The sequence below is a fragment of the Xiphophorus hellerii genome, chromosome 3, assembly GCF_003331165.1.
Source record: "Xiphophorus hellerii strain 12219 chromosome 3, Xiphophorus_hellerii-4.1, whole genome shotgun sequence".
Taxonomy (NCBI): Eukaryota; Metazoa; Chordata; class Actinopteri; order Cyprinodontiformes; family Poeciliidae; genus Xiphophorus; species Xiphophorus hellerii.
The window spans coordinates 33,859,650-33,982,850 of NC_045674.1; the positions used below are offsets into that span (position 1 = coordinate 33,859,650).

A 123,201-nucleotide genomic window follows, 5' to 3' on the forward strand; every position below is an offset into this window, starting at 1 on the left:
TACATGTGAGTTGTTCTCATGCTGGGAACATGACTTGTTGTGACTCACCGTGATGCAAGAAGGTAGCCAATATTTCTCTTTACAAAGAAAAATGACAAAAACAGCAACACACAGTGATTTGGATACCTAATTTAATCTCATTACTGGTTTATGAATACAAAATGGACAAGATTAGTCCTTATATATAAAAAAAGTGGTCATATTAGAGTAACGTGTCACTAAGGAATGAATTACTGGCATCACTGATCATGGTCTTTATGAACTCATTCTAAAACAGACAGTAAGATTGCTGAAAGAACTAGCTAGTAATGCCATTTCACCACCTACTTATTTACTTCTTAATTCCCTGTTTCACCTGCAATGCAATTCAAAATTCTTACATATAAAGCTTTTAATAACCAAGGACTGAATAATCGTGGTATCTGTACATTAGCTTTTCTGTCTTAACGTAGATGCTTGGATGCTTAGTTTTTATTTCTCAAGCTCCCCTCCTGCAAAACCAGTTTTGTGTACTTGTTTACAGAACATATTTAGGCTCTTAATCTATATTGTAAGATATATAATTTTCTTTTGATAAAAACCATTGTCAGTATCAAACAATTTTTGTATATATTGCTGTTGGTCAGGACTGTTGGATGAACTCAGATGAAGCAGAATCTAGTTTCCAATTACTGTCAAGCAACATTCATAAATATAATAATACAATTTAAACATTGATACCATTACTTTGCCAGATCACCCCCCAAAAAAGCATACAAAAAACCCAGGCAAACAGGCAAACAGAGTGGAAATAAATGAGTCTTTAATGACGAAGAAAACCTCCAAAATTACAGAGAATAATTAACACATGCATTGTAATCCAAAGACATAAGGGCGTAGGAAACATTTACAGATCTGGCAATAAGGGGGAAAAACAGGGAGGATATACACAGGGACAGTGATTACTAGATGTAAGACAGGGGAATGATTTCTGGTGTTCACAGTGGCGAGAGAACTGGAGGTGAGAAATTAATCAATTGGTTGCCTAACAGAATTACCAGAAAAACATAAAAATATGTGAAACAATAGCAAAAACATGATCAAATTCAAAAGTAAGTAGAAATTCCAAACATAAATCCACAAGAATACAAAATTGAGACAAAATATAACAAAACTGAAAAACAAACCAAAATTCTTCAAAACATGACTCCTTACAGCCGCCATGAGCATCACAAACATACACACCTACTTCTAAATTTAAGAAAATTCACTTATATCATGTTTAGAAATATAGTCTATGTTTTAAATTATTCTTCTATCAATTTCAATTCTTTTCACATTGAAACCATTCCACCATCCACGAAATGGAGAACAGCAGGGTTGTCAGTCGACTCATTTGATCTTACTGAAACCATCCTAATCCCATCACCCTCCTGGTTTGTCTCCACATATCGATGCAAAGTGCTGTAGAAGTGATCTTTGGTGCTAAACTTATATAATAAGGAAATTTTCTCCCAGTCCTTGTTGGAGGGAGTGGTGATGTTTGCAGGTTCCATCTGATTGAAAAAGCTCTTTAGGTTTCTCTCAGCAAGATCTTTAGCGTGTTTATTGGTGTATAAATCCATGAGCTCACTTTCCTCCTGAGCATATGCCCTCCAGAACTTGAGTTGCTGATAGCTGATGGGGGAGTTGCAGCGAGCCAGGCAGATGATCAGTAAACTGGACAACATGATGAAGGTGATGACAAGCCAACCTAGAATCTGTTGTGAGAACAGAAAAAGATTATTTATTACTATGACCATTTACCATTAGTATTTAAGACTACAGTCTACTGCAAAAAAGCACCAAATTACACATGAAAGAAGGAATGGGCTAAATTGAACATAATCTGGAACATATGCAGGTTTCAATGTCAATTGTTTAGGAGCTGGTATATTATCAATGAATGAATGAATGAATCAATCAATCATCAAATGAAGTTTATTTTTGTAGCACATTTCGGCAACAAAGCCGTTCAAAGTGATAGGCAGACAAAATTTCATTAAGCTTTGTGAAAATTCTGGTATTTTTAATAATAAGTTAATGAGTAAAAATCAGTAACAACATTGCAAAATTTTTCATAACATAAACCACCTACTGAAACCAATACTTAATGTATTTATGTTAAAACACTGCAAAGTACATCTACTGACAATATCAGCTGTTTGTTCCCAAAAGGCACAGCAAGGTAAGCAGATGTAAACTATCTTCAGAACAATAAAGCTTGGGTCAAAACAAAAAGCTCCTCTTTTAATATCAACTTGAAAAATGTTTTTCTGTGTGTCTGATGTATTTTGAACTAAAATATCATTGTTCTTCATCCAGTGATGTAATTAGAGGTAGGTAGAGCATCCAGAAACTGAGTTCAAGTCAGAGTAGTGATAGCTCAAAATAGTATCACTCAAGTAGAAATAGAAACTCCATGATCCTCTCACATCTGTCCTATGGAGCCACTGTCTGGTCACAGACCAGCCAAACTCAAACCATTAGAAAGTCTCTATAATCAGGCCTGAAAGGTTTTATATTAAAAGCCAATCAGATGTCTAAATCTGGCATTCTGGACTTTCCTACTTTTGTAAGTCATAACCTTTTAAAACTAATTTTGAAATGTTTAAACAGACTTGTGCCTAACCCATTAAGTGATTGTATACAGAAATTGCAGGGCAGCAGCAGATCTACCAGAGCAGCTTTACATGGATATTATAAGGTTCCATTCCATAGAAACACTTTTGCTCAAAGTGCTCTGACTGTGAGAGGATCTGTAGTTTGGAACTCACTTCCTGCCAATTTAAAGTCTGTAACCAGTTTTAATATGTTCAAAAACAAACAGAACTTTGCTTATGTCAGAAACAGAACTGTATCCACTCTTAATGTGTTTATGTTTCACTGTTTTATATGCATGACTGTGTATGTGTTGTGTAGTGGGAACATTTTAAGGTTACTTATGATTATTTGCTGAATCATTGCATAGCAGTATTAAGATTCTTGTGTGATGCATGAGCTCATGAAAAAGTTTAGTTTCTTAAAATTACAGTGAAGTCATTGGGTTGTTTCTTTATCTCTCCTGCCTTCTAGTGAAAGAAGACACGTGTGCTTGCTGTCTATTCTGCTGTCTGTTCTGTAACCAAGTAGATTCTCATACTGCTATGTGAATGGAGTGAACCTCTCCTATAAAACTGTATGCTGTGCCCTGTTTGAAATCTCTGCTCGCTGATTGCAGTCAGGAGAAAGAGCACAGCTTACAGTTTTATTCCATTCACTGTGTGAATGGAATAAAACCCAATAAAACCACTACAGTTGTCAACATCATGTTGCATTATTTTAAATGATAATTATTTCATTTCCTACTACTTTTTAGATGTACTCTTTAAAAGCCCACAGGGGCAAGTGCTGTGAATTAGCTTTAGCTATAAGCACTGTGATGCAAACATGGGACTACTGATCTGTTCTATTTGACTATGTCGATGTGTGTCTGTCCCTATCAAATACACCTACATCAAATTAAATTAAGTATTGGATTTTAAAGGAGCAGTATCAAGTAAAAGCAATTTTTTTAGCTTTACATTGTGTTATAATCTCATTCTCTAATCAAAAACATACCTGAAGTGTTTGATTCTTTCTTGCATGTTTGAGAAATCCTTTCATCTCACATGGCAGCCATTCAGCTGTGCATAATGTCTGATTGGAAATACTATCACCTTCAGTTTCCAAGCTTCTACCTCACAGAGCAGAACCTCCCTCATGGCTCCCTGCTCTGCTCCTTCAGACTAGCCAAACACCTGGTGGAACTGCGCATCTGCTGATCTCATACCACTTACTTCTCAGTGCAACGCTGGTAATAGTGTTGTTAAAGGGTTATTAGAGGAGTCATGTTGTGATGACTTCCTGAAGACACAGTTTCAGAAAGAGCAGGAGTTTTTAAAGAGTACAGAATCCTATCAAATCAGGAAGTAAAATTTCTTTTAAGTCATATTTGATATATTCAACATTTTTATGACAGCTGAAGGTGACATAGTTACTTGATTATGCTATAAAATGGTACTATGTGTCTAGAAACATAATTCTGCCCCTTTAAAACTACTTCTAGAGGTTTTTTCTTTTTGTTTTTTTTAAGGTTTCTCAGCCAGATACTACCCTCCTCTGATTATCCATCCATCTATTAAAGACACTAAATAGTCTGCAGTGTAAACATGTTGTCAAATCAACACAGCTAAAGGTTATATTTATACAAAAACAAATGTAGGTCTTGTGGGGAGAACAATTTTAACTAACAATATTTAAATTCCAGATTTCTTCATCCTAAAATAGCTGCAAATGCTGATTTGACACAAATCATTAATTATTTGATAGTCTAACAAACATTTGCAGTGTTTCCAGACAAAGATTTGCTGTACTGCTCAGTACCAAGTTAACAAATTAAGAATGCTGAAGTCTTTAATGCTGTGATGACTAAAGACTTGTTATAAATGTTAGAGTGGGATCACATCAGAAAACTGCTTACCTGAGACTGAGATCTTAATGTACGCAGAACCTCCTCATTACGTTTATCACAAGGAAGCATGTGAAGCTTCTTTCCACAGTCCAACTCAAAATTCATATCTTTGCACAAATACTGGTTGTAAACACTCACATTGGTTCCAGTCATTGCACACTCATAATAGTTACCATTAAGCAGAGCAACAGCTAACCAGCTGGACGGTGCCACCAGGGCTGTGGAACTGATTTGGAAGAAAGCTGTGCAAGTGGTGGCCAGGTTTTTCCAATAACACAACTTTGCCCTGTTGTGCCAAAGACCTGTAAACAATATCCACATCTTTTTGCTGAGAATATAACCTAGCAGCAGCAAAGCTAGTGCTGGAACCAACAGGAAGACCAAGCCATACAGGAAGTTCAGCTCGTTGCAGGGACATTTGAATGCCACCGAGGAGAAGATCTGTTCGCCTCCAGCTGTCAACAGAGCAACCAACCCAAAACCAAGGTTGGTCTGCTTGCTGGCAATATTCAGAATCGTCTTAAACCTATCCATTGGTAGCTGTTGGGTGACAGAGAGAGACAGCTGAAATGAACGTTGCAGTTTCACTTCCACCCCGTATGTCTAAATATCATCACCACAAACATTCTCATTTCCTGGAACTCTTAACGTCAGTCGTGGGTTTAAGTCTACTTTCTGAGCTTTGTAGCCAGCAAACAAAATTTCAGTTCATACCTGATATTGAGATGTGTCTCCATGTGTGTCCCCAGTTACCTAAGGCTATCAAATGTCACACTCCTCAATGCTTGTTATAATTGCATCAGTGTGTCTTTTTGTATGCTGTCACAGATGGGGAGTGTGGAACATTTTGGAACAAGAGAGCCCCACACGGTTCACATGGTTCTTACTATTCTATGTAAGAAAACTATCATCAAGACCTAGTAAAATGAAAATACTGTCAGTATGAACTCTTTCGTTGGATCATATTGGCATTGAGACAGCCTCTGTCCATTCTTGTGTGTTTTTGTGTTGGTTGTGTGTGTGGGCGTGTACGTATAAGGGTGGGAATATTTGTGTCTCTGTGTGCCCATTCCTCTGTCAGGTCAAGACTTTTGCTATGTTACACTGCAGGCTTTAATGCTCAATTCTGATTTTTGTTCAAATCTGAATTTTATTGCGTGGTTGTTCATATTTCCAAATTTATGCAATTTGTATGTGATCTCCTTATGTAAACTGCAAACAACCTAAAGGTGCCTCTCATGTGCAGTACAGGATGCAGTAATGTCACATGTATCAATCGTGCTCAGTGTTTGTGGAAGTAAACATGGATGGTAAGGCTGGAGAGCATCTTGCATTCTAAAGCTGTTGTCCAACAGGAGCCAGCTCATTAACAACTTAATCACCATGGTTGCTGTTTTTCTTCCTGCTGGCGCGCATCAGGACACAGAATAGGGACATTTGTCAAGTATCAATGTGACCTGACCGTACAGACAGGCGTCACATTTGTAAAGATCAGATATGGATTGGATTTAGGACCACATATCCAAGTGTCCTCAGTCACATTTGTAAAAATCTTTTCTGTGTTCTAACTGTGATGAAAAGATCAAATACAGGTCGCATACGGGCAGAAAATCACATTTGTGTCACTTCAGGCTGCATTGTGAACATAGCCTTAGACTCATACTTCCTGCCAGTGGCTGGTAGCCCCACCGGGTGCATCCGGGGCTGGGTGCTCAGGTGTCTGTTGGCTCACTCTTGATGGCTGGTTGGCGGGGCCTGGGCCCCTTGGCTCTATCTGGCTTTTTCTGGATGGTGGGGTGCCCTTGAGTCTTGGGTCTCTGTCTGTGGTCAAGAAAGCTTCTCAGATCACTGAAGGTCAGTCACATTACCCTTCAGTTCTTCCCTCTGGGAGCCTCCATAAAGTTCTCCTGTATTTATAAAAAATCAATTGTCCTTTCTGCAATAACCAAGGGAGGAAATTCCATTTCATTAAAGGAGGCAAAATAAACAAGGAGATTTCTTAAGTGCAATTTTGGGGAAGGATTGGCAAATTACAACGAATTGTAACATAAAATGTGCAGTTAGAAGCTTATCAGCACTGCATAGAATATAATGAATAACTGGTAATTATCCTGGTTGAAATGGCATGGCTAAAATGTATTTAATGGTCACATTAGTATTATTATCTATTAAATGATGTCCCTTATTAGTTCCATATCTCTTGAAAGGTCTTAATGTGTTCAATCTGCATGGCCAATAATGACTCGTTAGTGGCATGCACATCAAACATGGGTGTTGTTTTCCTAATTATGAACTGTTGAGACTCACAGAAGTCAAATAAAAATGTAAGTGTTTAGATCTGGATTTGGTTTGCATTCATAGATTCCTGTGGTCAGTGCTACTGATCTAATCTCTGCCACAACACCTTCAACAAAACTTTAAGACCAAATAAAAACAAGTTTTAATAAAACATTCCTCATAACCATTGATTTGTTGCAGTGTCTTGATTCAAACTATGAGTTATTTAAATGATAAATTGTTAAGTTTCTGTACTTTTAAACCCTGTTTGTTTTTGCCATGACCTAGATGTCTGAGAACCTAGAAGTAGGAAAGAGTAACAAATATCTGGGAAGCATCATAACTTAAACTTAATGCTCAAACATGAGGATTTTTCTAGAAGATTATTCAGATTTTATTTTATGATTTTAAAGGTGCTACACTGAAAATGGTAAGAAATAAAGGCATATCCTTCTGTTTTTCTATCAACCATCAGCTGCTCTGCTCTCTCTCTTCTGCTCTCAGCTCCAACACACAGAGCTGTCAGCCACTAGCAATGCTTAGCCCCTCCCTCCTGCTTCAAATTCTTTTCATTAACTTAAGAGTTAGAGATCTAAATGAGATTGAAATATTTGCAACCTTTGACAGAAAAGTTTAAGTCTATGAAAGCGTTTTAGCTAGTTTTGCTAGTTTTGATTTCCAAGGCATAGCAAGGCAGTTTATCAAGATTCAACCAAAATAATGAAATAAACAAACTGCGGCCTGATTTTTACTGTTAATGTGTTTCATCCTATTGAAAAGTGGGAGTAAATAAAATGTGTTAATGTATTTTGCTAGGTATTTACTTACCTAAAGCAAAAAGGTTTTGTTTTTTTTTTGTTTGTGCTGAAGCTGCTCACTTTAGATGGCTCTGAGGGAGGGGTACATAACGAAGCCACTTCTTTACAGTTTTGCTGCAGTCTTTGTCAGTCTGCGTTGGGTCAAACTGCTGAGCAGCAGCTGAAAAACACAAAAATAAGAGTGAGGAAGGCGCCGGTTAGAAAGATGATAAACATTTGAAACACATTGAAATATTAAATAGTGTACTGGTCATAGGTCTGAGAACATACACACAAACTGTACGGTCCAGTTACATTAATAAGGACATGCCAAGGAATATTCATGAATATTTAACTTAATGTTAGTCGATATATACAGTGTATCACAAAAGTACACCCCTCGCATTTCTGCAGATATTTTGAGTATATCTTTTCATAGGACAACACTGATAAAATACCACTTTGACACAATGAAAAGTTGTCTGTGTACACCTTATATAACAGTGCAAATTTATTCTTCCCTGAAAATAACTCTATATACAGTCATTAATCTCTAAACCACCAGCAACAAAAGTGAGTACAGCCCTAAGAGACTACACCCCTAAATGACCAAACTGAGCACTGCTTGTCATTTTCCCTCCAAAATGGCATGTGACTAGTTAGTGTTATTAGTTCTAAGGTCTGAATAGGGAGCAGGTGTGTTGGATTTTGTAGTGCAGCTCTCATACTCTCTTACTGAAGGTCCAACACGGCACCTCATGGCAAAGAACTCTCTGAGTATCTTAAAAGACAAATTGTTGTGCTACATGAAGATGACCAAATTTAGCTGCAGCACAGTGGCCAAGATCATTCTAAAAAATAGGAATAGGGTCCACTCAGAAGAGACATCGAGTTGATCGTCCAAAGAAGCTGAGTGCACGTGCTCAGCGTCACATCCAAATGCTGTCTTTGAAAGAAAAGTGGGGGGAAGTAAGGGGAAATGAGGAGGGGTGCAACTAACAGCATACTTGGATTCAAAATTGATTAGACACTGGTCCTCAAGGCAAGCTGACCTGCATGTTTTCAATTAAGCAAAACCCTGTCAATCAGCCACCAATTAAAATCGTGTGCTGAATTAGGGAAATATCTAAAACTTGCAGGGCAGTGTGCTTGGAGGACCAGAGTTGAAAAAACTGGATTATACATTGGCATTTCAATCAATGCCAATGTTTGTTGCCTTGCAGCAAGAAGGTCCTGGGTTTGATTCCCGGCCCAGGGTCTTTCTGCATGGGGTTTGCATGTTCTCCCTGTGCATGTTGGGTTCTCTCCGTGTTCTCCGGCTTCCTCCCACAGTCCAAAAACATGACTGTCAGGTTAATTGGTCTCTGTAAATTCTCCCTAGGTTTGAGTGTGTGTGTGAGAGCATGGTTGTTTGTCCTGTCTGTCTCTATGTTGCCCTGCGACAGACTGGTGACCCGTCCAGGTGACCTCGCCTCTCGCCAGGAACGTAGCTGGAGAGGCAGCAGCATCTCCTGACCCCTCTAGGGACAAGGGTGTACAGAAAATGGATGGATGGATTTCAATCAATAGAGTTTGACCAGAAAACAACATTGATTCAATGACACATTTTCAACATTGGTTACTTGGCTAGAATTGGATGATTTTTTGATTGTTGATACACCATCAGTTGTCGACCTCAACCAAAAATCAATCATTCTGACTATAATTCAACGCTGAATTACTGTTGTGTGCTATCTTGGGAGAATTTCCTCATTTGATTATTTATGTTCTTGTATATTTTATAGATAAATTAAATTTAAAATTTCTGAACCAGACGCTTTGCTTATTTCGGTCTTAGGATTATTTAGCCGCATAGCTCTTCAGATGCACTTAGTGTGTCAATGGAAATGCTTTCTTTCTTTCTTTCTTTCTTTCTTTCTTTCTTTCTTTCTTTCTTTCTTTCTTTCTTTCTTTCGTTAAAGCCCTAACCCTAACCACTTCCGGTGCTTTAGTTACTGTTGCCAAGGCCTTTTATGCCTTGGCACCACGTGGTCTTTCATGAGGTTTGTTCATTTTAATAAAAATTTTATTTTAATTACTCCGTTAGTTGAAAAAATTAATTTGTATTTAATTTATCTGGGATATGACTTGTGCTGAACATTTTTGTCAATAAAGTTTTAAAAATATAATAGGGGTGGCCGCTGTCGGTTTCCGTATTTGCATCACTAAATCTGAGATCGATTTAGTGGTCTGCAAAACAGATAACCGCAAGGCCCGTATGGACCCGGACCCTCAAGTACACCTCTGAGTCTGAGTCAGACAGAAATTTTAATCTCCGACATCATCGATCGTCTTATGAGCGGATGGGACCGATACACACGCCGAGCACTACGTTGCCAAAAGTTTCAGTGTTGGAATGATTTTATCAAAATCTAGATAACCCCCTGAGATTAAAAATGACAGATTACGTCGAGGAGCAAAGGAATGAACTTGAAGCCATAGAATCAATCTATCCCGACTCCTTTACAGGTTTGAGTTGATTTAAAATAGTAACTAGCTTACAGCTAGCATCGCAGTAAGCCTTATTTATCTGACTGGGTTGGAACTGCTTCATTTTGTGTGATAGTTGTGATGACTTCTAGTCAATGAAAGCTAACGAGACAGTAAGTGCTGTGGCCTTTGGCCACATCCAGCATGCTCACAACGGTTTTTAGAGCTAAAACAGACTAGTTTAAATCCGGGATAAACTAATAGTCTTGTAGGGGTTTGGTTTTACCATGAAAAACAGGAATAGTTGTATAGTTTAAATGGGCTGCTACAGTGACAGCCATGGAAAACTGTCTGGACAATAGTGCACTAGTGATCCTGGTGTTCTAATGCAAGTTTGCAGAAATGATCTGTTATTCATGTGGGCTTGCAGTGCTGTCAGAAGAACCCACCAGTTTCACTATTACCGTTACGTCAGATGCAGGAGAAAACGGGGAAAGTGAGTATATTCAATTTATAAATGTGTTATATTCTGACATTTCCATATTTTTGACACCTTCTATAATGACAATGATTTATCTGAGTTAATGTATGGTTTGAAGTTACCGAATAAAGATGGTTTCAATTCAGTGAGAATGAATTATTCTCATTTAACTTTCTTTTCTCATTCCAGCTGTTGAGGCAACTTTAAAGTTTACATATGTAGCAGAATATCCAGATGAGCCTCCACTGTGGGAGATCTACTCTCAAGAAAATCTGGAAGATGGCGACCTGGAGAACATTCTCACCCTGTTGAAGCAGCAGGTGTGTTATCTGAGAATAAATAGTGTTTAATTTCTTCTGCTTTGTTCATTATTTCTGAACTTTTTTTCTGGGGAAAGTGTTCTCAGCAGACTTTAGGACACAGGTGTCAAACTCCAGTCTTGGAGGGCTGCTGTCCTGCAACTTTTAGATGTGCCTCTGCTGCACCACCTGATCAGAATAATTAGTTCATTAAGGTTCTGTAGAACTGATCTACACAAGGAGGAGGTCATTAAGCCATTTCATTCCAGTGTTTTGTACCTGAGGTACATCTAAAAACTGCAGGACAGTGTCCCTTGAGGACTGGAGTTTGACACCCCTGCTTTAGGATATTTCCATACACTCAATATAAACTGACCAAAGAGCCATATTTAGTCTTGGCACTGCCTTGTGGAAGCCCATCACTCAAAGATCGATGGTTTTAGGAGCTGTTGAGGCATGCAGTAAAGTTTGAATGTGAACTGGAACACATATTGGCACAAACATTTAATGAATTGAGTCCATGCAGTTATGGTCCTCTGTCATGTCACCAAGCCGCTCACAAGATATGTTGTTTTTTTTTCTTCCTTTAATGAAACAGTAGAGCTTTATTTTGTGCTGTGGCATCAAGCTGCAGCAGGCAGTGTGGAAATGTTCTGGTGGGCATCCCTCTCTGCTGAGGCTCATCAGTACTGCAATGATCACTGTGGTAAACTGCAGCAAATGGCCATATTTAGAGTCATGTTGAACATGACAAAACTGCAGTTCACAACATTATTTCATAATATTTCATTTTTGGATGCTAATTTGAATCCAATAAAAATTTGTAGGGGATTGCTCCATGGAATAAGTTTCCAACCACCCCAATCAAAACACTTGCATAAAGCAGAAGAAAATTTTAGGCTACTCACCACTGATTCCTTGTTGCAAATGTTTTGTTTGGGGCTTAATGGTCTTAAACTTTTGATCAGCTGCTCAATTGCCAGAGTTTAAAAGTTAAAAATGATATAATCTTTTTTGATGCTTTATAGAGCTCTGCAAAGGCAAAGGGCAGCACCTGGGGCAGTGGGTGGGCTTTTTGGTCTTACAATAGTCCCACACTAACTGAAAACATATTCATTACATTTGTCCAATTTTTATTTGCACTTAAAGGAGAGAACAGATCACTTGGAAAAGATTTTTGCTCTGTGCACAACCTGGCTCTAAATTAGCGGTGGCTCTTGTTCAAGAGCCAAATGTAACTCTGTAAACTGAAGCCGCTTGTTTTATGCTGTTTATTTTCTATTACCAACATGTGTATGTGATAATCATGCAGGCTGAAGAAAACCTGGGTATGGTGATGATCTTCACCCTGGTGACAGCTGTTCAGGAGAAACTTAATGAAATTGTGGATGCAATGAAAAACAGACGAGAAGAGGAAAAACTCCGGAAAGAAAAGGAGGCAGAGGAAGCAGAAAAGGTAATTGGAAGTCTGTCTGAAGTCCAGTTTGACTTTTGATGGGTTTGCCTCTTCTATGTCCTCATTTCTGTAGAGGCTTAGGTGATATGCTCAGATTCCCTTAGATTTGTTAAGGAGATGAAGGCAGTATGTATGGACAGGTACTCAGTGAAGGATGCTTGTGTTTGGCAGGTGAAGTTCCAGGGTACAGTTGTAACAATTGAAAACTTCCTGGCATGGAAAGCCAAGTTTGAGCTGGAGATGGCTGAGTTCAGACGAAAAAAACAGAAAGAGGAGGAGCAGGCTGGAAAACCCAGACTCACTGGTAAATCAGTTTCACTGTTATGTCAAAGCCTTGGAAGCTGCTTGCAAAATAAAGTGTTATTTTTTCCTCTTTAGGTAAACAGCTGTTTGAGAGAGATCATAACCTTGACACATCAGACATTCAGTTCCTAGAAGATGGTAAGTAATGCTCTACAATAAACAGATCCTGTTGTTAAATATTATATTAAAAAAACCTTTTTTTCTCAAACTGGAGGGATTTTTCTCATAATTTCAATCAGTTTCAAGTAATAACTCCAGCTAGATTAACTTAAATGTGTCTTGTGTTTGAAGCGGCCTTGCCAGAGTACCAGACTTGTTTTTACTACCTTCAGTTGGGAACCACTCATTGGAAACCAAGACTACTGGGAGTTGGAGTTTGTTTAGATTCTTCTATGTAAAGTCTCTATGATGTGAGGATCTGACACAAGAGCCAACTCTTACCAGAGCAGGGTGCTTCTGCTTCTCTTTAAACAGTGCTGGCCAATCGTTACATTAATGTCCTTGTTTTTTTCTCTATTCCACAATAACAATGTTTGGCCTTTCGTTTTCACAGTTAAAGCTAAACTGTTTGGAATCACAGGGCCTTGGGTGGGATGCATCTTGAACAGTGATTTGTTCACTACCTTCTTCTAAAGTCTTGTTTGTTCTTCTCAGCTGGAAACAACGTTGAAGTGGACGAGTCCCTATTCCAGGACATTGAGGACTTGGATTTGGATGAAGACGATCCAAACTTTGACCCGTTAGACATGGACAGTGATGAAGACTAAAGCTGAACAAAACAACAGACAGTTAAAACCCCTAGCAGACCACTGATTCACTCACAGTTCCACCCAATTATGGCATTTTTGAAGACTCTTGGAGAAAATAGGAAAAATCTTAGTTTACTACAACAGAAGACGTTAAAAAAAAATGTAATTTGAAATTTCCAAAATAAATCTTGCTCTTTATTAAATACTGACCTTCGAAAAACTATGGTGAATAATATTTCAGTTTCTAAACTCCACTTTTGTCCTGATTCAGAAAAATTTGGAGATGGACACATGCTACCAGATCTGACACCGCAGATAAAACCAACTTGTCACCTGGTGAGAACAGAACTGTTCCAACTTATTTAGCAACATTAAACTGCTGAGTTTGTAGAAAACTATAGACAATCCAGGTCAATTGCAACATTACATCATTACACAACATTGTTGAATAAATACGTTAACTATGGGTCATCTTAAACTTCCATCTCCACTTTTGATGGTTATTTCAAATTTTGTGTAATTATTGTTGGTCATATTTTTCATTTTCCCTTATGAATCTAAGGTAATTTTTTGCTAACCCTTTTTAAGTGATGACTTGTTACAGCTTGAGACACGGTAGATAAAAAGTTTTAGCATCCTTTGTAATTTACTAGAAACACTTAAAGGGATCCCTGATTAGTTGTAACAGTAGATTTTATTTTTGAAATATTTATTTTACATTTAAAAAGTTTATTTTTTAAATTTCATCCAACAGTGACACAGTGTGGCATTATCTAAAATTACCAGTCTAACGTAATATGATAAACAATAACTCGGTTAAAGTTAGCCTTCCTGTGTTTACTCTGTACCTTCCAGTACAGAACAGAACCAACCGGGTCGTCAACCCAGCATGCATTGCACAGGTGAAAAAATGGTGACCTCTATGGGTGAAAATATAATGAAAAATATTACATTTTTGAAGTAATGATGAATCGTTACATATCACAAACGGCAATAGAAAAAGTGCAACATATTTAGGTCAACATTTTCAACTAATCTTGGATTCCTTTAAAATACATGCAAATAACCTGATTTTAAAAGGATTCAATATTTTGTATAGTTATGCACTCTTAAAAGATAACTACCATAGACTAAAAACAGGACATCATGAAAGTAAGACTGCAAAAAATCAAACTGTTTATTTAGAAAGTTTAAAATTGGACATACATTTTGTAGTATATCAATTATATTATATAAAAAATCATTTGCATTCATGGAGTCCTTTCAGCAGATAATGTTCTGGAGTTGAAGATTCTTATCTGTGAAAACAAAGCAAGCAGAAAAGAAGGCTGATCATAGAGAACAAGTCCTTACCAGGATCACTTCCTAAGTACTTTGCACTAAAATTGGTTCAAATTTAGTTTCCATGACTCCGATTCTGTCGACATGCTGTGCTTTGTGTTTGAAACACATCTCACCTGCTTCTCTTCAGGAGACAACACGCCTTGTACTGCTATGAGCTGGTACTGTTTGTGCTTTAGATTTCTGGGGAACTTCCTGACAAACTGAACAGCAGTCAGGCGCGTCTCCCTGCTCAGCAGCTTCCTGGTGTCAGATGATGAAGAGCCAGGATCCAAAAGCAGGAGGCACAGGCTGCCATTCTTCCTCTGTTCCAAACCAACTACTGTTCGGCTGTGACCTAAAGGAGAGGACACAGGGATTAAAATGTGCCACATGCTGGTCTACTGCATGTGGCTACTGCATGTGGCCACAGCTACATGCAGTAGCATGTGGCCACAGTAGCCACACTGCATGTGTGGCTACTGTGCAATATGAACTGTTCATATTGCAGTTCATAAACTGCAATATGAACAGAGAGTATCCAGTATAGCACATATTCAAGAGACATGGACATCACATCATACAATATAGAATAGAAGTACTTTATTCATCCCAGCAGGGAAATTACTTCACAGTTACAGCATAGAGACAAGACACAATAACAACTACCACTGAGTAGTAGTTGTAGATAAAATAAAAAATAAAATATAAAATGCTATAAATTGTAAAAATATGAATGCTGTTAATATAAAAGCAACTTAAGAGCAGTCCTTGCAAAGATTCAAAAAAAAAATGCAGATATGTATATGTAAATATATGTACAGCAGTGTGCCACAGTGCAGTTGTGCAAAATTGGACTGATTAGTGCAGAACAATGATTTAGCTTTTATTGTACAGTGAGATGGCATGTGGCAGGAAGGATTTCCTGTATCTGTCCCTACGACAGCGGAGCTGGAGCAGTCTATGTGAGAAGGTGCTCCGCTGTCTGTCCCAGTGTTGTATAGTAACGAAGTAAAAATACTTCACTACTTTACTTAAGTATATTTTGGAGTACTTCATACTTTCCTCGAGTATGAAAATTTTTGATGACTTTCACTTTTACTTCACTATATTTCCGAACTTAATTGCGTACTTTTACTCCGATACATTTTCAATGTGTGGTTTAGTTACTCGTTACAAAAAAGCGAGAGAGAGAAACAAAGTGTTTTGACCCCACCTACTGATTAGCAAGTAGGCTACCGAACAAAGTCCGTAGCCTGCTTGCCTGGGCTTGTTCATCACCTCCAATAGGATACACCTGTTTCGCTTCTCCCATTGTTGGGGAAATCAGAACACAGAAGAGTGCTGCCCGCACTGACGCGGCTCAGGGATTACGTGACACGCAGCGCCGTGCCCTATAATGCACTGTAAGCTATGTAATGTGTTTGAGGCAGTTGACCAAAATCCCGGACAATTTTTAAATTCCCCCCGGACATCTTTTTAGGTCTGAAAAGTAGGACATGTCCGGGAAAAAGGGGACGTCTGGTCACCCTAGTTCAATGGGGGACAGAAGCCATAGCGATAGCAATTTAGACTAAATTTAACGAATATAGGAAAGGCATGCAAGTTCAAAACCACAAACAATTAACATGTGCTACTCTTTAAAACTGGAACAATTTATTAGCAGGTTTAATTTTGCCTGCACTTGGTTGTGTACATTATTTTAAGTGTATTTGACAAGTTTACCAAAATATAAGAAATGTCATTCACACTTGCCTTGTTTTACTTTTTACTTGTACTTTTCATTACATTACTTGAGTACATCCATTTTTACAGTAATTTCCATACTTAAGTACAAGACGTTTCAGATACTTTAAGACTTTTACTCAAGTAACATTTCAGTCAGTGACTTCGACTTTTACCAAAGTCGTATTTTGGAGAGGTACTTGTACTTTTACTTGACTCTGAGATTTCAGTACTTTATACAACACTGGTCTGTCCACTATGTGGTGGAGAGGGTGCTGTTTATTGTCCATAATAGACAGAACCTTCTTCAGTGTCCTCCTCTCCACCACAGTTTCCAGGGACTCCAGCCTTAGTCCCAGGATTAGAAGCCATGAAAAAAAAACTGAATGACCTCTGGGAACATTTGATGACTACATTGCACACACTGCATATAAGTTATAGTTTCTAGGGAGGATTAGACATGAAAATGATAATGCAACCTACTAAGCTATTTAGGTATATGCATGTGTCCTGGGTAATCTAATATTAAGTCAAGTCTAGTTGCACATTCCAGCAACAAGGCAATTCAAAGTGCTTTACATGATAAAAACACACCATTTACAAAAAAGACACATTACATTACAGTACCAGAATAAAGATAAGTAATGAAAAGTTGTAATCCATACAAGAATTAAACTGTTTTCCATTTATTAGTCAAAGGTAACTGAACCAGTGGCACTTTGGCCTTGATCTAAAGGAACTCTGTGTTTCAGCTGTTTTGCAATTTTCTCGAAGTTTGTTCCAGATTAGAGGAGCTTAGAAGCTGAATATTGCTTCGCCATGTTTGGTTCTCATTCTGGGAATGAAGAGTAAACTAGAACCAGAAGACCTTAGAGGACTGGAAGGTTGACACAATAACAACAGGTCTGCTGGGCTGGTCAGTAATTTGCAAACTAAGTATTTTAAAGTCTATTCTCTGAGCTACAGGGAGCCAGTGTATTGACTTTAGAACTGGTGTAATGTGCTCCATCTTTCTGGTTTTAGTAGAACACGAACAGCAGCATTCTGGATCAGCTGCAGCTGGAGGATTGATTTTTTTAGGCAGACCTGAGAAGACAGTGTTGCAGTAATCAGACAGTGTTGCAGTAATCAATAAATTTAAAGATAAACACACGGATGAGTTTCTCTAGATCTTGCTGAGACTTAAGTCCTCTCATCCTGGGAATGTTCTTCAGGTGATAGAAGGCCGATTTTGTAACTGTCTTTATGTGGTTCAGAAAGTTCAGGTCAGAGTCCATCACTACTCCCAGGTTCCAAGCCTGATCTCTTGTTTCTAGCTAATAACTGAAGCTGTGCATTGACTCTACATCACCCCTCTTTAGGTACAAAGATATCCTCAGTTGTTTTTCTGTTCTGCTGGAGAACGTTATGGCACATCCTCACATGTATCTGTTCAGTGCTTGGGTGAGTTCGAAGTCACCTGGTGACATTTGCCCCTTTTCCACTGGCTCGGCCCGGCTCTACTTGACTCGTTTTCAGAGCTTTTCCACCGTCTTTTTTTTTAGGCTGGCCCTGCTTTTCAGGTCCTTGCTTTGGTGGGTGAAGCAAGCTTCGCTTCTGTTCACTGATTGGCTGTCGGCGTCATCGGACGGCGCAGCAAAGAGAGAAGAAAAACAAAGGCGCAACGTTTCAAACTCGCTGCAACACGGAAGTGATGGAAGATACAAACAAGCGGTGAACTAAAAGATGCCGGTCTTGTGCGAAACCCTGTTCCCCTGTGAAAATCTGTTCCCTCTGTGTCGGGAGCGCGCACTGCAGCCAGAGAGGCGGATCTGGCAGATCTGACCATTTTCACGGCGCTTCTGATCGATTTCTCGGTAAAACAACTCATATGATTATGTCAAGGTTGCAACATTCAGTTTAATCGGCAGCTGTTGTTTAAAAAAGAAGCAATAACAAAATTGTAAAATAAATAAATAAATGAGGTCTTAGGCTTTTTGTGTTATTATTCTAAACGCCAAGACAATCGGTCTTTTTCCAATTTTTGTCACTTAAGCCTGACAAATAAAAGTCAGTCACCAAACACAGGTTTCCAACACGTTGTGTGTATTTATAATTTTTCATTGCTGATATAAGAGGATGGAAACTGGCTGATAGCAGGGCACAAAGATTAAGACTTCCTGAATAGCTGTCCGAAATAACCTATGCTTTGTAGGGGGAACGGATTATTTCAGGCAGCTAAAATATATGGTTCCTCCCTCATAACTTTGTCAAATAAATAGCAAATGTTTTCAAACTTACAAGATTTATTGTTGATGAAGAGAGGAATAAACACAGTTAGACTTGTTGGTAAATTAATTTGTTCCCATTTCATGGAGGGGGAACAAATTATTGCAGGCAGCTGAACTATCCATTCTCTTCTCTCCTCCCCCATAACTTTGGGAAATAAACAGCAACTGTTTCCAAATTCTCAAAAATTGTTATGTGTGATAGCATGTAGTATACTACAAATTTCCTTAATCCAGTAATCTGTGATATTTTACATTAGAACGGGATTTACCAGAAAGTCTACACTCTCATCTTTTCAGGAAGTCTTCATCTTTGTGAAAAGGCCCTGAAGACCTCATTTATTTATTTATTTTACAATTTTGTTATTGCTTCTTTTTTAAGCAACAGCTGCCGATTAAACTGAATGTTGCAACCTTGACATGATCATACGAGTTGTTTTACCGAGAAATCGATCCGAAGCGCCTTGAAAATGGTCAGATCTGCCAGATCCGCCTCTCTGGCTGCAGTGCGCGCTCCCGACACAGAGGGAACAGATTTTTACAGAGGGAACAGAATTTCACACAAGACCGGGTTTTCTTCGGCATATAGATATTAAATAAGGGGGTCCCAGGATTGAACCTTGAGGCAGCCCACATGTGACTTCTGTCTTCTCTGATGACAAGTTACCTTTTGACTCAAAGAAGTCCCTGTTCTTTAGGTCAAACTGGAACCAAGAGCGTGCTGAACTCCTCAAAATTATAGATTCTGCTCTCTGACAAAAAACACAGCAGCTGGAAGTGGAAGTTGTGTCCCTTCTAAACAAACACACCCACAAAATTATGATCCTTCAAACAATAGTTTTGCATGAAAAAAGAGACGAAAAGTTTGACAAGGGATCTGTATCGAGGAGGGATGTGATTTTCGTCACAAAACCACGACAGTCAGAACCAATTATGGCACTTCAGCTTGATTATGCAGAGTCGCTAAGTAACCTCATATTATTTTAAAAGTTCATGTGAGGGTCCTCCATCTGGAAGGTTGAATTGTTTCAAAGCCATATTAGGCTATGATCTGCAGCAATCAGTATGAGGGTACAGAACAACGTGCTTGGATTCTGAGACAAACGTCAGAAAAATGTTCATCTTAACAAGATCAATCAGCTCATCAATCAGAAACATACGCTCATGCATCGTGTACCTTGATGTTGTAGGTAAAGTGGGGGTAGGTGGGTCAGGATGAGTCGGGGGGACAGACTGCTGCTCTTACTGGACTGACAGAAGTACTGCTTGACCCAGTCAAACAAATGGGGATGGGTATTCTTGCTGCCAGTTGGCTGGTGGAAATCTATGATGCGAGCACTGCAGAAAAATCAGAGAATGTTACTAGACTTTTTTTTGTACTCTATAAGGCTACAGCTGGCGATCAAACACAAAGGACTTCATTTTCAGCTTTAAAAAATAATGACATCCATCCCATCCTCCCTCCATCATCTTCCATTTATTCAATGATGGAGGGACATTGACATTGACCAATGCCCTGAAGGGACATTTGTGTCATGGCAACATGAATGCAGCATGTCACCATGACAGCCCCACAATTCCAGTGCAACTAGCCCTAGTGCCTGGCTGCTGGGAAGCAGAGGACATAGGAACAGTAAGAAGATCCTTAATGTGCACATCCATCGCCCAGCAATATTTTCTATCTGGGGCCACAGACAATTAAAATATGCCTCATTGCTTTTCACACAGCTCAGTAAGCACAACCTACATTTTCAGCTTTGTATCAAACTAAATGCACTTTAACAAAATGTCAACTCTTTGAATCTGGAACACTGTAAAGGTGCATAAAAATCATTCTACAGCAATGTCACACCATGCAGCAAGAGATTACTTCAGAACAGTAGCAACAACACAGAGAAGCTTTCCCACCTGATTCCAAGTGAGGTGAGGAGGACGTATATCTCTGTGGCTCCAATCCAAGCCTGGGTTCTCTGCAGCCGCTTACTGAAGTGTGATGCTCCTTGGGGATCAAGCCCTTCCTTCCAGGCTTCTTCAATCATTCTCTGCACCCGAGGAATACAAGGTATTGTCTTTTCTGATGGAGAAGGAAAATGCAAGGTGAACAAAACTGGAATCTATATCACTGCCAGTAAAAATAATATATTATAATTCATTAAGTTAACGTTAGGTTCCTTTGGCGTATAAAACAGCAGAAAGAGGCTTCCTGTTTTAACAGCTCTACCGTGTTGATAACAGTCAGGTCATAAGTCTCCCAACTGTACAAAACTGGGCATTAACAACAAATCCACATCTGTTTAAATGAGCAAGTATAAATATCTCATTCATTGTGAAGTAATGTTAGCAATTGGCATCAAGATATGCATGTAATTCTGACAAGCACTACAATATGTCAAGCAGGTGTTTTAAAATAGGATTTGTAAAAAAAAAAAAAAAAAAGGTAATTTACATATACAGTTTTAAGGGTCAAGAGTGGTTATTATCAAACTGATTTAATAGTTTCCAGGCTTTAAAACCCTGTAAACACCTGAGAACAACCACCACATGTCACATTAACCATATTGGTTGTACTTCCAAAAGGAAAGTATTTGTCTCTCTGCACACATTTTCAGTCTGAAAGCAGGACTTCATGTCTTTCTTCTCAAAACTTCTGCTCTCCTTAAAATATTCACTGTGCTTTCTCAAACCTTTCTCCTCGCGCTCAAAACTTTTCTATGTTCAGATCAAATCTCCGCTTGCAAACCTCTCTGCTGACTTACGAATTATTTTGAATCCCCCTTTAGAGGCAAATGCTCAATACATGAGTCTTCAACAAGAGGACTGATTTCTTCTCTAAACACATCCTGTTCATATTTTTTTATTAGGAAAAAAGAGGCATTACAACAGGAATCCTTCCTACTTATGACACACAGGCCAGTTTCTCCATGACAGATCCAGATGAAGGAACTCAATTTCAAACAAAGTGTTGTGTGTACCGATGAAACTATGCATATAGTCCACCTGCTATGAGATTAGATTTTTTACATATATACACTGCTCAAAAATATAAAGGGAACACTCAAATAACACATCCTAGATCTGAATGAAAGAAATATTCTCATTGAATACTTTGTTCTGTACAAAGTTGAATGTGCTGACAACAAAATCACACAAAAATCATCAATGGAAATCAAATTTATTAACCAATGGAGGCCTGGATTTGGAGCCACACACAAAATTAAAGTGAAATAACACTACACGCTGATCCAACTTTAATGTAATGTCCTTAAAACAAGTCAAAATGAGGCTCAGTATTGTGTGTGGCCTCCACGTGCCTGTATGACCTCCCTACAACGCCTGGGCATGCTCCTGATGAGGTGGCGGATGGTCTCCTGAGGGATCTCCTCCCAGACCTGGACTAAAGCATCCGCCAACTCCTGGACAGTCTGTGGTGCAACGTGACGTTGGTGGATGGAGCGAGACATGATGTCCCAGATGTGCTCAATCGGATTCAGGTCTGGGGAACGGGCTGGCCAGTCCATAGATTCAATGCCTTCATCTTGCAGGAACTGCTGACACACTCCAGCAACATGAGGTCTAGCATTGTCCTGCATTAGGAGGAACCCAGGGCCAACCGCACCAGCATATGGTCTCACAAGGGGTCTGAGGATCTCATCTCGGTACCTAATGGCAGTCAGGCTACCTCTGGCGAGCACATGGAGGGCTGTGCGGCCCTCCAAAGAAATGCCACCCCACACCATTACTGACCCACTGCCAAACCGGTCATGCTGAAGGATGTTGCAGGCAGCAGACCGCTCTCCACGGCGTCTCCAGACTCTGTCACGTCTGTCACATGTGCTCAGTGTGAACCTGCTTTCATCTGTGAAGAGCACAAGGTGCCAGTGGCGAATTTGCCAATCCTGGTGGCATTTGCCAAGCGTCCTGCACGGTGTTGGGCTGTGAGCACAACCCCCATCTGTGGACGTCGGGCCCTCATACCATCCTCGTGGAGTCGGTTTCTAACCGTTTGTGCAGACACATGCACATTTGTGGCCTGCTGGAGGTCATTTTGCAGGGCTCTGGCAGTGCTCCTCCTGTTCCTTCTTGCACAAAGGCGGAGGTAGCGGTCCTGCTGCTGGGTTGTTGCCCTCCTACGGCCTCCTCCACGTCTCCTGGTGTACTGGCCTGTCTCCTGGTAGCGCCTCCAACCTCTGGACACTACGCTGACAGACACAGCAAACCTTCTTGCCACAGCTCGCATTGATGTGCCATCCTGGATGAGCTGCACTACCTGAGCCACTTGTGTGGGTTGTGGAGTCCGTCTCATGCTACCACGAGTGTGAAAGCACCACCAACATTCAAAACTGACCAAAACATCAGCCAGACAGCATAGGTACTGAGAAGTGGTCTGTGGTCCCAACTGCAGAACCACTCCTTTATTGAGTGTGTCTTGCTAATTGCCAATAATTTCCACCTGTTGTCTATTCCATTTGCACAACAGCAGGTGAAATTGATTGTCAATCAGTGTTGCTTCCTAAGTGGACAGTTTGATTTCACAGAAGTTTGATTTACTTGGAGTTATATTGTGTTGCTTAAGTGTTCCCTTTATTTTTTTGAGCAGTGTATATAAAATATATACAAACAAAGTGAAAACATAAATAAAATAAAAACTAGGAAAAATAAAGAGAAGAGAGGGAACAAAGGAGGGGGCTTTGGAGGACCCTCTCAATCCAGGAGCAGAGAGGGTCTTTTTAAAGATCAGGCTCTAAGTACAGAGTCAAAGTAGTCGCAAAGTGGCTTAAGAACAAGATCAATGTTTTGGGGTGGCCATTGCAAAGGTGTGATCTCATCCTATAGAAGTTTATAGAGAAACTCTTTGACCTAGATTTTAGTTAGCAATTTCACAGTAAAGGGGCTAAATAAATAATTAGACTTTTAGGATTTTTGTAATTCTCCCACTTAATTATTTTCCACTACATTGTGTTCATCTCTCACATTAAATTTCCCAGAAAATTATTGGATCTTCAGGTTGAAATTACCACTACCTGGTGGTGAGTTGGCTCCGGTGGTGGGGGAGGAAGCCGGTCAGGCCTGGCAGGCCCAAACGTGTTACCTCTCCTTGGGCTGCCACCTTATCGTGGTGGAGGGGTTTGAGTGTCCCAATGATCCTAGGAGCTATGCTGTCTGGGGCTTCATGCCCCTGGTAGGGTCACCCAAGGCAGACAGGTCCTAGGTGAGGGACCAGACAAAGCGCAGCCCGAAGACCCCAATGATGAATAAAAACATTGGACTTGGCGTTCCCTCGCCCGGACGCGGGTCACCGGGGCCCCACTCTGGAGCCAGGCCTGGAGGGGGGGCACGATGGCGAGCGCCTGGTGGCCGGGCTTTTACCCATGGAGCCCGGCCGGGCTCAGCCCGAAGAGGAAACATGGGCCCCCCCCTCCCATGGGCCCACCACCCGTGAGAGGGGCCAAAGGGGTCGGGTGCAGTGTGTGATGGGTGGCGGCAGAGGGAGGGGACCCTGGCGGTCCGATCCTCGGTTGCAGAAGCTGGCTCTTGGGACGTGGAATGTCACCTCTCTGGTGGGGAAGGAGCCGGAGCTAGTGTGTGAGGTCGAGAGGTTCCGGCTAGAAATAGTCGGTCTCACCTCAACGCATGGCTCTGGTTCTGGAACCAGCCTCCTTGAGAGGGGCTGGACATACTTCCACCCTGGAGTTGCCCAAGGTGAGAGGCGTCGGGCAGGAGTGGGCATACTTGTTGCTCCCCATCTCGGCGCCTGTGCGTTGGGGTTTACTCCGGTGAACGAGAGGGTAGCCTCCCTCCGCCTACGGGTGGGGGGACGGGTCCTGACTGTAGTTTGTGCTTACGGACCAAACGACAGTTCAGATTACCCACCCTTTTTGGAGTCCTTAGAGGGGGTACTGGAGAGTGCTCCTCCTGGGGACTCCCTGGTTCTGCTGGGGGACTTCAACGCTGACGTGGGCAATGACAGTGAGACCTGGAGGGGCATGGTTGGGAGGAACGGCCCCCCCGATCTGAACTCGAGCGGTGTTCTGTTGTTGGACTTCTGTGCTCGTCATGGATTGTCCATAACGAACACCATGTTCAGGCATAAGGGTGTCCATATGTGCACTTGGCATCAGGACACCCTAGGCCGCAGTTCGATGATCGACTTTGTCATTGTTTCATCGGATCTGCGGCCGTATGTCTTGGACACTCGGGTGAAGAGAGGTGCGGAGCTGTCCACTGACCACTACCTGGTGGTGAGTTGGCTCCGGTGGTGGGGGAGGAAGCCGGTCAGGCCTGGCAGGCCCAAACGTGTTGTGAGGGTCTGCTGGGAACGTCTGGCGGAATCCCCTGTGAGACGGAGCTTTAACTCCCATCTCCGGCAAAACTTCGAACACGTCCCGGAGGAGGTGGGGGACATGGAGTCTGAGTGGACTGTGTTCCGTGCCTCCATTGTCGAGGCGGAAGATCGGAGCTGTGGCCGCAAGGTTGTCGGTGCCTGTCGCTGCGGCAACCCTCGAACCCGTTGGTGGACACCTTCGGTGAGGGTTGCAGTCAGGCTGAAGAAAGAGTCCTACCGGGCCTTTTTGGCCTGTGGGACTCCGGAAGCAGCTGATGGGTACTGGCAGGCGAAGCGGGATGCGGCTCGGGTGGTTGCTGAGGCAAAAACTCGGGCGTGGGAAGAGTTTGGAGAGGCCATGGAGAAAGACTTCCGTACGGCTTCGAGGCGATTCTGGTCCACCATCCGGCGTCTCAGGGGGGGGAAGCAGTATGGCACCAACACTGCTTATAGTAGGGATGGTGTGCTGCTGACCTCTACTCGGGACGTTGTGGGCCGGTGGGCAGAGTACTTCGAAGACCTCCTCAATCCCACCAACATGCCTTGCATTGAAGAAGCTGAGCCTGGGGACTCTGGGTTGGGCTCTCCAATCTCTGGGGACGAGGTCGCCGAGGTGGTTGAGAAGCTCCTCGGTGGCAAGGCTCCGGGGGTGGATGAGATCCGCCCGGAGTTCCTTAAGGCTCTGGATGTTGCAGGGTTGTGTTGGCTGACGCGACTCTGCAATATTGCATGGACATCGGGGGGAGTTCCCCTGGATTGGCAGATCGGGATGGTGGTCCCCCTGTTCAAAAAGGGGGACCGGAGGGTGTGCTCTAATTATAGAGGGGTCACACTCTTAAGTCTCCCTGGCAAGGTCTATTCAGGGGTCCTGGAGAGGAGGGTCCGTCGGATAGTCGAACCTCGGATTCAGGAAGAGCAGTGTGGTTTTCGTCCTGGTCGTGGAACACTGGACCAGCTCTACACCCTCGGCAGGGTCCTGGAGGGTGCATGGGAGTTCGCCCAACCAGTCTACATGTGTTTTGTGGACTTGGAGAAGGCGTTCGACCGTGTCCCTCGGGGAGCCCTGTGGGGGGTTCTCCGGGAGTATGGGGTACCGGGCCCTTTGATACGGGCTGTCAGGTCCCTGTATGACCGGTGTCAGAGCCTGGTCCGCATTGCCGGCAGTAAGTCGGGCTCGTTTCCGGTGAGAGTTGGACTCTGCCAGGGCTGCCCTTTGTCACCGATTCTGTTCATCACTTTCATGGACAGAATTTCTAGGCGCAGCCAAGGTGTTGAGGGGATCCAATTTGGTGGCCTTAGGATCTCATCTCTGCTTTTTGCAGACGATGTGGTCCTACTGGCCTCATCAGGTCATGATCTGCAGCTCTCGCTGGAGCGGTTCGCAGCCTAGTGTGAAGCGGCCGGGATGGGGATCAGTCCCTCCAAATCCGAGGCCATGGTCTTGAGCCGGAAAAGGGTAGAGTGCCTTCTCTGGGTCAGGGGGGGTGTCCTGCCCCAGGTGGAGGAGTTCAAGTATCTCGGGATCTTGTTCACGAATGGGGGAAGAAGGGAGTGGGAGATCGACAGGCGGATTGGCCCAGCGTCTGCCGTCAAGCGGGCGCTGTACCGGTCCGTTGTGGTGAAGAGAGAGCTGAGCCATAAAGCGAAGCTCTCGATTTACCGGTCGATCTACGTTCCCACCCTCATCTATGGTCATGAGCTTTGGGCCATGACCGAAAGAACGAGATCGCGGATACAAGCGGCCGAAATGGGTTTTCTCCGTAGGGTGGCTGGGCTCTCCCTTAGAGATAGGGTGAGAAGCTCAGTCATCCGGGAGGGACTCAGAGTAGAGCCGCTGCTCCTTCACATCGAGAGGAGCCAGTTGAGGTGGCTCGGGCATCTGGTCAGGATGCCTCCTGGACGCCTCCCTGGTGAGGTGTTCAGGGCACGTCCCACCGGGAGGAGGCCCCGGGGAAGACCCAGGACACGCTGGAGGGACTATGTCTCTCGGCTGGCCTGGGAACGCCTCGGGATTCCCCCGGAAGAGCTAGAAGAAGTGGCCGGGGAGAGGGAAGTCTGGGCCTCCCTTCTGAAGCTGCTACCCCCGCGACCCGACCTCGGATAAGCGGAAGAAGATGGATGGATGGATGGAGGTTGAAATTAGACAAAGTGTCAAAATTATAATTTTTGTCAGCTATTTTTGTGGCCTGCATTTGTCAGTTATCAGAAAGAACAGTGAGTTGTGAGAACGGGGGAAGACATGCGACAAAGGTCACCAAGGTCGTCAAGCCCACACTTGAACTTGCTACAGCCACATCAAGGACTAAGGCCTCCTTTTCTATGGTTCGTGCTTTACCCCTGTGCCACTGCTATTCCTCTAAAATTTGAGAGGCATGGATACTCCTGATCCTTTTAGAGACAGTCATAAGGTAACTTGTTGTGCACCTTGTAGAACTGAAGAATATGCCTCTATTCTGTGCAGGGATGACAGGAGCATCTGGAAATTTCTGTATCCACAGCCCCAGCCCTTATCGCCTGCAGATGAGCTGTAGTGGTCAGTGTCAACAGCCAGCCACACATGAACACTGTCTCTGCATTCAGTTTGGTAATAATCTTCCAATGCCCTGATGACCCCTGGGAAAAAGTGATGAGAGGGTTAATGGTTCAGGTGTTGGGAACAACATAAAAGGCAACAGCAAACCTTAAAAAGCTACATACTGTAGTTATAAACAGCACCATTCATTCAGCACAATTAATAAGCACTACTATTTTTATTTTTCCAACATTCAATACACTGTTCATACTTCCTTGCACCACAGTCTTCAATAGGTAAAAAACAAACATTTCATTATGTAAATCTGTTTCAGAGAATATTATTTGCACACATATTTAGTTTCTGGGTAACTAATAACACATACTGTATTGTTCTTTAAAAGTAAAAATTCAACACTATGATAGCAGCGCTATAATGAGGTACTCAACAACTTAGGATATGAATGAAGAAGAAGCTAGTTAGAAAACAGTTCCTAGCATACAGTATATAACATACGCTGCATAAACAACGCAGCATAAATATGGTTGAACATTGCAAATAAATTCAATGTGGAGTATGTCCATAGTTGCTTTTAAGAATTGTCATGAGATGTGCATGATAATAGGTTTAAAGAAGATACACAAGGTGTTCCATCAGGAGGCTGGACTAAAGGACCTCTATCAGTGAGGTAAGTTATTTTCAGCTGATTTTGTCCATCGTAACAAGAAAAATGTTTGGTCTGTTCATCTGTGCTGTGAGGACGTTTTGTCTGATGATGGAGCTGATTATCTACTTCTAACAGGGACATTTTGTGAACTTATTGATGTTGTCTTTCTGGGAAAAAAGTGATAGAGCTTGTTATTGTTCATATGATGTTTTTCTGAATTAATATAAAAAATATAAAACCTGCTGAAGAAAAACATTGAAGTAGTGGAACTCCTGGACTGTCTAATGCAAAATACAAATATGCACTATGCTTCATTAGACAGAATGAGCAAACCATGAGGGCTGATTCCTTGGCAAAAAAGCTTATAGGGTAAGGATACAAAAACCTTTTGGAAAGAGGTTAAAACTATCAATAACAGTAAATCCTCTCTCCCTTTCACTGTCGATGGTGTTTCTGGGGTGAACATGATTGTGAATTTTTGGCAACACCACTACAGCAAGTTATTCACCTGTGTACAGAGTGAACCCTTCCAGGTTGACAAGGTTAGTACTGTAGAAACTATCAAAACACACGAGGTCTATCAAGCAATTAAAGAACTGTCTGTAAATAAATCTATAGTTATGGATCTTATTTCAGTGGAACATCTCAAATTTGCAAGTTCAAGGGTCGTCCCTCTTCTTGCCTTGTGTTTCACTGGTTTTATTATGCATGGTTTTATTCCTGAATCCTTAATGAATGTTCTTCTACTTCCTGTGATTAAAAACAAAGCTGGTAAAATTGGCAGCTCTGATAACTATAGACCTATAGCCCTAGCTAGTACACTGTCTAAAGTCTTTGAACTAATTCTTTTGCCAAAATTTGCAAAGATAGTTATGTCTAAAGACAATCAATTTGGGTTCAAGTCCAAACATGGCACTGATATGTGTATATATGGCCTAATATATGTGTATATATGAATAATTATAACAAACTTTCTACGGTTTTTCAGTGTTTTTTAGATGCTGCACAGTGGTGCAGTTGGTAGAGCTGTTGTTCTTTCTGCACAGAGTTTGAACGTTCTCCCTGTGCATGGTGAGTTCTCTCCGGGTTCTCCGACTTCCTTCGGAAGTCCAAAAACATGACTTCCGAAGTCATGTTTTTGACTTCGGAAGTCAAAAACTTCCAAAAACATGACTGTCAGGTTAATTGGTCTCTCTAAATTCTCCCTAGGTGTGAGTGTGTGTGTGTGCATGGTTGTTTGTCCTGTCTGTCTCTGTGTTGTCCTGCGACAGACTGGCGATTTGTCCAGGTGACCTTGCCTCTCGCCCGGAACGTTAGCTGGAGAGGCAGCAGCATCTCCTGACAACCTCTAAGAGAGAAGGGTGTACAGAAAATGGATGGATGGATGTCTAAAAGAAACATACCCTGGGTTCTGCTTGAGCCATCATCGACCCCTGAGGCCAGAGACTCCATCATATCAGCTTTCTTCAGATGAAAATCGACTGGCGCCAGATGGCCGCTGGCCACAGCTCTCTCCATGCTCCTCTCCATCTGGCGGCGGTAACCTCCTCTGCCATCCAAACCAAACTGCCTCTGAACATCAAGAAAATGGTGCTTAAAATCAGAAACGTTTATCTTTTAAAGTTCTTCTTTGCTACGTTAGATATTTTAAACTAATAAAAAAAATTAATTAACATCCCAAATAGCAAGTGAATTCAATGAATTATGGTAAAAAATGGTTGAATTCATGGTTAAGGTCGATGACTGACGGTGGGATCAACCATCAAACGATCATCCAATTCTAGCCAATTAACTAATGTAGGAAAGATGTCATAGAATCAATGTTTTATGAGCAATTTCTAATGATTGAAATGACAACAACTGGTCAATGTTGAATCAATGTATTCTGTTTGTCAGACCAATCCCCTCCCATCTTCCTCTTGGAGCTCTGGGTGGGAGATTTTTATTAAAACATGGGGTTTATCACATTTTAAACCACACAGCCCCTTTGCTGCTGGATTGTCTTATATGACGTCATAATATGACAATATAGGATTGCCAGGCATCCCACCAGTATCAGTCATGCAAAGTTTGGTGCAGCTTGGTCAAAACATTTGGAATCTAAAAGCAAACGTATGGCAACGGCGTTACATTTCACTTCGCCACACCGCCATTGAAAAGTCTTGGCACTTTAAAGCAAATGAGACCAACTTCCTATCTGTCATCCAACACAGAATTACCTTGAGTAGGTCAAGAGAGCCATAGATGGAACTTTCCAAGGAAAAAAACAGCACTTCCTGTTCTGAGGGGGCGGGGCTTAGATCACGTCATAATATGACAATATAAGATTGTCAGGCATCACACCAGGATCAGTCATGCCAAGTTTGGTGCAGCTCGGTCAAAATATGTGGAATCTAGAGGCAAACGTATACCAACGGCGTGACAGGTCACTTCGCCACGCCGAAGTGACCTGTAACGCCACCTGCTTCATCGCAGCTGGTCAGGGCTGGAATTCACAACACACCAACATGTCTTCTGTGTCCGGACACAGTTTCATGTTGATTAGGTCAAAGGGGTAAGATAGCGACCGTTCACAGTAAAACATGACACTTCCTGTTCTCAGGGGTCGTGGCCTAAGTGCTGTCATCATTTGACCATTGGGTATTGTAGGACACCCGATGATGATCAATAACTGAAAGATTAGTGGGTCTGTGTGTTTCTGTGTAGGATATATAACAGTTTCGTGTTTCATGGCGAGTAGGTGAACTTTGACCCCTGGCAACCCCCCTTCAGCATGCTCAAACACACACCGTTTTGATAACTTTGAATCGGACATGCCTTATGATCAGACTGACTGAGTTTGAAGTCGATCAATCGAAATCCCTAGGAGGAGTTCGATCAAATACGAAGGCTGTAAACGTCAAAATCTGGGACAAAATCGGACCTTCAATCCAAAATGGCCGACTTCCTGTTGGGTATAGACCATGGCTCTAAGAGACGTTTTTGTACGCCCTGACAAGATACACATGTGTACCAAGTTTTGTAATTCTAAGTTAAAGCATGGCTTGGGGCTGATCATTTAAAATATTCTAGGGGGCGCTGTAGAGAAATTAGGCCACGCCCACCAAATTTTGTTATGGATTCCTGTCGGCGGGAGGATGAGGATCCATCCTAGTGAGTTTGGAGCAGCTCGGCCCGAAATTGTGGAATTCAGAGCCAAACGTATGGCAACGGCGTTACAGGTCACTTCGCCACGCCCACCTGCTCCATCGAAGCCGGTCGGGGTTGGAATCCACAACACACCAACATGTCTTCTGCCTCTGGACACAGTTTCATGTTGATTAGGTCAAAGGAATAAGATAGCGACCGTTCACAGTAAAACATGACACTTCCTGTTGTCAGGGGGCGTGGCTTAAGTGATGTCATCATTTCACCACAGGGTACTTTAGGACACCCGATGACGATCAATCACTAAAAGTTTGGTCCCTCTATGTGTTTTTGTATAGGAAATATAACAGTTTCGTGTTTCATGGCGAGTAGGTGAACTTCGACACCTGGTAACCCCCCTTCAACATGCTCAAAAACTCACCATTTTGATAACTTTGAATCAGACATGCCTTATGATCAGACTGACCGAGTTTGAAGCCGATCAATCGAAATCCCTAGAAGGAGTTCGATCAAATACGAAGGCTGTAAACGTCAAAATCGGGGTCAAAATCGGACCTTCAATCCAAAATGGCCGACTTCCTGTGATAGTTGCCTTATAACATTAAAGGTAAGTTCTGAGTGTTTTGATGAGCTCTACAAGTGTACCAAATTTCACGTCTCTACGATGAAGTACGTTCATACCATTGTGTCTTCTGAAAATTGCTAGGTGGCGCCGTTGAGCCATTTTTTTTGCGATTTTTGCGACGACCTTAAAATACGAAATTTTTAAACCGCCTATATGCTTCCGCCAAGTTTGGTGAGTTTTTGAATGTGATAAAGCCCCCAAAAAGGTGCCCAAAGAGGGGGGCAGATACAATAGGCCTTCGCAGCGCTTTGCTGCTCGGGCTTAATAATATAGTGTACAAGAATATAACAGAAAACACTGTGCAGTTTTTAGAAATAGGCATAGGACTCATAATCCAAAGGGTGTGTAACTGAGTTGGATCATGTTTTTAATATATTAGTTTGACATATTCAGACCTATCAGTGAAGACAGAACATGCATGAGGAATCCAACCTGCAGCTTCTTGAACTCCTGTCTCTCCAGCTGGGCCTCCTCCTGTTTTCTCTTTAGCTCCTCTTTGTGTTGAAGCTCTTTTGCCAGCGTTAGGTCGGAGTGAGGACTTCCTGCAGCAACACATTTAACTTTTGTTTTTACACATACATCTTAAAAATATGCTGGATTGCTAATACAGTAAATCCAGATAGTTATTACTGTCATTTTAGCAGCCTTATAATGCCAGTGTCCTTTCAGGATGTTTCCTGTGTCCCTCTCATGTAAAGAAGTCCATCCTTTTCTAAACTTTCTCAGTGAAGTACCTGGTACCAAGACACCAGTATGAATTGGACCTAAATAAATCATGTGCTGCATAATCTCAGAGACTGTGTTGCTAATTAGACAGCACAGTCACCTGTCAGCTGAGTGAGGAGTAAATCTATGTGAGCACGTTCTTGAGAGGCCTCTGTGCTGAAACATGCTAACCCACAACGTCCTGCACATCCAAAGGTGTAGTCCAGCACTGACAGCAGAACTGAGTCCCTTCAGTCATCATTTGTTATTGATGACTAAAACCATGAAGGACAGAATTACAGAGAACAAAGAATAGGCCTGTCGCCATAAACGATAAATCAATTAATCGTACGATAAATTAAAACTATCGACGTCATTTTAATTATCGGCATTATCGTCTCTTCCGGCCTTTTTCTCTTTCTGTTAATGACACTGAATGAAAAAGGGCTAAACTCCGGTGCTCTCCACTGACTCCTCCCTTCCTCATTTCCTTAGTGTAAAGCCCAGCGCACACGACACGATCTTAGAGCTGTCGGCCGATTGTCGGCCCATTTTCAAAACCTGACAGACCACACATTAGCCGACAGAGATCCTAGGTATAATGGTTCGTTCCTGCCGTGTGGTGTCCAACAATTGGCACAAAATAATGGCTACAAGTCCAGTGAACTAATTTTAAAACCAGGCATTAATCAATGCTTTACTACAATCTACCTGCAATGCATGTGGCTAGTGTCAGCGTAAAGTCCTGACTGAATGAAAATCATTAGAACCTATTTACGTCACGTTAACGAAGAACAGCTGAAAAGTTACCGGGTTTATCAACTGCGGTAGCAATTTCGCTCCAACTCCTCCCCTTGTCATTTCTATATTCTTTGCATGTTGAATAAACATTAATGTTGTTTCCACATATCATCTCCGATGTCCGCTGGACTTCGGGTTGCGCCGTGTCAGCTGTTTGGGATTCCCCGACGTAATTTCCCCTCAGAAAACATAGAGGAGAATCCGCGCTTTCTGATTGGCTGCCTGTCACATTCAACAGGCAGCGTTAAGCTCCCAGTCAGGGAAAACCCCTGATTTAGATCGGAGCGACAACGACGATCTACCGTAACACACCACACAATCTTAGAAAGACCAACGTTTTAAGATTGTTGTAAAGGGAAAAATAGGAGCAAAAAATCATGTAGTGTGAACTATTGCATCAGGTAGTCGATGTGCCCATTTCTCTATTTAAATCTAATTATTACTGAAGGGCAACATAATATACACACTTCATAATCTGCACTCTTTTGGTTGAATGCAGTATTTATTTCCACTTTGGCTGTATGTTGTTTAGTTTTTTTTTTCAAGTGAGTTTTTTGTTAATGGAGACTAAAAATCCATTTTATTTTTGTTTTTGGTTGTTTTGTTTATTTTGTTTATCAGCTCAAGTGTTTAGTGTTCTTTTGAAAATAAAGTGTATCAATCTTTGGCAAGAAATTGCCTGCATTATTACGTCATTTCCATTAAATCAGTGTAAAAAGGTCTTCAAACAATATTATCGTTTATCGCAATAATTTTTGAGACAATTAATCGCTCAGCAAAATTTGCTATCGTGACAGGCCTAACAAAGAAACTGCTTTAAAAACTGAATCCCAGAATGTACAGCACTAACTCACTTTCAGTTTCTAGAAAGGAGTGTTGGTGTGGTTTATGTTTTAAAAGGTGGATCATAGTGCCATTTTATAGAGCAAGCAAGTAACTATGTTACCTTCAGTTGTTATAAAAATGCTGTATATGGTATATAAAACATAACTTAAAAGAAATTTGACTTTACACAGCTCCTGCTCTTTCCGACATTCCACCTTCAGCATGTCATCACCACAATATGGGTTGCTGGGAGTGCTCAGTTGGTAAAGCTGGTAAAGCACCATGTGCAGAGGCTGTAGTTCTTGACGTGGTTGTCCAGGGTTTTGTATTTTGTCTTATGTTTAATAGTTGACTGTATTGGTCCCCAATTGTGTTGATGAAGTGAATATGACAAATAATTTTGGTTTTGTTACTTGGAATGTTAAAAATCTGAACCATCCTGTAAAAAGGAGGAAAGCTTTCACATCTTAAAAGTTTGGAGGTAGTTTTACAGGGTTTTCTCCAGGAAACTCATCTTAAAAACCCAAAATATCTGCGCTTCAAATGTGGGTGGGTGAGGCAGCTTTTCCACTCGGCCTTTCAGGGCAAAAATGGACCCTTTACACCGTCTTCTTCAGTATTAGATTCCAATGGGTGTTTTTTTATTTATAGTAAAAGGTAAACTATATAACAACAATGTCAAATTAGCTAATGTAAATGCTCTAAATTTTGACAACCCCAATTCTTCTCAATTCTTTTTTTGACGACCCCCAATTCCTTGTTTAAACTCGCATCAGCTCATTATGGGTGGGGATTCCAATCTGACCCTGGATTGGTTCGATCGTCAGTGAGACTAGGTTATACCACTTCTAAATCAGCGTCCTATTTACAGTCTTTTCTTGCAGAATATGGTATTCAGGTATTTGGCTGTTTTACACCCAAACTATAGACAATATTCCTTTTTTTCTTATGCTCACCAAAGTAACAGTAGAATTGATTTTTTTTTTTATAGACAATAAACTTATTGCAGATGCCCAATCATGTGAATATCATACCATAGTAATATCTGACTGGTGCTTAAACCTCACATACCTGAAGCGATGGCTCCCAGGAGGCACTGGAGGTTTAATTCTTTTACTATCTGATGAAAACTTAATAAAAGTTTTGTCATACCAAATCTACCTGTTCCTGGATGTCAGTGTGACCTCTGAAGTTTCTATTTCAACTGTATGGGAGGTGCTTGAGGCATACCTACAGGTCCAGGGAATATCTTTTGTTGCCAAAAAGAAAAAGAACATTGTGGCCAAACAACTGGACTTAGAAATGGGATTTTTCTATACAGAAAAATCTGTATGTCTATAAATCATTTTGGAGTATTGAAAAGAAGTGCTGAGGTATTCCAGATTTCAACGAAATAACGCCTTTGCCACTTTGGCACAAGTACGTTCAGAGGATAATAGACTCTGAACAAAAATCAGATGACCCAGCTTTCCACCAGCATTCAAACACACCACTTATGCACGAATATGAGGCTCTCTGGAAGCAAAAAATTAGTCTCAAAAATCCACAGTTTTCTCTGTGTGTATCAGGTGACTTGTGCATACTTATTTAATATTTGTAGGCGTAGGAGGTTTGAATTTGTAATTATCATATTTAGTTAAAAAAATCCAAATCTGTGTGTGGAGAAATTTTATGTTTGTAGAAATTGTAATTGTGTCCGTGTACTTTTATTTTGTGTTTGGAATTTCTTAATATTTGTGTATGCATTTGACCACACATTTACAAGTAACCTGAGTTACACACTTTTTTTTCCATTTTATTTTTTTTCTGTTTACCACTCATGTTTCACACATGCAGTGTTCCAAAGTTTCACACTTGTTCCATTTCCTCCCCGTGTTTCTTTCAAATGCCTATTTTAAAAAACTTGATTCTATTATATTAACACGTTTGGAATGGAAAGAAGCCACGCTTGTGAAAAGACCATCTTCAAAAATCAAAACAAGATGGTGGAGTGGCCCTTCCAAATTATAGGCACTATCATCGGGCAACTAATTTGTGATGTCTGTCATTCTGGACATATTATTACTTTGATAAAAGAGGCCCTATTTGTGTTGAAATGGAGAAACAGGTTTGTGACTCATTTTCTATCTTCAGTAGTCGGAGCATCTGTACCTTTTTCCATGAACTGGACAATCACTATTCCAGTTCAGAATTTACTCACAATTTAGGAAATACTTTTTTCTTTGAAATATGAGCCTTTCCAATGCAATACCATCCAATGTTTTTTTTCCCTCCTCGATGGTAGATGCCACTTTTAATATTTGGTTCAAAAAGGGCAAAAATGTGTCTGTTTTGCACAGCTGTCTTCCAAATTCAATCTCCCCACATCTCATTTTTTTAGATACCTCCAAGCCAGGCATTATGTTTCAGGCTCTTATTGTTCCCAGGTAAACCAACTAACAGTATAACTGACAAATTGATATCATTTAATTCAACTAAGAAAGGACCGATTTCTGCCATTTAGAGACTCATCTCACATTTCCTGTCATCACAATCTTCAATAACTGTGAAGAATCTGAATTCATCTGAGTTACAACATCTAACTTCCTTCTGGGATCAATTAAATATTTTTGAATTGAACTCAATGAGTATACACACTCCTCACCTGATTGGTCCCTGGACAGTTCATGGTCAAAGTGTAGTTCTACATGTTCCTGCAGACAGAAGCTGTTGCTGTAGACAGCTGAGCACATTGGGCACTGGAATGACCTCTCTCCTAAAAAAACAGGCAGAAATAAACCAAATCAAACATGTCCCAGTTAATACAATAGTTTTATAGTTTTAGCTCAACTGATGAGAAAAGAGAGGAAAAATAAAAACCATCATCATGCAGTAAAGTTTCTACCTCTATACATGGTTGACTGGGTTAAGTATTATCTTCAATAGTTTAAATGGAAGAAATTATCCATCCACTGTCCAGTCTGAGTCACGTTGACAAAAACTAATTGATGATCAATGCACCAAAACCTAAACGTACGGCTGTAGTGTTTTCTCAAAGGCTGGTTTCAGAAGAGCACCGATGAGATAAATACATTTGAAAATATGATTTAATTAAATTATGTAGGATTAGCAGAGGAATTCACCTCCTAAGTAACTTGTGTAATAAAATATTCCATTCAATAGAGCTGTGTTTGTTTGTGTTGGGTTATGACTGTATACGCTGATCCATGTACTGCAACAAATATGCTAACCAGAGGTGGGTAACTAAATGCATTTACTTAAATTTACTTTATTGTCGTTGCACAAAGAAACGACAGTGAATTTTGCAACAAAATCTAATTGCTTAGCTTCCAGAGTATACAGAAAAAAATACTGAAAAACTGCGACTATAAACACTTATACATCTATAAAGATGAAGGGCTATGAGTTTTTCCACTCAGCCTGGCCTCCAGAATTCCCTGGCCTCCTTGTTTCTATTAACGTTGTTAACGTTTACAACTCCGGCGCTTCTTTCAGCGTCCGACCATAGTCCATGCAGATCCCAGTGGTTCTAACAAATCCGGTGGAAGTCACTCACCTGTCAACACGACATCAATAATTGTGGAGTGGTTTTGCACCTCCAGCAAAACCACTTGTCCGTTTGTTAAGAGAGGTGAGAGCAGTTGCATCCGTGTGCACCGCCATGGAAAACCAACAAGTGAGTAGTTAAATAAATAAAGAAAATGATTGAATAATTAATTAAGTATCTAAATTAAGTTGTCAAATTTTCAGCAAATTTATAGCAAATCAGCCCTTCAACATGGGCAACATTTCCGGTTGCCAAGAGAGCTGAAAGCTGCTGCATCCGTCCGAGCCGCCATGGTAACCCTTCGGTCTGAACTGAAGTAGCAAACATTTCAATAAGTGTGGAAAGTCACTTCATCAAGCAAATGATTGATGAAGCAACACATCATCAATCTAATCAAGCTAAAACCTGATATTTATTTATTTACTTATTTATTCTTAATATCCCAGTTTGTTCTGTGTTTGCTGCTATTTTTTTTATTTGTTTGTGCACATTATTAGAGTCAGCAATTCTGATTCTATTAAGGTTGGCTGGGAAAAAGGGAAAGTGTGTGTTTGTAAAAAAAATATATAGACTGTTTTTGGGACATTGAGAGAGACAGCTGGTTGATGCCGATGCCACAGAGAGAACTTCTCAGATGCAAAGCTGAATATTATTTTCAATACATGGCAGCAACAGGGAAATCTGAGATGTAGAACAATTACCTGAGTGCTGTTCCAAAAGATGCAGCTCAACATGTTCCTGCAGGAGGAAGTCGCAACTGAAGACCAGTGGACACATAGGGCAGGAGAACAGCTTCTCTATAATACAAATAAAGCAACTATTCAATTTTATACAAAAGTGGAATTTAAAAAATAATCATAAAAATTAGAGTTACCTGCTGATAAAGGCTGGGTTTGGTGAAGTTCATCTTTCAGGACATTCACATTATTTTGGTCTGAGATTTCAGCAACCTGTGTTTTTGAGGCTGCAGTGGAGTTTGCATAGTCTCCAGGTGATGAATACTGATGCTCTGTGTTAACAGCAGAGGCAAAGTTAGATGTAAGCCGTCCTGCTTGATCAACAGCTCTTAGGGACTGACAGGTTTGGGACTCCTTGGCTTCACTTCTACTTGCTTTTGTCCTGTCAGATAAAGCTGAACCACATGGGTGGTGAGTTGGGTCTTGGATTATTTGCTGCTCTCCAGGATGTGCAGATGTAATGTGGAAATAGAGCCCAGCATTATCAACTCCTGACAGAGTACGGAGGGGACAGTGCAGATCATTTTCTAGGTGGCAAAGAAAGAGATGTGTCTTCATGTCTTCCTCCAACAATATCTCCTCACCACAGATTTCACAAGTCAGCATAGCTAGAGTCTGCAAACACAGAAGCACAATATCTAGTCCAAACCTTTGGAAAGGTGAACCAATTAGTGTGTTTAGATTTACTGCCACATCATGATAAAATGTAGTCAACAACAAAGCTCATTCTAAAATATGTCACAAAGTTAATCAGTAAGATGATTAACTACTACAAGAAAGTAGAAAATAAATAGAATTTGCAGTAATGCTGCAAAATATATTGATTTTCAGTCCCCATAGCAATAGCAATGTCTGTGATACTGCAATTGCCAAACACTGCCTGGATATCATACACTGGGTGCAGGCTAGCTTCACTGAATAAATCTCCATGGTAATTTATATGTTACCTCTTTTGTGAAACTGAGTCGAGGATCAGATATCCAGAAGATCCCAGCTTAACCGTTATCCTGGTTTTGTGAAACAGCCTTCTGAGGAAACTCATTCTCCATAAAATGTTTGCCTCAAGTCAAACTTTGGTCAATAAGTAACAGTAAAATGCTTCATGGAAAAATTCATGCCGTTTTGCATAGAATAGCCAACCATGTACAAGTCATTGATCATGTCTAGATTGAGAAAGAAACTGTCTTCTATTAACACAATGCCATGCAGTTTGTGTTCGTCCACCTCATCTTGCCAGTTTTTCCTGATATGTTAACAGAAGTTTCTTTCCCACTTTAATAAAAATTTCAAATGAATGATAAAATGTGTTTATAAGAATGTACAACACCAACAATACTGACTGGAATACTGTGCATTCTAATCATTTCTGTAAAATAGGAATAAAACCATACCACAGAGTAATAAACTTACATGAATCCCAAAAAAAACTAGGGATAACTGGGAACAATTTTTATTCAATATAAAATCTGTCGTCCATCCATCCATTTTCTTAGTAGGCCTACATCGCAGGGCAACACAGAAACAGACAGGACAAACAACCACTCACACACACTCTCACACCTAAGGAGAATTTGGAAAAAACAATCAACCTAACAGTCATGTTTTTGGACTGTGGAGGGACGCCGGAGAACATGCAAACTCCATGCAACTCCCCGGGCCGGGAATCGAACCCAGGACCTTCTTGGTGAAACATTGCTACGAACACCACTGTACATCCCTTGAAATCTGTCGTGTTATTGCTATTTTAAGATACATATGCCTGACGTTTGTAGCAACTCACCCCATGCTTTAGGAAGGAAGGTCACCAGCCCGTTACAAGATGGCAGCTATATTGACGTATCAATTAAAAACGCGGCAGCAGTCAAGGTGAAGTTTATGTGCACAAACATGCAGTGGAGCGCTCTCTAATGTTTTCACTAAACAGTGAAAACGCACCAGACACGTGATCGTGGGTAGAAAAATTTGGGAAGGCCTTTTTGAATTTAAGGTGAAGAGTTTAAATCTACGGTAGCCGTGACGGTAACTGCCAGTAGCCGACGCTATCGGATGTCAAAACCTGTTAATCGGTAACAATGTGAAACTTTTCCCGCTGCTTTTCTTAGTACAGTGCTGAATCCACCTGAAGCAGACTCACGTGTGCACTGATCCAGGCGAGGTTCCTGATCTACAGATGTTTTAAGATGAATCTGACGATACAATATTATCCAGCAGAATTGCTACTTTTGCTTTTTCTTCTTCTTCTTCTTCTTCTTCTTCTTCTATTCTTAAGTCGGTTGGCAAACAACTTCAGGTGCTGTACCGCCACCTTCCACATTGGAGTACTTGTACTTCTTCTTCTTCTATAGATTTTAACGGGAGCTGGCATCCATTATTGTTGCACTACTGCCATCTATTGGATCCTAATAGCTATACCTCAAATTCTCATAACGATCCCAGTATTTTTTTTAAAAACGACAAATCTTCTTTTTCTCCTCAATACTACGGAGCCCTCGAGAGGAAATGGAGAAAAAAATTCTTTTGCGTTTCCTCGCAATACCTTTGCATTCCCTCAATACTGTACTGATTAGTTCATAATTAGTGAACTAATCAGTGACATTAGTGGCATAATTGAATACTGTAAGTCTTTCTTACGGCTTACAGTAAGAAAGCCGTAAAAACTTTCGTATTAAACGTATTAAAACTTTCTGCTTTAATTATTCTGCGAGGTTATGCGAGGTTTTTCCATGAATGTTAATATCTTTTTGTGAAATATCTGAAGTTTTATATATTTTCTTTAGGATAGAAAGGCACCAAAAACCTATGATATAAGCAGAAACTTTCCATAAGTAGGAAAGAAATACAAATACATCCTAATTTGGGCTATTTCTGAGTTATTATCGCGGGTAATAAGTCATCTGACAGTTGTAATTGTGTCTCTGTTGTGGTGGTTGTCTGAATGGTTTAAAGGCCGTTTTCATGTTCAGTTCTATCTCAACCTTAACAGACATAAACATGCAATGCATAAATCAACTTTCAATCAGTTTTTTTCCCTAACCCTCTGTGATGGCTAAATCCATGGCCACACTCTGATGTCGGTAACTCTTTTTATGCACAGTTTATTTTTTCATATAAACACAACAACACTTTAGTTTCAATAAAAATATGTATTAGTTGATTTGAATGCATTTGTTCTATTTGTTAGCATGCGCATTTAGTTCAAAAAAAATTTAGTTAGCATATGTATTTATATCAACTTCAAGTTAATTTTGTTTGCTTAAGATTAATTCTGTTTGTTTTCCCACCGGTACTTACCTTCCTTCTAGTTGCCAGACAAAGGATGGGGGCCAGAGCTCAGCAGACTTAAATGCTGATTGGACTGAACCACTAGTTCCTACTGGCAGGGGGAAATTGTAGTTTCTTTGTTTAGATAAGTTTTGTATTTAAGTAAATAATAGTATTTAAAGTTTAATATTTTTGATTTTCAGTTTTGGGTCTTTAGTTTAGCTACACTTAGCTGTACTGTTATTTGTTTTGTGTTATTTGTAATTGTATTCTGTTTAGTTACCCCTATTGTGTCTTAATTGGTCTGATCAGCCAGTATATAAACCCCTGTGTGTCATTTCTTTGTTAGGTCAGTTATGTTTGTTTGTGCAGCCAGTTTGTTTACATTTTTTGCCTGAGTTCAGTTTTGTTTCTTTGACGTCTTTTATGAGCTCAGTTTATCTTTTGTTATTTATAATCTTTGGGTTAAAATAAAAAACCCTATTTTTCTAATATGTCCTGTGACTCCTCCTGTTTTTAACTTGGTCCATCACACCCTCCATAAAGAAATATAGATTAATAAAGATAATAACTGGGTAGATTTTGTAAATTTTCATTTTCAGTTATATATACAGATGGTTCAAAAGATTTAGTTTCGGGTAAAACAGGATTTGCTTATGCTATTCCTGAATTAGATGTATTTATGAAGCAAAGAAGAACTGACCATTTAGCTCTGTATATAGTGGAAATGTTAGCAATACTGATGGCCTTACAGTGGGTAGAACAAAATAAGATTGAAAGAGTTCTTATATGTTCAGATTGTCATCATTAATGTCCATTTTAAATAGAAAAAATGGAAAGTTGTATGGAGCTGATATGTGAAACTTATGAAATTATATTAAGAATCACATAAGCTCAAATAATGATCTGCCATGCAATGACAGATCATTGTCTTTAAAACAAGGTAGAATTATGGAAGCAAAATTAAATCTGAATGGCAACAACTGTGGGAGAGGAGAACTAAAGGTCATCATTTATTTCATATGCAAAAAAAAGTAGGAAAAATAGGAAAAAATTGGAGGAAATCAAAAGGAACAAGTAGTAATGACAAGATTACGGCTTGGACATATAGGATTAAATAAAACTTTACATTTGATAGGTGAACATCCAACAGGTAGTTGTGAGTGTGGTGTAGATCTGGAAACAATAGAACATGTAATAATTCATTGTGAAAAATAAAGAGTAAGCAGAGAAAAGCTAAAACAAGAAATTAGGAAATATGACATAGATACATTAAAATTGAATAAGATATTAGTTAAACATAATAAAATAATTAAATCAGTTATTACATTTTGTAGGAAACAGTACTAAATATATATATATATATATATATATTTTTTTTTCCATTATTTTAGTACTTTGTGCTAGCCTTTGTATCTAATTGGATTTGTCAACAGCATAGTAGATGGCGATAATACAGCTTAAACATTAGATGTCACCAGCCATTAAAAATCAGAAAGAAGAAGAAGGTTTACAATAAATGAAGAAATAGAAGTTATAGGGGTTGAGGTATGGATTAGTAAATCAAAAGCATCAATCACATGATATAATTCAAGCACTCATTAAATATTTAAAAGATACAAAATTAGCTGAGAGGATTTAGTATGTACTGTATGTGTGTGTGTGTGTGTGTGTGTGTGTGTGTGTGTGTGCGTGCGTGGGGGTGTGTGTGTGTGTGTGTGTGACTGTATAAGTATGTATATAAAATAGTTATTTTAAGGTTTGAAGATATATAGGAAAAAATGAATTTCTGAATTATATCTCCGTCCAAGTTGATGGCGGTAATACACAAAGTATGTAAACTGCCTGAAAACGCTATAGAAGAAGAAGAAGGTTACGTCGATTCCGGCCTAAGCCGGAAACAGGAAGAAAACTCTGAAGATTGCGCTACAATGGAGGCGACTGTGTTTATCCTATCGCTTGTAGACTGTTGTGCACTGATTTTTCTTTCGGTTTACTTTGTATCCTTTCATTGCATATGTTTCTCGTGAATGTTTAAAATAATTGCTTGAAGTAGCCTTCTCAGCTAAAAGCTAATCGGAGCTCCTGTATTTGTTTTTCTACACAATCTGTGTAGGCTACACCTTTAGCCACTTAGTTAGCCCTGGATAATGAAGCATTTCATACAGCCAAAAGATCGTGGCTCCTCGGAACTTCGTGGGGACACGGAAGCAAGTGGCGTGTCGCGGGTTGCTGCTGCTAGACAACAGTAATAGACTCGTGAAAACGACTAAAAATGGTTTATTCCGGAAATTGTAAATATTAACTTTTGCAGAATTTCATAACCGAATAAAGCGGTTTCTTCTTCCTTTAGTCCACTTTATTTGTTGCAACTGGAATTGTGGAGGAATTATTTTCTCTTACTTAGCATTGGAACCTAGAAAAATTGCAGCACCATAATAATCAATTGATACATTTCAAGAAATCTTTTTGATAACATTTTTCAAATTATCTTTGATTAATGTTGACTTTTTAGGTGTTCGAATGCGTGACGGTTAACTGATCTGCAATAGCTCCTTTATTATCAGTGTCCTGTTCAGTCCTGTAGAATAAAACACTTTTACTGTTTAAAAAAGAAAACAAGATATTCTTCCTCGATCCAACCCTGGTCAAGTTAAATCCCAAATTTCGGGTTCAATATAAACATGAAACTACGGTTTACTTGGAAAATTTCTTCTGACCTTCAAACACTTAATTTTCTGTTGGTCTAAACTTCACTTGTGTGTCCTGGCCATGATTTTAACAAGAATGGAAAAATCTGGACATTGAATTAAATGCTGAGTAAGTTTATAATATCAATTGAAATCCTCAAATATGAGCCTTTAGTAGAAATAAAACTCTGAGGGGACAGTGCTTCAAAGAGCATCATCAATAGTCCAGAGATTAAGCCTTAGATCCAAAGATAGGAACACTTCTCTCTCATGTATAATTTTCTCTATGATAATTGACAGATTGTACCACAATAATAATCAAGAAATAACAGATGTGTCAGATGACAGAACGATATAGAAAATACTTAAAAAAACAGCCTTTGTAATATGTAACACCTTAACATTCATTTCAAGATTATCACTCTATCTGATCTAGAATGTGACTACATTAATGCCCGAGCATGCTGCTCCAAGCTGAACAAAGTAAGTACCATCTCTGTGTTCTTGATTTCCAATATAAAGGCATTATTTTTCCTTGTGTTTATGTTCCATTTTAAATATATATGTTTACAGTTAGTTATATGTCCTGAAATTTGTCTGTTTTTGTACAATAAAAACAGACAATAAAGATGTTATTGTTTCCAGTGGGTAATTCCAGAGATGGTTGGTCAGTGTCTCTCTATGATGCTCATGCTGGTTTCCATGCACTGGTTCATTTTCCTGCTCAACTTGCCTGTAGCAGCCTGGAACATCTACAGGTAAGCCATGTTTTTAAGCTAGTGAATGGCTAACTGTTTGAGTGTAAACATTTGTAGTTGATATATCACAATATAAAAGCAAAGATCTTCACTCCAGGGTAATATTATAAGAAATGTTAATTTATATATTTGGTCTGGTGTTTTTACTGAACACAAACAGCGAAATCATTTCAAAGTCTTGAGGCTGATAATTTGATTCTTTTGTGTTAAAAGATTAAGTATTTCCTTATTCGTAAAACCAATACCAGCTATAACTTTACAAGACCCTCAGCATTCCTCATTTTAGCACATAAAATGAAAAAGTTATCATAAAATGGAATGGAATGGAATCAATGGAAATTTCGTTGAATTCTGTTCAATGACAATAAATGCTATCTATCTATCTATCTATCTATCTATCTATCTATCTATCTATCTATCTATCTATCTATCTATCTATCTATCTATCTATCTATCTATCTATCTATCTATCTATCTATCTATCTATCTATTTAAAATTACACTGAAGAAGTCACAGTTAGATCAGCGAGGGCCAACCTAAACCATACCATCAAGACAGCAAAACATGCCTACAGTCAAAAGATTCAAGGATTCTTTCATGATGCCAGCAACACCAGACTTAATCTGAAGAAGCCTCTGACTGAAGACACTTTTCCCAAGATAGTCTCATGAAGAGGATGGTCAGGGTTGTCCATAACTTTCTTGATTTTATGAAGACTCTTTCTCTTTGCCTCATCATCTCCAGAGGTTCCACAGTCATCCCCAGAACAGAACCAGAGCAGAACCAGCCTTCTTTATCAGATTGTTGAGCCTTTTTAGGTCCTTGGTTCTGATGATGCTGCCCCAACAGATGAAGGCAGAAGAGATGACACACTCAACAACAAGATCTGCAGCGTCTTGGCTGCAAACCTTGAAGGATATTCGTTTCCTCAAGAAGTACAAATATTTGCCCCTTCAAAGTAAATGACCTAATCCAGCATAGGTCCAACCAACTGGTAATCTCGCAATGAGTGGGATGGAGATGAGCTGAGTGCAGTGAGTGTGTCTCCAGTGATTGTAGTACAAGACAGCTGGTTCTGGAAGGTCCATTCACTGGATTTCAGAAGAGGAAAGAACACTCCAAGATAAATCAGAGAAAAAGCTGTTGGAAGGTATCAGTCAGGGAATGGATATAACAAATCTGTAAGGCCCTGAACATCCCCTGGAGTTCAGTTTAGTTTATTAACAACAAATAAAAGGAATATGGCTCGTGCAAATCTGTCAAGAATCAAATCAGGTCATCCTCACACACTCAGTGACCGTGAAGAAGGACACGAGTGAGAGAGGACACATTTGATGTCAGAATTTATTGAGATGCAGCTGTTGTTAGGTAAGTAGGATGAAGTTTGCTAAACCATAAAGACCATATGCCACACGTCTGATCTGAGATGGAGACATGAATACTGTATTTCAGTACATGTTGCAAGCTTCTGTTTGACTCCTCTTCTGTTCCCATAGGTATGTGAAGATTCCTATGGGAAACATGGGTGTGTTTGACCCAACTGAGATCCACAACAGGGGTCTGCTTAAATCGTACATGAAGGAGGCCATGATTAAATTAGGATACCACCTGCTCTGCTTCTTCATTTATTTGTACAGGTAACAAAACCATCACATGCTGTTTATAGACATCTAATTCTTTAGATAATGTCATTCAATATTATGTTAGTAAATTACACAGTACTATTTTTTTCCTCCATGTATTTGCAGCATGATCCTGGCTCTGATCAATGACTGAGGCCCTCAACAGAGTGACCACCCTCACATCTGTACTGTTTGGATGAAATGTCTCAGAACACTGTTGATTTGTGTTGTCAGGATCCAGGGTTTGCAGTTTGATACAGTTATGTGGTTAATATTTAACCATTCAGTGCTTAACACTTTCAAAATAGCCAAAAATGTCTTTTTGTATGGTAAAGAACCCTATATTATTTTTTTAAATACTTTTTTGACATGAGGGCAATCACATTTGCTTTTCATTGTATGTTGGTGTGATTTTTTTTGTCTGTGCTTCAATTAGCTGAAACAAAAAATGTAAGACATAGTCAATTACAAAACATTACTAATAAGTAATGCATACAACTGATCCACTTAGCCTACTTTATGTAGTTTCATTTACATATAATGCTCAACATATGAAACATCAGCCTGACAGAAAGATCCTGCAGTGATCACAGTTGCAAGTAGAAGCTGTTGAATAGCTCACTTTATTTGCAATAACCCCAATTAAATATGAGATATGGTCTACTGCTAAAAAATCCTTTGGACTCTGTTCATAGGGCAAGACCAGGTATTTGTATGACCAGGTTACGGTTTTTAATGTTTCTCATCAAAACCCAGTGATGTAAAAACAAAAAGAAATGCCTATATGGTTTTTGCTATAAGATACAAAATTATTACATTGAAAATTGAACATTTATGGTCAACAGCTCAGCAAAAAATGTCACTTAGTTTGATTTTCATTTGCCTTTGGAAAACCATGTTTTTATGTTTCTGGCTGCACCCTACTATTGCTGTTTGGAACTCTAGTTGGCGCTATTTTCCCTCTGTAACTCAATTTGCTTTCAAAAAAGAATGTGCTTTGTTAATGGCTCAAGTTTGCTTGAATAGTGTAAATAAAGAAATAAAAACTAGGTATCTGTCAAGATGTGTCAGACTATGATGAAATTTTAACAAGTAATTTCATGGATAAAATATTAATTATCTTCTATTAACCCATTATGTAAAATGAAAGACAACAAAACCTATCTGATAAAAATATATTTACACTGTTCCGCCACTGTTCAATTTGTTGTGAGATTGGTAAGCAATACAGAACATCATACTGAAACTCAAAAAGAGGAGACTGTGAAAAAGAGTATGTGTGGATGCTGTTATTGAGATGTACTCCTATGTTTACTGTCCATTTCCATAGAAAACCTGTAATGGGCTTGTTACCTTCACCCCCTTTACAGTGATACTGCTATCATAATGTTTGTTAATCTAGTCTGTAGAAAGATTACTGATTATTGACGGAAGTCGTAAAGTAGAAGTAATCATATCACGTCTTAGAATTGGTCATACGTGACTTAATAGTTCTCTTTCTCGAATAGGGAAACATGAAATGGCGATTTGTAATTATTGTAATCAGATGGAAACAGTTGAACACGTCTTATTATAATGTAATAAATATTCAGAGGACTGTCAGAATTTGAAGTCAATATTAAACAGAGAGGAAAAACAGGCGGATTGGCACAGCGTCTGCCGTCAAGCAGGCGCTGTACCGGTCCGTCGTGGTGAAGAGACCTGAGCCATAAAGCGAAGCTCTCAATTTACCGGTCGATCTACGCTCCCACCCTCATCTATGGTCATGAGCTTTGGGTCATGACCGAAAGAACGAGATCGCGGATACAAGCGGCCGAAATGGGTTTTCTCCGTAGGGTGGCTGGGCTCTCCCTTAGAGATAGGGTGAGAAGCTCAGTCATCCGGGAGGGACTCAGAATAGAGCCGCTGCTCCTTCACATCGAGAGGAGCCAGTTGAGGTGGCTCGGGCATCTGGTCAGGATGCCTCCTGGACGCCTCCCTGGTGAGGTGTTCCGGGCACGTCCCACCGGGAGGAGGCCCCGGGGAAGACCCAGGACACGCTGGAGGGACTATGTCTCTCAGCTGGCCTGGGAACGCCTCGGGATTCCCCCGGAAGAGCTGGAAGAAGTGGCCCTGGGAGAGGGAAGTCTGGGCCTCCTTTCTGAAGCTGCTACCCCCGCGACCCGACCCCGGATAAGCGGAAGAAGATGGATGGATGGATGGATGGAAAAACGATTTTCCATGATAAATCTTTTAGGGAATTAGTCAAAATATATTAGAAATCAATTAGAATAGAATAGAATAGAATAGAATTCAACTTTATTGTCATTGCACTGTCACAAGTACAAGCAACAAGATGTAGTTTGCATCTATCCAGATTAATTAATTAATTAATTAGATTCTTTTTAAAAATACTAGGCAATTTAATCAAATTTACAAAGTATGCGTGTGTGTATATGTATGAATGTACAGTACAGACCAAAAGTTTGGACACACCTTTCTAATTCAATGGGTTTTCTTTATTTTCATGACTATTTATAAGGCAAGAAATCCCACTTATTAACCTGACAGGGCACACCTATGAAGTGAAAACCATTTCAGGTGACTACCTGTTGAAGCTCATCAAGAAAATGCAGAGTGTGTGCAAAGCAGTAATCACAGCAAAAGGTTGCTACTTTGAAGAAACTAGAATATAAGGGCTATTTTCAGTTGTTTTACACTTTTTTGTTTAGTGCATATTTCCACATGTGTTATTCATAGTTTTGATGCCTTCAGTGTGAATCTACAATGTCAATAGTCATGAAAATAAAGGAAACTCATTGAATTAAAAGGTGTGTCCAAACTTTTGGTCTGTACTGTATGTGCATACACATGCATATATTTGTTTGTGTATAAATAGGCACACATACACATACCATTGAGTTATTATTAAATTCCCTCTGAATATCATTGATGACCACACTCCAGTCCGGTAGGTGGCGGTAAATATGTTGGTTGCCATCCGCCAATAAAACACGAAAGAAGAAATTGTACCAATGAATGCCTGGAAAACAACTGTCAGTATTGAAATGTTTGCGTAAACACAAATAAATGCTTTGCATCCCCGGTGAAACAGCGAGGTACGTTTTGGTTTTCACCGTGATCATTTTGCCCAGGTACTTCTTGAAAATGAGATCCAGATCTCAATGGGGTTTACCTGGTTAAATAAAGGAAATAAAAAAAAAAATCATGGTGATCTGGATCAAAAGGAAAATAAAAACGCTGAAAATCACCAGTCAAGCTGCACTGAATGTTGAGCGGAGGGGCTGCTACAGTCAGTAAACGTAGACTTAGTAGTTTAAACAAGACCAGATTGAATGATGAAACGACTGGCCAAAAGGACATCGGTCATTAGTTTTTGTTTGGGTGGTTCCTCTATCTTTCGTCTCACACAAAACCTCAGTAGATGGCGGTAAAGGGCCCTTAAGCTGGGTCGCAATAAACAGAAGAAGAAAAAGAAGGAAGAAGAAGAACTTCTTGTTGACGTGTAGGTTGGAAAGTGTAGCTTTAGCATGTATCAAAGTGTACTCTTGTTATTAATTATTCAAAAATGAATTCGTTCGGTTTATTGCAAAGGTTTTTAACAAAACGCTACTCAAGATAAACTGGAAAAACTGCAAAGGTAGGGAGCTTATGATTCCGTGACAAGATGGGTACCGTGCAGAAAGTTGTAATTCTGATATATTACTGCTATGCCAGTCAGACATACCAGTGATACAGACTGACGAGTTTTTGTGACAGACTCCGATCCTGCAGCGTTAATGATGCTACACATAAAGGGCAGGCGTCATGTCGGTGTTCTGACTGGAAAGTAGAGCCATTACAATTAGGAGGAGTGTTATCAAAAGTTTTTGGACAATATGCAGTTATATTAATGAATTAACTTATACCTAAGGTTTACGCATTCTTATTGCCAACGAAAAATAAATTCACACACCAGGTTTTAAATATGTGAGTGAGAAATGTTGTTCTAGGTACGAAATGGAAGTGCTTATTGGATCAGTTTGTCCGCCATCTTTTCCATACAAAAAGAGCGTTAAAGTGTAAACTCAAAGACCCCCTATACATCGTTTTTATATACAGGAGATATATTGTTATAATTACAGTGAATATGTTTCGCCACGTATAAAGTTAAAGTACCTGCCTGTAAACACCCTTGCTTGTTAATTGTTCAGCCCTCTCCTTTAAGTCTGTTACATTTTTTGTTTATTATTCTTTTTCTGTCCCTGACCTCAATTTGTAATATTTCACAGTGTTAGGTTGTTTTTTTATTTTGATCAAAATATGTTCAGTGGATTTATAGGTTTTTCTAAGTGTATAATTTAAATCAGCTGTATAATATTTGTTTTATATTCTGAAACCTGTTTTAATTTTGCTTTAAAATTGTATTCGTGGAAAAGGTGTAATCAGCCTGAAGGCAAAATGCAGTCACATTGGCTTCAGTTTTGTTTCTTCATGCTTTTTATTTTGCTGACAGATTTCATTGGGCTGCATGTAGTGATTTTTATGTTGGGTGTTATTTTCACATGTGTCAATGGATAAATGTTAACCTCAAAATTTGACGTGGTTGGTTTGGCTGATTCAGGCGTTTGTAATTTTAGCCGGTGTGGCCCAACAAAACAATACATTGTTGAACTTAAGCTTTATGTTTCCATACTTTGTATGCAACTACACAAACTACTGTAGTTAACAACTAAGCAAACATACGAAAGAAAAAAGAATTGTACAGAATTGCTGCTGAATCCATTTGCATGGACCAAAGTCTTGTTTATGCTGTAAAAAATATATTGAAACAGAATTTATTTTAGTTGTTTAGCAGCAAATTGACAGCCAAATAGAATCACTGGATCAAAACTTTAAACAGTTTTAAAGTTTTGATCCTGCTTAAAATTTTAATTAAAACTTTAAGCAGTGTTAATTAAATAAAAATGATTGCAAAATGATATTAACATTTCTGCTCAGTGTTTAAGTATTACCCTATCTACTGTTTGGCCAAATAGTAAAAAATAACTCTTTAATTGTGTATTTATTTCTACATGATGGCTAAAGTGTCCCCTAGTGGTTGGTTTTGCACAAATAAAGGAACTTTTAGCATATGAATTAATCTTATTTTTTTGCAGTTAGCTAGAAAACATCCTGTTCTTTCAAAGAAATTTTCCACTATTACCAAAATGGTACAGTTTTTGTCTTTTGTGACAGACTCACAAGACATCAGTCTTGAAATTTTAGTGTTGTGACAACTATCTTGTGTTTATTTGTGTCACTGTATGCATAACCAGAAAAGCTTAATGCTTTGTTTTCAACAGGTGTGGTGAAATAAGGACGTCTGTAATAAACTATGGGGAAGAAGAAGATGCTGGATCTGTATAGAGCCCCATTTCCACTGTACACCGTCAAAGTGGATGCCACTACAGGGCTTGTGATAACAGCTGGAGGAGGGGGTCCCTCAAAAACAGGAATAAAAAATGCTGTAGTAAGTACTGATGATCATTTAGATCAGTCTTTCTCAAAGTGTGGGCCGCAATGTACTGCATGTAAACAACTGTTAATTTGCCATGCGACGCTACAGTTAGCTTACCAAAGGATTGTGCTTAAAAATAATAATGGACAAATGGTTTAAGACCAGGTCACTAAAAAGAAAACCAGAAGATACCAGTGGAAAGTTTCTCAGGGTGAGGTCCAGAACCTTTGGTTTTGAACACTACAATACACACCATGCTACATGCATGTAGTTATAAGTCCGGTGAATGCGTTATGACGGGGAAGAGGTGGTGCACAGAGGTGCGCCCATGCTGACCAACTGCATCTTAACACCTAAAATATAAAGTTATTTTTATTGGGCTAAATAGAATGGCTGAAAGAAAATGTTTGTTTTTGCCAATGAAACTCAAGTCTATTTTCCGTTTATTATTCTTCTAAATTAGAAATATCCCTTAAATGCTATTAGTTCACAGAACACTAGTAAAGAACATTTTTTGATTTCCATGTGTTTTCTATCACTGGAAAGCTTAGAATTCATACTTTCAGAATCTGAAACTCAAAACGCCCGTAGAGTTGCTCATGGTTTTATTGTGGATAATCACATTTACAAAACAACGCCACCCTTCATATTCGGAGGTACAAAGACAGTGAATTAAGAGACTGATATTTTCATTTCAGGTTGTATATATTAAGATGTCGTGTTATTGCGGGGACAATTACAAGTTAGGTGGTCCTTCAGTGTTTTTAAATGGGGTAAATAATCCTCAGCCTGAAAAAGTTTGAGAAACACTGTTTTAGACTGAAGTCTCTCAACACAACTGAGCTAGAACAATACATTGGTGTTAATTGTTGTGAGTCTTAATTTCTATTTACAGTGTTTAAATTGAAATATCAGGTCAAAGTAGCTACTAATTTTCAGTTTAATTTTCAGGTTTCAAATTCAGAAATACTTTATTGGTCCCACAGAGAAATTAAATTAAATTCTACCTTCTCCAGTAATTTGTTTAAATTCTCATTAATATTCTGCTCACTATATACTGGATAATTAATAAAGGTTAAACACAGCAGGTCTGACACACAATAATAAATATTGTTATTAATTTATACTCTCAGAGGAGTCTTTGTTTTATTCAAATTTTTCTCACTTTTTTTTTTCTGTGGTTGAAAAACATTGCTCCATATCTCAAATCCATTAACCAGCCACTCTGTGCGTCACAGCAGTGCACAAAGCATTGATTGTGTTAATGTGACCAGGACTGGCAGAAGCGGTCCTGGCATGTTTGGCGCCCTGGCCAAACCACTCTTCCGGTTCCCATCCCAGAAATCTCCACTGAGGACCGGTTTGTTTTCCAGAACGAACAGCACAAACTCTGTCATAATGTTCACTTGTATCATATGTGCACAGCACCAGTGGCTCGTTCTGTTTCACTCTGCGCCACACTCCTCTGAGCTTGGATGCGACGCAAAGTGCACCGATGTGAAATAATACAGCCGATAGAAGTCCAGAGACCTGCTGAGGAAAGCTGCTACCAGGGAAACAGATTTTATTCCTAAATGATTCAGCTCCCATCTATCACCTAAATCTCTCCTCCTAGACTGACAACTACTGCAAGCTTGTAGTGACAGCTTAGCAAAATTCCACCACCTGCACATTATACTACTTTTGGCAATGCTGCATTCAAGAAATGTGGGAAATTCAGTATAAAAGAGCTGCACAGGATCCGTCAAAGAGCTGCATGTACTGCATATAGAAATCCATCCATCCATCCATCCATCCATCCATCCATCCATCCATCCATCCATCCACCCACCCATCCATTCATCCATTCATTCATTCATTCATTTATTGTCTTCCGCTTTATCTGGAGTTGGGTCATGGGGGTAACAGCTCCTCTCACCAGCCACTTGTTCCAGCTCCTCCGGGGGAATCCCGAGGCGTTCCCAGGCCAGTCGAGAGATATAGTCCCTCAAGTGTGTCCTGGGTCTTTCCCGGGGCCTCCTCCCGGTGGGTCGTGCCCGGAACACCTCACCAGGGAGGCGTCCAGGAGGCATCCTGACCAGATGCCTGAGCCACCTCAACTGGGTCCTCTCGGTGTGAAGGAGCAGCGGCTCTACTCTGAGTCCCTCCCGGATGACTGAGCTTCTCACCCTATCTCTAAGGGAGAGCCCAGACACCCTACGGAGAAAACCCATTTCGGCTGCTTGTATCCGCGATCTCGTTCTTTCGGTTATGACCCAAAACTAATGACCACAGATGAGGGTAGGAACGTAGATCGACCAGTAAATTGAGAGCTTCGCTTTTTGGCTCAGCTCTCTCTTCACCATGATGGACCGGTACAGTGCCCACTTCACAGCAGACGCTGCACCAATCCCACTGTCAATCTACGGCTCCATTTTTTCCTCGTTCGTGAACAAGATCCCGAGATACTTAAACTCCTCCACTTGGGGCAGGACCCCCCCTCCCCCCCACACACACACACCCTGACCTGGCGAAGGCACTCTATCCTTTTCCTGCTCAAGACCATGGCCTTGGATTTGATCCTATAAGGCCACCAAAACTGATCCCCTCAACACCTTGGCTGCGCCTAGAATTTCTGTTTTTGGCGGAGTCCAACTTTCACCGGTAATGAGCCCGACTTACTGCCGGCAATGAGGACCAGACTCTGACACCGGTCATACATATAATTATCCAGAGTAATATTTTTACTTTTCCTGTCAACTTAACATCCTTTATTACAAAAACACGGTGGACCGCCGGTGGGCTGCCTCGGTGCCCTGACCACCGGGCTTAGCAAGTTTTCTGGAGGAAACCCTGACACTGCTCTTCCTGAATCCGAGGTTCGACTATCCGACGGACCCTCCTCTCCAGGACCCCTGAATAGACCTTGCTAGGGAGGCTTAAGAGTGTGACCCCTCTGTAATTGGAGCACACCCTCTGGTCCCTCTTTTTGAACAGGGGAACCACCACCCCAGTCTGCCAATCGAGGGGAACAGCCCCTGATGTCCATGCAATATTGCAGAGTTGTGTCATCCACCACAACCCTACAACATCAAGAACCATAAGGACCTCAGGTCGAATCTCATCCAGGGTCACCCTAACCCGGTACCCATCAGCTGCTTCTGGAGTCCCACAGGCCGAAAAGGCAAGATAGGACTCCTTCAGCCTGACAGCATTTCTCATTGAAGGTGTACACCAACGGGTTCGAGGGTTGCTGTCACAACAGGCATCAACAACCTTGTGGCCACAGCTCCGATAAGCCGCCTCGACAATGGAGGCACAGAACATGGTCCACTTAGACTCAATGTCCCCCACCTCCCCAGGAACGTATTCGATGTTCTGCCGGAGATGGGAGTTAAAGCTCCATCTCACAGGAGCTGGGAACTGTTGTGAGGTTCCCAGCAGACCCTCACAACACGTTTGGGCCTGCCAGGTCTGACCGGCATCCTCCCCCACCACCGGAGCCAACTCACCACCAGGTAGTGGTGAATGGACAGCTCCGCACCTCTCTTCACCTGAGTGTCCAAGACACATGGCCGCAGATCTGATGAAACGATGACAAAGTCGATCATCGAACTGCGGCCTAGGGTGTCCTGGTGCCAAGTGCACATATAGACACCCTTATGCCTGAACATGGTGTTCGTTATGGACAATCCATGATGATCACAGAAGTCCAATAACAGAACATCACTTGAAATCAGATCGGGGGATGGTGTTCCTCCCAACCACGCCCCTCCAGGTCTCACTGTCATTGCCCACATGGGCTTTGAAGTTCCCCAGCAGAACAAGGGAGTCCCCAGGAGGGGCACTCTCTAGTATCCCCTCCAAAGACTCCAAGAAGGGTGGGTAATCTGAACTGTCGTTTGGCCCATAAGGACAAACAACAGTCAGGACCCGTTCCTCCACCTGTAGGCTGAGGGAGGCTACCCTCTCATTCACCGGGGTAAAACCCAACGTACAGGCAGCGAGATGGGGGGCAACAAGTATGCCCACTCCAGCCCGACGCCTCTCACCATGGGCAACTCCAGAGTGGAAGTATGTCCAGCCCCTCTCAAGGAGACTGGTTCCAGAACCAGAGCCATGCGTTGAGGTGAGACTGACTATTTCTAGCCGGAACCTCTCGACCTCACACACTAGCTCCGGCTCCTTCCCCACCAGAGAGGTGACATTCCACGTCCCAAGAGCCAGCTTCTGCAACCGAGGATCAGACCGCCAGGGTCCCCTCCCTCGGCCGCCACCCATCACACACTGCACCCAACCCCTTTGGCGCCTCTCATGGGTGGTGGGTCCATGGGAAGGGGGACCCATGTCTCCTCTTTGGGCTGAGCCCGGCCAGGCTCCATGGGTAAAAGCCCGGCCACAAGGCACTTGCTATGGCAAGTGCCCCACCTCCAGGCCTGGCTCCAGAGTGGGGCCCCGGTGACCCGCATCTGGGCAAGGACTATAAGTTCAGTACATTTTGATTGTACGAATTTCTAGTTTTACTTCTAGTAAAGAAATTCTGATTAATTTTAATATAACTTTTTAATATTTTGGTGAAAATTTGTACAGACACCTAATGACAGAATGCAAATCTGATTTCATCAGTAGCAAACTTGTCTTTCAGCATTTCCTGGATGTGCAGATGGTTGGAAAAAATCAGTACAGCTCCAGTCTTCTTCACTCTCATGATACGGACACACGCGCCACTATAAACATGGCTGTTGGTGATGGTGTGATTGCTGCTGGACAGGATGGCACATGCAGCCTCATGAAGTTTAAACTCTGCCAGCAGAAAGAAGAAAATGCTACGCATAGAGATGGTATGGTTTACAACTTTCTGATGATTACTTGCTGTTTTGAAAAGACAGTTAAAACATACTTTGAACTAAAGGACTGTTATCTTTCCCATTTGGAGTCAGAGGTGGAATTACCGTTTAAACTTTTGATTGTGATGCAAAATTTATTTTCTTAATTTACTTTTGGTTGTTTGTTTGTTTTTTGTGTCTGTGTGTTGCTTTTCCTTGATTAGTCTTTAATAGACCACACATCTGTATATAAGCCACCATATATAATGGTTTGTAATCTGATTGAAAGTTAGTCAGAGTCTTTAGTGTGAAACCTGAAATAATTTTAACCTTAACTCAAATGTGGTTCAGTAAAAGCTAAGACTTTAGCAACATTATTATTGAAATGAAACAAACAGTGCCACTGTATTTCACTCATAAATGGATCTACTTATTTTAAAAGACTCAGTGGAGGAAGGGCAACAGCCTTACATGCATCCTTTACATTGGTGTATAGTAAATCAATTATCCTGTTTTTCCTGGTGGGACAGTTGACAACCTGGTGAAAAGTAGCCAGAGTGAAATCCAGGGTAACATAATTAAAATGTCTAGATATTATTATGAGGGCCTCAGGGTGTTGTGACACGTTGTAACCTTTGACAGACAGCAGCTGGCTCCGCCCTCAGAAGAATGTACACACAAATGGAGATCATGTGACTGAACTCTCGAGGAAGATGGTAGGGATGCAGGCTGACAGCTATCAGCTCCAGATCAGGGCAACACACTGCCTTGACTGTGACAGCCAGGGTTACGAAGGTTACTTAGATGATCAAAGTGCCACCCCTTCTTTTCCACATGCCAGACCATTTTTTGGTCCATCTCTGGATGGCAAAGTCTGTCCATATTTTTTTGAAAGGATACATGTCTCTAGTAGGGATGCTCCGATCAGGTTTTTTGCTGCCGATTCTGATACTGATCATCCATGAAGCAGATCTTTGACGACCAATCTTTGCCGATCGCCTGGAATGGCTGTTAATTTTTCGATTTAGGTATAAATGATACTATGTTATCTGGCAAAATGATAACATATCTGGCAATAAATTCACCTAATTTAGACATAGACATATTTTAATACATATCGAAAATCTTTTAAGTTACAAGCTGCAGCTTTAAGCAGATGCTCTGTGTGAGAGTTCACTGTCTGGTGGAGGTTGAGTGGCGCTCCATCTGTGAAAAATTACTACCTGTAGCTCGTAGTGGCGGTCCAAGAGCGAGAGCAGAACCAGCATCTTACGCTGCCAGCCCTTAAACTTGAATTATTTTTTGGGTTATTTGTTTAGCTTTCTGACCATCATGCTAATCCGGGTTAGGGTTAGAGACGGTTAGAGGAAGTTACTTGGAATCAAGAAAAAGTAGTTTCTCAGGTTTGTTTGTTTTTTTCCATGTCCCCTTATGGGCTCCGTATTAATTAGCACATTTTCAGGATCCCTGTTTTTGCTAAGAATATTGATTCATGCAAAGAAAATGCACAACTATATACGAATACACAACGATCGATGAATATATTCTAAAGTAAGTCCAAACCTGTTAAACTGAATAATAATTATATTATAAAAACACCAAGGGAACTGGGCCTGGTGTCTCTGGGCTACCTTTGCACTGATGTGGGTTCATTTGTTTGGTTGTGGGGCCGTTGGCCAAGGCTCCAGGTTGACTTGTATGCTCTCTTTTCTAATTTCCCTCCACTACTCCTATCTCCTTCTTTCCCTTTAAGTCTTTCCCCCACTTTTTTTCTCTCTTTTCCAACTCTGTGTCCATTGCAGTTGAAATAAACCCAAAGCAATTTCTCTCACCAGCCACTTTATTAAGTACACCTTCCTAGTACCAGGTTGGACCCCCTTTTGCCTTCAGCATCCTTCATGGCAGAGATTCAACAAAGTACTAGAAACATTCCTCACAGTCTGGTCCATAATGACATGATAGCATCACACAGTTGCTGCAGATTTGTCGGCTGCACATCCAAGATGCAAATCTCTTGTTCCACCACATCCCAAAGGTTCTCTACTGGATTGAGATTTGGTGACTGTGGAGGTCATTTGAGTTCAGTGAACTCATTGTTGTGTTCAAGAAACCAGTTGGAGATGATTAGTCAGGTAGGCTATAGTGTTGACACGATGCTCAATTGGTACTAATGGACCCAAAGTGTGCCAGGAAAATATTCCCCACCTCATTGCACCACCACCAGCCTGAACCGTTGATACAAGGCAGGATGGATCCATGCTTTCATGTTGTTGACGCCAAATTCTGACCCTACCATCTGAATGTCACAGCAGAAATCAAGACTCATCAGACCAGGCAACTTTTTTTCCAATCCTCTATTGTCCAATTTTGGTGAGCCTGTGTGAATTGTAGCCTCAGTTTCCTGTTCTTAGCTGACAGGAGTGGCACCTGGTGTGGTTTTCTGCTACTGTAGCCCATCCGCCTCAAGGCTCAACGTGTTGTACGTTCAGTGGTTATTTGAGTTACTGTTGCCGTTCTATCAGCTCAAACCAGTCTGGCCATTCTCCTCTGACCTCTGGCATCAACAAGGCATTTGTGCCCACAGAACTGCTGCTCACTGGACATGTTCTCTTTTTCTGACCATTCTCTGTAAACCCTAGAGAAGGTTGTGCGTGAAAATCCCAGTAGATCAGCAGTTTCTGAAATACTCAGACCAACCAACCATTAACCATGTCACGTTCAAAGTCACTTAAGTCACCTTTCTTCCTCGTTCTGATGCTCAGTTTGAACTGCAGCAGATCGTTTTGGTCATGTCTACATGTCTGCATTGAGTTGCTGCCACCTGATTGGCTGATTTAACATTTGCTTTAATAAGCAGTTGGAAAGGTGTACCTAATAAAGTGGCAGTGAGTGTGTGTGTATGTACTTATATGCACTTAATCTGCTGCGGCTGTATAGTATATATTACTGCACCTTGATTCCAAGCGTTGCAAAATTTTCAAAACATCATATTGTGTTTTTTGTGTTATGTTGTTAAGAGTGTTATTTCTGCTATAGGTAACACCCTTGAACTTAGCAATGCCAGACGGAGATGTGGGAAAGCTGGCAAAGGTAATCTCGAGAACCGTTCTACTACTGGAGACATGTCTGATACAAGGAATGAGACTGTTCAGATCACAGTGACCAATATAGCTGAAGTGCTGTCAGACCTAAACCCACATGACCCTCTTCAGAAAGTTGTTAGGTTCAGTCCTGACATGAACCTTCTGCTGACCGGAGGCACCGATGGATACATCAGAGTTTGGGAGGTAAACTTTGATCAGTTTTTAAATGTGAAAATATCCCCACATTAGCCAGCTGACATTTTTATGTTTTAGAATCTACTTGAGGTAATCAGAAACAAAAAAAAATCTTTTGGTTTTTCAAAGAATAACATTTCAAGATGGACAAAAGCATGTTTTTTTCCATCTTCCAGTTTTTCTCTTAATTTAGCCCAGAACATTTTAAAAACTTGCCTTTTAGGTCATGGAATCATATGAAACATTTGAAAATCAGACAACAGCTTATCTCTATTTATTTATTGTCCAATCTAGCAATAGCGACAAATTCAAATTATTTAGATAAAGAATAAAACAAACAAAAAAAATTCTTCAAGTTTCTTTTGCTGACACAACAAAAATGTTTAATAGTTATGCATTTACTAACAATGGTATTAATAATGTAAATAATAATAAACATTAAATATGTTTAGCAGGTTTTTGTATAAACTTTGTAGATGCCTAAGTGGTGTGTTTTTGTTTTGACCTTGTCACTTTGGATATTTTTTTTTTAAGTTTCCATCCCTTGAGAAAAAGTTTGACTTTAAAGCACATGAAAAGGAGATTGAAGACTTGGATATGAGTACAATAAGCAAGGTGAACTGTCAATTGCTCTTAATATTCATTACTCCGAATGTAATGAATGTTCAAAATAAATGTTCATTCATTTTATGTTTCATGTTTCCTTTTGCAGCAACTTGTGACTGTGGGGCGAGACTTTGTCTGCAATGTTTGGAGTGACAACCAACTGGTCACAAGTCTGAACTGGCTTGAAACCATGCCTCAAATTGCTGAAAAGACCTATAGATATATGGCCTGCAGGTATGATAATAAGGAAATGGGAAAAGGGTTTCTTCTCTTTAAAGGTCCATCTAAGTTGTTTTCATGTTTTAGGTTTGGAAATGGTGAAGATGAGAAAGATGCCATAAGGCTTTACACAGTGCAAATCCCTCATAAACGAGACAAAAAACCTCCTCCGTGCTATATCACCAAGTGGGACGGCAAGATCTTACTTCCAATGTTAACATCTCCCTGTGGTACTGAAGTTATCTCCTGTCTGGCTGTGAGGTAATTGAACCAGGACAAGCAGAAGATGAAGATTGCATTTTTGGGGAAAAAGTTGTACTATAATTATTTCTGACGTGTTTATGTTACTGGCATCATGTGTGTGTGTGTGTGTATATATATATATATATATATATACACATATATATATATACTGTATATATCGGTGGCGTGCGGTGAGGTTCATGGCTGGTGAGGCACTGACTTAGTCAAAATCATAAGACCCCCTGCATGTTATTGTTTACATATGGAAATTTTGCGCATGCGGACAACATTGAAGGGCAAAAAGACTATACTTTCACATGCCATTTGTAGACGCGCTGCCACGGTAGAATAATTCCGTTAGCTCAATGAAATTTGGAAATATAGATATTAATTTAGTGCTATGCTTAGTGCAGCAAAGGGCAAACCCGTTGAAGTACAACTCAAACCACATTTTTCTCTCTCTCTGTATCAGCCAAGCTACACGTAGACTCGTTGCGTTTAGCTTCCCTTACTTACTGTATGGCTAGCTCGCTGTCTCTTACTCTGTAGACGCGGAGTCACATGTGTGGGATCATGAGCGCCCCCTGCCATGAGGCAAGAGAACTGCAAAAATTCAGCGATTTTGAAGAAAAAATATTCAAAATTGCTTAAGCTAAATGAAAAATAAATACTTCACAGTAGAAAACACAGGGTGAAAATAACAATATAAATTATCTTATTTATATAAGATGACACAAGGTATGATGACACACCGCACGTCACACACACACAAACACACACCCACACATACAGTGGTGTGAAAAAGTGTTTGCCCCCTTCCTCATTTCCTGTTTTTCTGCATGTTTGTCACACTTAAGTGTTTCGGAACATCAAACCAATTTAAAAAATAGTCAAGGACAACACAAGTAAACACAAAATGCAATTTGTAAATGAAGGTGTTTAGTATTAAAGGAGAAAAAAAATGCAAACCATCATGGCCCTGTGTGAAAAAGTGATTGCCCCCCTCGTTAAAATAGATTATATGAGGAAGGGGGCAAACACATTTTCACACCACTGTATATATATATATATATATATATATATATATATATATGTGTGTGTGTATGCGTGTTTGTGTGTACATATAGAAAGTAGATCAATCAAGTGTTTGAGGATGGCAGATGGAAAATGTAATCTTTGACTTATCTGCAACAGTGACTCTGGGAGGTTTCTTGGTCTTGGAACAGTAACTGGATCAGTAGCAGTTCATATTGCTTTTTCTCTACAGGTAACATAAACATCATACTAATCTTAACATATAAAGTGTATGCATAAAAGTTTATTTGTATGTCAATTTTTGCAGAAGCTGTACTATGTTCATGAGTCACATGGCATTGTTGTGACAGATGTAGTCTTTCTGCCCAACTTGATGAAAGGCCAAAATATCAAAGGGAACAACAAAGCAGCATTGCTGAGTGTAGCTGTGGATAGTCGATGTCAAGTACATACTGTCACCAAAGAAAGTGAGTCTGGCATTTTAAATTTTTCATTTAAAATGCATATCTGAGCTACTCATTTTTTGCTGTTAATTTTTTTCCATTTATCTTAGGGCCTATCCCTCCCTGGCTTTTCTTCTGTGGGCTCGTCATCGTGGGAGTGCTCTTAATTTTGCAGTACCTTTTTCCAGTGTTGCTCTAAATGATGCATAAACCTCTGACAAATTGTCAGCATTAGCAACTACTGGTTTAACAGTTTTCAATATGGATCAAACCCAAACAACTGTATATTAAGTAAATTGTTTGTTCTGTGAATACGGTTCAGATTCACTTTACTCTTTGAGAAACAGGCTTTATGAATGGGTTCATGTAAATGTAGAATTTGTACAAAATGTAAAGGAATTATTTCCACATCTTTGTAGGAACACACACACAATAACCACTATTCGAATGTTTTCCATTATTGTAGAGATTTTGAGAGGAGAAATATCTTTATTAGATGGGCCAACTTAGAAATTAAGTAATAACTTTAAGGTTTAGTTGTAAATATACTGTGTCTTTGAATAATTAGTATGTACCGAAAATAGCAGATTTGAATTAAGTTGATGTGACCACAGACCGTTTTATTAAAAACATTATTGATTGTATCAAACACATATGTTGATATACAATCATATGTGTTTCAGTAATCCCCATATTGGTGTTTTATTTTAATTTTTAATTTTTTTAAAGATTAAATAAAAGAATCAGAGGCACAAAATTATTTCTATATAATTCTTCTTCCAATCCTCCTGATTCTTGTAGTATTTTTCACATCTTCAGTAATTCGTTTGATTCACAAGAGATTTGTGGACAATGTTGACCACAAGATGGGGAAAATGAAAGGGACAAGACCTAGAAACTTCGACTGACCAGTGGTTGGGAAATTGTATTCAAACATATGTTGACTTTTCTCAACATACAGTAGCTTCTTTTTTACAATTAGCCTGATTTAAAAAGCATTTTTTCAAAATTCAAAACTCAAAAATACTTTATTAATCCCAAAGGAAAATTAAATGTTGTTGTAGCTCATTAATTTAGATTCTTTCTACAAAGTTATTCAAGATAGTGATCGCTGTTGGCAAGAAAGATCTTCTGCAACGCTCTGTACTGCACTGAATCTGAAGAACAGGACCAGAACTGAACCAGCCTTCTTTATCAAGCTGTTGAGCCCAATTAAGATGGCTGAACCACAATGTTTAGAATTTAATTGAGTGGTAGACCTGTGACACCAAACCTCTCTGTAATATGGGAATGCCTTTCATGCAAATATGTGTTTCCTGTAAGAATATTACCTCTGATTTCAGTTTATTCATATGAGAACACTGTTGCGTAGAAAAAGCTTCTGCAATTGTAACGAGGCTCAGATGTTTTCACTAAACATTTTCTGTTCAGTTTTTATTGAACAAAAAACAGCAAAAATTGAATAACAGCAACAGCCGTTTGTATCCTAATTTCCTGTTTGAATTGTGATGCGTTTGGTTTGAAGCGAAAATTTCTTAACTCCTCAGCGCAAAGGCAGCGGATAAAACACCAATATCAAAACAGGACAGGTTATAAAGAAGACAACCTCATAAAATGTATCTTATTGGCAGCTCGCTTAATAAAGACAAAAGGAATATTTATCATGTAAGCATTTGTTTACAATATTGTGTGAATTAAACTGCATTTGTTTAGTTGCAAATTTTAACTTAAAATAACTTTTACAAATTAATTTTAGTTTTGGCATATAACTAAAGTATGTGAAGTATACTTTAGTTATACTTCAGTGGCTTGACTTGATTACAATATTTTTGTTTATGACCAATTTTTCGAATACCCTCAACTCTGCAATAGTCTATTAAAGGCCTTTCTGCCAAACAGCGGTGTTCAGAAACACAATTGAATGGTGAAAGAGCCAATGTGGGTCATTCTGAAATGGATAATGGTAGTTTCTACCATCATAATATTAAAATAATAAAAGTACTTGACTGAATACTATTACTTTTTTGGTGACAAGAAAGACTAAAACTGATAAAACAAAATCACAGACAAAAGTGTCTGTTAAGTTTCTGATGAGTGTGAGCACAGACTGAAGAGATAAGGCTCCAGGTTTAACTAAGCCTGGCCGTTAGCCTGGTCTGGAGCAGGCTAGCTTCACAGAATAAATGACCATGGTAAGTTGTGTTACCTCTTTTGTGAAACCAAATTGAGTTTTTGCACCAGGGATGGTGCTGAAGGCCAAGGAGGAATCCAAAATGAACAAATGGATGTCCTGCTTTCCATGTGGGTGAGGGCTCTGTTTATCACCAATGAAACAGCATCAGAGGTGGAGCAGTTCTTCCTATGGGCTAACCCTTACCCTAACCACTTACTTGATGTGGTTCATGACTATCCTCTCGTAGCACTTCCTGACTACCGATGTTAAGGCTATATGTTGGTAGTCAATCAGGCCTGTCACTGTGGAGCACTTGGGGACAAGGACAATAGTCTTTAAGCAGGTGAAGACCGCCAGTGACATGGATGTGTTGAAGATGTCTGCCAACACCTCAAACAGCTGTAGTGCACAGTCCCTCAGTACCCGCCCTGGGATGTTGTTGGGGCCTGCAGCCTTATGGGGGTTGATTTCCTGGAGGAACCTCCTCACATCTGCTGTGGTCACATAGACAGGTGTGTTACCAGGTGGTGGTATAAGTCTGGTGCTGAGGGTGGTGTTAGGATCCTTAAAGAAGGTGTAGAACTTATTGAGTGCATCTGACAGTGAGCGGTCCCTTGGGCATCCCTGATGTTTTAGTCTGTCATGTTCTTGATGCCCTTCCACATCCGCTGTGGTGGTGACGTTATCAGGACACTTAGAGATGAAGCCCAGAACAGAGGAGGCGTATTCCTCCAGGTCCACCTCTCCTTCATGCATTGTAGAAAGAGTCAGGCGGCCTCTAAATTGTCACTGGTTGCCATAGTTAAACGCATTTTGCTGTTTTAGCAATAGCTAACATATTGTTAGTTTACTACAACGTTTTATCACGGGGGGGATAAAATTAGTTAAGCTACAAAATGAACATTAGTGAGCCATTAATGGCCTGTATGCATTACATGTAGGTGAGTGGATAATGACAGGAGAAAATAGCCCAAACTTCAGTGGCAGGTGTTATCACTTACTAGCAATATTAAAGCAATTTTGTTGGCAGAGAGAGTATTACCTCTCAATGAGATATGTGGAGTCACTCTGAATAACATGTCCATGAGAGCAAAGGCACCTTAATAGGGTTTTCTTTAAATGTTAGTTTTCATAAAAAAAGAAAATACAGAATTTTTATTTTGCTTGCAATGGACAAATAAAATACAATAATTCCTTCCAATTTTGGTCAGGATTAGCGGGAAAATGAAGATATAGTAGCATCCATCAAGGCAGGTGATAAACTAAGCTTTCAGAAATTAAATTAAAAGTGCAGCAGTCGAACCATCACATACCTGCTACTCCATGACAGCGGGCATTCTCATTTTGTGTTTTGTGATGTGTGAGGCACATGTAGCTCCTCTGAAGCCTGTCACTATTCCTTGTAAAGATATGACTGCTACAGTGGATGCTAGGAGGATGGACAAGTTATTGAGGAAGGAGTTACAAATGGATCTGTCTAACCTTAACCTCTAACCCTGTCTTTTGGACAGACAGCCATTCTGTTTTGAAGTACGGTAAAAATTAGACTTCTAGATTCCAAATCTTTGTAGCAAACTGAGAGTCAGAGATGTTGAAACTGCGCAACACATCTTAATGAATGTATGTAAATACTTCAAGAAACCATGCAGATTTAACCTGTAGGGGTGCAGAGGTTCAGACTCTTAAAAACTGATGAATGGATTTCTGGTCCAGATTTTTTGTGTGAACCTGAAAATCCCTGAGATCTTGAAAGACATTTCAAGATCCTGAGGTCAAAATAGTGGTGATGAATTTTACTCAAGCTGGATAAGATAGTCTGGTAGAGAGGCTTATTGACTACTTTTCCTTATGACTTAGCCTTAACAGGGCTGCTAGTGGCTTCTCAAGTGTAACACCTTGTTGCTGTTTTTGTCACAACATCGAAAGCTGTTAAGAGAAACACTTTCTGAACTACATCTAAGTGATGAGCAGCTGGAACTAGTTGTCAAGATGAAAGATGTCAAGGCTCGGGTACCAAAGAGTCTCCTATGCTTAGAAGATATGATTTAGATATGGTAATAAATAGAGGCATTTATTACAGTTTGAAATTAATAACTGTAACATGGCCAGATGTGAAAAAAGTGATGTGCTGTGAATACTTTTCTGATGCACCATAGTGCAGAAGTTTATTGTTTTGGTGTAATGTAATTTTAAATGTCACATCTTTAGCAGAAAAGTGTATGTAGAAAATAATCCTTATTATCAGAAATAAAGGCTTGACATCATCACTGTGTCTGTAATGAATATATGTAGTGAATCTAATGACTGACATGAATAAATTTGTCAGTAAGATAAGTTGATTGAATATGGATGCATATATAGCGATGCATTTAGTAATTTAGAATTTAAAACGTTCGTTCAGTAAATTAATTCACTAAGTCAATCACATTATTAATTACCTATAGACTGACCTTTTAACGACTTTATTCCTTTTGATTATTTTTCACTCATGGACTTAAAGCATTTTTAATCTGACAAATGAGCCTCATCAGAACATATTTAAATGTATTGAATATGAGTGTTTGAATTTACATTTCCGAGAGACTAGAACGTCATGTTAGAGGGAGGAGCCCTCTAACCCGTACCAAGATGGCGATGGTATTGCCGCATCGTTCGTATCAACAGCAGTAGTCAAGGCGACATCACCGTGAACATCTTTGAAAGCTTCTGCTTTTCCGTTTTCTGCTGAGAACACAGATGCGGTGCTAAGTCAGGGTGACTCTCTCTTTTACGTGTATTTTCTCTCACTGAGTTATTTATTTTGATGAAAAATATTCCCTCCGTATGGCTGTGTTATTGTAAACTGCAGCATTTCAAGAGGACTGCGAGAAGCCTCGTTATTCTAATGGTAATTATATTTAGCACAAACAATGAGACGTGATCTGGCGTTACTGAAGGTAAGTGGAAGTAGGAGGACATATGATGTACATAATTTCCCAAATATGCAGAACAGCTTATAGAAATGAAATGTGTCCTGCATTGTCGGTTAATGGAAACATGCAATAGAGATTGGAGAATAAGGGGATGAAGGAGAAATCCTAGTCAGAGGAGTGTGTGAAATATGTACATGTTTTAATTGAGAGGCTGTTGCAACCGAAGATGGGGTTGCCTGTCGATAAGTAGTGAAAAAAGTAAAGTAATGTATAGGCTGTAGGTATGCAAGAATAGGATGTTAGATTTTAGACGTGCTTCCACAACAAACCTGTGTGAGGGAGCAAACATGTTGCTATGCAGGCCAACATCCACATGTTGTCTATGTATACAAAATTATTGCAAGAGAGATACTTTATTCTATCTGTCTGTCTGTCTGTCTGTCTACCTATCTATAGACATTATCTATGCTACAGCTATTGTTGGATGGGTATAAATACGTATTTTCTAAACTTTCTGTCTGTCTGTATTCAGGCATGGAAAGATGAAGAAGGAAACACTATTCAATTCAGAGAAATGATGGAGAAACAAATTCTTCAAAAATAGACAAATATGGGATATAGCATAAAGTCACTTATGTTGATGAACTTTGAAGCATCTAATCAGTATTGATTCATCTTTCTGATAAACGATAGAACTACCCTGTGCTGGTGACGGAACATTGATTGACTGCATTGGACTAAGAGGACACCAGTGCTGTGATGCAAGAGTACATCTCTCCAGTGCTGTTGTAAATTGTGAGAACACTCGATTGTGTGTTCTGAGAAGAATCAAGATTACTCTACAAAGAGAGAAGCGATACATTTGAACATTATTTTTATATTAATCCACTGCTGCAGGACAACATGCCTTATATTCTTTGATTAAAAAAGACTGAAAATTTTGGCTCAGAGTTTTCACCATGCCTCGCAATCAAGCTTTTTCTGAACCAGAGTACTCTGTGGAGTATTCGGCAGACTGCTCTGTGACATTGCCCTCTGATCCGGGGCAGGCTGTTGGACGAACACACGAGGTTACAGTTCGAAATTCTGGATCCTGCCTTTGCCTGCCACGGTTTATGCGCCTGACATTTGCACCAGAGTCGTTGGAGAATCTCTACCAGACCTACTTCAGAAGGCAGAGACATGAAACACTTTTGGTGCTGGTTGTGTTTGCTGCTCTTTTTGATAGTTACATCCTCATCATGTGTGCAGTGGTTTATACCTCTGAAAAACTTGCATCCGTTTCTGTGGCAACTGTGGGATTGGCAGGAGATATTCTTCTCTACCTGCTGTGCCGCTTTGGGTTGTTACCAGACCGGATCTCAAGGCGTTTTGTGCCCTATTCCCTCTGGGTCCTTATCGCATTACAGATATTTTGCCACTTGGGTCTAAACTATGCTCGTTTCCACCAGGCTAGTGACACAGTGGGTTGGCAGGCCTTCTTCAGCTTTTCTTTTTTCCTTACTCTGCCTTTGAGACTAACACCCATTGTGCTCATCACTACTGTATCCTGTGGGGTTCACACCCTGGTTCTTGGAGTCACCATTGCTCAGCAGCAGCAGGAGAACATCCAGGGCTCAGCGCTCGCCAGACAGGTAATACTTGAGGGGGGAAGACGGGTCAGTGAGATTGTCTCACACTAGTGTTTCTCAATTGTGGCTCTTATGTTCTTGTGTAATTGTTTTAGATGTGTCTCTGTTGCAGAACAATTGACTCAAATGATTGCATGACCTCCTCTGCATGCACTTGATTGCATGCAGAGGAAACACCTAAAATATGCAAGGCAGTTGTCCCTGAGGACGGGGATTGAGAAATGCTATTGTAAACTAACATGGGTTAATAAATGTTCTTCAGTGATAGACAGGTATGAACTTTTGTGCAGAAATAATTACAGTGTTCTTCTGTAATTTCTGTGAGTGACTGAGTTTAATGTTGTACTTAAAATGTGGAGCTTATAATTTGTGATGATTAGATTTAGTTATATGGGTTTTTGTGACAGACAAACATGGCCTACACCAGCTTTTCCATGCAGGGTTGTGGGGATGCTGGTGCCTATCTCCAGAAGCTCTGTCCAGTTGGAGTTACCAGATTCAAAAGTGGCAGAAGTATTCAAGACATAGTCCTTAGTTGAGGTCAGAAACGGGCCACGGTCATAAACAATAGGTCAAGGCAAGGCAAGAAGAAACCCTAGACAGGCTCTCAGGCATTATACAGTCTAACAGAAAATGTCTGGCTGGAAGGAGCATATTTAGGTGGAGACATGGGAGAGAGACAGCAGGCAGTAATCAGACACAGGTACACATGATGAGAGTAATAGTGGAAAATAAGTGCGTAGGGTTGTCATCTTTCAGAAATAAAAATAATGAACGCTTGCCACAGCTTCTTGGGGGCCAGAGCTATTCAACTCTAACTCAGTGGAGTTCCCAGAGCTGTGGTACGCTTTATTTTATGTCTGTGTTTTTTGTAAAGGAGTGATCAAGAAACCAATTAGTCATACACAGAGGTGAGGAGCGAACCAACACTCTGTCTTGGTTCACAGTGTAAGTTGCAGTAGTAACTGGATCCACCTGGTTTTCTGAAACTGAAAACCCAGTGTATGTACATCCCTACCCTTGAACTTACTCTGCGTTGGCTCTTACCCCGCTTTCTGAAACGGGGCCAGATGGCTGAGGTGGTTTTGGAGACAAACAAAACTTGGTTAACAAGCACAAACCCACATATATTCATCTTCTTGCTGGAAATGTGATTGTATAATAGACTAATTAATAATTTGAAATAAACTGGAACAAAAAATTATAAATGTGTGGTCTAGGAATGGGAAAAGTCAGGTAGAAAATCTGGAAACAAGTTGGTAAAGTTGGGAATTGATTCAGAGGCAGCCCGAGGTATTTTTTAGATCTCAAATGACTTGTTTTAATTTGAATCACCATTTGGTCACTAAGATTAGAGAAACAGTATTTGTTTTCTAACAACATTTCATTTAGACATTTTCAAGAGTAAAATGTGATTGTGAATTTTCCACTCAGCTGTTCACATCTTAATTAAACATAGCTAAATATTAAACTTACTTATAAACTTTATACCATTACAGTTTAACCATTGAAAGTATTGCCATTAAACACTGTTTAAAGAAGAAACAACACTTGTCCTGGCTACTTCTAGTCTATGAACTGCTGAACTTCAGAGTTTTTGCAGCTGCTTCAGGAGTCACAATTGTTGTTGCCGTCGCTCCCGGTCAGCTCTGGTGAGCTCTGGTCAACTGTGGCAAGAAATCTTTGGCAAAAACTTCCTGATGGCTTCAAAAATGTGGGCATAATGTTTCCTTATTTATGTCCAACTATGTCCAATTAATTAGAAAACAAAAATCCCCAAAATAAGCACCCAATTCTTGTTTTTTTTATTTTTAAATACTCCACTATGGAAATTTAAGAATAAATAAAATCCTTGAAAGCAGATAACAATGATATTCTTGGTCACAGTGATTGCATGTACATCTCTGCTGTTTGTCCCTATCAATTTTTGAAAATGTATTTATTTATTTTTTGTAATCTGCCCAGGATTGAAAATGTTATAAACAGATTTAACACAGATTATAGCGTTAATAGCAAAAGCAGCCTGTTCACTAGGTAGTTAACTATATCGTATCATGAGATCAGAGGGAGCTTCGCCACATTGTCTGACATACTTTCCTTCTCTATCTCATATGGGTCCATCCTGACTGCAATAATTTTATTTATGCACATTGGTTGAGTGTCCAGATATTTTCTTTTTTGTTGCTCTCGAGGCCATGGGTCTGCTATGCATTGCGCAAACAAACGGTCTTAGTATACTAAGACAGTGTGGATCACTTCTGTTCAGACTTGTGGGAACTATGTATAGGGCTTCTTGTAGTCAAATAGTTCATAAATACATGTATATTCATCTCATCCTGAGTTCTAATTTCAAATGTCTCTTCATGTTTGTTTTCAAGCTACTGGCCAACATTGTGATCTATATTTGTGCCATCACCGTGGGTGTCACATCGTACTACATGGCTGACCGGAAGCATCGAAAGGCTTTTCTGGAAGCAAGACAGTCACTGGAGGTTAAACTTAACCTAGAAGAGCAAAGCCAGCAACAGGTCAGAAGACCTATAGACCCTTTACATCTGGAAATTTTGCATATGGGCACAATGCTGGAGGGAAAAAAGACTGTTGCTTTTCATGCCAACCATAGCCATGCTGCTGCGGTGCAAAACGAAACTGAAGATGTAGGCATTATTAATTAAGATGTAGGTATTAGTGCAGCGCCACGGCAATGGAAAAATTAACTCAGAAAACTTTTGGAAGCAGTTGCATACTGGACCAGAGACTCCTACGCAACTCTTATGAGCCTGTCAAGTGCTGCAAATAAAGCTCAACCATCATTAAGGTTTTTGTTTATGATTTCAGCAAAGAACATTTCCCTTGCATGTTTTAGTGTTGAGTGATAGTTATGCAGTCTTTCTTTATAGATTTCATAATAAACATGAAGTTGAGTTTTACACCATTTTCGTTCGGTCCTATGGCAGAGTTGTCTTGCAGATCTAATTGTTTGTGCATTTCTCCATGGAGATTTCTTCCTACCAGACATGACCTTCATTTCAGTGGGAGCAATGAAATCAATGGTACCTGAAATTTTAGAATGTAAATTATCTACCAACTCACCTATGTGGTTACAGCTTAAAGGCGAGGAGGAAGAGTGGATTTGATTAAATGTTTCTGCTGTGTTGTCTGTGAAAGAGTGTTTTGTGATAGTAGCTGATTGGCTAAGAGAGTGAGCGGAGATTGCACTGACAAAGATAACGGTGTCATCTTTGTCAGACAGGGCGACAATCAGTTACAGATATTGGAAATATTCACATCCTTACTGATATCCAGGTCCAGTGTGTGACCTCAATTGTGTGTTTATTTAACAAGCTGAATTAGACCAAGTTTTCAAGTATATCACGCAGCTTTGTTGCTAGGGCTAGGGTTAGGGTTAGGGCTTCTTTTTCTTCGGGCTTGTCAACATGGATGTTGAACTCTCCCACAATTGTTAAACAGTCACTATCAATGTACACTGCTCAAAAAAATAAAGGGAACACTTAAACAACACAATATAACTCCAAGTAAATCAAACTTCTGTGAAATCAAACTGTCCACTTAGGAAGCAACACTGATTGACAATCAATTTCACCTGCTGTTGTGCAGATGGAATAGACAACAGGTGGAAATTATTGGCAATTAGCAAGACACACTCAATAAAGGAGTGGTTCTGCAGTTGGGACCACAGACCACTTCTCAGTACCTATGCTGTCTGGCTGATGTTTTGGTCAGTTTTGAATGTTGGTGGTGCTTTCACACTCGTGGTAGCATGAGACGGACTCCACAACCCACACAAGTGGCTCAGGTAGTGCAGCTCATCCAGGATGGCACATCAATGCGAGCTGTGGCAAGAAGGTTTGCTGTGTCTGTCAGCGTAGTGTCCAGAGGCTGGAGGCGCTACCAGGAGACAGGCCAGTACACCAGGAGACGTGGAGGAGGCCGTAGGAGGGCAACAACCCAGCAGCAGGACCGCTACCTCCGCCTTCGTGCAAGAAGGAACAGGAGGAGCACTGCCAGAGCCCTGCAAAATGACCTCCAGCAGGCCACAAATGTGCATATGTCTGCACAAACGGTTAGAAACCGACTCCACGAGGATGGTATGAGGGCCCGACGTCCACAGATGGGGGTTGTGCTCACAGCCCAACACCGTGCAGGACGCTTGGCAAATGCCACCAGGATTGGCAAATTCGCCACTGGCGCCTTGTGCTCTTCACAGATGAAAGCAGGTTCACACTGAGCACATGTGACAGACGTGACAGAGTCTGGAGACGCCGTGGAGAGCGGTCTGCTGCCTGCAACATCCTTCAGCATGACCGGTTTGGCAGTGGGTCAGTAATGGTGTGGGGTGGCATTTCTTTGGAGGGCCGCACAGCCCTCCATGTGCTCACCAGAGGTAGCCTGACTGCCATTAGGTACCGAGATGAGATCCTCAGACCCCTTGTGAGACCATATGCTGGTGCGGTTGGCCCTGGGTTCCTCCTAATGCAGGACAATGCTAGACCTCATGTGGCTGGAGTGTGTCAGCAGTTCCTGCAAGATGAAGGCATTGAAGCTATGGACTGGCCAGCCCGTTCCCCAGACCTGAATCCGATTGAGCACATCTGGGACATCATGTCTCGCTCCATCCACCAACGTCACGTTGCACCACAGACTGTCCAGGAGTTGGCGGATGCTTTAGTCCAGGTCTGGGAGGAGATCCCTCAGGAGACCATCCGCCACCTCATCAGGAGCATGCCCAGGCGTTGTAGGGAGGTCATACAGGCACGTGGAGGCCACACACAATACTGAGCCTCATTTTGACTTGTTTTAAGGACATTACATTAAAGTTGGATCAGCGTGTAGTGTTATTTCACTTTAATTTTGTGTGTGGCTCCAAATCCAGGCCTCCATTGGTTAATAAATTTGATTTCCATTGATGATTTTTGTGTGATTTTGTTGTCAGCACATTCAACTTTGTACAGAACAAAGTATTCAATGAGAATATTTCTTTCATTCAGATCTAGGACGTGTTATTTGAGTGTTCCCTTTATTTTTTTGAGCAGTGTATATATAAGATTAAAGTCAATGAAGAAATTTTTCACTCATGTTGAGCCTTTGCACAAAGTTAGCATCAGAGTTTGTGCATGGGTTTTTACCTCAATTCTCAGATACTCAAAAGAGTTAAAATGGCCTATTCTGGAGGAAGACAGGTGTAAAGCTACTGTCTGAAATCTCAGACCTCTGATGCACAGAGCGGTGGATGCTCTGGGTAATCAGAACCAGGTGGTTTTGATGAAGTAAACTCTGCTTTGTGAGCACTAAGAACAGAAGTAGCTTTGATAACTTGTTGATTCATTCTATCCATGAATTTGACAAACTCAGGTCCAGAAGAAGACATTTCTTCAGAAGTGGACTGTCAGAAAGTGAAGAGCTTATAAACTGGGAGCATGATTACTGGACTGAATACTGGTGGCTGACTGGGAACAGGCTGCAGCTGAGGGTGGAGACCAGACAGGTAGAGTGAGGGAGGGGGGGGGGTACTGACACAGGGGGAGAATATATTAACCAGGAAACAGGCAAAACATAAATCTAACTGTAGTAAAAATATAAACTAAATACAAAGATGAAACTACACACACAGAACTAAACCTATGTGTAAAGATAATCTAAAGGCAGAAACTAAGGCTGAGGACAAAAATAAACAGTGATGTAAAAAGCAAATATTAAAGAAACCTGAAAATCGATTCAACCCTAGATCCTGGAACGTAGTTGTTTTCAAGTTTATTGTGCTTTTTACACATTATAAATACTTTATAGAAGGTTACACCTCTACAGGGTCCTGTAGAGGTCAAAGAGAAAGCATGGAAAGTCAAAGTAAATCAAAGTATGTGTTCAGTCACAAGTATGGTCCATGTCTGTGATTTATTGTCATGTGCTCTGTGTATTTAACCTTTCTAGGAACGTCTCCTGCTCTCCATTCTTCCCAAGCATATAGCTGATGAGATGCTTCAGGATATGAAGAAGGAGCCCAGTCAAAAAGAGATGCAACAGTTCAACACCATGTACATGTACAGGCATGAAAATGTCAGGTAACTTGGCTGTATGTTGCGGTAAGTCTGTCTAAAGCAGTACTTCTCAAATAGTGGGGTGCGCCCCCTAGGGCAGCGGGCTGGGGGGGTGAGCATCTATGGGCGTCAGAAGAAGGACTTTATAGTTATCCTCTTTTCTCACGCTTGTCTGATAAATAAGCCTCCAGTCACTAGGTGGCAGCAGTGTTCAAATCAATCAACAGGCTGCCTGTTCAAGCCAGTAGAAGAGGTAGTCTACTGGTGCAGAGCTGAGGATAGAAGCGCGGATGTTTGAAACCCATCCACCGCCATAGAGAAGAGATGGAGAAGTTTGTGACAGTGAAAAGAAAACCATGGCAGAGGGTTAGTAAAGCAAGCATGATGGAGTTTAAGGGCCAGACTAATAATTTTTTTTAACTACAAGAATAAAGTCATAATATTACGAGAACAAAGTCATATTACGAGAATAGATATACTACAAAGGAGAGAAAAAAATTAATTTTAATAAGAAAAAAGCTTTGATAGTTATGAAGATTTGATGTGACCAGCTCAGCAAGTCTGGTTCTTTGAAATAAAAAGTTGTTTATATAATCGTTTCAAAGTCCTGTGGCTGATGATTTTATTCTGATGTGTTAAAAGATTAAGTATATACTTATTTGAAAAACCAATACCAACTGTAACTTCACAAGACCCTCAATATTCCTCATTTTATCACAAATGTGGTGTAGAATTCTCATGAAATTACAACTATATTGTATTATTACAACTTTAGTGTCATATTTCAAACAAACAAGCAAAAAAATCTCTTAGTCTGGCTACATCTTCGTAAGCAAGTAACTGTAGCGCTCAGAAAAATGAAGCCTATTTACTGTGAATGTAAAATGGTCTGCATGTTTCATCTCCTCTGACAAACTGGAATATAAGTAATATAGTTGCAAATTTTGCACAAAAAATGTTTTAAAAACCATATACTTTTTGAAAAACAAGCTGAAGAAGTTGAAAATTATTTTTTTACAAAGTTTTTCTCTTAGACTAAAAATGTACGTCTCAGGGAATCATTTGCACTTTTTTCTGTTGAGAATCTCACAGATTGAGCAGTCTTGATTAAATGTTACTGATTTAGTTAATAAACTGAACTTGGAAATTGTTTGGAAACTTAAAACAATAAAATGAGCTACTACTTCTCATTTTAGCTGTTTTGATACTCTGGTCATAGAATGGGGGAGCCAGTAAATACAGATAAATTAATCAAATTCAGTTACTCAATATCTATAAATTGAAGCCCAAAGAAAAGAGGTGGCTATATTTTTTCTCATCAATTATTTTATGAATGCTTATTTAATCACAGATGTGGTCTTGCCCCTCTTCTTTACTGTTTTTCTCATGTAGCCATGGCAGCTTGACATCATGAATGCCTGTAACACTGTGGTACATCCTGCCAGCCAGGGGGAGACTCTTCTGTCTCACTTGCTTTATAGAGTACAATGTGAAACTCATAGTATTTTGGGGAAGTGAAATGGTAAAGTTGAAGCCCTTGTTTGCACATAATATATTCTGTTTATTTTTAAAAAATCAAGCATTAATTTTTTTCCTAGAGAAAATGGGGGAAAAACCCTCAATTGGTAAAAAGCTATTTGCAGTAGTGATAACAATAAATGGAATCTGCTAATCACGTTCTTCTGACTGGCAGTACTTCCAGTGTCTTGCTAGATGCTATTAGGGTTTACTATTGATAAAACCAAGGCCAGCTGATAAAGTAATGAAAAGTCTACATTTTGTCAACCTCTCTCAGCATGTATTCAGTACCAACCATGTGTCCTGCAATACAGAATATCTAATATATAGCTATTATGTTAATATTTTTAACAACTACTGTAGTTCTCTTGATGGAATAGACCTACTGTACTGACTTGTGTCAGTTCAATGATTCAACTTTTAACTTAGGTATTATTAAGGAAGAATAATTTAACATTAATTTTGGACAAAAGTTTAGCCTCTTCTTCCTTAGAGTCCCGGAATCTCTGGCAGGCGGGCTGCGGCTGGAGGAAGTGAAACCACGACACTGCGCGTTGACGTCACAGATCACGGAGTTTAATTCATAACAAAGCAATCGACAACAAAGCTGCAGAGATACAGAGATATATTCATTACCTGTAACAGGAGAAATAGAAAAAGAAACACAAAGAAACAAGGGGGGCAAAGACGCGTCTTTGGAGAAAGCTTTTTATGCCAAAAAGCAAAACAGTGGTAGCATTCTGAATTTTTAACGTTTACATGAAGTTTTATACTGAGTGGGCGTTTCTTCAATTTAATATATTCAACTAAGGCGTTCCGCTCTTTAACCAATTAGAAACTCCCGTAGGGACTACAGGAAACTTGAGAAGTCTCCCAATTTACAACGAAGTTCCAAAGGCGTCTGGTTTCTATCGAGAGACAAAGGCGGACCAGTTAATCTTGGACGATACCAGGTACGAATGTCCCCGGCGCCGAGAGTCTTAAGATAAGATTTCGCAGACACCCATAAATCTGACGTCTCTTCCATTATCTCTCCTAACGTTCTCGAAGAGACTTGCATCTGGTAATTTTCAAAAAATGTTATCTTTGCAAACCCCAGTTTTGCTTTTGCACATTCAGCCCCCCAAAAGATTAAGTTCTGCCAAAATAATACATAAAATCCACAGGACAAAATAAAGTATAATTCCTGAGCCATTTTCTAATAGTAAAGAAAACATTTTCATTCAAACAATTTCCATTTGCTTCTAATATCGTCACAGATAATACAGTTTTCAAATACATTCATCCTTTAATAGTTTTTAAATGAGATAATACAATCTTCAGTAAACATGGTATTAATACTTAGAAATTAAATGTTACGGGGTTTCAATCTTCTATTTTGCATTAGTTTTACACCATCGCAGATGCTGGCCTCCAGCAGTTCTCCCCAACTGCCTGCAAGAATGTTAATTTATGTTTCTGTGTTCTGGCCGGGCTGCAAGCGGCCCCATTTAGTGATCTGCATTCTAACCCCTGTCTGTCCGGTTCAAAACAAGAGTATCAAACCTACCCTTTTACACATGCGTAAAATTAACTGCATTAAGCACCAAAATCAATAATTTTCCTCGACAGTATACAAAATGCAATTTCTTACTAAACGTTGCTATTATTTCCACATTCATGCAACAAACCTAGAGTAGTAATTAGTTTCAGTTGCTATTTCATGAGTAAATTATTTAGAGGCATGAAACATTCTTCTTTTGAGAGATATTGCCTATAAATGTTGTGCATTTCACCATAATATGGAGCTAAAACAGTCTCAGTATCCACACATGCACAGGATGATTCATGCACTTTTTTTTTCCTGTTTTGGGTAACTTTTGTATAAGCCAATCACATTAACCCATTCCAAAAGCTCTGTCTCTGACTGGTTGCTGAAGATTCCCTGTTAAAAAAAAGACATTTGTGGATTGAGCCACTTAGAAGAATCTCACAATTCACACACAAATGTAGCGAAGCCCACAGGCCAGAATTAGTGTGTAAATCAAGATGTATTTATGTTTGCATCAAAAATTTAAGTGTGAATCCTTCTGTTCATTTGTAAATATTGTTTGTGCACATATGAATCATTCTGTGCATTTGAGTTGTTTTGTTCATTCATAAATCTGATTCTGTGCATGTGTGGAAAAAATGCATTGTGCATTTGTGAATATTGAGACTGTTTTAGCTCCATATGTCGTAGTACTTTTTAGTTTCAATAATGCGTCACGGGGCATGCTGTGGTGGCGTAGGGGATAGCGTGACCCATGTTTGGAGGCCTTGAGTCCTCGACGCGGCCGTCGCGCGTTCAATTCCCGGACCCGACGATATTTGCGGCATGTCTTCCCTCCTGTTCTTCTCCCTTTCCTGTCAGCCTACTTTCATATAAGGGACACTAGAGCCCACTAAACACCCCCTGGAGGAGAGAAAGAAAAAAAAAATAATTATAATGCGTCACTCCAGTGGCTTATGAAATGGATTATGTTTTTTTTTTTACTGTTTACATCTGTGATAATGAAGAACATAGAAAGAATATGGATTACTTATAAACATTATTTCATTTAACAAGTAATCCCATAAATTGGTATTAAATATTGTATTATCATGCCATAAATGTTTTTAATTCTAAAAAAGTGCAAAAATACTCAGAGATTTGTGCTCTGGAGCAGCATGTTGTAGTAACATGCTGTCTTGTGTGTCTTGTTGTCATGTAGTATTCTGTTTGCAGACATTGTGGGTTTCACCCAGCTGTCGTCATCTTGCAGTGCCCAGGAGCTGGTGAAGCTGCTCAATGAGCTTTTTGCTCGCTTTGACAAGCTGGCTGCTGTGAGTTTCCTGCTTTCATATTAGCTTGGAGATTTATTTTGTTTAATTTATGAAAACGGTTTAAGTTAAGACCAAAATTTTTTTTTTACATTGAAATAAAGTACTACACTTTTGTGCACCTCAAAAATAAAAACAGCCTGATTTTTTTTATTTTCTGTGCATTTTTCACATACTATGTTTCTGCTTACAGATTAAATATCACAGATTAATCAAATATGTCATGCTCCTCTTTGGCTGGTTTGCAAAACTTCTAATTACAGGGGCAGAGGAAGCATAAGAGTTGAACATTAGATTATTTTTTAATGTAACTCCCAATAATTGCAGAAAGTCTATCTAACCAAAATTTCAGCCAGACTAATCCATGTTGTAATGCACATTGCTTTAACAGTTTTATTACCAAAATGAATGTCACTATGCAATATTGTTTATATTAATTTGCCTTAATTCATCCATATTCAGTCTTCATCATAGTAACAAGGCAACTTTTTATCAAAGCACATTATATATAGCATGCTCTGATCTAATTGCAGAATATAAAAGTGAATTTTAAAAAAAACAATGAAATTGAAGAGAAAGTTTATATAAAAATGCACAAAATGAAAATGAGGAAATAATCCAAATTTAATGAAATTATCATCTGGGTTAATAGCCAAAAGTGATGTAGGTGTGTAGGTAACATGGTGTTCACACTTTGTTACAAGGTGCAGAGACATTTTTTTTCCAAAATGGAGGAAATTAAATACATTATTAAAACACAGACAGGCACTCAAAGAAATAACTGTTCTTATTATACAAGCAGAATTAAAAAAAAAAAAAAACAACTAACAGAAATACAGGACCAATAAATATACTCTCCTAAGTAATTTCATGTGAAGTGCTTAATAACATTACTTGAACTCAAATTATGTAAGCAATTTTCAGGACACATACAAATCTTTGAGTTCAGTAAGCAAACAATCACTTTTTGTAGCTTTTGAAAAATTTTGTTTTGGCATAACCAATCATTCCACACAAAAGTCATCTTTACAGTCAGTCTAAAATGTCAATAGGGTGGCATGGTATCAATCAATGTAGATTTATTTATGCATTTATTTATTTACGAAAAACGAACACAAGGATTAGTGAAGTAGAGGAGAAGATGGAGGAGAGAACCCAAAACATGGAGGAAGTGATAGCAGAGCTGCTAAAGTTCTGCTAGCAGCTCTTTATAGCACCAGGATAAGCTGGTGGACCTGGAGAGCCAATCTAGGAGAGAGAATGTCAGGATCTATGGTGTCCCAGAGGGGGCTGAAAAGGTGATTCATAGAGTGGGACAGATTAATATCGCAGTATATTTGGCAGGGAAACAAGGCTAGAGTGAGGTACAGAACCCTGCAGTTAAGAGAAAGAAAGAGAAAGGTGGACTGGGTCTTCCCAATCTACATGTCTGTTACCTGGCAGCTCAGTTAAGACCAGTCTATGCTCTCCATCTTATGATGCAAGATGGAAAGATATACAAGGCACAACAGTGGAAGGAATACCTTTAATATCAGGTACTAAAGGATTTACAAGAGGGGCTGAGTAATGCTACAAACAATGCTAGATTCTTGGAGAAAGGTAGCTTAACTTTGTAAATGAGACATTCAGATAAAAATACTCATATGGTGTGCCTTTGATTAAGCTTTTAAACTAAACCAGATTGATGGGAGATTTAGAGGATGGATCCAAAAAGGATTAACCACTTACTATACGTTTACCCAGAAAGGGGTGTTTCAGAGTTTTGAGGAACTTCAGAAATCTAATGGCTTGGAACAGGATGACTACTTCAGATATCTGTAAGTTAGGGCCTATTTCAATGAAAATATACGTGACAATTGGGAAACAGCCAAACCAGGACTTTTTAATGTGTTTTTGTCTTTGTTGAAGTCAGAAACGTGTTTCCATACTATATGATGGTATTCTGTCTTCTAAACAAGGTGACACAAACTACACAAGAAACAAGTGACTAAAAGAAGGAAATGTATGTATATCATCTGAAGGCTGGGAACAGATCAACAAATTACACTGGATGACCTCGAGCTCCAACACATGGAGAGAATTCTGTTGGAAAATCACGGTTTGATATTTTGTAACTCCAGTTCAGAAAAAGCATCGGGGCAGCGGAGACACATGTTGGAAACTCTGTGGATCAAATGGGGCAAATCATCATCATATCTTCTGGGGTTGTCCAGTGATTAGTATTCTGGGAGCAGATACTGTATGTGTTTACCTAAATAACGTCTTTACTGAGAGAATCCCTGAAAATGTGAAGCCCTGTACTTAGGAAACATTCAATTTGATAACTGGACTCTGAAAGATAAAAAAAAACTGCTGTTAATGCTTCTGGCAGCGAGCAAAAAGACAATCACTAGAAAATTATTAAAACCTGAAGCACCTAAAGTTGAGGACTGGTTCAAAATTGTACAGGACATTTACATTCTGCAGAAAGTTATTGATCTCTGTTCAAGGTCGAAGGGAATTATTTTTCAGGATCTGGTCTAAATGGACAAAGTATGTAAAACCAATAATCCCTTTGAACTACATATGTCTGTCATATGAAAATACTGTTGTGCTGTATAATGTACGCTGGTTCTGACTTCTGGCAAACTTTTAGGAGAAAACTTGATTGTGTTTTCTCCTAATGTAAGAAGGATCGGACCAGACCCCTCCACTCGTGTGTTAGAATTGTTTGGTTATTATATTACATAATAAAAACACAGCCATGCTACATAGAACCAACAATTAAAACATAAATCCTGTAAAGCACTTTGTATTGCCTTGTTGCTGAAAATGTTCTATATAAATAAAATAACTTCTACCTTTACATTTAGTCAAAAAACATGCAGGGTAGCAGGTGGATAAAGGGGCTGTGTTATGCCAGAGTCATTAACTGTTGTTCATCAGTCTAATGCCTGAGGGAAAGAGACTGTTATTGTGGTGGGAAGTTCTGGTCCAGCTGGACCTGAGAATAGGAGCTTAAACAGGTTTTTTGTCCAGGGTGAGAATGGTCAGCTGCAGTCTGACCTGCACCACATGGAGGTGTGCAGGTCCTCTAAAGGTCAGAGGGTGCAGCTGATTACCTTTTCAGCAGTGGGCACAATGAGTCCATGTAAAGTCTATGTATGTCCCTGGTTAGTGTTAGTGTACCTTAGGGTAATGGTTACTGGGGAAGGGCACTAGCCATCTTTCAGTACTGCACAGGGCAGTATGAAAAGATTAATGGATTCATCAGAAACAACAAAGAAAATGAGGCAACAAACATGTGGGCAGCCGCAGAAGGAGCGCGAGAAACAAAAAAACATAAGCAGAGTTCAGGAGGGTGAAGTCAATGGAGTTCAGATGGATGACCAGAGGATCCAATTAAGAGTCTATGGACGATGGCTGTGTGGTTGGAGGATTCCACAAAGAGTTTATAGGAGTTGTCTCATTGAGACACATTTTGGGCAGACCAGTCAGAGGTCGTCCTGTGGGAACACAAAGTTCATGCAGGCGTTGGAACCAGCAAAGACACCTCTGAATGCCTCCGCTGGAAAGGCAGGGGCCTCCTCACCATCACCTTAATCTGTAGTCCTTTCCACAGATTATCTGTCTCATTCCAGTCCAGACTGTATGGTGGATGTTCTCAAATTTGTCGAAACAAATATTATAATTAAAAGACTGCTTTAACTCTAAACCAGCCAGGTATGTTAATGTTTTGGGCTTAACTGTAACTCAAGCTAATAGAACAACTAAAAGACTCTTTCATTTTACAGAAGAAAAGACATGTCCAAAACAGATCAGCAGACATTTTAAATCTTGGGGAAAATAAAAAGACTTTCACTTCATTTTTCAAACAAAATAGAGAAAACATTTCCTTTACAAAAAACAAGGAGACTTTTACATCACATCATCTATAGCAATAGAGAAGGTAGAGAAAAATCCCCAAAGATGTTGAAAAGCCTGTGTATGTTTTAATCTGGTTCTATCTCCAAACACTTAGACAGACAGACAGACAGATAGAGGTGTGTGTATACGTATTCTCTTTCTCTGTTTAATTAAGATCAATGTACATTTCTGTCAGAAATATCATCAATTGAGGATCAAGATCTTGGGAGACTGTTATTACTGCATCTGTGGACTTCCAGAATACCGGGGAGACCATGCCGCCTGTTCCATCAGGATGGGCCTGGCTATGGTGGATGCTATTTCGTAAGTGCAAAAAATTATTGATTCTAATTTCCATCTATTGGAATAGTTTTCTGGCTTATTCTACAACACAACATTTTTTTTAAATTTCATTAATTTAAATGTTTTGATTTGTCTCTTACACTTCTTGTTTATTGTTTTGTTGTCAAGATGTTGATCTCTAGCATTGATAGCTAGTCACATGACACAGAATAATAATTCCTTTATACGTAAAATTATCTCATTATGTAATAATAGCAAAAGTCATTTTCACATTATACCAAACTTATTGGTGAGCAAAATTAGGAAATCCTTAGATTGGGAGCGAATGAATTGATTCTAATTTAAACATCGGAGATGGTTGATTTCTGGTCAGTATAATTCTATAATGCCTCTGGGCTTCAGATCAGGTGATTCTGGTTTGTCTTCCTGCTGAGCTTTCTGTGGCTGCATAGTGACCAGGCTTGTTGGGATTGGTGTGGTCTTTTAAAATGAAGCTTACTGAATATTATATATATATCCATATAAACATATATCCATCCATCCATTCACATATACTGTATATACTGTATATATATATATATTTCCATATCTGTAAGGATTTGGGTTTTTCTCTGTGTTTTTGAGTTCTCTGTGTGTTTATTTTGAGTTTTCTGTGTCCTCTGAGTAGCTGTGCTGTCCTGTCTTCCCTTTGATTGTTCCCAGGTGTGTCTCGTTCCCTGATTACCTCTTGTGTATTTAATGTCACCTGTGTCCTTGTCTCAGTTGGGGTCTTGTCGCTGTCGTCTGTGTGCCCAGTCCGTCTCTTCCTTCGTTTAACCGGCTGCTACTGGCGTTGAGACCTGGTGTCTGCTCGGCCGTGCTGCCCGGCATTCTGGATTGCATTGGACTGTGTTTATTCTGGATATTCTTCATTAAATCTTCATTTCATCTACTTCAACCTGGATCTACGGCGTCTGCCTCACCACCACACCCCACAGCTCATGACAATATCTATATTTCCACATTAGGGTGGTTCACAATGATGCCAAATGCTGTACAGGAATGATGACCTGGTGCTGTTTCATGTCAGTCATCTGTCCATCTATAATGGACTTTGTTGGTGACTTTGCCCTCAGTGTTATATTGATCACTCTGATGGAAAGTTATTGACTCTTTCCAAGCTTAAAGAGATCATTGAAGAAATTGATTAGGATGCAACACTTTGGTCAGGCTAACATGTATTCAGTGACACAGGATGGCATCTCTAATATACCCTAATATTTTTAATATAGATCCCTAACAGATGTTAGATAGTATGAATCATTTTTGTTAACTGATAAGAGGTGTTAGAAACCGAAAACATATCAAAAACCACCAGAGAACAGATTTTCCTCTAATAGTACCATCAGGTCCATCAGCTTTCTGAGGGCTCACTGCCCTCAGGGTTCTCCATGCCTCCTGTTCACTGATGGTTGGGCTGTGGAGAAATTGACAGCTACAGTAATTTGGCCTCAAAATGGGCAAAGAAATGAAAGAGCTCCTCTGCCAGTGAAGTATCCCCAGAGATTTTGGTGGTGTTGTTTGATCTGAAGTTGGTGAAGTGCTGGACCCCTTGCCACACCTGCTGGCTGTTGTGCATCTGTATAAAGTCCTCGATTATGAACTCTTCACTAGTACTCCAATTAGTTCATTAGTTTGTACGTTTGTTACATGATATGTTATTTGGCTAATTTTTGTTTAAAATTCTTGTTAACTTGTGTACACTGCTTTTATATTTATCATTTTTACAATGAAGGATTGCAGACGAAAACTAGCCTTCATGGCTAATTCTTGCATATTCTCTAATGTGTATTGTCCTCTCTGTGTTTGAGAAATAATCACCTTTCATCCATTGTTGGTTCAAAATGTATTCTAGCTGTTTTCAGTTTTTGGATATAAGAAAAGAAGCTTTTGCTCAGGAACTTTCTCTTTTAAGGTGACCTTCTGTTTAGCATACTTTTTGTGAAACTACCCTAGGTATGTCCGTGAAAAAACCCAAACCAATGTTGATATGAGGGTTGGAGTGCACAGTGGAACAGTACTTGGAGGAGTGCTGGGACAGAAACGCTGGCAGTATGATGTTTGGTCTACGGATGTCACAGTAGCCAACAAAATGGAAGCAGGAGGCATTCCAGGGTAAGAGCAAGTTCTGTTCACATAACCTGAGGGTGTCAAACTTATTTTCATTTCAGGTCATATCAAGAGCATTAATGTTCACAAAGGGCTGGTTGTGACAGAATATATCGATAAAACTAACCATTAATCCTCTTGTGCTCTTAACTGACCCGCTAATTGAGACCCCACAAGTTTTTTACTCTGTGCTGGGGTCGCACTGACCCCGTGTGTGCTTCTGTGAGGTTTTTGTTTGTGTGTGTGTGGTTTTGGAACTTGACGATCTGACAGGGCAACTTCCCACTTCCCTGCTGTCTGACATTTTCTCCTGAGCATTACACTGAGACAGCATTTTGTAGTGAATGGCACAAATATCACAAACAAATCCATCTACAGTCAAGAAAAAATAAACACAACAGTTTTGTTTTTGTTCCCAATTTTCGTTTGATGAACTCAAAGATCTAAAACATTTTTGATACATTTTCTATGTTGTTCACAAATCTGTCCAAATTTGTGATAGCGAATTCTCCTTTGCATAGATAATCCATCCCAGCTCAAGATGCTGAGTAGACAGCATGATTATTGCACAGGTGTCCCTTAGGCTGGCCACAATAAAAGATCACTCTGAAATATGTTGTTTTTTCACAGAGCTGAATGCCACAAGTTTTGAGGGAGCATGCGATTGGCATTCTGACTGCAGGGATGTCGAGCAGAACTTGATCGACAAGAATGAACACAAATGTTCATTCTTTTTTTTTGTCTCCCCTCCAGGGGGTCTTTTGTGTCCCTTGTATGAAAGTAGGTTGACAGGAAAGGGGGAAGGAAAGGGTATTAAGCTTAGTTTATTATTCAAATTAGCTTAGAGGAAAATCCTACTTTAGGAAACCCAGCAGAGCATCAAGTCATTGACTTGAAGCATTCACTCCTCTTGAAGTGAATGCTTCAACAATACTGTGGACAGTCCTGTGCAATGTGTTGTTGACTTTCCAGAGAAGAAACCACCAGTAGAACCAGAACCTGACTCAGTATGAGCTACCGAATGGGGATTGGAAAAGACAGAGCAGATGCACAAAAAAGCAGAAGCACTGATCCTGGAATCCTTTCTATGTTATAGAGAAGTCAGAATGTATCATTAGTAGGAACTCCTTTAGTGGTGTCACCTTTAGGAGTGATGTCTCCTCTGTGAGAGAAACACATCTTAACAGACGAGCTCTGAGACGGTTTAAAGACAACACATACAGGAAAAGCTCAGCCAATGGAGACAGCACTAGACAGGGGCAAATATGTCATCTGTAGAAGGACACACTAGCTGTGACACCATCCTCATTGTGTCACAGCTTAACAGAAAGCCAGGTCGGATGGCTTTCTGAGAAAATAAGACAACAGAAAACATATTTGGTTTGTATAAGTCCTTCAATTTGATAAAGGTGTACTAAAACAGTGGTCCCCAACCACCGGGCCGCGGACCGGTACCGGTCCGCGCAAGAAATAATGAACTACTTCCGCATCTTTTATTTTGAAAAATCCTAAACCGGATTTTACCGGTTACGTCTTGCGCGTCAAAATTGAGCCAACTTGCAGCAGAATGAGTAACAAAACAACATCGGCGTACTGCCCCCCCCCCCCCCCACCCCCCGGTCCGCAGCAAAATTGCGAAGGGCTGACCGGTCCGCGCGACTAAAAAGGTTGGGGACCGCTGTACTAAAACACAAAAGGGCACTTTTTTTTTTTATCACACCAGACACCAAAAGGGCAATTTTCTCTCCAAAAATGGTGTTTGGGCTGGTAAAACAAACAAAACAAAAACAATAACTGTAACAAAAACAAATCTGATGTTTCATTCTTTTGTGCTATTGGATTAGACGTGTTCACATCTCACAAAGTACCATGGAGTGTCTTCATGGAGAGTTCGATGTGGAGCCAGGAAATGGAGGCGATCGCTGTGACTACCTGAGGGAGAGAGGTATTGAGACCTACCTGGTGACTGTTCCTAAAGATCCCCTGGGAAGAAATGAAATCAGTCCTGTGGTTAGTTAAACATCCAGACACTCACAGCTAGAATGTTAATGTTCAAACATTTTCACTGTTCTCATCACCAGTATGTACAAGAAGACAGGAAGGAAGAGAGATGTAATTTTGAAAATGTTTAAACATTTTTCTTTTAAAAGGCGTGAAATAAGGTTTTGGAACTATATACCGTATTTTCCGCACTATAAGGCGCACCTAAAAACCTTCAATTTTCTCAAAAGCCGAGAGTGCGCCTTATATATGGACCAATATTGAGCCACAACAGGTCTCGCAACTACGATAAGCAGCCGCCGACTTTATTTTCCCCCGTAGAAGAAGAAGCGCGCGGTGCACGCTGCGTTTTGTGTAAAGACCCCAAAATGGCTCCTATTAAGAGACACGCTTACGACGCAGAGTTTAAGCTCAAGGTGATCAGTGACGCAGTAGAACACGGGAATAGAGCAGCAGCGAGAGAATTTAACATGAACGAATCAATGGTTATAGCGGAAGTGGATATATATAGTGATTGCACTAACGTTTGATTTACCGTAACAGTATCAGACTGTTTTTTACGTGTTTATTGAATCGAGCAAAAGTTCCCCTCCACTATATGTTACACCTTGCTGTTGTTAAAAGATAAACTGTCACGAAAATACCACGTCACTTACTTTACCTCGGGGAAAATAATCAAACAGCTGTTTATTCATTTTGGGAATGAACAGAGTTTTCACAACGCTGGTTTGTAATCTATTAATAAAGTTTGATTGACCTATCTGACTATTTTGTTGACATCCCCTTTAGCGCAGCTCCATCTAATGGATGCATAACGTAACCCCAGTCTCTACTGTAGTGTCTATTCTATGCGCCTTATAATGCGATGAGCCTTATATATGAAAAAAGTTTTAAAATAGGCCATTCATTGAAGGTGCGCCTTATAATGTGGTGCGCCTTATAGTGCGGAAAATATGGTACATACGGTACATATACTGTATTTAGTTGGTAAGTTTTCACTCATAATCACAGAGGACCCACTTTTTGCTTTTTTCTCAGAAGCTGTCGGTAACCTCTTCTAATGGAAATGCCCCACTATTAATCAACACAACAGAGTGTAATGGCAGCGTGGAGGCAGCCTGCAACACACCTGAAGAACCAGAAGAGTTGGACACAAGGGTAAGCAGTCAGGTCAAATATAAAAGATTTGATATTTTGATCAATTTGATGATTTTTTTTCCTATTATGGAAAAAACCTGCTCCGAACTATTACCAGAGGAATATGGTGTAGTATCATCAGCAACTAAAGTAAATGTTAACAATTTAGATTCATTTCATATATCATTAATGTAAAGTAAAAAAAGTTTAGGGCCCACTACCGACTCCACAGGTAACTCTTAGTAAATCAGAATGTATGAGACTTATTTGTACATGGTCATGTTCCGTGTTTTTCTGTGTGTTTATTTTGAGTTTCCTGTGTCTGTGAGTCTCTGTGTTGTCCTGTCTCCCTTTGATTACTCCCAGGTGTTTCTTGTTCCCTAATTACCTCCTGTGTATTTAGTCTCACCTGTGTCTCTGTGTTTTGTCGGGTCCTCGTCGCTTGTTACGTGTTTCTGTTTGCCGGTTCATTTGCCACACGTTTATTCTGTTGCTACCGGTGTGAGCCCTGGCTTCCGCTCAGCTGTGCCGCCAGAATCTTGTGGACTGTATGGAACATTATTTATTATTAAAATTACCATCTTTACTTCAACCTGGGTCTACAGCGTCTGCCTCACCACCTTCACCACCGCAATTCATGACATACATATTGACACCTTTGATTCAGGGAACTTTTTATCCAAGACTACAATGCCTCATACTCCATACTTCTCTAATTTATGTAAAAGTAATTCATTGTCTATAGTGTCAAATACTTTTTAAAGTCTATATAACACTCCCACAGTATATTCTTTTTAATCACTGCATTTTCTATGTCTTCTATTTTTTTGCATTACGGCTATTGAAGTTGATTGTTTGGCTCTAAATCCATATTGACAATCAGATAATAATTAATATTTTTCCATGAAATTATGAAAATGTTACAGAAACATTTTTTCTGAAATTTTGGAAAATTGAGAGAGAAGAGGGGTAAGTCTATAATATGAGAATTGATGTTTATTACCACTTTCAAATAAGGTTATGACTTTTGCTGTTTTTAATTTACTTGGAATGTACCTTTTTGAAAGGACATATTACAGAGACATGAAAGGCTTAAGTACTGATACTATAATAATTTTTACTAGCCACATATCTAGGCCTGTCGCGATAAATCAATTAATCGTACGATAAATTAAAACTATCGACGTCATTTCAATTATCGGCATTATCGTCTCTTCCGGCCTTTTTCTCTTTCTGTTGATGACACCGAATGAAAAAAGGCTCAACTCCACTGACCCTCCCTTCCTCATTTCCTTAGTGTAAAGCCCAGCGCACACCACACGATCTTAGAGCTGTCAGCCGATTGTCGGCCCATTTTCAAAACCTGACAGACCACACAGTCGACAGAAATCCTAGGTATAACTGTTCGATCGGGTTCGGTCCTGCCGTGTGGTGTCCAACAATGGGCACAAAATAATGGCTACAAGTCCAGTGAACTAATTTTAAAACCAGGCATTAATCAATGCTTTACTACAGTCTACCTGCAATGCATGTGGCTAGTGTCAGTCCTGACTGAATGAAAATCATTAGAACCTATTTACGTCACGTTAACGAAGAACATCTGAAAAGTTACCGGGTTTATCAACTGTGGTAGCAATTTCGCTCCAACTCCTCCCCTTGTCATTTCTATATTCTTTGCATGTTGAATAAACATTAATGTTGTTTCCACATATCATCTCCAATGTCCGCTGGACTTCGGGTTGCGCCGTGTCAGCTGTTTGGGATTCCCCGACGTAATTTCCCCTCAGAAAGCGCGGAGGAGAATCCGCGCTTTCTGATTGGCTACCTGTCACATTCAACAGGTTGCGTTAACGATCCCAGTCGGGGAAAACCCCTGATTTAGATCGGAGCGACAACGACGATCTACCGTAACACACCACACAATCTTAGAAAGACCAACTTTCTAAGATTGTCGTAAGGGGAAAAATAGGAGCAAAAAATCATGTAGTGTGAATTATTGCATCAGGTAGTCGATGTGCCCATCTTCTCTATTTAAATCTAATTATTACTGAAGGGCAACATAATATGCAGACTTCATAATCTGCACTCTTTAGGTTGAATGCGGTATTTATTTCCACTTTGGCTTTATGTTGTTTAGTTTTTATCAAGTACATTTTTTGTTAATGGAGACTGAGAATCCATTTTGTTTTTGGTTGTTTTGTTTATTTTGTTTATCAGCTCAAGTGTTAAGTGTTCTTTTGAAAATAAAGTGTATCTATCTTTGGCAGGAAATCGCATGCATTATTACGTCATTTCCATTACATCAGTGTAAAAAGTCTTCAAACAATATTATCGTTTATCGCAATAATTTTTTGAGACAATTAATCATTCAGCAAAATTTGCTATCGTGACAGGCCTACACATATCCATTCCAGCCAAATTGGTAGACTTTTTATTTTTAAGATTTGTCACAATATCATATATTTCTTTTTCATTATCTCCTCTAGTAAACATGAGTTGATGTTTGTGTTAATGTTACCTCCAGCTGAACGTTCTATCTTTATCCCTAGACACCATTATAGTATTTGATAAGTCATGTCCAACATTTACAAAATACTGATTTGCAGATACTTTGCTATCATCTATAATTGTACCATTTCTACCAAAAAATTGTAATCACTTCTGCTTAGTGCATGTTTTTTAATTAAACTATTGACACTTTCCATGTTTCCTGAATATTATTATTATACCACAGTGGCTCTACCATTGAACACTCTCAGTACTGTGGTGAGCCCAGAAACCAGACTGAAAGACATCAAACCATAACTCTTCTCTTGTATTAATTACTACTTGAAAGGCCTTTAAATGTATATTTATTTCTCTGTGTTTAGCTTAGTTTCTTAGTTTATTTCTGTATTTAGTTTTCTTAGATTAGTAAGGTTTATTGTTACCTCCTCTTTAGCTTCTCTTCTGTTCTTAGTTTTTCTCCCGTTTTTATTGGCAAATGGTCAGTGATATCATTTATAAGAAGACTAGATTCAGGAACAAACGGCCCTTTAAGAACATTCAGATTTTTGATGTGGCTCAAAACGAAAATGAGTTTGATGCTCCTGTTCTACTTGGTTTAATAATTACTGAAAAAAGTCCGATGCTATACAATGTTAAATCTGTGGCTGTTTTTTTTTTATGTCTGCTGGGACTTAAAAAGTCAATATTAATGTCACCACACACAATTTGAACCTTAATAAAATGAATTTTGCTAAGTATAAATGCTAAATTATTGCAAAATGTATCAATACATGTTCCTATATTCTGTATACACAAGTTGTCCAGATTTTTTTTCTTCCTTTTTTAACATTGATTTCTGCAGTCAAACACATTACATAGTGAAGTAGGTTTGGAAAGTTTTTATTTTTTATTTTTTGGATGCAATTTATTAATTTCTATGATTGTGGCCTCCATTCAGGCTAAAAAGCATTGTCATATAAAGTTAGGTTTTCATTATGTTGACAAAGTGCCAAGATAATTATCCAATCTCTTTTATTCCAGAGTACTGTAATAGTCATAGTTACTGTAGTAAAAATAACATTACTCTTTGACAATGTCTCATGCAGATGTTTGGTGTTTTCAGCACTTTAGAGCTCCTTTAGTAGGCTTCTAGCTTCTAAATGCACAAATGAGCATTATTGTATATGTATGTAATGAATAGAGCAGCAAAGAAACAATAATAACAATAGCACACAATATTGTTTTTATTTTTCTGGGACTGCAGGTAGTGAACCCATCTTTTCCAAATCCACGGAGGAGGCTTCGACTGCGGGACCTGGCTGAACGGGTGATTGACGCCCAAGAGAATGAGCAAGAGCTCAACAAGTTGCTTAATGAGGCTCTGTTGGAGAGAGAAACAGTTCAAGCGTAAGTGTCAATTTTTTCCTTTTGTAACAGAAATGACCAGTGATATTGAAATTTTCTTGCGGTCAGAAAACTGAATTCCCAAAATTCTTTCTTGACTGCTAAATAAGTGCATCTTCTATATTCTTCCACTTTTGTATCTATACTGGTTGTAGTTTCAATGAAAATGCTCTGCCAAAGGTTGTGTTGCCTGTCCGATGCAACACATGTTGATATATCCCCAAGGCAATCAAGTGCAAGACTGCTTTCAGCATATTTGAAGCTAAAATGACATGCTTTAATTCTAAATTATATTGTTTTTGTAAAGGTGTAATTCCTAATTTATACTAGAGTCCTGGTCTGTGTTTGGAAGAGTGGTGAGAAGTTGAGAGATGAGCTAAGCCATAATGTGCTTTTTATGTTACACAAAACAAAGTGTTCAATGTATCTCTCTTCATGTGGTGCTGAAAGAAGGAAGATCAGAACCTTTTTAAACACAGCAACCAGTTAAACCTTAAGAAACTTAGCCATGATTGAGAACTGGCTCCTTTAATTTTTTATATCTACATAAAGCCACTTCACTGCACAAGTAATCTTAGGGAACATTACAAAAGAATGAAAAAAGTCAAAATTATATATAAGCCTACACTCTAAAAAGTGTGTTTTTGGGCTGCAGTTCATGTTATGGACTTTACACAATCTCACTTAATTCTTTTGGTTTAGTGATGACAACTTAGTTTTTGTGTTGAATTAATTTAAAAGTTACAATTGTTTTACTTAAAGGAACTTTTTACTTTCACTTTACTTGAACCAATTAAATGCAAAGCTGCGTTCGTATCCGACGTCTGACATCATGACACAAGCTTCACCAGGAACAGATCCTGTATCAACCAGCGTGCTGTGGAGGCGTACAGCACAACTCACATAAGGAGACCTAAATCCTCAATGCGGCCGTCACAGGTTCAATTCCCGGCCTGATGACCTTTGCCACATGATTTCCCCCTCTTTCATTACCCACTTTCCTGTCTAACTACTCTCAAATAAAGGCAGCCTGAGCCAAAAAATCCTGTTAGATTACCTTTTATTTGAAGTAAGCTACATGATTTGAGTAAGACTGACTTAAATTTGTTAACTTAACTTAATGAATTAAGTTGGATAAACATAATAGAATTACTTGTTACCAACTGAAGCAATTCAATTAAGTTGGTTGAAATATTTTCTTTTTTCAGTGTACGCAATCCATGACAAACAAAAAGTTAATTAGTCAGTTATTTGCCTCATAAGAAAAAATCTAGATTTAGAAATAATTCTGGCATACCCCAAATATTTCCTGGTATTCATTTATAGGCATTTATGCTTGCCAGGAGCCAAAATAGTTCATTTTTGCATGGTGCCAATTCAGAACAAATGTAATCTCGACATTCTACACCAAAACAGATCTAATTCATGAAACATATATGGACATCTCCCTGACTAACACGCAAGACATAAAACCTGATTCAGTTTTGGGATTGAGACAATAGACACTAACAAACATAAAAAACATGGAAGCATATTAGAGAACAGATGTGCAATTATTTTGAATAGTTAAAAAATATTAGAGAATGCCAAAAATGTAAAGGCTCTTATTAAAATGCCTGAACTTTAATGTCTTGACAGTCTGAAGGGAAAACACACCAACAGGCTTTCTTTGAGGTTTGTGGATCCAGACCTAGAGATTCGTTATTCCATTGAGAAGGAGAAGCAGAGCGGTGCTGCCTTCTGTTGCTCCTGTGTTGTTCTTCTCTTTACTTCAGTAATGGAGGCACTGATAGACCCCAGGTCAGTTTTACACTAAAATTATTTCCCATAACACTTCATAACACAGATAAAAAATAATTGTGAAAAAGTTTCATTAATGTTTTTGACAAACTGCTCTTGGTGCCAAATGTTATCTGGTATGTTTGTTTTTAAACAGGCTCATTATAAACTACATCACCTTTGCAGTGGGAGAGATTTTGCTGTTTATCCTGACAATCTGCTCTCTTGCAGCCATCTTTCCAGGAGTGAGTTACAAAGCTATTTCTACACCATCATACACTAATATAACTTATTAAACTATTGTTATCTACCTATAAAAGAGTAGCTTTGGATACCACATAACTGTTGGGGTGTTTGGGTTTTATGTAATACTTTTGATTTTGTCTAGTCATGTAATGTTATTTCCTGACATTTACCAGGCAGGTCAATATGGGGATATTGACAGATGCTTTCACAAACTCAGTTTAGGTCAACAAGCTACACAAAGTAAGCCAGTCAATCTCATGAGAACAGAAAATATAGACTTGGTCTAAATAGTGCTTGAGGCTTTTTAATACTGTCAATACTGCATTAAATATTGTAATTTTACATGCCTGCAGTGCCACAAGAGTTCATAACTGACTGTGAATGTCAGTCTTCCCTTAGTTTACTTTAGCTAAATGATTTTTACCAACCTCTACAGATTTTTAAAAATATTTTAAAATTTAATTTAAAAAAAATTTCTACTTAAAGATATTTAAAAAACTAAAATTGCTGTCACGCCACCTGTCAATTAGTCCAGTGGGTTTGTCAGCAACTGAGCAACAATCAGTGGACACAATTTATTCCGAGTTACACGCCCTTTACCTGGAGGAAAGTAACTTCTGATAAAATGTGGGCTTTTATCAGTCTTATTATTAGGAATGTGCACCAGTCATAAATTTAATGAAAAATGATTAAACATTGTCAGTGGGGCACATGCACTTGACATGCTTTACCCAGAGCATTTGCAGTGATCTTGCCTTGGCATCTAGTCAGTTTCAGTCCCAAGGTGAATGTCTGATTGTAAACTCTGGTCCCAAAACTACAGTGCTAGTCCCAAATGAGCTGCCTTACAATCATTGACTGTTTTATGAAAGATCACTGCAGAAGGGAAAAATATGTCACAACAGTGTCTGCAAAATGCAAAATTTCTCATTTATTTTACAGGAATTGCAGAAGTGGCAGAAAGTCTCATTCCAAAAAAGAGGAATTGTTTGATTTGTGTAAAGTACAAATCACAAATGCTGTGGTGATTCCACACAGTGTTACATGGGAGAGTCACATTCTGTTGACTTTCTAACATGAAAGAGATTGGGCAGACCACCTGCAGATTGAAAGACAATGGACATCTGCAGCATTTCCATTTGGCTGTAGGGTATGGAAGCAAGATGAGGTGTGTTAAGACAACAAAATAAATACAATCTCTAATTCTCAGTTCTAAATAAAAAGAACTAAGAAAAATAAAGCAGCAATGCAATATTTTGCTCCTCAACTTCTTGTCTACCTAGGCTTTGGGAAGCAAAACTAATCATTAAAGCTAGATTGTGTAAAACTAATGAAAGAAACCAGCTGTGTACCTTTTGTTGTGGTATGAAAAAGGTAAGTTGCAAATGATTAGCTTAATTTTCTAAAGATATTCTTTCATTTAAGGTCTTTCCCAAAAAGTTGGTGTCTTTCTCAATCTGGATTGACCACACCCGTTGGGCTCGAAATATGTGGGCCATTGCAGCTATTTTCATCTTAACCATGGCAGACCTTTTAGATATGGTAAGTGGCTTTGACTTATTTCTACAACAAAACAAGAGGGTTTAGTAATTTTTGTAAATTCATTTTTACAGAGAAAACTCCTGTGTATCTAGAGCAGCTGTTAATTAGAAAAGCATGATAAAATCCTAATCTGAATGAATCATTTCTGAAAGAGAAAATATTTAGAAATAACAATTGATTTCCCTTTATGTCTCTTTAATATTTAGCTCAGTTGTACACCTGGAGTCCCAGATTCAAGTAGCACCACAGCGGCTCCGTTTTCTTCCTCATCTTCACAGTCCATCCTTGGAGGATGCCTGAATAATCCTAAATATTACAGCTTCATAGCAGTGCTTGCACTAATAGCCACTACCATGCTAGTTCAGGTCAGCCACATGGTCAAGCTTACACTGATGCTACTTATAACAGCAACAACTGGCATCGTTAACATCTACAGTTGGAAAGACATCTTTGACCACTACGACATGGTCCGCTTCCAAGAATACAGGTAAAACTTTCTGAAAACAGAAAACGTTCTGAGAGTAAAGGGCAACGCAAATTCCACAGGAGTAGTCAACTCTCTTTTATTTGAAGTAGTAGAAATAAGTACAAAGTTTCTGCAAAGTGTCAGGTTCTTAGGAAATACTCATAGGTCTTATGTGTATATAAAGTTGTCAGACTCCACATAAGCAAAATCAACCATCCAGACAAAAAAATTGTCTGGATGGTTGACCAGCAGTAAGCTGCAGAGCTCCCAGACAGGCTGCAAAACTGAATTATGTAATTTTGTTCTTCCATCACTGGGACAGAGAAGAAACTTCTCTGAACCTGAGGAGTGCAGTCCTTAAGAAAGCATGAACATTTTATGGCACTGTGGACTCAGCTGTTGCACATGTAGGAGCTTCAACACAGAGTTTCATGTGATGTGTATAATGTAAGAAAAATTTCTGGGTTACACAAATTTTATGTTCCCCAGTTCTATGTTAGAAAAGCAAAATAGGGGCATTATACAAAAGCCCCACTTTGCAGGAAATAGGAAATATAAATAGCAATTCATCCTTTAACTTGGAATGGAACATTGGTTTTCACCTTGATATTTTTGAATGACACTTTTCTTTTTCCAGCTCAGAGATGGTTCCCTCCAAGTTCACTATGACAGTTATGATCTTCATTATGATGGTCAGCTTCTATTACTTCTCCAGACATGTAAGTTCACATGCATGCAAGAGGCACTGTTGTGCAAGAATCAAACCACATGTTACCACCCAGGGTCTTTGTTGGAAATGAGTTTCTAATTTAATTAAAAGACATAACATTTAAAACATGTAAGAAAAATAGAAATGAAAACAATTTCACCCCCCCGGCCCCCTGTTTTACGGCCCTGCCTGTCTGCTGGTCCCACCAGATGTTTACATAGGATGGACCCAACTCTGACAATCTGTAGCTGACATCTCTGTGTTTACATACAGACAAACCTACAGCATCAAGATCTGGTCAAATCCATTAAGGCTCCAGATCGCACAACAGTCACCTGGGTTAACGTATGCACCAGCTCTGGGTCGGGTTGGGATCATGAACCGCTCTGACACTTCAGAAAAGCTTTGGCTCTGATCCAGTCTGGGTCTGGACCAAATCTGCCTAAAAATGAAATAATAATTCTGTATTTGCGCCACATCTGGCCCAAATGCAGTATTTATAGAACTATGGCAATGTTTTCTTTCCATCCATTTCGATTAAAAAAAAAAAAACATCAAGCCCATGTCTGTATATGGATCCGGACCAAATGCTCATCCACACTTTGCCCAGAGCAGATCATTTTTTGCTGTCAGGTCGAAAAATAATTTCCTCAATAGTTTTCTTTCCTCTTTGCTTGTCCTAAAGTCAGCCATGCAAAGAAGGCAAGACAAGTGAAATATTTTGAACGACTCATACATCAGGCCCATGGAGTTATTTTCGGAAACGACAGAGAAATCAATTTTTTGTAAAAATGGTTTATTTTTACTTATTTTATTTTCAATATCGATGGCTACTTACCGGTCGAGACTTCGCATATTTGCTGCGGATCCTAGCGAGGAAACTTCACGACTGGATTTGTTGCACAGGTGGCATCCTATCACAGTTCCACACCGGAATTCACTGAGCTCCTGAGAGCGACCCATTCTTTCACAAATGTTTGTAAAAACAGTCTGCATGCTTAGGTGCTTCATTTTATACACCTGTTGCCATGGAAGTGATTGGAACACCTGATTCTGATCATTTGAATGGGTGAGCAAATATTTTGGCAATATACTGTAGTGTGTATATCTCCAAGTTAAGTAAACATAACAGGACAGTGTTAGTAAAAGTTCATCCAGCAATCGGTGGGTTGCCAGTTCAGTTCCTGCTCCGTCAGCCTCTGAAGTGTCTTGGCGAAGGACACAACGATAAAGGGCCTGGTGGTGCCGGTGAATGGCAGCCTTGTTTCTGTCAGACTGTCCCAGGCCAAATGTGGCTACAATCCAGCAGCACCATCAGCATATGAATGCATATGTCAATGGATGAATTAAAATGTGAAATGCATGAAGTGCTTTGGCCGTTTACCCAGACGTGTGGTAAAACCCTCTTATGAGCCTTTAATTCTATGCATGTCTGATGCTAATATTAATATTATTAGTTAATAATGCTTATATCAACTGTCCTGGTTGAAGGTGGAGAAGCTTGCTCGCACGCTTTTCTTATGGAAGATAGAAGTCCATGAGCAGAAGGAGAAAGTATATGAAATGAGGCGCTGGAATGAAGCTCTCGTAACAAACATGTTACCTGAACACGTGGCTCGACACTTCCTGGGTTCCAAGAAAAGGGATGAGGTAAGAGTTTTGTTGTTACAATTAGTTTTTACTTTTCTAAACCTCAGGCCAGTGCACACCCCCTGAGATCATAAATCCAGTTCATTATTTCCATTTGTGGAAAATTCTAAATGGTCTAAAGGTAAAGCAAAACTTGATGTGCAGAAAATTATTTTAAGTAAATCTGTTAGGTTCGACATTTATTGCCCTAATTTATTAAGAACAATTTTGTTTTTTAAATCTTGTACATCTTGTTTTATATAATTCAGTAAAAAGTTGGACTTTTACTTTAGTTGTCAATTGATCGAAATTACTTAAGTTACTCATGGCACCCAAGTGAGTTCTGAGCCATTTACAGCTCAATTAGGGTATGCTAAGTGAAGACTTTAGGGTGACCCTCTATGATAAAAGAAACTTGAAAAAGAAAATGAAATAAATTTGAGAGTGATGATCAGAAAAGATAAAGGCTTTATGAGAAGACATTTTGTGAAGAGGAGTCACTCCAAAACATACTAAACTATCAGATATACTTATATACCAGTGTTGTATAAAGTACTGAAATCTCAGAGTCAAGTAAAAGTATAGGTACCTCTCCAAAATATGACTTTGGTAAAAGTCCAAGTCACTGACTGAAATGTTACTTGAGTTAAAGTCTTAAAGTATCTGAAACTTCTTGTACTTAAGTATGGAAATTGCTGTAAAAATGGATGTACTCAAGTAATGTAATGAAAAGTATAAGTAAAAAGTAAAACAAGGCAAATGCAGTTTGAATGACTTTTTTTATATTTTGGTAAACTTGTCAAATACACTTAAAATAATGTACACAACCAAGTGCAGGCAAAATTAAACCTGCTAATAGATATACCTGCAGGCATCATTTAGTTAAGAAAATTAGGTGCTTTACCTATAGCACAAGGTTAACTTAACCTGCTTTACAACTGATTATTATTCGTTAAATTTAGTCTAAATTGCTATCGCTATGGCTTCCGTCCCCCCTTGAACAGAGGAGTCTAGGTAGCCTGCTACAGTCAACATTAGGCCTAAGCTAAATACACCACGTGTGGAACTGAAACAATGCCAAACAAAGTTCATTTATACAGGTAACGTTATGCTCAAGATTTCACAATAGTGCCTAGTGACCAAGCTATAGTTACTGAAACAGGAGGATTATAACCATTTCATAAGAAGTTGCCTCGATGTGTTTCTTCAAGTTGGACGGGGAGTTTTTGTAAGATAGAATTTCCACATCTTTGGGCAGGAATAACATACATTTCATGCGGTACAACGAATCTTTAACACCCACGAAAGAGTATATTGTGTTTAAATAAGGCCATGGGCTCTCGTCACCAGCTGGTGGTTCCCCTGGAGCCGTGTCCGACGTAGTTGCAGTCGTTGTGGTCTCCGTCTCCTCCTCCATGTGGCTGCTGCTGATTGCGAGACTTGCTTTGTGTTTAATGGGAGAAGCGAAACAGGTGTATCCTATTGGTGGTGATGAACAAGCCCAGGCAAGTAGGCTACCGACTTTGTTGCAGTCAATCAGTAGGTGGGGTCAAAACACTTGCGTTTCTCTCTCTCGCTTTTTTGTAACGAGTAACTAAACCACACATTGAAAATGTATCGGAGTAAAAGTACGCAATTAAGTTCGGAAATATAGTGAAGTAAAAGTGAAAGTTATCAAAAATGTTCATACTCGAGGAAAGTATGAAGTACTCCAAAATATACTTAAGTAAAGTAGTGAAGTGTTTTTACTTCGTTACTTTACAACACTGTTATATACTACATTTCAGCAACAAGGCAGTTCAAAGTATATAGCAAAGCAATAGATGTTCAACATTGTTATGCAAGTTATTTATGTAAAGTTAGATTCTGGCTAGTTTTTGGGTTATACTTTTCTAATTAAAAGAAAACTAAAAAGTTGCAGGAGTTTTAAATTAGAAAGGGAGGCAAGTAGTATACTGATATTATGTATTGATGCTGGTTCTACAGTAGTTAGTGGGGTTATAGTAATACCCACCAGCATATGCTCACATATAAGGTTGCAACGTTACGTTCTGTTGTCTTGGTTACCAATATAACTAACTGAAGCATCCACATCGGTGTCTGGATCTGTCATGTTTGTTACTAATCATTTGACCCACATACAGGACACACTCAGGAGACAGATGAATCGGTGAAATAAAGTTTATTGTACATAAAGAAATGAATGAGCTTTCTTTGTCCGGGGACCGGAATGGCTGGGGGGGATCTGGAGCACTGAGGACAGAGGAGATGAGAAGTGAGCTTAGCTTGACAGATTGGGAATGAGAGATTGAGAGGATGACTTCACTTCTGCAGTGGAGATAAATCCGGCAGGGGGGAAGTAAGGCTGGTGCTTGGTTCCTTGAGGTGTTTGGTCCAGGTGGGGGTGAAACTGTTTCTAGGGAATCCAGAGAGACAGAGCGGTGATGATTGCTAGGTGGTTGTTTTCATTGGAGGGCGGACAGGTAGCAGCACAGGAAGAGGATTATCGATTACCGTACTACCCTACCCTCTAGTGGAATCTTGAACCAGAGGTTTCTTTATGGAGTTTCTTGTTGTCGAAGGGGAAGGACTCGGGAGACACAAAGGGTAACACCCAGAGCTCCACTAGAGAATCTGCAAGGAGATCACAAAGGAGAGTTGAGTAAAACTCTCAGAGAGACTCGAAGAGCAAACACTGAGGAGCTTAGAGTACCATGAATGGCTTACGCTCAGGCACTGAAGGACTGGCGACTGGCTTCTCTTATACACTGGCTGATGATGCAGATTGGTCTCAGGTGTGTGGAATGAACACCTGAGACCACCCTCTGGGCAATGCAACCTCCTGTCTCCATCTGGTGGATGACTAGAGGAAATGGAAGAAAAAACCCAAAGAAACCAAAACTCCAGCTTCCTAACAGGATCGCTCCTTCATGTAAAGCACAGGTGTCAAACTCCAGTCCTCGAGGGCCGCTGTCCTACAGCTTTTAGATGTGCCACAGGTACAAAACACTGGAATGAAATGGCTTAATTACCTCCTCCTTGTGTAGATCAGTTCTCCCAGCCTTGCTAATGACCTAATTATTCTATTCAGGTGTGGTGCAGCAGAGGCACATCTAAAAGTTGGAGGACACCGGCCCTTGAGGACTGGAGTTTGACACCCCTGATGTAAAGCATTAGACAAGAAGCCGACTATATTACAATGATCATCCAACTCAATTAATTAAGTTTGTACAACTCAATTTACTAGTTTAAAAAAAAAACTGAATTCAGTAAGTGTGTTTAACATGACAAATTTAAGTCACTGTTACTCAAATCATTTTTTCTAATAATTCAAATAGCTTTAACTTAACTCTACAAAAAGTTTCAGCTCAAACTTTTATGTTGTTCCAAACTAAAAAACTAAAATATCCATAATTACATTATCACTCACATTGTAATTCCAACTTGTTTTTATTTCACTTACTTAACAAGGTAAAACCCCATTGAGATCCAGATCATATTTGCAAGAGGGACCTGGGTAACAAGTAATGATAGTTTTCTGTGTACATTAACATGCTTTTATAATAATAATAATTATACATTTTATTTCTCATGCCCTTTATAGCTTGAGATCTTAAAGAGCAGAAAGCGCTAACATAAAGAGGATTACCATTTGCAAACGTTTGAGAAAATGGAACAATTGATTTTACAATTAAGCCTTAAAATACTCAGGAAATAACAGATTGAAATGTCACTTTATCTTGCTTCCGAATTGATTTATGCATTTCTTTTTTTCAGGAGTTGTACAGCCAGTCATACGATGAGATTGGTGTCATGTTTGCCTCAATTCCCAACTTCTCTGACTTTTACACAGAGGAGAGCATCAATAATGGTGGCATTGAATGTCTACGGTTCCTCAACGAGATCATCTCAGACTTTGATAGTGTAAGTATTGTGCCCCTAAGATGTGGGATAGTTAGTTTGTAACTAAAATGTATTCACAATTTAAAGGGTTATGTAATGTACATAACCCTTAAGGAAGGTTACTTCTAATATCCTTGATAGTTATTAAATAACAGGTGAGGTAAGTTACTTCAATGACTAATACCTATACTACAGACCTGTAGGGGATGTTGGGCCTGATCAGAAAATTCTGAATTTGTGGGAGCCTAGGTCTGAGCAACAACAGAGGAAAACATACAGAGTTTGTGAGAGAAGAAAATTAACTCATTGAAATATTTGGATCCAAGTTTACAAATAAACAAAATTGAGCGAGAGGCGGGGTCACCCTGGACAGGTCGCCAGTCCATTGCAGGGCAACACACAGACAGACTGGACGAACAACCATGCACACACACTCACACCAATTTAGAGAGGCCAATCAACCTGACAGTCATGTTTTTGGACTGTGGGAGGAAGCCGGAGAACCCGGGAAGAACCCACCATGCACAGGAAGAACATGCAAACTCCACGCAGAAAGACCCCAGGCCGGGAATCGAACCCAGGACAGTGCTACTAACTGTGCCACTGTGCAGCCCAGCTAATATTTGGTATTTATAAAAAAATATATTATTGCAGCCTTTAAAGTGCTAATGAAGTACATTCACAACAACACAATGATTTAACATCAGAATATGGATTGGAAGCACACATTGGCAGTAGGAAGGAGAGCAGCAGAAATGGACTGAAGAGGTGACAGTGGGAGATCGAGATTGAAGTGGAGCCGTGCCAACAGCGTGAGCGGAGCTTTTGAGCATAGATAAAAAAGAAGAACAAAAAAAAGCTAGTGATCTCCATGAAAAGGAGTGAGAACCCGGCAGATCGTAAGGTCGTATGGAGGTTGTGCAGCAGCTTGCTTGACACTCGACTGAGGAGCAGGTGTCGAGGACGCCGGACTTTATGAAGGAAGTGAAGCCTCCTTCATAAAGGAGGGAGCCCAGGAGGGCTGCCCAGGAGCCCAGCCCTCCTGGGCAGGAGGAGCCTGATTAGGTGATTAGCTGAGCAGGTGAGATGAAGAGTCTTCCTGATTGAATTTACACTGGGCTTCATATAAGGAACATAATAAAACTAAAGGACTGAACTAAGGTAAAACAGAGAAAGTTGATCTAATCAAAGAAAGAGACTAAGGAACACAGAAGACCCATAGACTGCTCCAGCTCCGCTGTCGTAGGGACACATACAGGAAATCCTTCCTGCCACATGCCATCTCACTGTACAATAAAAGCTAAATCATTGTTCTGCACTAATCAGTCCGATTTTGCACAACTGCACTGTGGCACACTGCTGTACATATATTTACTTATACATATCTGCATTTTTTTTTGAATCTCTGCAAGGACTGCTCTTAAGTTGCTTTTTATATTAACTACTACTCAGTGGTAGTTGTTATTGTGTCTTGTCTCTATGCTGTAACTGCGAAGTAATTTCCCTGCTGGGATGAATAAAGTACTTCTATTCTATTCTATTCTATAATAATAAAGCTAGAATCAAATCCCAAAACAAATCAAGACAACGCAGGTCCTGAAAATATTCTTGATATCATGTTGAATTAATAAAGTTCTTATCTTTCTTTATATGCATCAATGTCAGCTATTGGATGAGCCCAAATTTCGCTACATCACAAAGATCAAGACCATTGGGAGCACATACATGGCAGCATCAGGTGTCACCTCTGATGTCAATGATGGTTACAAGTGCATGAAGGTAAGCAGATTACCTAATTTCTCTTAAGTAATGTTTGGGTCACTGGTGAGTGGCAACGGTGTCTTTGTTAGCATTGCTCCCTTGTATCTTAAATCCGTTTTTTAGTGGTAGTCCTTCATTTAGTTGTTTGCCAACTGTCATTAGACAGAAGTAAAAGAAGAGGAGCCAATCGCAGTCCCTAGAAGACAGCATCACAATTTGTAACAGGGTCAAACACCTCTCCTCAATAAAAGAATACAGTATATATGCAGTATAAACTTATTATGAATGTCATCATTGTCATGATGGGTCCTAGTTTCTTTACCCACATACAGAACACCACAAGGAGAACAGATGATCAGATAAATAAAAGTTTATTTTAACAATGATGAAAAGTGAGATCGTGTGGTTCTTGTTCTTGGGTTGGTAACCAGGGTCCTCTGTCCGCTGAAGAGCAGTGAGAAAGAGATGGTGAGTGTGAGGTTGTCGGAAAGTGGAATTTCAGGAAGAACTAGACTGATGTTGCTTGAGATGAAGATGAACGTCCGCCTGGGGGATAATACAGTGGTTTCCGGGGTAGGGTCTCTTTGTAGGTGTCCTTGAAGTGAGCCGGGTTCCAGTGTGAGGTCTTGATGAAGTGAGTTCTTTATTAGTGATGTAGAGGCTGCAGTGGAGGGCAGACAGGTAAGTTCAGGTGCGGAGGAACGAGGAGCGAAACGACTGCCAGCTGAGAATCTAGGAACGGTTTATGGCTAATCTGCTGAGGCGAACAAGGGACTCGGGCAACCAGTGGGTAACAATCCATGGCGTCACGAGGGGAGAAATCCAAAGAGCCATGGACTTGGGCTTCACAGGGATATTTCCAAGGCGTCTCAAGGAAACACCTGAGAGAGAGGCAACAAGAATCTATTACTAGAAGCAACTTCAGAGAGCAAACTCGGAGGGGCGCAGAGTACCATTACTGGCAAACACTCAGGCGACAAAGTGCTGGCAGCCTGCTCCTCATATACTCCTGGTTGATAGGTGATGAATCACAGGTGTGCTGACTTGAGTCAGCGGGCAGGCCCTCCATGAAGTTGCAGCCTCTAGGCACCATCTAGTGGATGAAGAGGGAAGCAGCAGGCAACAGAAAAATCCCCACAAAGAGCCAAAACCCTGGTTCCCAACAATCATAATTCATTGTTATCTGCTTTTCACAAATGTTAATCATCTTTATGCTACAGCATTGTATTTCTCTCTTACAGAAGGAAGAGCAGTCTGACAGAGAGCGGTGGCAGCACCTGGCAGACTTGGCAGACTTTGCTCTGGCCATGAAGGTGACACTAATGAACATCAACTACCAGTCATTCAACAACTTCATGCTACGCATTGGTACGACCTTTTCCTTTACCTAGGCATTATTGGAGCATGTTGTAGAGTATAAGCCAAAGGTTTGCAAACAAGGTCTGATTTGTTTGCAAATCTGAAATAGCATAGTTTCATGCAGAGTGAAACTATGCTATGTATAGAAATGCATGTCATAACCAGAATTGGAAACAGAATTCCTTTTAATGTCATTGTGCACAAATAAAGCACAACGAAATTTAAAAATAGCAACTCTCGAAGGCAAGTCAGATATTGAATAAAATAATAATAAATAAATATATCTTAATTTTTTATTATTTATTTTTTCCTGTATTTAACCAGGTAAAACCCCATTGAGATCTAGATCTCATTTTCAAGAGGGCAGAAATCTGCAACACACAACAACCTGGTTACACAAAAGAAAAACTAATTAATATAAATATAACAAATGTAGCATAAACACAGAACTAGGATGTTAAAAATAAATAAATACATAAATAAATACTTAACATTAGTGTGTACGATGACTCAAAGAACTAGTGGGACGCATTATTTAATAGGCTGTTGTGTTTTGTGTTCCCTGTAAGTCCTTAACATTTTTCAAGATAGGGATCAGAATAACATTCATTTCTACATGAGTCCATGGCTCTCAAAGCACAAAGTTTTCACACCTTAAACTTTAAAGGTCAAACTAAAAGTTTTCCTCTATAATTTTCTACTTTTTTGATAATTAAATTCACACAACAAAATGGAAAACTTTAACAGAATCAAAAGTTGAAACAAATAAATCAAATGTAAAAATAAAAAAAAATTAAGTAAAACCAAAGTAAGCAATATAAATCAGCAGTTAAACATTCTGGTTCACTGATTAAGAGTAGAGAAAATAAAGTAACATGGAAACCTCAAACTGCAAGTGAAAACTATTTAAAATACAAATAAAATGTTTAAAAGAACAAATGCACACACTGTATTAGTACTACTGGAAAGCATTCAACATAAATCTTACAGAACATCTAAGCTCTCAGACATGAACTAATACAAAAAAATGCTAAGAATAAATAACACAATTAAAACTTACCATTTTTAACAAAATGTATAGTAAATAGTTCCAATTGTATTATTTTATAATTATTCATACTTCACCAGGAACAGTGAGCAGATCCATTCATTGACTAACACTGTGACACAACAGAAACAGAGACCTCTGCTGAAAGCAAAAAGTTTTTTCAGGCCTAAGGAAATATTCAATGTTTTATTTATAAGGTTACTCCTTAGATTGAAAATCCTGAGATCAATATTTTCTTTTTCTTTGTGAAATTCACAAATGGAACTTCATTCTGCTCATAAAAATGTTACAAAATTTTAGTTAAGTAAAATTTTATAAGTACACCCCTCACAGTTTTGTAAATATGTCATTACATCTTTTCATCAGACAACATTGAAGATTTGTCATTTTTATACAGTACAAAGTTAAAGGAAGTGTAGTTTTCCTTTAATTACAAGACAAATATGACCAATTAAGTAGTTTATAATACAGCTAAACATTCAATTTACTTTCACACCACTCCTGAAAAATCAATTAGCATTAAGCCTTACATACTCTATGATCTTTCATTTAACATAAAACCCTCTCATACAGGCCTGAACAAAGGAGGAGTGCTAGCTGGAGTGATTGGTGCCCGGAAACCCCACTATGACATCTGGGGAAACACTGTGAATGTGGCCAGTCGGATGGAGTCCACAGGAGTGATGGGAAACATCCAGGTACAGCTCTCAGCGCTCCAAAAACAACTTGGTTACTAAGTTTATTCCATTTTTGGTGATTCTTAAGTGTTGGAAAGGTACTTGGTACAAATCATACCCGTAATATATTTGTGCAGTTAATGACTGAGGTAAGTAATTACTTCATAGACAACACTGATGTTTTAGCTTAAAAACAAGTATTCCTGAATTTATTTGAGAACTAAATAAGAATGAGTTTTCTTTTAACTGACCAAATAATCAAGATTACGTTCATAATATGAAATATAATACACCTAAATATCAATTCACAAAATGTGAATTAAAATGACAGAAACAGAACGTCAGCACAAAACAAAACAGGTATTGTTATGCTTTATTTTCATGGTTCCTAAATCAAAATCACATGTTCTCACATCTAGTGCATCACATGTCCACCTTGAGTGTCATATAGACATATTTATATGTATACCCAGTGGCGGTTTCTGAAATGGGCGACGTGGAGCGGCAAAGGGCGGCTTCTCGTCTAGGGCGGCATGAGTTTTGTTATTTGCTCCTGCAGTCTTAAAACACAAACCAAAAAAGTATTTTTCTCTCTCAGACTGAGGAGTTTTGATTCAATGTTACTGACTGACTTAATAAACTGAACTTGGAAATTGTTTTGAGACTATTGAACAACAAAACAGCCGTTTTGATCATCAGAACGAGCAAACTGTTCATACTCCAGGTCATACAATGCTGGAAGGGGTGACACAGGGGCGCCATATAGGGGGGAAAAGTTAGGACAATTCCAAGGGCCCCTGACCAACAGGGGGCCCTCCACATTTTTTTTGTTCATAGAAATAAGACAAATGGGACCTTGTCAATTACAAAATTAATCATATTGTGTTTTCTAAAATTGATTTTAGCAGTAAAAATTAAATGTTACCACACCCAGACCAAAAAGCACAGATTTTACCCTGAACACCCCCCTGGATCTGCATGAAATGGTTGGTTCCTGCTTGTTGCTTGACAGTGAGCAGCAGTCAGTAGAAAACCAGAACCACTGTGGCGGTTACTATGCTACTAAGAAAAATAATAGAGTTAGGTTTTCTCAAAAAAAAAAATAGAGAAGGAGAGAGAAAAAGGCAAGGGTGTCAATTTGAAATCTCAATTCTCCGAGAGAAATGAGTAGACGTTGGGAGATTAGTTAGCTTAGCTACAGGCTACTGTTTACCGCCATTTCACTAGCATTTAATGAATTAAGGAAAGAAATTAGCAACATATTCATATATTTAACGTGTCCCTGTGGCTTTTACCACTTAACAACAGATGAGTCAGTCAGCAGCAGCTCTAACCCACGTCCCTCCTGACCCGTCCTCTCCTAAGTGAAATTAACGCTGTAGTATGTAACTTAAAAAAATATATATTTTTACATATTTGTTAAAACTGTCATTGTGTTTTGACAGTATGTCATGAGAGATAATCTGTGAAAATCTATTTCCTCTGCCTTCTCCCAGTACTATCTAGAAACAACTAATCAGAGACAAGAGAGTTTTAGTGCCATCAATCACAATCATATGTGGCTGCTCATCCTCCCTCCCCTTTTTCTGTGCTATGCTGTAGCTAGCGCAGCCTATTGTGAATGCTCAGTGTAGTTAGCATAGCTATCAATGACAGCAGATGAACAATTTTCTTGTAATGATAAGTTGTTTCTTCACCTTTAGCACATCTAGCAGTGAATGAAGTTGATTGACAGCGCTAAGACCCTCCTCCTTGGTTGTTTTTGGTCAGAACGGTGCATTACTTTAGCTAGCAATAGTTGTTCAGGGAGCAGGTGGAGGAGATTGATATTTTCACAGATTATCTGTCTCAGAAACTGTCATGACATGGTGACAACTTTAACAAATATGGAGACAACATTTTTTTCATTAAAGTTATATACTGCAGCTGAATAAAATGTAACAACATAGCATTTTTTGAGAAATCTGGATTGTTTTATGTATATTTTGCACATTGTGACTGTTGCAAGTGGGGAGAGACATTCAGTAAACTAAATCTAATAATAATAAAAAATTTAAGCAACCTATTTGCTGTATTGTATGCAGACTGTTGCATGTAAAATTCCCGAGCAGTAAATATTGTGCTAGTATCAGTATTGGACCAAAGAAAGCAAGGCAGTTGCAAGCCTTTAAAATTGTGATGCTTTATCTGGGTCAGATAGACTCAAGAAACTGTAACAGCAGCTGCGCAGGGGAGGCGCAATTTAATTTTTTGTCATGAGGCCCAAGATTCCTGGCGGCGCTCCTGTGTGACATGACAAAACAAGGTACATTGCTACTAGTCTATGTCAGGCCACTGTTAATTGGCAATTGGTTTATGAGGCAAAAATAATCTGTTTTACCTAATGTTATGAAATTATAAAGTACAAAATGTAATAAAGTGAAAGTCCAATATACCGAAAAGAAAACATGAAATGTAAAGATGTGAACAAAATGCAGAATAGATGGGAGCATATCTAACAGATATCAGTGAGAGCTACACTGATTTCATCATCATTTGGTGAAAGCCTTAAGCAAAAATTGTCAGAATGGGTCATCCTTGCTGCAGAAATTGGTCCAGAAACACGCAGATTGAAGCAGAAAAGGTTTTAATAGCTCAAACCGACACCTTACAGGGAACTTACTGACTTTGACACGAATTGGCAAACACATCTAACCAACGACTAGGACTCCACAAACACTGGGGATCCCAGCGGAACTGAAATACACCGGGAAGCAATCAAGACAACAAAAAACAGCCGTGGGTAATAATGCCCCAGTGGAGGACTGAAAGCGACCTAAAAAGAACACAAAAACACATCATGGCAGAAAAACTCAAGGGAACAAAATACAGTTCATGACAAAATAAACAAAATCTCTGAAGCAATATATAACAGAGTAAATTCACAAATCCACAAACAGTCTGATAAAAAAAAAATCATAAAATTTCTCAACTGTCAAGAGAAGGATTTGTCTTCCTTTTTTGTAAAAAGGTGGAAATTGCCATCCCAAAACATAAACATTGATTATACTAAGATTATTTTATATCCCAAGTTGTTTTTAAAGGAAATTGACATTCAAGTTATGGGAAAAATACCACCTGAAATATTTGAGTCCCTAGTGATGACATATTTCTATTTTTAATTTCATCAAATTTACATTCAAAAACAACAATATTTTGGGGTCATTTCAGGCCCGGCCATGGGGCCCTAAGTGAAATTTGGTTTTGGGGCCCTCTAGTTCTGCTAACAATGTGAACTGGCTTCAATGAGCAGTCATATAATTAGATCATTCACATAATTGCTATAAACGTATTTCATCTCTGGCAGTGCTGTTTTAATTGCGTCCTATTAGTATGTATCACATAGGACTCGTTTATCCAGCCGATTTATCTGCGACGGTTTCCTGAATTTGTGAGACCAGTGAACGGCAGATAGTTACATGTGAATCCCATCTTATCCCCTGATCTTATCTTAGTCAGCAAAGGTTTCAACATCAGCCTCTTTCATCTTCTGCTCTACAGTGAGAGGTTTGACTGACAGACCAACCAGGTCAGGTCTGCATGTTTGCAGTTAACAATATTCATCCCATCATTTCCAACTCAGGAACTTTTGTGCTATATTTACAAACATTTCAGACAAAAAAAAGTTTTTGGCCAAAATCAGTATCGGCAAGATTGGTTTAAGATCTTTTTAAAGATCGGTAACTGGGGATCAGCCAGAAAACTGCAATCGGCACACCTCCGATTTAGATGGACTAAATACACACATATTCATGAGAAACTCTGATTAAATTAATTTCTCTTAAGTGCAATTAGAAGCGCTAAATTTTTAATTTCTACCAGGTGAGTCTTTCTTATTGGAGAATGTTGACCGGTACCGGTACTGGGTTGATTCTGAGCCTTCAAAGGATTTTAATTGAAGAAGTTTCACATAACTTAGAAGTTGATGTAAAAATAATGTTTGTTTTAGCCACATAAATTACCAGCAGCAAACAATGTATCACCAACTACAGCTTAGAGTAGCTCATTGACATTAATGTAGTAGCCTGTAGCCTGATTAGAAGTTTTAATTATCAAATGTTATCAAACATACCGTTTTGAAGCCAAAAAACATCAGAAACATTTAGGGCTGACAACAAGAATCAACTCATTTAAAGTTAGAACTCAGTTACAAAGAAGCTAGCATAAATGTTTGGTTGATGCATTAAAACAAACCTTTATCTTGTTTTTTTCTATTCTTTCTCTTTCTTTTCTCTTTCCCTGAACAATAAGTTCTTTATTGAGACATTTTTTTATTATCTTATCTTCCACTGGAGCTTTGGACGTTTGGATGCGCTCTGCACATTGCGATGCAGGTCATATTACTGCTTAAGCATGACCTACCGCGGCCACAAGGGGGTCACTAATCAGTAGTGAATTACTTTTTGGGGGTTTGCGGTATGTCCTCAAAATAATCTTAGCCATATTTTTAATAAGGTTTGTAAATTGCTGTTTACAATCTTGTAGTTTAAGATGTCTCTGATATCCAACATCACTGAGCAAAGATGTTGGATATCCATGAAATAATTGTTTTCAATAAATTTTTTGTCTTTCATGATCTGTCTGACAGTACGTTTTTTCCCCAGGTAGTGGAGGACTGCTATAATATTTTGAAGGAGTATGGATTCCGCTTTGTCAGAAGAGGACCCATCTTTGTAAAGGGAAAAGGAGAACTGCTCACTTATTTTCTTAAAGGAAGAGACAAACAGGGCTCATTTATTAATGGTTCATCCGTCACTCTACCACATCAAGTAGTAGATAGTTAAAGTTCTTGGATCTTTAGTCAAACACTTCCTTTTCCCATCAGTCACTTCTACATTGTTGTGAATGCTGTAACAGGCAAAGGAGAAACGATTTGACAACCCAATTTGTTTTAAAAGGTTTAAAAGTCCAATTATGTATCACAATTTCAGAAATGTCTGTCAGTCTGCAACACTTCAGAAAGATGGAAAGATAGATGACCAGATACAGTGGGGGGGGAAAGTATTTAGTCAGCCACCAATTGGTCAAGTTCTCCCAATTTAAAGATGAGAGTCGCCAGTAATTGAAATCACAGGTAGACATCACCTATGAGAGACAAAATGTGAAAACATCTAGAAAATCACATTGTCTGATTTTTTAAAAGAATTTATTTGCAAATGATGGTGGAAAATAAGTATTTGGTCAATAACAAACAAGCAAGATTTCTGGTTCACACAGCCCTATAACTTCTATTAGAAGAATGAAAGGGGCCATGTGTTGTGAGATTTTGAGTGCAAACCTAATTCCATCAGGAAGATGGAAGTGACTGGGTCTTTCAGTATGACAATGATCCCCAGCACACTGCCAGGGCAACGAAGGAGTGTCTTTGTAAGAAGCATTTCAAGGTCCTGAAATGCTTCTTGCCAGTTTCCAGTTCTCAACCCCATAGAAAACCTTTGGAGGAAGGTGAAAGTCCGTGTTGCCCAGCGACAGCCCCAAAACATCCCTGCTCCAGAGGAGATCTGCAAGGAGGAATGGTCCAACATACCAGCAACAGTGTGTGCCAACTTTATGAAGACTTACAGAAAACATTCGACCTCTGTCACTGCCAACAAAAGATATATAACAAAGTATTGAGATGAACTTTTGTTATTGACAAAATACTTATTTTCCATCATCATTTGCAAATAAATTATTTAAAAAATCAGACAATGTGATTTTCTAGATATGTTCTCTCTTTCTGTCTCTCATACTGGAGGTCTATATGATGTCAATTACAGGCCTCTCATCTTTTTAGGTGGGAGAACTTGCACAATTGGTGGCTGACTAAAAACTTTTTTCCCCAACTGTAGTATTTTATATTGAATTTTTATGCTACTTTTAAATTAAATAAAATAATTCATAACAGTATTACTTAGAAATGCCATTTAGTAGTGCCATGTGTAGCTTATACCATATATTTAGACAAACTGTTAAAAACAAACTGTAACTGTTTGTTACTGTTGTTGGAGTTTAAATGGACAAAGCTTTTTATTTTTTAGGTCAGTTAGGATTAGAGAAATATTAACACAGAATTAGTCTATTTGCTGTATGGGTTATCACAAAGCAACGGCCAACACAATGTCCCGATTTGAATCCCAAAGAAACCGAAGAGGACAGTGATGTCACCTCAGACTGCTGTCTGTGGAAATACCCAGTTTTTGGATGTATCAGAAATGAGAAAGTTGAGAGAGAGCTGGTGGACTGCTTTGTACAAAGTGCAATAACAACAATACATCTCAAATGTGAAAAAAACTGGAGTTGATTTAGACTTTTGGGAAAATACAGTACGAGTACCTAAAATACTATTTACAGCTTGGGAGTGGATGAAAAGAATAAATACCTTGTTGTATACTGAGACAACATACTGGACAGAATCTGTATACAAGAGGGAACTGTATTTGAGAAAGTTTAGGTCCTTTAGTACAGTGTTAGCGTTTCCAAGTTAAGTCTCCAACCTCTGTAATAAATATTTTCTCATCAAATCCATGACATCTAGTGCACCTCTAACTACATCTTTATGGCATAGGAATCCAAACCTGTGCTGTTTTTCCTCAAGCTTAACTACTATATGAACATTTATTACTTCTCTTTAAATCTAGTAATTAAAAACAATTTTTTTAAAAAGACTGGATTAGAAGAAGTAACAAATTCATTAAAACCTTGCAAGATAAAAAAAAACTAAAGTCAAAGGAGTCTGAAACCTGCTCTAGCCAAGAAGAAGAATTTATTACAGCAGGCTGGGACTGTTTGTGTATGACTTTATATTGTTTTAAAAGTCCAACAGATATTGTATTTACCCCTTCAGAAAACTAGTTTTCTTAAATAAGAGTTTGTTCCAAAATGTAATCTTGAATTGCAGAATTTGTTTTTATGCACTAACAAAATGACAGATTAAGACCTTCTAATGCCGAATTTCTAGATGAATCAAAAACAGAGTGTTTTTTCCGTGTGATTACAGTTAACACCTGTTTATCTGTGTCTTTGTATTTGGCACTTCTTCACTATTTATTGGATTAAATATTGTTTGGGGAGTTTCATTTCCTTCACTCTGAACTGGAAATTTTCCAATAAAAATCTGGATTATGTAAATCCACATTTAAAACATTGTAAATGTTCTGAAAAAAAACTACAAACCTTGCAAAACAATCAAAGTTGTTCAGATTTAAGGTACATATGACAATATACTGAGTGAGGCACAGTGTAGTAATAAATATGATTATTGAACTTAAGGAATGAAACCAAAAATGCTTTCTTGCCAAAAATATTGTTGTAGTGAAAGGATTATCTTAACTGGAAGAGATTACCGGAGGTATTGTGTTGTGAAATGATCAATGTAATTTAATACAGCGTTCAGTTGGAGAGATGTTCATGTGACATTATTGTAAAGTCACAGCTAACATGGACAGTCCATAATCCCAGAGTCCTGACCCGAATCCTATGGAGATGCTGTCGCATGAACTTAAAAAGGCAGTTCATGCTGGAAAAACTTCCAGTGTGGTTGAAGTACAATAAATCTCCAAAGATGAGTGGAACAAAATTTCTCAAAAGGAAGACTCACTGAAAGTTATTACAAATGCTTTATTGCAGTTGTTGCTGCTAAGGGTGGCCCAACCAGATCTTAGGTATAGGAGCAATCACTTTTTTTTTCTTTTCTTTTTTTTTTTTTACAGAGGGCCACAGAGATTTTTATTTATTTTCTCCCTTAAAGGGGCAGCATTATGTATTTTCCAAGCACATAGTACCACTTTAGAGCACAATCAAATAACTGTGCTACCTTAAGTTGTTATAAAAATGCTACATCAAAAATGACTTAAAAGAAATTTTACTTTGTAATAAATGTTTTGAAATTGGGCATCTGTCACCTTAAAAACTTACACTCTTTCTGAAACTCTGCCTTCAGGAAGCTGTCTCAACAGCATTCCTTTATTAACTCTTTAAAATAATGTTTACCAGTGTTGCACTGAGATATAATGAGCTCAGCAGATGCACCTTTTCACCAGTTGCTTCCTAATTGCTGCTGATTAGTCTGAAAGAGTTGATTGGAGGAGTCATTGATTTTATACAATACTGCCCCTTTAATAAAAACCATCTTCATTTAAAAACTGCACTTTGTGTTTACCTATGTTGTCTGACTAATATTTTAAATTTGTTTGATGTTCTGAAACACTGAAGTTTGACAAACATGTAAGAAATCAGGAAGGGGGCAAACACTTTGCCTCCAGCAGATAATTGCCTTTCCTCGTGGAAAACATTGGTAAGGCTCAGTGAAGACAGGTGACTCTGCTGCCCTGTAGCCCTGTTTTAGTTTCCTATTGTCGAGAAGAAGGCTATGTAAAAATGTTGATTTGAATTTAACTGCAGCTCTTAACAGCTCCTCGCCATTCTATAGGAAGATCCTCCTGACATCAAGTGACTGCAGGCAAGGGTCTGTGTTTCAGTGTAAAGGTTGGCCTGCTACTGTTTGATGAGTCAATACTTGACCCTACCAATGTTTACCTGGGTACACTTCTAGAGCAAACAAACTGTATTTTACTATGTGTTGTATCTGGGGTTTAATTAGCTATTTTAAGATTCCTGGTGTTCAGATATTCCAATTTTTCTTTTTTGATGTTTGCTATTTGAACACCTTGGTGTTTCATTTTGTTTTGTTGATATTTTATTCACCCGTATCTTTCCCTATAGGAGGCCTGGTAATTAACTACTATTCTGAAGATCGTTTACTTTTGATTGTTTCATTCCTTTTCCCAGCGCCAGTATATTTAAAATATTTTACTGTTCTAAATTAAATCTATTTTTGCTAGTGGTCATTTTTAACAATTTTATTATTTGTCCAATAAACTACTCATTTTTTGCCAGTCATGCTTCTGTTGTTTGCAAACTTTTTCCTATGGGCAATTTATGGGGAAAATTTTCTGCCATAATCCAAGAGCACACATTTTCAGTCTGAAAGCAGGATTTAATATCTTTTGTTTTCAAAACTTTTAATACTTTTGCTTATATTTTTATTTTGAAAGCAGGACTTCATATATTTCTTCTAAAAACTTGCAATGATTGTATACGCACACTTAGTCTCTGCTTGGAGCAAATCTTCTCTTGCAAAACTCTCTGCTTGCTTGGTGGAATTTTCCTGCCATAATCCAAGAGCACACTTGGATGAAATCCTGTTTTCGTTCTGAAAGCAGGATTTCATAGCTTTTGTTCTCAAAACTTTTAATATTTTTGCTTACATTTCCATTTTGAAAGCAGGACTTCATGTCTTTCTTCTCAAAACATTTAATGCTTACTCAAAACTTCTCCTCGCACTCACATTTAGTCTCTGCTCGGACTCTGCTCAAAACGTAGAACTGCGTTTTAGCACAGTCTCCAGGTAACCTCTCAGCCAATAGAATCAAGTTGTACTGGGTGTGTTTGTTTCCTTCTAGCGGGTGTGCCTGTGTGGCTATCGATTGTAGCAACCTTCGCCACCTACTGGACGTAGGGAGAAACAACGACGTTAGCTTTCTGCTCCGTAGTACACTAAGCATCTGCCAGCAGTGTGCTACTGATCGCTAACAGCTACTGATATGAGGCAGGATTTTGTTCACCCAACCAACTCCCTACAGGCTCTCCAATTTCTGGGGATGAGGTTGCCGAGGTGATTAAAGAGCTCCTCCATGGCAAGGCCCCGGGGGTGGCAACATGTAGACCATCAGCATCATCGTCCTCCTCAGCCAGCCCTGCCTCAACATCAACCACAGCTACAACCCCAGTGAGACCACGTGATTCAAAAAGAAAGAGGTGTCAGGTCTGCCCTAGCAATAAGGACACAAAGACCAATACATTGTGCTTCACCTGTAGGGTTTGTCAGCCCTATAGAGCTTTCCACATACACTGCCTGGCCAAAAAAAAAAGTCGCCACCAAAAAATGGTCACACTCTCTAATATTTTGTTGGACCGCCTTTAGCTTTGATTACAGCCCGCATTCGCTGTGGCATTGTTTCAATAAGCTTCTGCAGTGTCACAAGATGTATTTCCATCCAGTGTTGCATTAATCTTTCACCAAGATCTTGTATTGATGATGGGAGAGTCTGACCACTGCACAAAGCCTTCTCCAGCACATCCCAAAGATTCTCAATGGGGTTAAGGTCTGGACTCCGTGGTGGCCAATCCATGTGTGAAAAAGATGTCTCATGCTTCCTGAACCACTCTTTCACAATGTGAACCCGATGAATCCTGGCATTGTCATCTTGGAATATGCCCGTTCCATTTGGGAAGACAAAATCCATTGATGGAATAACCTGGTCATTCAGTATATTCAGGTAGTCAGCTGACCTCATTCTTTGGGCACACAATGTTGCTGAACCTAGACCTGACCAACTGCAGCAACCCCAGATCATAGCACTGCCCCCGCAGGCTTGTACAGTAGGCACTAAGCATGATGGGTGCATCACTTCACCTGCCTCTCTTCTTACCCTGATGCGCCCATCACTCTGGAACAGGGTAAATCTGGACTCATCAGACCACATGACCCTCTTCCATTCCTCCAGAGTGCAATCTTTATGCTCCCTAGCAAACTGAAGCCTTTTTTTCTGGTTAGCCTTACTGATTAGAGGTTTTCCTACGGCTACACAGCTGTTCAATCCCAACCCCTTGAGTTCCCTTCGCATTGTGCGTGTGGAAATGCTTTTGCGTTCACAATTAAACATACTCCTGAGTTCTGCTGTTGTTTTTCTTCGATTTGATTTGACCAAACGTTTAAGTAATCGCCGATCACGATCATTGAGGTGTGACAGCTGTCCCGACTGTCACAAGCAGACACTGTTGGTAATGGTTATTTTTGTTTTCCCTTAATATTACTTTATATATTGATTAGTGAGTAGTTTAGATTTTTATCTTTAAATTTGTTTTCATTAGTCTGACTCTTTAGTTAACTATTTGTTGTGCACCCATTTAGTTAACTTTATGTGTCAGTTCTTTGTATATTTTGTTAAATACAACAAATTAATTATTTTTCTTTTGAGTTACCAGTTTCCTCTGGACCTGTGGCTGAAAATCAGAGATGAGCTCCAGCTGATTGGTGTCCATATATGGTTGTCAAACTTCCTCAGCGGACCATTCCATTTGTTCACCAGGGGAGGGGGAAATTTGGGTAGGTTAGGGGAAGCTCTTGCCTGCCCGACGACAGGAGAGTGATGCACGGGCCATCCCGCGCCCCCACGCAGCCTCCCGCCACGCCGTCTTTCTCCAACTGACATGCACAAGCCTTCCGTTCTCTTCCTCGTCCGTTAAATTTGAATTTGAGTTTGTTACTCTTTGTTGCCCCCTAGTGCTCAGTATACGACGTTTCGACTTTTTCTGTGTCTTCATCAGGTATGTATTTCTTTCTTTCTTTCTCTCTGTTTCTGTTTCTTACGGCCCCCTCTTTAATATTATTACTGCAACTTAAATTTTGTTAGGCACCCCCTGTGATACTGTTCTTCATTCTTTTTAAATAAAATGTTCACATGGACTTACAAAAAATGCAGAAATTATTTAAATTGACACACCAGGATTGGTTTGAGACAGAAGGTAAGTGACGTTGCACAAGCACGAAAACATCCACACACATTTAGGGTAAGGACACATCAGGTAAGTACACACACACATTTAGGGTGGGGTCAAAGGTCAAGGGTTAGGTTTAGGCATCACACATACATTCATCCACGTATACAGACACTGAGGTTAGGTTAAGGGAAAACACAGAGGGTAAGGATATAAAATAAAAAAATATAAAAGAATAAAAATGAAAAATAAAAAGAAAAAGCCAGCTGGATACTGGACAGCGGGCAGGCGAACAGCGCAGAGGCCCGTGAGGCACTGGCTGGTTAGGTGTGGGGAAGCTCTTGCCTGCCCGACGACAGGAGAGTGATGCACGGGCCATCCCGCGCCCCCACGCAGCCTCCCGCCACGCCGTCTTTCTCCAACTGACATGCACAAGCCTTCCGTTCTCTTCCTCGTCCGTTAAATTTGAATTTGAGTTTGTTACTCTTTGTTGCCCCCTAGTGCTCAGTATACGACGTTTCGACTTTTTCTGTGTCTTAGGGTAGGGTTAGCGCAGGTTCGGTCCGCAAATGCGGTTTCCCCGGTTCATAGATGTCCGAAACCAGGATCAATAAGCCCAGAATAATCCCCTGATCACCGCTATGTGACTCCCGTATTCCTGGGATAAAGTTGAATTTTCGGACTTCCAGAGGGGGGTGCCTGAGGCAGGCTATTGAGTCCGCAGCACCTCACTGTCCTCGGGCTCGATCCTCAGGAGGCACCGGGTTAGGGTAGGGTTAGGGGGTTAGGGTTAGGGTAGGGATAGGGTTAGGGTTAGGGTAAGGGTTAGGGTAAGGGTTAGGGTTAGGGTTAGGGTAGGGTTAGGGTTAGGATATAGGATGAAAACCAGAAAAGTCAGTGGTTCACTCAGGGTTAGGGAAAGAGCGGGTTAGGGAGCCCCGTCCTGCGGGCGAACGTCCGGCAGGGGGAGAGGGGGGGACGGGGGAGACGGCTGGGACGACCGCCACCACCGCCTGGAGCTGCTTGTCTTTGCCCTACCAGGGGCACGACCCGTCCGGGGCCGTGCGTGTCGGTGGGTGTAGTCCGTGCTTAAGTGTGGGATGCCACGGTTCGAAGGGAGGTAAGCAGGGAGGGAGGGAGCGAGCTCCAGCCCGGATGGTTCGCAGGGAGGAGCTCCACCGGCCTGGACCCCGCGGTTCGAAGGGAGCTCCAGCCAGCCAGCCAGCCAGCCAGCCAGCCAGCCAGCCAGCCAGCCAGCCAGCCAGCCAGCCTGGACCCCGCGGTTCGAAGGGAGCAGGAGGAGGAGGAGGGAGCTCCAGCCTGGATGGGTCTTAGCAGGGCCGGGGCAAAGTCAGGCTACAGCCCGCCTCGGGGGGCCCCGACGTCCCGCTAGGGTGATTTTTGACTTCCGTAAAAATGTTTAAAAATGCATTCCTCCGGGGGAAGCCGTATGTTGCCGGAAAGGCCAGAGTCTGGAGAATAAAACGGTGTGGTCGTTTGGCTTCTGGGACGCCCGCAGGAGGAATTAAAAATCGAAAACCCTAATTGGTCAAAGCGGTCGAAAAGGCACTTTCCCGGGCACCAGCGGCCTCGAAAGTAGGATCAATAGGCCCGGGAGAATGCCCCGATCACGCCTGTATCACTCCCATCATCCTGGGACAAAGTTGAATTTTCGGACTTCCAGAGAGGGCCCATGAAGCAGCCGGCGGTGTCCGCAGCGGCTCACTGTCCTCGGCCTCGGCGCCCCGGAGGCCCCCGGTGATTTTTCCACTTCCATAAAATTTTTTAAAAATGCATTTCCCCGGGGAAAGCCGCATGTTGCCGGAAAGGCCAGAGTCCAGAGAACACTCTGGTGTGGTTCTCCGGTTCCTGGGACGCCCGCAGGAGGAATTAAAAATCGAAAACCATAATTGGTCAAAGCGGTCGAAAAGGCACTTTGCCGGGGACCAGGGGGTTCGAGACCAGGATCAATAGGCCCGGGAGAATGCCCCGATCACGCCTGTATCACTCCCATCATCCTGGGACAAAGTTGAATTTTCGGACTTCCAGAGAGGGCCCATGAAGCAGCCGGCGGTGTCCGCAGCGGCTCACTGTCCTCGGCCTCGGCGCCCCGGAGGCCCCCGGTGATTTTTCCACTTCCATAAAATTTTTTAAAAATGCATTTCCCCGGGGAAAGCCGCATATTGCCGGAAAGGCCAGAGTCCAGAGAACACTCTGGTGTGGTCGAATCGTCTTTAAGTCGTTCACAGAAGCCGAGATAACCGTTCAAAGTTTGTCCAAAGCATTGCCGCCCGTGAAAAAAAATCGACCCTTCACCCCGGCTCCGTCGATAGGTAGGATTTCAGGACCTTACGGAGAAAAACCCCACCGGCGGGATTATAGGAGCGAGTTCGGAAAGAGGGCTTGGAGCGGAAAAAGCCAAAGTTTTTCGATCCAGGCCGGTTCTAGGGGTCTACTGTAGCTAGGGTAAGGCGGATTTAGGCCCCTTTTTCGGCTTTTTCCAGCATTTTAAGCCCTTTTTCCAGATTTTGTCTCCGGTTCTCTGGAAGTCTGGGGCGGTAAGGCAGCGGGCTCCGGCCGGTCCGGTGTGTCTCCTCGGTCCTTCTGAAGGGCCTGGGGCATCTCCGGCTCGGTTCTGAGCTCCTTGGAAGCGGGAAAGCTCGGTCGAAGGCGGGCAGGGCAAAGGCTGCAGACAGTGATCTGCGGACGGCTTGGAGCTGTCCGAGGTGCTGGCTGGAGCTCTGAGCCCTGGCTGTGGGCTCCGGTCGGTCCGGTGAGCGCCCTCTGTCCATCTGATGGACCGGTGGCCTCTCTGGTTCGGTTGTGAGCTGCGGGAAAGCTCGGTCGAAGGCGGGCAGGGCAAAGGCTGCAGACAGTGATCTGCGGACGGCTTGGAGCTGTCCGAGGTGCTGGCTGGAGCTCTGAGCCCTGGCTGTGGTGCGCACGGCCCCCTTGGTTCCATCACAGCTGCCCTCGGGGAGCTGAGGTGTTCCCTGGAGGTGGTACGCCCGGCTTTGGTTGCGGT

The 123,201-nt window shown here is 39.9% G+C and overlaps 6 protein-coding genes across 21 annotated transcripts; 4 read left to right on the forward strand and 2 right to left on the reverse strand.

Moving 5' to 3' along the window:
* Positions 1 to 780: 780 nt before the first annotated feature.
* calhm6 (calcium homeostasis modulator family member 6) lies at positions 781 to 5,756 on the reverse strand. Of its 2 annotated transcripts, XM_032554328.1 has the most exons (3): positions 5,225 to 5,756; positions 4,520 to 5,050; positions 781 to 1,739 (listed from the first exon to the last, which is right to left on the reverse strand). In XM_032554328.1, exons 2-3 carry the CDS (start codon positions 5,042 to 5,044, stop codon positions 1,314 to 1,316), a joined length of 951 nt encoding a protein of 316 aa, XP_032410219.1. In that variant the 5' UTR covers positions 5,045 to 5,050; positions 5,225 to 5,756; the 3' UTR covers positions 781 to 1,313. The 2 variants fall into 2 exon arrangements, with proteins under 2 accessions (XP_032410219.1, XP_032410212.1); XM_032554321.1 differs by lacking the exon at positions 5,225 to 5,756 and having other exon boundaries at positions 4,520 to 5,207.
* Positions 5,757 to 9,845: 4,089 nt separating this feature from the next.
* Positions 9,846 to 13,819, forward strand: rwdd1 (RWD domain containing 1). Of its 2 annotated transcripts, none has more exons than XM_032558736.1 (7): positions 9,846 to 10,092; positions 10,454 to 10,549; positions 10,724 to 10,854; positions 12,146 to 12,289; positions 12,461 to 12,593; positions 12,668 to 12,730; positions 13,247 to 13,819. In XM_032558736.1, exons 1-7 carry the CDS (start codon positions 10,020 to 10,022, stop codon positions 13,357 to 13,359), a joined length of 753 nt encoding a protein of 250 aa, XP_032414627.1. In that variant the 5' UTR covers positions 9,846 to 10,019; the 3' UTR covers positions 13,360 to 13,819. The 2 variants fall into 2 exon arrangements, with proteins under 2 accessions (XP_032414627.1, XP_032414628.1); XM_032558737.1 differs by having other exon boundaries at positions 9,857 to 10,092; positions 10,484 to 10,549.
* Positions 13,820 to 14,494: 675 nt separating this feature from the next.
* On the reverse strand, positions 14,495 to 40,821 carry zufsp (zinc finger containing ubiquitin peptidase 1). Of its 6 annotated transcripts, none has more exons than XM_032558733.1 (12): positions 40,676 to 40,821; positions 39,489 to 39,566; positions 38,679 to 39,156; positions 38,506 to 38,601; positions 36,902 to 37,012; positions 32,359 to 32,468; positions 29,558 to 29,726; positions 27,400 to 27,588; positions 20,562 to 20,727; positions 19,831 to 19,991; positions 14,799 to 15,019; positions 14,495 to 14,639 (listed from the first exon to the last, which is right to left on the reverse strand). In XM_032558733.1, the coding sequence occupies exons 3-12, from the start codon at positions 39,145 to 39,147 to the stop codon at positions 14,592 to 14,594; spliced, it is 1,740 nt and encodes a 579-aa protein (XP_032414624.1). In that variant the 5' UTR covers positions 39,148 to 39,156; positions 39,489 to 39,566; positions 40,676 to 40,821; the 3' UTR covers positions 14,495 to 14,591. The 6 variants fall into 6 exon arrangements, with proteins under 6 accessions (XP_032414624.1, XP_032414625.1, XP_032414621.1 ...); XM_032558734.1 differs by lacking the exon at positions 39,489 to 39,566 and having other exon boundaries at positions 38,679 to 38,779; positions 39,014 to 39,156; positions 40,676 to 40,819; XM_032558730.1 differs by lacking the exon at positions 39,489 to 39,566 and having other exon boundaries at positions 40,322 to 40,821.
* A 2,850-nt stretch (positions 40,822 to 43,671) lies between these two features.
* On the forward strand, positions 43,672 to 47,934 carry cnih4 (cornichon family member 4). Of its 3 annotated transcripts, none has more exons than XM_032559416.1 (5): positions 43,672 to 43,802; positions 44,907 to 44,975; positions 45,113 to 45,250; positions 46,748 to 46,888; positions 47,000 to 47,934. In XM_032559416.1, exons 3-5 carry the CDS (start codon positions 45,153 to 45,155, stop codon positions 47,025 to 47,027), a joined length of 267 nt encoding a protein of 88 aa, XP_032415307.1. In that variant the 5' UTR covers positions 43,672 to 43,802; positions 44,907 to 44,975; positions 45,113 to 45,152; the 3' UTR covers positions 47,028 to 47,934. The 3 variants fall into 3 exon arrangements, with proteins under 3 accessions (XP_032415307.1, XP_032415305.1, XP_032415306.1); XM_032559414.1 differs by having other exon boundaries at positions 45,138 to 45,250; XM_032559415.1 differs by having other exon boundaries at positions 43,731 to 43,749; positions 45,138 to 45,250.
* Positions 47,935 to 50,285: 2,351 nt separating this feature from the next.
* On the forward strand, positions 50,286 to 64,982 carry preb (prolactin regulatory element binding). Of its 2 annotated transcripts, none has more exons than XM_032558196.1 (10): positions 50,286 to 50,378; positions 52,198 to 52,364; positions 56,977 to 57,172; positions 60,194 to 60,444; positions 60,970 to 61,050; positions 61,148 to 61,275; positions 61,348 to 61,521; positions 62,698 to 62,770; positions 62,846 to 63,005; positions 63,092 to 64,982. In XM_032558196.1, the coding sequence occupies exons 2-10, from the start codon at positions 52,230 to 52,232 to the stop codon at positions 63,178 to 63,180; spliced, it is 1,287 nt and encodes a 428-aa protein (XP_032414087.1). In that variant the 5' UTR covers positions 50,286 to 50,378; positions 52,198 to 52,229; the 3' UTR covers positions 63,181 to 64,982. The 2 variants fall into 2 exon arrangements, with proteins under 2 accessions (XP_032414087.1, XP_032414086.1); XM_032558195.1 differs by having other exon boundaries at positions 50,338 to 50,513.
* A 2,789-nt stretch (positions 64,983 to 67,771) lies between these two features.
* adcy3a (adenylate cyclase 3a) lies at positions 67,772 to 117,515 on the forward strand. Of its 6 annotated transcripts, none has more exons than XM_032558188.1 (21): positions 67,772 to 68,090; positions 68,599 to 69,700; positions 72,076 to 72,225; positions 75,647 to 75,777; positions 80,004 to 80,115; positions 84,194 to 84,321; positions 86,296 to 86,454; positions 88,293 to 88,458; positions 89,488 to 89,607; positions 93,338 to 93,480; positions 95,116 to 95,277; positions 95,414 to 95,501; positions 96,928 to 97,044; positions 97,251 to 97,531; positions 98,148 to 98,229; positions 99,711 to 99,869; positions 103,626 to 103,772; positions 105,417 to 105,530; positions 106,754 to 106,880; positions 108,493 to 108,617; positions 113,240 to 117,515. In XM_032558188.1, the coding sequence occupies exons 2-21, from the start codon at positions 69,026 to 69,028 to the stop codon at positions 113,417 to 113,419; spliced, it is 3,366 nt and encodes a 1,121-aa protein (XP_032414079.1). In that variant the 5' UTR covers positions 67,772 to 68,090; positions 68,599 to 69,025; the 3' UTR covers positions 113,420 to 117,515. The 6 variants fall into 6 exon arrangements, with proteins under 6 accessions (XP_032414079.1, XP_032414083.1, XP_032414084.1 ...); XM_032558192.1 differs by having other exon boundaries at positions 89,491 to 89,607; XM_032558193.1 differs by having other exon boundaries at positions 80,055 to 80,115.
* The last annotated feature ends 5,686 nt before the right edge of the window (positions 117,516 to 123,201 follow it).

Coding starts and splice junctions, on each gene's coding strand:
- preb (XM_032558196.1), top strand. CDS start 52,230: ATGGGGAAGAAGAAGATGCTGGATCTGTATAGAGCCCCATTTCCACTG. Junction 52,365..56,976: donor CAGGAATAAAAAATGCTGTA/GTAAGTACTGAT, acceptor CTTGTCTTTCAG/CATTTCCTGGATGTGCAGAT. Junction 63,006..63,091: donor ACATACTGTCACCAAAGAAA/GTGAGTCTGGCA, acceptor CATTTATCTTAG/GGCCTATCCCTCCCTGGCTT.
- rwdd1 (XM_032558736.1), top strand. CDS start 10,020: ATGACAGATTACGTCGAGGAGCAAAGGAATGAACTTGAAGCCATAGAA. Junction 10,093..10,453: donor CTATCCCGACTCCTTTACAG/GTTTGAGTTGAT, acceptor GCAAGTTTGCAG/AAATGATCTGTTATTCATGT. Junction 12,731..13,246: donor CATTCAGTTCCTAGAAGATG/GTAAGTAATGCT, acceptor TGTTCTTCTCAG/CTGGAAACAACGTTGAAGTG.
- zufsp (XM_032558733.1), bottom strand. CDS start 39,147: ATGCTGACTTGTGAAATCTGTGGTGAGGAGATATTGTTGGAGGAAGAC. Junction 38,602..38,678: donor AACCCAGCCTTTATCAGCAG/GTAACTCTAATT, acceptor TTTGTATTATAG/AGAAGCTGTTCTCCTGCCCT. Junction 29,727..32,358: donor AGGAGTTCAAGAAGCTGCAG/GTTGGATTCCTC, acceptor CTTGATGTTCAG/AGGCAGTTTGGTTTGGATGG.
- cnih4 (XM_032559414.1), top strand. CDS start 43,734: ATGGAGGCGACTGTGTTTATCCTATCGCTTGTAGACTGTTGTGCACTG. Junction 43,803..44,906: donor TTTTTCTTTCGGTTTACTTT/GTATCCTTTCAT, acceptor ATTCATTTCAAG/ATTATCACTCTATCTGATCT. Junction 45,251..46,747: donor GCAGCCTGGAACATCTACAG/GTAAGCCATGTT, acceptor CTGTTCCCATAG/GTATGTGAAGATTCCTATGG.
- calhm6 (XM_032554328.1), bottom strand. CDS start 5,044: ATGGATAGGTTTAAGACGATTCTGAATATTGCCAGCAAGCAGACCAAC. Junction 1,740..4,519: donor CATTAAGATCTCAGTCTCAG/GTAAGCAGTTTT, acceptor TTCTCACAACAG/ATTCTAGGTTGGCTTGTCAT.
- adcy3a (XM_032558188.1), top strand. CDS start 69,026: ATGCCTCGCAATCAAGCTTTTTCTGAACCAGAGTACTCTGTGGAGTAT. Junction 72,226..75,646: donor AAGAGCAAAGCCAGCAACAG/GTCAGAAGACCT, acceptor TAACCTTTCTAG/GAACGTCTCCTGCTCTCCAT. Junction 95,278..95,413: donor GAGGCACTGATAGACCCCAG/GTCAGTTTTACA, acceptor GTTTTTAAACAG/GCTCATTATAAACTACATCA.